General features: G+C 34.5%; 2 protein-coding genes and 2 pseudogenes across 7 annotated transcripts; 3 read left to right on the forward strand and 1 right to left on the reverse strand.

Annotated features, from left to right (window-relative positions):
* Positions 1-26,090: 26,090 nt before the first annotated feature.
* On the forward strand, positions 26,091-26,368 carry LOC120594802 (cystatin-A-like; annotated as a pseudogene).
* Positions 26,369-33,268: 6,900 nt separating this feature from the next.
* Positions 33,269-91,656, forward strand: RARS2 (arginyl-tRNA synthetase 2, mitochondrial). 4 transcript variants are annotated; one of them, XM_039852896.1, is made up of 21 exons: positions 33,269-33,559; positions 33,708-33,745; positions 48,176-48,249; positions 52,089-52,191; positions 53,509-53,592; positions 60,086-60,183; positions 65,474-65,529; positions 67,891-67,974; positions 70,686-70,762; positions 78,763-78,921; positions 79,931-80,037; positions 81,188-81,283; positions 84,091-84,151; positions 85,360-85,436; positions 85,925-86,049; positions 86,533-86,600; positions 86,683-86,792; positions 88,091-88,186; positions 89,175-89,249; positions 90,592-90,655; positions 91,324-91,656. In XM_039852896.1, the coding sequence occupies exons 1-21, from the start codon at positions 33,271-33,273 to the stop codon at positions 91,408-91,410; spliced, it is 2,028 nt and encodes a 675-aa protein (XP_039708830.1). In that variant the 5' UTR covers positions 33,269-33,270; the 3' UTR covers positions 91,411-91,656. The 4 variants fall into 4 exon arrangements, with proteins under 4 accessions (XP_039708830.1, XP_039708831.1, XP_039708833.1 ...); XM_039852897.1 differs by having other exon boundaries at positions 33,717-33,745; XM_039852899.1 differs by lacking the exon at positions 33,708-33,745 and having other exon boundaries at positions 33,456-33,559.
* LOC120595212 (uncharacterized) lies at positions 43,364-43,480 on the forward strand (annotated as a pseudogene).
* On the reverse strand, positions 61,543-120,987 carry SLC35A1 (solute carrier family 35 member A1). 3 transcript variants are annotated; one of them, XR_005650697.1, is made up of 9 exons: positions 120,749-120,987; positions 116,748-116,925; positions 103,487-103,646; positions 103,153-103,305; positions 98,409-98,475; positions 96,251-96,427; positions 95,668-95,802; positions 92,324-92,473; positions 61,543-63,697 (listed from the first exon to the last, which is right to left on the reverse strand). XR_005650697.1 is itself a non-coding variant. In XM_039852902.1 (8 exons), exons 1-8 carry the CDS (start codon positions 120,762-120,764, stop codon positions 92,394-92,396), a joined length of 966 nt encoding a protein of 321 aa, XP_039708836.1. In that variant the 5' UTR covers positions 120,765-120,987; the 3' UTR covers positions 90,415-92,393. The 3 variants fall into 3 exon arrangements, 2 of the variants coding, with proteins under 2 accessions (XP_039708836.1, XP_039708835.1); XM_039852902.1 differs by lacking the exon at positions 61,543-63,697 and having other exon boundaries at positions 90,415-92,473; XM_039852901.1 differs by lacking the exons at positions 61,543-63,697; positions 92,324-92,473 and adding an exon at positions 92,771-93,668 and having other exon boundaries at positions 120,749-120,981.
* Between the last annotated feature and the right edge of the window lie 4,582 nt (positions 120,988-125,569).

Raw genomic sequence — 125,569 nt, forward strand, 5'->3', positions numbered from 1 at the left:
TATTTCTGACCTCAGCTTAGCAAAATGACTGGAAGTTTGCTTTATATTTATTGCTTTTGCTTTACTAAGATCCCCAAATCCATATTTTAGATCTTAGCAGAGAACAGTGGAAAGTATAACAGCTTTGAAGTCAGGCATGTGTTAGAATCCTCATCCTGTCAATAGCTAAGAGATCTCAGGCAAATCAATTACAACCTGTGCTTCAGTTTCCTCAGCTGTGAAATGTGGCTAATACTATCTGCCCAAAGGTAAACTTCAGTATTAGACTGGAAAATGTACTGAAAGCACCTAACACAGTGCCTGGCACACTGCAAGCTTTCATACACAGTGATTACTACAGTCATCATTATTATTATTGCTCATGATTCTTTACCCTTGGCATTCCTAATCCTTGACCTGTACCCCAAGATAACACATACCATGATATATAGAAGGAAAAGAACAAGTCCCTCCCTGACAAAGGAATCTATGAATTTAGGAATACCCAAATGGAGAAGGAAGACAACCACTAATCACAGAGGTTAAAGAGGAAACCCAGCAAGAATAAACTGGATGTTTGAGAGAGGCATGTTAACTTGAATAGAAAGCAAAAGAAGTCTCAGAAATATTCCAGCTGAAGTATATAAATGCATAAAAATCTGTTAGTGACATTTTAAAAAAATGAAATAAAACATAGCTTTTCAGTGACAGTCTAGTTTCCATGGAGTTATTTTTCCAGATAGCATAAAATTAGTTTCCTAGTTTAAGCTGCACCTGCTATATCACTAACATTTGTATTATTAAGTCTCTGGACTTAAAGTGCTTTCGATGTGAATTTTCCTCCTACTATGCCCATCTGTTCTTTTCATGAGAGACCAGAGGAAACCACGACTTAATAAATATCTAGTTCTCTGACTTCTTTATATTTTCATATAAGCATTTATATCCACTGAGGAAAATTATAAGACTATATACAGAAACTTAACTCACATTTGACTTTCCTTTTCTCATTGTCCAAGTGGTCATTTTTATGGAAAACTAGAAAGTCACCGCACATATAAGAAGTAAAGCCAAGGAAAACAAATGATTCTAACTTTAAAAGGTACATGTGTCAGGGATGATAACTGATCTCAGATGTCTGATAATAACTCTAAGATATCTTATTTATTCATACACTATTAGATAAATAATGAGTTATCCAATGTTAATGTGGACAGAGCCAACTCAGGTGGAGGAAAGCATCAAGGCCACAGCCTACTTGAGGTTGCTACTTATCAAAGTCAGCAGTGACTTCCTTCACAGGATGTATTTCACCTAGTGATGCTGCTCCTCTACCCAACTAGGTCGGGACCATGGTGAGCTCACTTTCCACGACTACTCTTTCTGCTGTGACGTCAAGCTGGCTAGATTAAAATTAACCATACCTAAATTAACCTCGTATGGTGTTAATATGTGACTAACCAAACACTTGTTTTACTTTAAAAATCATAAGTTCAAAAACAAGGTAATATCAGCGAAGACATGGATGGCTGCTACACAGTCTATAAACTATGAACATAAATTCAAGATAGATATAAATATTGGCCACAACATGACTACTTATGAAATTCCTTGGCAGGCAGAGGTGTGGAGGAAGGTGTTACTTACTGGCAGGCTTAGAGCAGACTAAGAAGGAAAAAAAATACCTCAACAGCTGCAAGGCCGATGCATACTCCTCTGAATCCCATATGTTCTTTTCTAAACATGTGCAGTACAGCTCTCTGATCTGTAAGTGAACAGCATACTTGTAAGGAACCAAAAGTGATGTACTAAGTTTGCATGCTACTAGTTTGACAAAATCATAAATGGTCAAGACAAAAAAAATTAATATTATTAAAAATAGTCATTTTCTTTAAATGACAACAGATGGCATATATCACATGCTTCAGTCTTTATAAGAATACATTTACATAAAAGCAAAATGAGACTATATTGGGACTAGCTGTTATCACTGGTCACTTTGCAATAAGAAAATGATAAAAATGATAATGTGATTATTAAAAAGCAGGATTAATGGCAGAAATCATCTTACAAACCAGTCATTTTTATATAATTATTCTCTAAACCTTTGAGTAAGGATTGAAAGATTTTAAAACACAGAATTCTTCCATTAACATCCACTCTATAGATGGTTCATAGGCTTATCATATGACACAAAGGTCAGCAGAGCATAATTTTGCAAGGAGCAGAAGTACTGCTTCCCTTTTAGTTCTTGGTGCAATGCAAGGTTAACCATTATGCGTTCTCACACAGATTTCTTCCATTTCACTAAGGTATAAGATCAGCTCTCTGAGCAATAAAAAGGTGTTAAATAAAGTTAAAATGACTTAGCACAAATAAAATACATTGTCAGGTAAGCAACACCACTGGAATTCATGTTGTTGTTTCTAGTTGTGGCCATCAAAACAAAAAATATAGTTTCAATTACCAGTAACGCATTCAGCTGGAATGGATTTAGACTGTGTGTGTACTCACTGCAAGATGTGGATCCATTTCATATTCTGATGTCTGAATGCTACTGAAATCAAAGCAAGAAACAACCAAAATTCTGACTTCACACATTGTAAATGAGGAAGTTTTTGTTACCTGTCGACCCAACGGGTACTTGGGAAGAGAAGAGGTGAAATGATGAAGACACCTCAAAACCAGGAAGTAATTTTTATGGTAAATATGCAGGTTGTCTAGTAATGATTGTGTTTCCTCCTAAAAAATCACAGAATACATATACGTTAGCAATTTAAAAGTATAATAAAATCTACTTCATGGATATATATAATTTCTGGAAAATTGACAAGAAGATTCAGAATTACAATTAACTGCCTCAATTCTGAGAATTTATAATGCATACAAAATCCAGGATAAAGGCTTGGTATTTTTGATTTAGTATCAAGTCTGGTGATATTTTACACACACTGAAATTAATACTGTAATTTAATTTCCTATCTACAGCATTGCTACAATAACCTGGCTCCCCAAAATACATGTAAAAAAATACCCTGTTGGATGCCTGTGTGTGTCAGTCACCTGGTATGTGCCACAGTGAAGTAGGCCCATTACCCTCTACCTCAGTGGCATCAGAAAGGTGAGAAGACAACCAGAGTCCAGTACCAATGTAGTTAACAGTTGCTGAGGTTCCACTTATGATGTATGCTTTTCTTAAAGTACTGCTAGAGTTATGTTTGAAAGGGAAGAAAGAAATCCTACAGAAGCAACACCACAGCTGAGTCTGCCTTTTGTTAAGAATCTCCAATATGTACTAGTTTTATTCACTTTACCAATTAAGAAAAAAATAGTGAAAAAGAGAAATCTGAAGCCAACGAGCTTTATAATTTAGAATCCAAAAAGTATCATATGAGAGATAGTATCTCTAAGAAATCTCACAAATCAGTTCAAAAGTATTTTTTGAGAGGAGGAGGGTTGTAGGAAAGGAGAATTATGTTTTCTAGAACCTTTTTAAAAAGTTTAGAAATGATTTTAAAACACAGCATCCTACCAATTGTTTTTCAGGCCTCGATACTTTCATAACTGCTTACTTTTGTAATGTTTTCTTAGGATTATCATCTGTGGCATGGACTTCAAATTTATTTCTCCTCTAAGAGGGCAAATAAGACTTTAGCTACTGGGCTGTCTTTTTTCAGTACTATCTTCCAGATACCCATTATTTTTAGCAGTCATCTATGCAGAAAATAACACCTCGGGTATCAATAAATTCAAGTAAATCTAACCTATATAAAGCAAGAAATCTGATACATTTTCTTAAACTCTAATTTACTTAGAAATCAATTCCTTGGTCAGCAATCTATGGGTCATTATCTGAAAGCCTAGGGCAAATGAAAGAATAGCTTTTCATACCAAAATGGTTCTCCTCCCAGTATTTAAGTTAGGTGGTAATTTCAAAAATATAGGTGTCTTATCAACAGTACACCAGTATATCAGTACAAAGGATACTTTAGCCACCACTGAAAGAGCATACTTTAATTCTATGTTTACTGTAAAGTATAAGAGATTGCATAAAGCCAGTAATTGTCTTGATGTGTGCTTAAATAGCTTTAAAAAGGGGAAATATCCTAGAGAAAAAGGAATCTATTACTGAATAATTATCGTACTTCAAGCTAATTGCACTACCTATTACTTTTGCTCTGTGAAGTAACTTTATGTACTAATAACTGTGAGACAGAATCGAACTGCATCTTTAATTTACTTGGATGAAGAGAAAAAATCACTACTTTAAACAGTACGAGCAACATTGCAAACTCAAGGAACAATGCCCTGGAATAAGTGTGAAATGAAACGTATGTACATTTTTTTGTTTCAGATGTCCCTTTATACTTCTCACTGTGTGATTACATCCCTGGGCTGAGGGGAATTCTAGCATTTAAAAAATGTTTTATTCATATAATATGGCAGACTATATCATCTGATGCTTAAATAAGAAAAGAGAGTTCTGGTTCCAACACTGGAAGTAAAATTGGCTATGTTGGACATAATGAGAGATCTATTATACCTGTCAAAGGGATTTTCAAGAGTAATTCTGACCATCCCAGATCTTTGCCTTATGTGCTGACTTTATAATCTAATCTCCACATGCGAAAGATTCCACTGTTATTTATATGTTATCAGCTGCAGCAGAAAATATCACAAATGATTAATTTTATTTTTCATGTACTCTGTTCTCTAAATTCTTTGTCTTACTGAGATGCATATCTGCAAATACCTTTACCTATTCAGGCTTACAATTCCTAAAGCACTTTATGAATGAACACTTTTTTATAAACTCGAACCTATAAAAGGTTTTGATGAATGATAAAATTTCCCACTTAATACATTACCATAGCATCATACTATGAACAAGTAAAAACGAAGCCTGTTAAATAGCAATCCTGTTTTCTGGTCATTAAATTTTTCCTCCAGCATCTTTTCTGCATTAGTCATAGTTGCCACTGTTTTATTTCATAATTGTGTTAAGGATAGATTCTTTTCAGCAGAGATACACTTTGCCCAGGAATTCTCATTATTTCCCAACGAGATAAGCTTTCTTCTGTTCTTGGAACATGAAGATCTCCTGGCCCTTACTGATCTTTGATACGGAAATAGGAACAGAAATATTTCTTTGCTATAAGAAAAACAGAGCCTCCTCACTCTTCTTCACACATGCCAGACATACTCCAGCCTCAGGTCCTTTCCACTTGCTGTCTCTCTGCTTGCAATTCTTTTCCTCCAGATTCCTGCATGGCAAGATCTGTAACTTCCTTTAGGTCTTTATTCAAAATTCAACTTCTCAGTAAGGCCTTTATTTAAAATTTCAGTCCCACTCCCCATGCACAACAAACTTCATATTCTCTTTCTTGTCTTCATTGTTTTCCCCTTAGCAATTATCACTAACATAGATAATTTTACCTACTTAGCTTGATAGCATATAAACTCCATGAAGGCAGGAGTTTGTCTGTTTTGTCTACTCCTGTACTCTCAGCACCTAGGTTAATCCCTTGAGCACAAAGTAGGCACTCAAAAAATTAGTGGCCAACAGTCAGTCACTCTTCTAAATAAGAGCAACTGCTTGTTGTATTGCTGAAGATGGGCCAAATTTACTAATTTTTCAAAAAAAGATAAAAGTTTGAATTTGTAATATGAATTTTCTCAATTGGTAAATGTTGACTCAGATTTTTATAAAAACACTATGGACCTAAAGAAAAGACATTTATATTAGGCTGTGGATTGCCAGTCTATGTGTGATACACTCTTTAAAATCAACTGTCTCCAATCACAACAATCCTGTCATTCATTCAAAAATCATTCATGTATTATTGCTTACTTATATGACAAGGCCTTTATTATTACTGAGCTAGTTACTTTCTTTTGAGGAGAAGCCAATGGCTATGTAAAACTCATATATATCTAAAGAAAATATAATCAGATAGAATTACATTTGCCATAATACTTAGTTTTTGCATTTATTTCTCTAATTTCCATAGTAATTACCATTTTTGTCTCTAGAATTTTATGTATAGGGGTGAAGAGTGACCTAATGAAGATTTAAAGAAAGTATGTAAAAATGACTAAAATTTTTAATAATCTGCTTAATTCGATCAATTTACTGATTAAAAGCTGGTAAAACACTTATATTCAATTTTAGGATTAAGAGATATCAGCTGTCCAAGAACACAGCATATTCTCATTTATTACCTCAACAGAACTAAGCATTATTTTTCTGAGAGAAGGCTGACAGTTTCCCAGACTTGACTTATCATATTACAGCTACCTAACGAAAGCCAAACCAGCTTTCTCCTAGCTCTTGCGTGGCATGAGTGCTAGTCCTGCAATCTGTCTCAGCCTTTTGTTCTCTGTATTCCTACCCCAGTTTAGATCAGAAGCACTTGATGAAAGGTTTGGATTTAAAATGCCAATTCCTAACCCATTACTAGGCTAATACCTAGTTTGTTTGATCATATTTGGTAGTTTGTTTTGTAGTTGGTTTCTTTTTTCCCTTCCTTTTCCTCTTATTATTTTTCCTAATAGATTCCCCACCTGCCCTTAGGTCTATCAAAAGAAAAAGAAAAAAGAGGTGGGGGCAAAGGAGAAATGCAGGTCTCCACCAAGCTCATGAACTAATTTTGTAACTTTTGTTCATGAAGCGCCATGACAAGCACACTACATAGTGAAAAGAAGTCCTTGCTCTACCACCAACTTGCTCTGTAACTCTAGACATTTCACTTTTCTCCTGGCTTCAGTTCTTCATTTGTAAAATGAGCATGCTGAATCAGGTTATCTTTACAATGGTAATATATTATAATTCTAAGAAGTTCAAGACTTACTTCCCATTCTCAATGGATTTAAAATCTAGTTGAGCACATAGGCATTGAAACATAAAACATTAACAAGTTAGAATAATAAAACTTCGACTGTCACCTGTAAGACAGTGAATCTCATTTTCTACACAGCACAAAGTTTAAGCCTTTTAAGAGTTGAAACCATGCCAAATAGCTTTAAGGAAAATTTGAATAAAAATATATAAATTGATTGTCTTAAGTGAAGTATACAGAATTAGTAATTCATTAAATATACTGAGTATAATGTAACTTCTTATTGACAAGACCAGATCAACATAAATAGCAAATCATTACAGGTACTACAGACTAAGTGACTGGGGTAGAGAGCCCAGGATTAAAAAGGACCTAATTGTAGTTACTTTGGGATTTATTTTTATTTTTTAAAAAAGCCTTTTGAAAATAAAGTGTATATGTTTGTGTCTCTGTAAATGTCATTGTTATGTATGTATATATCTTATATATATATATACATATATATACACATCCCTACATATATATAGTTATATATACACACATAATTATACAATGACATAACTATATATATTTGGTGGGAAGAAGGGAGTTGTTTCCCTTTCTTTAACTGGAGCAGCAGTGCTACATGCTGCATACCTGGCCACCTGAATACAAGGCTAAAGCTGCCTGATATCAAGTGGTTTTCTAAGCATCCTACAAATTATCTTAACTTGCCACAGTATTTGAAAACCCCATTTATGATTTCACAAACACTAATAAAAAACTTTAGGCACTTTCTTGTCAACTTATATTAATTCTTCACAGAAAGTGTGTGGGCTTTGACATCAGGCCTGGGTATGAATTCCAGATCTTCCATTTGCTAATTATGAGACTTTAGATAGGCAAGTTACTTAATCACTCCCCTTATCTATACAATGGGATGTAAAAGCATCTGTCTTATGTGGTGGCTGTGACTCAATGAGACAATGCATAAAAACTACTAATTGGGAAAGGCTGTTAATATTCTTCCATTCTCCTAAAATACGTGCTTATGAAAAGGAAGAGAATTTTTCATTATTTAAAAATTTTTTCCAGTATTTCAAGGCCTGGTGTTTTTTACTGTCAGATAATGATAACAATTATGCAAATATAATATGAGGCCACAGTTCTCTCAAAGCAAAATTTCAGGCACAAACAATAATAAAAATTTTATCTCTGTAATTATGTTGAATTTGAACGTTCTATTTCAGGCTCTTCTGACAGCTCGATTTCTCATGAAATAGAGTTTCATAAATTAAGGGTTTAAGTTAAAAAAATAACTAAACCAAACTATGGGGCAAACATGGTAAAAATATATCATCACTTCTGCTATTTCATCTAAAACTTATAGTTGTCTAACGTAATAATTTACTTATCTTCAATTAAACCTATGCGCTCAAGTAAAATTTTAATGAGGAATCTAAATGATTTAACAAGTCAGAAAAAAAATTATTACTAATGTGTTTAATGAACAAGTAAATAAAATCATAGCATTCTAGAGGTAAAAGAAACTCTAAAGATTATTTGATTAAACTTCTTTTACAGGTTTTGAAAGCTACTGAGTTATCAGAATTTTGAATTAATGGGAGCTTATGCAAGCTTATTCTGCTTAAACTTAGAACTTGACTGTTAACTGTCTGAGTACACTTTTTGGCCACTGTACCCAGCTGCACTGTACAATTGTTCAAGGGACAGACTATTCAGAAATGAGAAAATGCACAGAATCTTTAGTCTTTTGTCAACTGTATATGGCCTTTTAACATCCCACCTTAGCTTGAACTTCCTAGTGAATCTTCTACAAATGTACATGGTTTAGACAGCTGAATTTTTAAATTTAAAAGTATTCTCTCAAAATGCCCAGTCTTTAATTATAAAATACAAAGCTGGCATATAGTTTTAAAGCAGTATCTAAGAAACTAAAGGTTCATAATTTTAAGGGATTTGAAGGTTTTTTTAATATCTTGAGTCCAGTCAAAGGATAATTGAGAAGAATCATTTGTGTAGGTTGAGATTTCATAGAATAGTTCTACACTTAAGAAAATCAAGTTAAGGGAAACAATTAACAACATTTACTTCTAGAGAGTCAATCTAATTCAGTGGTTCTCAAAGAATGGTTTCTAGACCAGCAGTATTTGCATTACCTAGAACTCTGCTAGAAATGCAGAGCTACAAAATCAAAATCTCTGGAAATGGAGCCCAGAAATCTGTTTTAACAAACCCTCCAGGTGATTATGATTTGAGAACTATTGGTTTAGTTCATCAGAGTAGAGAGCAAAGTAGACTTTTAGGGCAGAAACAGTCCAGACATAAAGAGTATACATTTCTCTGGAGTATACTTTCATGTCTATGTCTTAGAAATCTGAGTATAGAAAATGGGCACAAAATGATAAACTTTAACAACAGGCATGTCTACATAACTGTATAATCTGTATGACTATATAACAGAGTATTTTTTATATATATACTATACAGTATGTAAAACAGAAAATATATAAAACTATATATTATGTTGATATCTTAATTTTTTAATCAGTAAAAATTAAATAGTAACAATATGATTTATAAATATAAAAGTTTTGTTATATTTATTTCTAACTTACTCTAACTTGCTGAACAGATTTTATCACTTATGAGGAAATCATACTAGAAATTATTATTCAATTTTATAGATAAGGAAATTGAGGCTTAAATAGGGTAAGTGATTTTCTTAATAACACATGGCTACTGAGTAGCTGGAGTTCAAATGCAGGATTTCTGAGGTCAAGATCAAGATCTTCCCCTATATGATGCAATATCCTATTATAATGTACAGTTTTTTCCAATTTCCTCGTGGTAAAATACACATGAAATGGATTATTGTGTATTTTAAAATAAAACTATAAAAAGAAAAACTATAAAAAGAAAAAAGCATGATAATAAAATATTCTAAGATACTTTCACTCTACAAAAATCAACAGACACATTGATTAACTTTTTTCAGACATCTTCTATTCTTTAAATTCAGCAGGTAGCCAGCAGAAAACTTTTTCAGGGTAAAGGTGCAAATTTTTCACTCCTTCATATTTCTCACTATGTAAGTCTCAAGAAAATATGCCTTTAATGACAAAATATACAATCTTAAAATGAATACAGCAAAGATAATAATATACAGGGCTGATATGTGCAACAAGAACAAGTAAAGTATAAATAAATGCATAGGAAATACACAAAAAGTTACTGAAAAGCAGGGATAAATGTTAGGCTACTTCTCTAACAGACCAGCTTAGACATTCTCTCCCTTTGTCATCTCAATGGTTAAAGGTACTCTTTAAAATTTATTACTGGCTTCTGAAAATACATTCTTGACAGAAAGTTCTAGCAGGAAATGCACTTGGCAACAAACTCACTCAGTAGAGAGCTAATCTATCTAATCTTAAAAGATTCAGTAAACATGCACGCATCCTCTTCCAGTGGTTCGTAAATTTCCTCTCTACCAAAATAACCTGCATTAGGGTTTCAGGACTTCCTATACTACTCTGAAAAGGTGACAGAGATTATTAAAATGATTATTAAACCTAATTTAGAAGTGATTTTATATTACAGCCCAGTTTGGATTCTGCATTACAAGTAATGCTGAATAAAAGTCATTCTCCACCATATTGTTGTGTGTCAGTTATACCTCAATTAAAAGCCATTCTTAATGTTTTTTGAGAATTTACAAAAAGGAGGTAAATTAGTATTTAAGACTATAGAGAATACATGCCCTGTAGGAACAAACACTCTTCTACCCAAAATTTGGAAATAGTGTGTATCAGCAAAACTCACACACAGCACCAGGGCTTAACTTTAATCTCATCTTAATTTTATTATAATTTTCTAATGACCTTTTTCCTTAAAAAGGCATGAAAAGTATGAATAAAAGTGTGACATGCATTTATAATTATCCATCAGGAAAGGACTTGTTAAATAAAATGAAGGTACATTCATTCAATAAAATACTTTGCCACTTGTTAGTACTGGTATGTAATAATTTTCAAGACTAAGTGGGAAACAAAACAAGGTACAGAATATGTACATAATATACTTATCTTCTGTAAGACAGGTAAGGAAAGCCCCATAATATATATAATTACTCATGTATGTGGAGAATATCTCTAGAATGATGTATAAGAAACTAGTAACACTGGCTGTATCCAGGGAGGGAAAAGAAGGTAGTTAGAGAATAAAGGTGGAAGGGAGTTTTTTCACTGTATATTACCTTTGCCTTTTGAATTATGTACCACATCCAAGTATTATTAATTCAAGAAAAAAAAAATTTCCTTCTTTTGATATTTTTATGTTGACTCTTATATGCTAACTCATAATATTTTAAACTAATTATTTCTTTCCTGACATTATATTATCAATATATACTGACTTTTTTTTCAAGTCAAATCAATACCCACTTAGCACTGGGTCCTTAGCATGGCTTCTATGTGCTTTTATTTATGTCAGCCTTTAAAAAAACATTAAAATGAGATTGCCTGCAAATTCCAAAATTGCTATGTGGAAAGAAAGCTGAAATCTAAAAGTATTTTCAAAATAGACCATAAGAGAAAGCTAGTGTTCTAATTAATATATTTTTTTCTCAATAAAAAAAGTCTTATTTCTTGGATGAGGTTTTGTGTCACCTTCAATAGTCACATTCCTATATGGTTATCAAGACCTACTACTTCATTCTGCAAAGCATATTAGGAAGTACAGATAGGTTTTATAAAATTAACTCAATAAATGTTATGTGCATATTCCTTTTCATGAAGGAAAAAAGAGAATGAAACAAATACATTGCATCCCTACCTTTAAAAATCTCTCATTGGTCAATAGCGCAACTTGCTTTTCTGCAGCTTGCTTTTCCACATACCTAAAATGTTTACCATTCCATATACAAAAAGAGAAAATTAAATATTTGAATAGCATACAAGGGAAAAGAATTATCCAGATTCATGGTCACATTCTTTCCTTTCTTCTCAAAAGTAAATCAAAGATAACAGTCATAGTTTAATGATAATTTTTAAGTCCTTGAATCAGCTGCACTTCATAGTCTAGGAATCTTATCATAAAGGCTAGAAACTCCAGAAACAGAAAATGTTATTTATAAAAAGTAATGCTGGAGAACCTGAAAATTAAGGCCCCTTGTAAAAATATTTTTCTCTACGTCAAATTTTCAAATCCAACAATCTCACAGTTAAAAACAGAAGGGTTTTAATTTGCTCTAAAAAAATTAAAAGGTTATTTTTTCCTTTCTTCACTTCAAAAATAAATGGATCTGAGATCCCTTATTTTGCCCTAAACTCTATTATATGTTAATTACGTAATTCTTTTTTTACCTCCTAAATGATGGAAGACGTCGGATGTTTTCACATTGATTATCTGATAAAAATTTTATTCTTCTCTTGGCTTCTGGGAGATTACAGCACAGAACACTGAGGGGCTGGGAATAGAAATGCTCTAACAGAGAAAGCTGAAAGAAATATAAAGATTACATATATTTGTTACATTTTGGCAGTAAATCTTTTGCTCTACGTCTGCTCAATGTTTTTTTTTTTAAACAGCAGAAATACTTAAGGCACTAATGTATTAATAATATCACAATAACACTGCAAACAATGCATAAATGGCTATATACCTTTAATATTTTAAGGCTCCCATTTTGTGGACAAGGTCAGAAAATTATAATCTGTGAAGCAGAAACTAAAAGAAACTAATATAAATGGATAGATTAGCTATGTGCAGAGCAACTCACAATAACAGTAAATGTGGTAGGGATGGGACTGGGGTGTGATCTAATGGTCTAACTGATGCCCAAAAACTCATAAGAAAATATCAATCTAAAGTAAGTGTAAAAACTGGTCTGCTAAATAAATAAAAATGCTACAACAGTAGAAATTTTAGCTACTGATAAAAAAAGAATAATGCAAAATGAGGGATGGCTAAAGAAAATGTATCTTTAAATTTAGTTTTATTTTACAGAGGAAAACATAGTACAGTATCTGAGCATTCTAGTAATTGGTATGCTGTGATAGGCACAGTACAAGGGGGAATGGTTTTCCAGATTCTACCAAGTCTTATATCTCATAAGACTTTCCAAATGTTAAAAAACCTGATTCTAAGCAACCTTCTCATGACTAGTTTGGTTTTTCCAGATACCTTGATACTGGACAGACAGTTCCCTAGACAGCACACAAAACACATTCTAATTACCAGAAAGTAGCATTCCTCATCACAAATTAACAAATTAACATGCTAGTTTATACATCACTGTAAAGATACTTGAGATTGATCCTTCCTGGGTAAACTGATAATGAATTTCTGAGCGTACAGAGCTAAGAAGCAGATACCCAAAGCTAAAGAAAATCCTCCAAAATAATCCATTCTGGAGGAAGTATAAGGCTGTAAGGCAAAGGGCCAGCCTGACAGAAACAAATGAAAATAGAAAGCAACTGTTCATGCCAAGTGCTAAATTATTTTTGCACATATTAACATAATCATGTTTCTTAACAGTTTCCAATTACATTAATATGATAATATTTATTCCAATATTAACACTACCTATTAAACATGAGAAAAGTAAAAAATCAAACACAATAAGGGACTTGCTGGGGAGGAGGAATAAGAGCAAGCCACGTGAGTTATAGTAGAGTTATTAATGGGATAAGAACCTAGTTTCACTTAACTCTTTTGTCCAAGTGTATTCTCAATATCTGAGTTAATCGACAAGTTAGTTAACGTATCCACCTAATCAGGGAAGGACTTAAACATACACAGAATGATTATATGCCCTATTGTACCTCCTACAGAAATCAGGACTTACACATATTTCTTATGATTAGGAAAACTGGACAATTGTGGTCTAAAGGTTCTGCCACTTACTAGCTATGTGACCTTGCCCAAGCTATTTAACCTAAGCCTATTTTTTCATGTGCAAAACTGAGGATAATAATACACATTAATGAAACAAAATACTTAGTAAAGTGCTTAGCACAAAGGAGGTGCTTAGTAAATTATCAGGAACCTATAAAATCATCTAACCTGATTCCCCTTATTCTACAGATGAGGAAACTGAGACCCATCTACAGGTTAAGTAATGTGGTTAATGTCCTTTTCTTCACTCACTTTCGCAATGGTGTTTTAGACTACAGTTTACATTTCCTAAAACTCTTTCTTCTCTTGACTTCATTGATATTCTACTTTCCACTGGTTTTCATTTTTGTTTTCAGTCTCCTTTTCTTTTGCTCCCTCTTATATGTCAGTGTGCCCTACTACAGTTCTTCCATTCTTAGTCCTTTCCTCGCTCCTCTGCTTGATGCCTCATCCTCATTACATGGCTTCAACCACCACCGTTTAATGATAAAGTCTTAAATATTTCTAGTCCAGTTTTCCTGAGTGCCAAATCTTTATATCCAACATAGCCTAAATTAACCATATTCCAAAAGAAACTCATCCTTTTTTAACAAACTGGCTTTGATTTATATTAACATGCACACTTAATAAATGGTACCAATTTCCAACCATCTGCTAAGCTAGAGCCTATGTGTCTGTCACTTATGCTCCACTCTTACACATCCTATTATCCACTTAGTCACCAGGTTCTGTTGATTCTATCTCATCCTCAAATTTGTTTCCTCCTCTCTAGTCCCATTATTACTACCTAAGTTTAACCCTTATCATATCTTGTCTAGATGACTGCAACGACCCTCTGATAGACCTCTCTCCCTCTATTGTTGCCTTTGCCTGGAATGCTCTTCCAATTCTGCCTGGCTAGCTCCTCTTCCTTAGGATACACCTCTGTTCTCCTACAGAATCTCCAGATTCCACTGACTACTCAGAACTGTAAACATAGGTTTATTCTTCTACCTCCTTCATTAAAAACTGAGCAATTTAAAAAGAGATTTCTTTGTCTTCTGTATCTCCAGGGCTCAGCATAGTGCTTGGCTTACAGCAGGCTCTTGATAAATACTTATAAGTAAATAAATGAATAAAATGAATGAGAAGTTAAAAGTTGTTATATCTCAGTATCATTTAATCTCACATGTTGCTAAGGTAAATAATATTTTCTTGCTTTAAAATACTTTTTTAAAAAAAGCTAAATTGTGGGAAAGCACATATTAGCCATAGCAGACCACTACAGTTATTTTATGTGGAATAACAATACATATGAGAAATACTTATCTTCCAGGCACTACATAAACATGAGGTATTACACTGAACTTTTGTATTGAAGGTTACTAATCAACTTGATAGATGGCATGTGTTCACGATGACTATACTTTGATAGGGTGTTTTAAGTAGTCGCCAAGAGAAGGGAATTATATTAAGTTTAACAAAACTGAAAAATGGGGTCCTTTTTTAGTTTAGAATAGATATTATGAAGCTAAGTTCATGAATTTTTTTCTAACAATTCATGAAACCTTAGTGAAAGTGTATTCCCAATGCACTTGCATATGTATGTGTGCAGAGGACTGCAAACTATGCCCCACAGCCAATTTTTCTAAGGCCCAGAATGTTTTATACATCTTTAAAGGATTATTTTTTAAAAAGAAGAAAAAGAAGAATATGCAAGAGACCATATGTAGCATGCAAAGCCAAAAAATATTTAATATCTGGTCCTTTATAGAAAAAAATTTCCGACACCTCGTATACAACGTTTCCTATATAGAAAGTCCATAAGCTTTCATCACATTCTTTAAAAAAGCTCCCGTACTCCCCAGCCCACCCCCATACACAAAATGGTTAAGAAGCACTGGAATGGAGAAAGGTCTTTTTCCATTTTGATATCCAATTAATGTATTCTTTACAGTTTTGCTTCAAGGTAATAAAGCAATAGCAGAACCTAGAATAACATAACTTGAATTTACTTATTCTAGACTTTTCCATTTAAAATGCCTTAGATATCACACTAAATAGTTTGAAATAACATGCAAATTATTTAGAATTGACTTGTGAATTTTCAAATCCATTAGTGTCTTCTTACCTGAAGTCCTTTTATAAAGTTTTGAATTGAGAAATCATGATACAGAAAGATATTGGTCAGAATCTGTAACACTTTTTCACTTAGTTTAAAGGGAAACTGAGTTGTAAGAAGTAGCTAAAAGAGATAAAAGGGGGCAAGACACATTCCTTGTTAGTCTTTATTCTTCATAAGTATCAAGTATAAATAATGAGACAAAGAATGATACTATGATACAGTAACTATGAAAGCTATAACAGCAGAAGCTAGGTTTTTTTAGGTCAAATATCAACCAAAATTTCAAATTAATTTATACAACAGTAATAACAAAAAGAAGCTATTCATACTACATCTTCATTACCAAAGATGTCCACCATCCTCCATCCAATTTCTGATTTTAAAAAATATTGTCTATAAACTATATAATCCCTTTTCTCCCACCAGAAGCCACTGAAGAAACTGCAGGTTTTGGCAAGTCTTGTTATCTGATAAGATTTCTTTTTCATCCTCACTGATGCACATTAATGAAGAGTAACACATCATATATTGTTAAATGATAATCCCCAAATTAACAGATGTCGATTTAAAACATATAAAACAGATGAATTTTCATTATTCAACTAATTTTCAATGGCCTAAAGTGAAGATTTTACATCTGAAAATTATGTCACGTAAGGCTTTTTAAACAGAAGCATGGTTATAGAAGGCCAACTGACTTTGGCCACAACCAAGTAATTTTAAATAATGTAGCCGGAAAAATTATTCCTAAAGTATCAATAAACCAATGGATATCACCTTTATGGAGAAAAAATGTAGAAGTGGTTAGTAAATACATAGGGGGTTGTCATTAGTTTACTTTACACAAGCAATATAATGCACACCTTAAAAGAGCTGAATCTAGCAACAATTTGTGGAAGGTCAGTACTGAAGAACTGTATTTCTATTTAGGCAGAAACATAGAACTAAGGTCTGGGAAAATGTTAGTATTTATTTTCAGTCAAGAGCAGCATGACAGAAGAGTCCACTAAAAACTTCAAATCATTTAATATAAAATGTAAGAATCAAAACATTGTTATTGTTAGCAGGAAGTCATTCGCTTCTGTATAAATTTATTTTAAAAACCTACAATTTTCCGTTGAGTAATAACTGATTAAATTGATAGATATTTCATAAACCTTATATTTTTATCTGAAGAATCAATACTATACCACTATAAAAATCATTAAATAAAAATATTAAAATATGTAAAGGAATATATTCAGTATCATACTCTAAGAATGTAGAAATTTACCATTACCATTTACATTTATAATCTATTCTTGGCAGTTTTCTCTTCATCCTATTATCACTGGTAAATATTTTTTTCTTTTTACCTTATCAAGTACTGTAGTCAAATGCTCCTTGCAAGACAAAGACTGGAATAATTCTATACACAATAGAGATGATACTGCATGAGGAAGCAACCGATGGATGATAATAGGAGATGTGGCAATTCCAAAAATAAGTATTAGTGGAAATTCATGTAGATGTTCACTAGTTTTCAAGGAAAAATACAAAAGTGGGATTTCTTTAGCAAATATATTTCAATACATGTTTCAAAGACAACCTTTATGTTAATGCTTACTTTATAAGACACTGCTAAGGAATATTCTTCCAAATACTAAAATTTTCTAGGTCACTCATTTTGCTTTGTCAAAGTAACATAGAAATAGTTATTTTCCAGACATTCTCACTCCGAAATCAATCTATTGATGGTTCCTCTCATTTTATAAGTAAAAACACAGAGGTGCTAAGATTATACAATCTCTAGTGTTAGAAGAGGTGTTAAATACCATCCAACCGTCCCACCCAAAGTACGAGTGCTACCTAGTCTTCGTTACAGTTAGATATCCAGCCTATGCTTTAAAGGTTCAGCGACATGAAGCTCACTGATTTTCAGGATAACTTATTCTATTTATGGACATTTCTAACAGACACTATGTCACCCAGCCTTAACAGCTAAGAATTAGAAAACATGTCTTACATGTAATGTTAAAACTATTAAAAAATTTAAAAATGTTACATCTTTCTCTTGCATTCTTAACTCAAATTTATTGGACATGATTGATTCTTAGCATCACCAGTAGAAACACAAATGACTTCCACAGAGTAAAACAATACTGAGAGCTACTGCAGGTCAGAGTCCGGTGTGTATTATGGCTGATGATTTTGTTTATTCCTTCCTGTTAGCTACTGCTTTTCAGTATTCTAACTTTATTTAGTTCTACCTTCATAGGCATAAAGTACCCAGACTCTCTTACTAATTTAAGTTTTTCTCCCTTACTTTTGATAGTAATAGTAGTCATAAGTCTGAAATCCAAAAAAGTACAGTTCTTCTATCACTATTCTATACTGTGCATTTTTTCAGCATGTTAAACAGTTCAGTGTTACCATTAAGAAAAGTTCCTCTTAGGATCTAGAAAACTTAATTTCAATGGGAAAAAAGAATACTATCAAAATAGAAATGATATTAGTAAATTATTACACGACATAGCTTTTAGGCATTTGTAGTCATAAGTATTTAGCAAGTTTAGAGAAAACCATATAGAATGGCTTATAGAATAAATTATATCTTTGAAAATGTACCACGGAAAGTGCATGTTACTGGATTTTAAACAGTGTTAGTTAGTTCAATTCTGAGTCTCACAGGATTGCCTTGAAGATCGAACAAGATCATGGAAGTAGATTCTCACTAGAAATATTATAATGTTATTTAGAAAACATTCTTGTTCAGTATAACTATATGTAACTCGGAACTTCTAAGGGTAGATAGGTTTCAGAAAATAAGACCTAGAGCTCCAGTGGTGCAAATGGTTTAGAACACACTCATGTAGAAAAGAAGACCTGACAAAAATATCAACCTGGAGTAGTTTACCCATAATAGGCAAGTAAGAGACAATCCTGGTGAGAGAAACTACATTTTATATTGCCTTATCACGCTAGTTAAAAATGGGTAAGTTTCGTCGTTTGATTCTCCTTCTCTGGTCAAAAAAGCAGAAAATCTGATGGGTCTTTGAACACTCAATAATAAGGAATTTGAAATCATCTTGGTTTCCATCCAAATGGCATTAAATGAAAAGTAAATTGCCAACTGTTTTCTCTGAAAGGTTTTTTTTTTTGTTTTTTTTAAGTTAAACACTGTTTTCTTAACAAAAAGAATTTTGCGCAAAAGCCAGGTGATACACCATCTACCTGCTGATGATTATGAAGTCTTGGAGTACTTTCGTGGTGAAGCTTTCCATATCTTTTAAGATAAGCACAACAGGAGGAGATTGCCATTGGCTAGAAGAAGTCCTCTTTTTCCCTGGCATTTCTTGATCTGTCTTCTTTAAAGCCATGGTGGAAAGAGAGTTTAAAGTAAGCCTTACCATCCAATTGAGGTTATAATGCCACATATAGGTATATCTCCCTTTACATTTCACAGTAACATTTTTCCTTTTATTTTTCCCACATAAAAAATAGGAACTCATTCCAACAGTTATTAGTAGAATCTTTCTGTGTCTGACATGGGAATAATAACCAAGAAGAAAAAGGTTCAGTAAAATCTATAACTCATATGGAATATTTATATTTTCTGCTTAGAAAATGATAGGAAAAGCATGGGGAGAAGTGAACATTCTCTATAAAAGTGAATTTTCTGTTAGTAGAATGTCATATTTTGCTTTGCTTTAAGGTGAGAACTAGTATTTTTATTTAAAAAGCATTATGAGTCACACTACTTGCTACTGTGCTGATAAATTTCAAGTTGAAAAGCATCTTAAATATCATCTGGTTCAATTCCAATATTTTAAAGTTATCTGACAAAAATTGCATGCAGCGTTTGATAGCTATAAAATCTAAATTTCTGGATCAAATTAAGATATTATAGTAAGAATTAAACCCAGTTTAATACCTATGTAAAGCAAAATGAAATTTCACTTAAAATGATTTCAGAAAATATATTCATCAGAAAATGTCACCAAAGTAATTTTTCCCACATGGGATACAAAGCATCATAAACTAAGGCTGTGGTTTTGTGGTGCAATTACCCATGAGTCATCTAGGTTATTATTTATTTTCACCAGAGACTAACATGGTAGAATGGAACTTTTTATTTATCAGTTCATTAAATACACTTTACTTAGACAGTATTTATTCTCCCAAAAGTTCTAAACATGAACAAATTAGATTTTATATCTATATAGCTAGTTCTAATTGGACTAAGGTGGCAATGGTACTGGTAATATGGTTCCACTGCATGAAACAAAATAATGAGTAATCTGAGATAATATATTAACATTATAGTCATTGTCACAAAGAGAATCTGCAGCAGAACTGATTCCAGATACTGTTTTGTCACTAGATGACATATTCTCCCATGTGTAAACATTTTACCAGGAAGTAGACCACATACTGATAAAAAGATACTTTTAAATTCTCGTAGCCTTAGGAAAAACAAGTACTATTAAATAAACAGCTAGTGCTGCATATGCAGCATTAAATAAACAGTATGCTGCATATGCATCTCCTTATTAGAACAGAACAGTACTATGCTTAATATAATTCCAAGCCTCTTCGATCATATGCCAATTTCCTGGGAGAAAACTGTCAGTTTACATTTACCTGTGTGACATTCATATACCAACTGGAAAGAGAATCCATTGAACAATGCGTCTGTTTCTGAGTGATGTGAACACTGTCCTCCTCTTTGGATTCCACATCCGCACAGCAGTCCATTAACTGTGAGACCAGCTTTTGTAAAAAATGTTTCACATCTACAGAATATGAAAGGTAAGAAAGCTTATTTCTCCTTAAAACAAATCTAAAACAACTGAAACTTCTTGATGAGTATATTACATTACTTGGGTAGAATGTGTTTTTCTATATTTAACATTAACATAATTTAACATATATTAACTATTAATACCCATTAGTATCTTCTCCTTAAAATTTAAATTTAAATTTCATTAATTCAGATTAACATTAGGCCAAACTTTATGAGTACTGTCTATAATAAAAGTGTCGCCTAAGCAAGTGAATAAACATGAAAACTTAATTATATCAGGAATAATATATATTTAAGTTACTTCTGGACAGCAAAAGGTTTATAAAGACCTTTAAAAAAGATCAAAAGTGTTATTTACATAAGTTATTTTACTGATTACAAGTCTTCCATAAAGTCATTTTAAAAGATGTCCTAAGAGATTTTACTTAATACCAATCAGTTTATGAATATGAAAGTACTTTAGGCACGTAATGTCCTTATATCCGCCCAAATCTAAACACATTTTACTCTATTAGTGGCCACATCCTTTATGATTTAATGGCTTCAGATACCCAAGGTTAGCTCTGGCAATGCACTATTTTTATCATGGTAGCCTTTCAGATGGGACGATAAGATGATTTGAGGCTGTAAATGTGTAGTCTAGTCTCTGTTAGGATAAATAAGATCTCCCCATTCCTTAATTCTTAGCTCCCTGTCCCAAACCTTCCAACTTTAAATGCCTGGACTATTATTGTCAGGGAAGCTGATATGGCAGGGGTGAGGCTAGAATAAACAAAGAAAACTGGAAAGAGTCTTGCAATAGTCAAGATTACTCTGGGAGGCACTAAACTTCACCCTGCCAAAAATGTAGTACCATGCTCTTCCCAGAAATAAAAAGGGATAAAGAAAGCTTGAGAGAGAGAAAGAGAGAGGGGATAAAAGAGATTTATAACATCTCACCAAGGTTATTAAAGCATTTATACTTTACCTGGACAATCTCTAGCTTGCAATGAGACTACATATGGAGTGACATTATTCTGAAGGGCTTCTGTTAGACTTCTGAATGTTAAATCATGATCTGTTACATTCACACCTGTGGGATTATACATCAATATTACTCCATTTTTATTATTAATAATTCAACAACAAAAGCTATCTAACATGTCAACTGAATTACTAAGTAAAAACATTTTTACAATGATGAAAAGCAGAAATCAAGAAAATATACTGCAGAGATAATAAATGCAGAGATCTCCATTCACAATAGATATCTAGAGACACACATTATTCTTATTTGTTAGAAAAGGTATTTAGCACAACTTTTCCTTCTAAAAAAATTACCAGGGATGTGTAGTTGACCCTTGAAAACATCTTAGGAATAATTTCATTCCTCTGTCACATTCAAAAAGAGCTCTTTAAAATAATTATTCAAAAATAAGGACTATAAATTCCAGCCTTCCTCTGACCCTAACTTAACTGAGAATCTAGTCATTAATACTATTTATGACCACAGTAGTAAATATTATAGGTAAAGTGTACAGTAAACTGATTTCTGACGGAAGAGCCTAAAAACAAATTACAGCTTTAGGTCCTTTAGGTATTTACTAAACCCTGGTTCTCATTTCCACAAATCAGAGTTTTATTGCTCTGCATGAGGTTATCAGCATTGAGTGAAAATTTCCCCATTACTTTAAAAAAAAATTCTATTAACTGATAACTTCCCTAACATCACAATCTGTGATCTCTAGAAAGTATTTTGGCACTTAGGCAGGTGGCAGCCGCAGACATCTTAAAACTACTTGACACTTGCTACCATAAAATTTCACCTGCTTGGAAGCAAAAGAAAAGGTTCAGAAGCATCCAGGCCACTAAAAAACAACATTTCTTTTTTTCTCTAAGAGAGCCAACAAACAAAAATGTTGGCAGGCTATTTTTAAATGAACATATACTTAAATAAGCAAATAAACAGATATATACCTATTAGAAAATAGAAAACATGCAACTGTACTTAAGTATCTTTGAGTACAGATTTTTTTAAAGTATCAAAATTATATTCTTAACATGTAGTATGGTCTATGATTGTAATATATTTCTGAACAAATTTAGGAGTTCAGTGAAATATTGGCTTGTCTTGTCTGACTGACTTCATCAGCTATTTAACACTACATCCCTTACAACAGACTTGTCTATTGAAAACAAGATAATCAACAATGTCTTTAACTGGAAAAATGTTCTCTTCAGACCACTGACTTTGAAGTAGATGATCTCCATTAGCTTCCTTTCTCCTTTTGACAGTTGGCAGAAAAGGGATTTAAACAGTGCTCTCGTGACAATCAGGCCATCCCTCTTCATTGTTTCTCCCACTCTATCTCCAATTGCTGTAACATGGCAGCAGAGAAAGAAAGCACTCAACAGTACAAGACAGCCATCACTGGGCCTCAGCTTCTCATTCGTAAATAAAAGGGGTTTTGAACTTAAGTGGCAGGCTGCACTAAAAAACTGGTCCACACTATTACAAAAATCACAACGTGGAGTCTTATTACTCAGAATGGTTCTGGGATTAGCAGTATGGGTATCAGCTGGAGGCCTGTTAGAAATGCAGAGTTACAGGCCTGACTCAAGAATTATTAAAGAACATTTGCATTTACTAAGATCCCTGATGGTTACCTGTAGGTACATTAAAGTTTGAGAAGTACTTCCCTAAATATCAAGGTTAGGAACAGTATTAGACAGTATTAAACAAAAGAATTAATTTCTTATCTCAGAACTGACTAGCATAACAAACTCTGAATAAAGATCGAATTGGAAGTACAATGACGGTATATTAAGAATCTAAATAAATTCAACTTTCTTTTCAAAAGGTTGAAGAAAATTTGCTAATATTCAAAGAAATTTTTTCCATTATCCTGCAATGCAGATGTTTGGTTAAAATGGGAAATTAATGATGGATATTTAAATACTTAAGAAATTTACAACCTGTAGTGTGAAAGCAATTCGTATATAATTCAACCAAATTGCATTCTAATTAATATTCATACAATATTATGAAACAATCCAAGATTGAAAAACTAAGAATAGGGAAATAAAATTAAGATCACAGAGTAACTGAACTGAAGATATGATTTTAAAAAAGTATAAAAATCAAATCTATTAACACACTGGTAGATTCTTTATTACCAAATTCAAATCTTATATATTTTCATAAAATAACTAAGGAAGAAAGAATAACACAAACATGTTTCCTCTTCATTTTTCAGACAAAAGGTTGAAGAAGGTACTAGCTAATCCTAGATCAATTTCTTTTAATTTACAGATGTATGCTCAGTATAAGGAACTTTTATTGGTTTTGAAAGTATGCCTAACGAACTATAATTGGTTTAAATCTATATATGAAAAATAAAAAAGTTTATCAGAACAGGTTATTCTCTATTTTCAAAAACATCAATTAAACACACACACACACACACACACACACACACGCACATACCTAGAACAAGAGCAGCAGTTGGAATTTCTCTGAGTTTTATCTGATAGCCCCAGCCTTTTGAATTCTTCTGGAATCCAGAATGAGACTTTTGCAGAAATTCGATTAGACTGTCAAACAGGTTTTTATTTAATTCTTCTTGCAGTCGCTAAACAGAAAACACAAAACTTTATGGATTATTATCAGTAATAATCTGATGTGTCTTTCCAAGTTTGGGAAAGAAAATTATCATGAATTCAATTCCAAAGATTACATGTAAAATTAAAATCATAATGAAATATAATCATAATGAAATAAAAAATCTTTTTTCTTAAATCTCCAGTGATTGGTGCTTTGGATACCCTCATTATAGAATCTCACTTATTCATTCAACAAGTACTAACTACCTTACAAATGAAAGGTAGTCTCTATGCTAAAAAAATGACCAAGAACATTTACATTTAAAATACATTGTGTAAAATGCTATGATAATATAGAAACAAAGAGTAGGACCATCTAACTTAAGCTGAGGAGGTGATACAATTGAGCCAAAGCATTAGAGCAGGTGATGGAGGTGATGGTAGCTAAAAGAAAGTTAGAAGGAATAGGGAGTAAAGAAGACAAAGAAGAAAGCACCAAACATCTGGGGAAACCACAGATACACCTAAGCACAAAGAACAGGAGAAGTGGTAGGGAATGAGACTGGAAAAATAAGCAATGGGCTAAACCAAGAAAATAAATATCTGATGTTAAACAGTTTGGATTTTAACTTGTGGGGAGAACCACTGAAAGGATCTGAAGTAGAGACATGATTAAATCAGTGTTAAGGAGGGTTAATCTGGCAGCACTGTGAAGGCCAGAGTAGAGGGGACTGGAAAGGGTGTACTGGCAGTAGGGCTGGAAAACCCCTGTAGCCTGACCCGAAGGAAGAAGGATTTATCTAATTTGACCAATGGTGCCACAGGGACCAGTGACAGACCTGAAGGGTTTTACATCAGAGGCAGGGACATCAGTTAGGAGGATATTAGGACAATCCAGATTAAGAAATGAAGAGGACCTAAACTGGAAGCCACAAACTCAAATACCTTCAAGGGTCCATGGAATACATGAAGGAGCAAAGCTCCCAGGTGTAAAGCAATAAAGGATGGTAGGAAACAGTAATAAACTAGAAAAGTGCATAACCTTCTCAAAGGCATTAAAAAGCAAAAAAATATAGCACTGTGTTGGTCAAACAAAATAAATCCCCTCAAGATGCTAGCCCTAGAGCTATGAATCTGTTATATAGTGAATAAATTTTCAGAGCTGCGATATAAAGAATATGATAACCGGATATGAGGATGAGGGAGTGAAGTAGTTTAGAAATAAGCAGCTTATTTCTTACTTGCATAACTGAATGGACAACGTAAAGCGTATCATCATTTTAAGTGGTGTGAGAATATATAAATGATAGCCTTACCAGCTATCACTATAAACATATGTTCCAATACCTGAAGCTATATTTAATATTTTGAACATGAGGGCTTTTTAGTATATACAGATTATGTTTAATCAGTATTACCAATATTTCATCAATACTCTTGTAAATACTCTTGGTAGAAAGATGGGAAGGAACAAACATGAGATTTACAGTATTAGAGAAATGCTGTTATGAAAAAAAATATTCACCTCAGTTTCAGATTTCATCTGCTGCCATATCAACTGATATGTTTCAAATCGAAGCTTACTGTCCTCTGACTCTTTTTTCCCTTTATTAAAATAGTCCTCTAAAAACAGAAAGAAATAAGTCAGTTTCTTTTTTACATAATAAAAGTTAGAAAATCTCTGTACAAAGTCAATATCCTTTACATTTATTTATATATCTTACATTCTTAATATATTAGTTGTATCTATAAAATTAAAATATCTTTAATTTTTAATTCTATCATTTATTTTTGAATTTCTAACCGTTTTCATTTAATGGTTTTGATCTGAGGTATATACATTTAATATTAATATATTTTTGACTTCAGTTCTAGTATCCTGCCCAGCAAAGAATTAGTCAAAATGATGCCTGGAGGTTTAATTGAAGCCAAACCTGCCACTCTAGAAATCAAGGAGATTGCTAATGAAGTTAAATCATAGCTTGAAGGAAAAACAAATGAGACTTAGGAAGAATTTGAAGCTGTAGAATACAAAACTCAAGTGGTTGCTGGAAAAAATTACTACATTAAGGTACGAGTAGGTCATAATATTTATATCTACCCGAAAACATTCAAAGCTCTTTGACACTTATTGGTTACCAGAATGACAAAAGCAAGGACAATGAGCTGATGGGATTTTAGTGTTATGTTCCAAAAGTGGTCTGATTTCTTTCACTAGCTACTGATTAATGATCCCTGCTAATAAATGCAACTATCGATAAAGAAGCTTTACGTTTTAAATAAATGAATTTCTTCAAAAAAACGTATATTATTTGCTTTTATTCTAAGGCCTTGTATACTTTGTTTCATATATTTGCTTTGAGCTCTCCTTTATTAAATGATAATATTACTCTTGCTCATTTGTTTGATTGACATAGATTAGCCCAGCCTTTTAGTCTGATTATATTATTTTACATATTTTTAGAATGTTTTCCTCCAAATCATTAGCCATTTATCAAAATACCATTTGTTGCAGTAGCTTTCAAACTTTTTCAACCATGACCCACATTAAGGAATGCATTTTACACAGTAATCCAACATGCACACATATAAGAGAAACAAACAAAAGTCCCACAAAACAATACTTTTATCGTGTGATAACAAATATTATCTATTGTTTTTTAAAACTCTCATGACCCACTAAATTGGTATCACGACTCGCACTTGGGTTATATATAACTTTCAGTTTGAAAGACACTCGTTTATTGAATAATCCATCATTTCTCACGATTTGAGATGCCTTTATCATCTAAATATATATATACTTAAAAGTTTGTCTTTTGTTCTACTAAATCCAACTGTATTCTCATATCAGTCCCAAACTGTTTTAATTATTGTAGCTTTGTAGTACATTCTAATATTGAATAGATCCAGGTCTCTCTCCTACCACCACCAAATATTATCATACTTTTTAAAAAATTGTAAGCCATTCTTTCAAATTAATTTTGTCATTTCTCAAAAATAGTTATTCTGACTGCATAAAATAAAATCTGTAGGTTGATTTGGGGAGAAATGGCATTTTTAATATATTAAAAATTCACATCCAAAAATACTCAGGTCTCTTAGTCAAATATTTTTCATTCCTTATAGTTTTCTACTTTCCTTCATATTTCTTTTTGTTTACTTCTAGGTATTTTATTGTAACAGCTAGAACTTTGATGATATTAAATAATAATTGCGAAAGTACACGTTTTGTTCCTGACTTCACTGAGATGCTGCCAGTATTCTACTATTAAGTTTTAATGCTAACTGCTAGTTTGGAATAGAAATTGTCTTTCATGTTAGGAAACTCTAATCATAGTTGACTCAGAGTTTTTGACAAATATTGATTTTTAACTTTTATCAAAAGGCTTAGAATATATTGAAGTCATCATACGCTAAAATAGTAGACAAGGTTATAATATAAAAATGTAAACAAAAAAAAGCAAGGAGATGCACTAAGAGACAAAGCAGAACAAGAAGGTAGTCTCAAATAGAAGAAGTCATTTTATTTTGAAAATGAGTAAAATCATATAAAATGTTAAAGTGGCAAATCAAGACATGATTTTTTTAAAATGTGCTGAACAATGCAGCAAAATAGATAAAAAAAAAATGTTAAACACTGGGAAACAAGAGCAGCAGGACACTTTAACCTATTACCATAACTGTATCATTTATTGATCAAGTAGGTAAAAAAATAAATACTGAGAGAAGCTAAAGAATATAAGCTCTCACACTAACAGGTTCCCTCCTGCTCCCACTCACAATGCTTTACTTTAGCATGAACATCTACCAGGGTGCCAGTGCCAGTGCCAGTGCCAGTGCCAGTGCCAGTGCCAGTCTGTCTCTTTCTTTCTCCCCTCTCTCTCATTCATATTCCCCCTCTCCCATCTCCCTTTCCCAAATACTGAGAAGAGTTACCAGTCTGCTCTTAGAGACAAACCCAAGTATCTTCAAGTCAGGGGACAGATGGTGGTGGACATAATGCAGAGCTTCTTTCTACTTTTTCAAGCAATCTTGATTCAAGAATTGAAGCCAGTGAACTCAAGTGCTAAAATCTGGATATGTTTTCCTCATTCCTACTCCATCTGTCTTAAAATCAAGGTCAATTCACCTAAGATTTTCATATTATAACAGTATCTGTTGGTCTTAGATCAGCACAATGAAAAAAAAATCTAATGTACTTCAAAGCAAAATTCAAATTATACAATTTACACATTAGGTTCACTAACACTAAAGATTTTACACAAATCTTAATAAATTATAGTTGAAATCTAATACAAAAAGTTCTAAACAAAAACTCGCCTCATATTATGAGAGGTATCAAGTAATGGTTAGACCATGGACTCTAGACTCAGACAGCTTGGGTTCAAATCCCGGTTCTGCCACTTACTAGCATTCACTGAGAAAGTTCTTTATATGTCTAAGTATTCTCACATATTTTAATGGAGAAAATTATATATTCTTCATAGTTTGCTGTGAGAATTAAACATATAGCAAGTGCTAAAATAGTCCGGCACATAATAAACATTAATAAATATTAGCAATTTTATTAGTTATAGTAACATTGCTGATATCAGATATCATTTCATGCTATGTATCCTTTATGGATAATGGAGGAACAAGTCTTGACTTTTCTCTGAAAATGAACTATTTCTCCCTAAGTTTGGCAATCTCCAAAATCAAAAAAAGAAATCCGTAAGTTAAACACTTAAAAATAAAATTACTTATAATGTAGCTATTCTTTGTTTATTGTTTCCAATTCTATCAGTGTCACTTTTCATTTTCAGGAAGGCAAGGAACACAGAAAACTTCAGGTTTCTTTGAGACCAAGTCTATAAGGGTGTAAAGCTTGAGATCACTGTTTATTCTCCCACTGAGAAACTGGATTCACATCACAAGTCATATTTTCTACCCTCTGTTCCCCTCAGTATGGACCATTATTTTATTATTTGCTCTTAAACAGACATATCTTATCTAGCTGGTCTCAAACCAAAGGTCTGTATTGTGTGATGTTTTAGAAAAACCCTATTCTAGATATTCAAGATATTTCCTTAATCAATGGTATAGTTCACTTTTTTTCATTCAAAACTAGTGCATGAGTATGCTTAATTCCGCATCATAATTTTTCCATCATTAACCTTCACAGTGCTGAATGCTAAATATAAATATCCAATCAGCCTGTAAAGGGCCTTTAAAAATACCAATACCTGGGTACCACTCCCAGATATTCTACTCAGATGGTCCGGGCTGGGGTCCCAGCACTGGTATCTTTAAAAAGTTCCCCAAGTTGAAATCTGATTAAGGTCAATAGATTGTACCAATGTTAGTTTCCTGGTTGTGATACTGTACTATAGTTATGCAAAATGTTACACTAGGAATAACCAGGTGAAGGTACAGGTAAACTCTTTACACTCCTTCTCGCAACTGCATGTGAATACCATATATCTGAAAAAAAAAAATTGTTTTAAAGTTCCCCAAGTGATTATAATCTTCAGCGACAATGGAGAACCAATGCAATTAACACTTTCTGACTGACAGTAATATTGTGATTTGTTTGAAGAAGTCTTCTTAACTTGATCACCAAATAGATATCTGGATAATGAAGATCAGTGAAGAAAGTGAACACAGTATCTTTTTTTAATAATTTTATTGATATAATTTACAAATAATATGCTCATTTTAACAGATGATATGTCTTAACAAAAGTATATACTCACATAACCACTCCCTCAATATAGGGAACATTTCTCTCACTGCAAAAAGAGTCCCTCCTATCTTTTTGCATTCAAGTCCCCCTACCCCACCTCAGGAAGCCATAAAGATTTTTAAGACACTCTCTTTTAAAGAACAGTGACATAACCTCTGAAGGAAATTTACTTTCCAATTTGCCTTTTGAAGGTATATTTTTATTCCCTTTTAGATTAGTACCCTTGGGTGTACCCTTATCCCTTTGACCTATAGTTTGGAACATAACTGGTACATCAACATTGTAAGTAAGCCAAGCTTAAACAAGAGAATTACTAAATTCAATTAGGGCTAGGTTAGTTCAAGATTTGGAGGAGGAAAACTAGCAAATTTGACATTAAGACATCTTACCTACTGGCACAGAGGTCTTTCTTTTCTTGAAGTTTGACTTAAACACAAAGCAGCCCTATAAAAAAGAAAGAAAAAAATCATAAAGTCAAAGTAACCAAGGAATAGAAAAATCTATTAACCAAGTATGGTTAAGCAGATTGAAAAAAAAAGTGTTTCTTTAAAGTGCTAAGAAATCATCGCTTTACTCTGAACTATAGAAGGAAAACTCTTAAACAATGTGGGGACTATTTCCTTCTCCTCCTTCCCATGAGACGTTCAACTTTGATTTTGGTCTTTGAGACCTGATCTAAGAGGCAAACAAAAAAAAAAGGCTTATGAAATTTAAACTCAGAAAGGTTTCATTTTTATAAAACTTAAAAAACATTAGTACTATACATTAAAATGAAGATTAAGAAGATCAAAACTAGTGATGCTCTGAAGCTTCAAAAAAAGTATTTATTATATAATTAAACTCCAAGTAACTATAACCTTGATGAGAAATAGATCATTTTGGCTCTTGTTTCACCTTTCCTCATCTGATAAACTCTTATTCATTTATCCATTACACTTCAACTCTAACTCACCTGGTCTGGGAAACCTTCCCCAACTCTCTAGTCAGAATTATTCCTTTCCCTAAGATCTCACAGTACTCAAATATCTTTACTTTGCATTGTTTTAAATCACTCTATCGTAGCTATTTAGGGCCTGTCTCCCCAAGTAGTTTGTGAGCACCTTCAGAGCACAGACTGCATTTGGTTCATAATCGTTTCCTCAATGTTTGGAACAGTGTTAACATGTACACATATCAATCAGTATGTGGAATGAATGAATACTTGCCAAGTAATTTTCCTGGTACTTGCTTAGTTTCATGTTATTATCTGACTAGTGATACAAAGTCTTCAAGCTACTGGTTCTATGTTTATTCTACCAGTCTTAAAGCCACACACCATAGACAGCTTCTTAAGATTGCCATTTCTATGGAAAATGAAAGAAAAATGAAAGAACTACACCTAAAAAACATCATCTCAGGATAGTGCTAAAGACAGCAGTGCAAATATAAAGTGGCCATTTAGATTACAGATCCAAAGTGAGAACTATGCCTTATATTCTTGTATCTCCAACTAGTAGAACTATTTAAAATATATGTAAGTATTTAGAAAAATCAAGTGGTACCATGACAAGCTTGTCCTTGCCTCCTTTCTATATCCATCTGCAAGTCAGTCAAAGAAAAAGTTATGAAAGAGTGAGATATGAAGAGTGCCAAGAATGTACTGCAGTGGAAGTAATATGGTTAACCACTCCGAACTCTTGAACAAGGGTTGGTGTTTGAGATGGAGGAAGAAGTCGAGGAGGGCAGACAGCAAGAAAACACAAGAGAAATTTGCATAGGTTAAAAAAAAAAAAAAAGCTGACAGTTCTATGAACTCCTGAAATAGTCTTTAAATATTCTTACTTATGTAAGGTCTCCTTCGTAATCATCTCAATACAAGCATTACTGTTACGAAGCCATAAAAGCTTTCCTAAAAAAAAGTTCACAATTCTGCAAGAGATAAAAAAATAAGAGGCTCCAGCAACAAAAAGGATTAGGGGACAGACCACTCAAAACCTGTGGAATTTTATAACCAGAGCAAAACAAAAACATACCAATCCTAATAAAAAAAAAAAAAAAGTACTAGCACAGTTAAATCTCTTCTGCTGTTTGCACCTAGCATCAGAGTCAGTCAATCCTTTGTAAACTTAAACCCTACGACTTGTAGCTCCTCCTTGATATGTAGTGTTGAAAGGCATTGCTTCTCATAATTTTTAGTCAAAATCAAAAATTAGATCCATGGTATAGCCTTCTTCATTAATCTATTTTAACAAAGAAATGTCTTTGCAACTTCTTCATCTGCATTCTCAGTTTTAAGTTAAGACAGCTTAACTTCAGGGGCTTCCAGTTGTACTCATATTACTACAGGTCTTTAACTTTATAGCAGCGCTGTCCAATAGAACTTTCAATAAGGATGGAAATATCATAATCTGCACTAATACAGTAGTCACAGCCACATGTGGTCACTGGGCACTTGAAATATGACTAGGGAGACTAAGGAATTGAATTTTTAATTTTATTTAATTTTATTTTAATTTTAAAAGCCACGTGGCTTGTGGCCACTGCACTGGAAAAGAACTCTAAAGTGTATCTTCTTATGAACTACACTACTATGTCTCGCAATGCCTGACCATCTAAGCAGCTCAAATGAAAAGATCTATATGATCTCACTCACTCACTCGAATACATACATACACACACGCACTACACTGCTTTCATTCTCTTGTTTCATTGTTTCTTCTGTATCTCCACTCTCTGATTATATGGATTTTTCAATTCTGTTAATATGCCATTTTATTTCTATCTTCTGTGCCAAAGAATATGTCATTCTCTCTGCTAGAACCGTCCCTCAGCCCCTCAATCCTTTACCTAACCTTTTACTCATTTTTCAGGTCTCAGATGAAATGTCACTTTCTCCAAAGGCCTTCGCTGACCAGCCTCCCTCCCCCCCACCCCCGCACGGGACAATCTAGATTGGGTTCTAGTCACTCTTCTGTTCTTTCACTTAGAACTTTCTTTTTTGCTAAGATTTATCACAATTTGTGGTTAGTTCATCTGTGTTTAGTGCTTTTCTTGAGTGCAAAAACGGAGTCTACTTTATCATTGTATTCGGGTAGCTAACGGCGTGCTTGGAGCACAACAAACATTTATAAAAAGCAAAAAAAAAGGCGGTGGGAGACTGAGGCATACCCTCCGAGCATCCGGCCTCCACAAACCAGAACTTAAAAATCCTGCTAGTCGGAATACTAAGGCAGATAGGTGTCTTCGCTCCTCAAGGAAAGTTAACCTCAACTGAAGCCGGAGCAATGACGCCTCAGCCCGGCCCCGCCGCTCCTTCCCCTGGAGTCCGTACAAGGAGGCCTACGTAACCTCCGCTTCATCTCTTCTTCAAAGGGGAATGAGGCGGCGGCGGAGTCCCAGTGGGCACCTGCCCCCACGTACCTTGGACACCGAGGAGGTGGACATGGTCCCGGGGGCCTGCGGGATTCCAGATGCTCGGGATTTCCCGCGCTCCCTCGCGGCAGCGGGGCAGAGGTTAGAAGCGAACCATTGGGCTCCTTCATTGGCTGACATCATCCTCGGGGGTCGGCTTCCGGCGCTCGGAGGCGGGGCTGCAGAGGAGCCCGGGTCGCGCTTCGTCGAGCCCCGACATGGCGTGCGGCTTCCGGAGGTCCATCGCCTGTCAGGTACCAAATCAGGAACTGGCAGAAGGAGGGTCCTCGCTGAGCCCCGCACCCCAAAGCTGTTTCACAGCTGCGGGCCAGTCCTTAGTCAGCGGGAGGGCGGGTTCTAAGTAAACCCTGTTTATTTCTACCGCTTCCCTCTTCTTTCGAGATGCTTCAGCTGCTAAAGCAAACCCAGTGGAGGGCCAGGTATGCGGCCCTGATCAGTGTGAAAAGTAAACTTTGAAAGGCACATTTGCTTCCCTCACTATTTCTCACCCTACAGCTCTGTATTCTTTACCTGGGTGGAAAGTCATTGGACCATGCTTAGATCCTATAGAAATTAGTGTTGAACTCTTGAAATCAGGAGGCTTTGGCTAGAAATAAATGATAAAGATTTATTCAAGGGCCTCAGGGTTTGTGATCCAGAAATACAACTAGATAATAACCAGAGTATTCCGAAGAAGAAAGAAAAGCTGAAGGTTCTTACAGTAAAATATCTATTCTTGAGAAGAATTAGTTCTGTGTGCTTAGCCTCTAGATTGGTCCCAGACTATAATCCTGTAGAAGACAAGTGGTCTGGATAATGGTTGTCACATCGTCTGGATATGTGAACATTCTTTAACCTTCAGAGGGTAACCGGAGGGTTATCTAGATGTTTCCTCTATATCTAAGTATTGATACAGGACTGGAAGGATGACACTTCTAAGTTCCCAGGCTAGTTAAAACAAAAATAGAATTATTTCCTCGTACCACAACCTACTTGATTTTAGTAACTTAGCAGCTTGACTATTGTGACTCCATTTTATTTCTTTATTCTTCAGTGTTCTTTACACTTAGTGAAATTGACGATGGATCTGAATTTTCATTATAAAGGATTTCATTTAAAAACTGGTCATTTCTCTTGTGGTCACTTTGGCTGCCTGCCCTAGAATTATTTTTGGTAACCCCAAAGATAACAGGAGACCTTGTTTTTCTTGATTAGAGGCATGTTTGAACAAATCTGTAATGAGGAAGGGAATAAAACACTGCTGGCTTCCCAAATATCACCAACATACCTTTTGATAAGATAAAGTTGAATTTATGGCTTACTAGGGTAAGGAAGAAGACCACCTCAGCAGAGTTCTGATAGTGTCTTACTGAAAAGGAAAGATTTTATTGAGGATTTGAAGGCTGGTCTTTCAGTGACAGAGTGAGAGGGCAGGATAGTGGAGATAGCTTGATTAGAATTGAGTACTTGCCAGTTTTAGGGACTGATGGAAAGAACAAGCAGAGGAATGCAAGGAACCTTACGGCATAATGCTATCTCTTGAAAAATTGATAGATTTTTTCAGAAAGTTCCTATAATGAACAATTAAGCTATTTGGGCAGGAGTCTCCTAAAATAGTAAAGTCATGCTAATAACAAAATAATAAAGTCATATTAGTGTAAACTATGTCAGGGTAGGTAGTTTTGAACCTCAGTGTTCCAAGCTATGTGTGTTGGAGTAGGGAAAGTAAGGTGGTTTCCATTCTCAGCCCTTAGGTCAAGACAGTGCCATGACCAGAAACATTTTGTGTTTAGTTTTGCAAAGGCTGTATGCTTCCTTATAAAGAAGGTAAGTTGGAGAAATAGGGAGTAATGTGTATTGAGTGTATATTTGTGTTAGTTACTTTACATTTACATTTGGGCCCCGTGACAACCCTATGACATAGGCATATTAGCCTTACTAGATAGTTGAGTAAATTAAGATCCAGAGAGATTAAAAAACATGCCAAAGGCCACTTGGTCAGTAAATTGAAGAGTTGATTTATGAACAGAGATCTAACTTCAGAATAAGCTCCTTCCTATACATTATGCTGTTTGTGAAGGCAAGGAGCACCATTTGCTTGTTAATCAGAGTCTAATAGATTTGTATGGCAACATAAACTAAGCAAATACATATATCTCTGAATATGGAATCATTGAGAGATGATCTGAAATGAGCATAAATAAAAATATGTGCACTGCCTGCCTTTACATATGAGGACATTTTGCTAGTTTAGGAATGAAGGAATATATTACATGCATTGGCACATTTGATTAATGAGTCTACAATTTTCTAAGAACTGTCATCGATCCAAAGTTGAAAATGAGTAGAATATAGCTTCAGCCCTGGCATGACTCCAGATTAACTTGGGAAACAGATATATAAAACAGGTATTGCAGTGCGGTCTGTAACTACTAGGTTAGAAGCATATGTGATATGCTAAGAGAATATGGAGAAGAGAGCTTCTAAGTGTCAGGGAAGGCTTTGTGGAAAAGGCGGTGTTGGGGCTCAATCCTGAAGAGAGGATGGGTGGGAGTGTACCAGGTGAGTAGGGTGAGAGCTTGGGGAGCGGGTAGGATATTCAAGAAGAGCATGAGCATAGACACTGACACATGGGTATGTTCACGGAACCACAATATTTGGGTATAGCTGAAATTTAAAGTATGCCTCTGATACCTCACTTCAGCAAGTCCTGTTGATTTATCTTCAAAATAATATCTTGAATCAGTCCATTCTTTTTCATAACTATTGCCCCTCCCTTCATGCACCCCAAACCAAGCTACCATTATCACCTACATCGACTGCTTATAAAGGTGTTCTAGACGGTTATTCTCGTACTCCCTCCATTCTCCTTATAGTAAAAGAAGTGTCTTCTAACATAATCAAATCATATTACTTACCTATTTAAAACTACATTGCATAAACTCAACCAGAACGTTAACATTTTTCTTTCCAACCTCATTGTACCACTCTGTCCCTTTCTATAGTATTCTAACCACTTTATAATTTTCTATTTTTCCATTACCATTGCATAATTATTCCTTTGCCTAAAAGAAATACATTTTATATCATGAACCTCTATGCAAGATGGAAGTTTCACAAAACAATACTTATAATGTGTGTGCATTCTTTTCTATACTGCTTCATTTTTCAAAAACTGAGAATTTATTCTCAGCTGACAACCTATAGTTTGAAAACTCTGTCCTCCAGTTATTTCCTATCTCAGACCATTGTTTGCTTCCATCATAACACCTATAAGAGTTAATAATTTACTGTTTTGTTTTACTTATTTTGGTGTATGTTTCCCCTGTAAGCTTCATGAAGACTGAGAGCATGTTTTATTCACTATTATTTCCCCATCACTGGCAAAGTACCTGAGACATAGGAGGTGTTTAATACACACTTGAAGAGTGATTGGCTGTTGTGATATAATCTAAAGTTTTCAACTTTACCAAATGAGTTCATAATTTTAAAGCTGTGAGATGACATTGTAATAGTGGAAAGGATTAAAATTCTAGCCTCTCCATTTATGCAGCTAACTTACTCTTGGCAAGTTAATTAACCAGCTGTAAGATAACGGTATTGATTCCAAGTTTACGGGATTTTCCCAAGGATTAACGATGATGATGATGATGGTGATGATGATGATGAAGAAGATAATATTAACTACTATTTGTGGGATATGTCATTTGTACCATGCTGTCTTTTGCTGAACTTTACAGAGCTATTGATATGACCTAAAGAGATAATGTTAACAGAAAATGTTTAGTGTCAAGAACTGTGAGGGGTCTGTGATTTTACCCTACAAGTTAGTCTACCACAGTTCCATGGATGTTGGCAGAAAACATGAGACTCCTGGGTGAGAGAAAAGAATTTTCTTATTCACAGCAGTACTAGTAGCCAGAGTATCAACGTTTTATCAGTTTCCCAAGCCTCTCTTCTTCCCACAGTGTGTAGAGAGTCAGATGATACCTTCACAGGCAGAGTGCTGTGTTATGTAGGAGAGGAACCCTGAGTCTTTCATAGTAGGCAGCAAACATGTTCCTTTTTCCTCTGTACTGGGACACCATTTCTCTTACAAATCTGTTTGCTCTACAAACAGCCTTGAAAAGATAGCCCAGAACAAAGCATTTCGTGCCTTGCTTACAAGACACACAGAAACATAAGAATTTTATAGAGATTTTTCTCTCAACACATAACATGGTGGTACTCATATGAAGTTTGCAGTATTTGATATCATCTCATTTAATCTTTTCAGTCATCCTATGATATTTGTATCATTATCTCCATTTTATAGAGGAGGACACTTAACACTCAGGAAGATGAGAAGAATAACTTAAAGTCACAGAGCTACAAAATTGTAGAGTTGAACTACTAACCCAACTGTTTAAATTCTAAAAGCTGGAATTCTTCATATTCTGTAGAATGACCTTTGTAAAATGTTTATCTGGCTCAGATTCATAATGATGAATCACTTTCTTTTTATTTAGATTTTGACATTAAACTTTAAGATAAATTCTGCTAGTTTGTTTTAATTTTTTTACTTTTAATTTTGAATTTTCAATTTACAGAAAAGTTGTGATAATAGTACAGAGTACTCCATATACTCTTTATCAAAATTCATAAATTATTAATATTTTGCCACATTTGCTTTATCATTCTCTCTAGCTATGTAATTTATTTTTCCTGTATCATTTGAGAGTAGGCTTCATGCATCTGGCGCCTTAACCTTTTGATATCTATTGTTTACTTCCTAAGAACAAGGTTTATCTTATGTAACTCCAGCATAGTTCTTAAATTCACAGAACATTGATACAATACTTTTATCTAATTTATAGTCTGTTTCAGTTTTGTTGTTTTTCAATAGTCTTTTTTTTTTTCCTTTTGGTGTAAAATCGCAAACTGCATGTAGTTGTTATGTAATGGTTACATTTTAAGTGACCTGATGCTCTCCTTCCCATTAATTTATATCTACATAACTTCATAGAGATACACTGCTAACTGTGAATAAAAGAGAGCCTCTGACTGCTGATGAGTTTTTTTTTCCTTCAGTCTTTACTGAAATATAATAGGCAACTAGTTGCCTGCATTTGCATGGTACAGTTCAATGAGTTTTTTTTTCTGTTGTAGTTGGCATGCAACACAACAGCCTCAGCTGTACATCATATTGATCAGAGATTCACACCGCAGCTTTTATCACCCCACCAAATCTAGCACCCCTTCTCCCCCTTACATTTTCATTCCAACATTAACCATATTCCCCATGCTATATTCTACATCCCCATATCTACTCTGCAACCATCCACCTGCACCTCTCAATCCCTTTGCCCTCTTTCCCCCTGCCCAACCCCTCTCCCATCTAGTATCCCTCTGTATATTCTCTGTATCTATGAGTTTATTTCTGCTTTTGTTGTTATTGATTTTGTTCTTAAGATTCCACATGTATGTGAAATCATACAATATTTTTCTTTATTCAACCCATTTCATTCAACACAGTACCTTCTAGGTCCATTAAGGCAATATCTTTTTCCATCCCCTTCCTTTTAGTCTGTGTGTGTCTTTTAATCAAGAGTCTCTTGTAGGCATCATATGTAGGGATCTTGTTTTCTTATCCATTCAACCACTCTATCTTTTGGTTGTAGCACTTAATTCTTTGCCATTTGAGGTACTTCTTCATAGGAATATAGTTGTTCCCATTCTTTATCCCTGTTTTTGACACATGTTTTTTCTTCTCAAAGAAGTCCCTCCAACATTTCCTATAATATTGGCTTGGTGGTGATAAATTCCTTTAGTTTTGTTTTGTTTTTGTTTTTGTTTTTTTGGTCTGGAAAGCTCTTTATCTGTCCTTCAAGTCTAAATGATAGCTTTGCTGAATAAAGTATTCTTGGTTGTAGGTCCTGGGTTTTCTTCATGTTGAATATTTTGTTCCAAGCCCTTCTGTCCTGCAGAGTTGATTTTGAGAAATCAGCTGCCATGCCAGTCTTATGGGTGCTCCCTTATAGGTAACCAACTACTTTTCTCTTTCTGCTTTTAAGAGTCTCTCTTTGTATTTAACCTTTGGCATTTTAATTATGATGTGTCTTGATGTGGGCCCCTTTGGATTCCTGGTTTGGGGGACTCTCTGAGCGTCCTGGGGTTTTACGTTCATTTCCTTCACCAGGTTGGGGAAGTTTTCCATCATTATTTCTTCAAATAGCTGTTCAACATCTTGTTTTCCTTCAGGTACCCCAATGACCTGGATATTTTTACCTTTAATAGTGTCCCATAGGCTCCTTAAATTATTATTGTAGTCTTGGCTTCTTTTTACTTGCCATGCTGATTGAGTATCCTTGGCTTTCCCACCCTCTATATAAGTCATTTGATCCTGTTCTTTATGCACTTTGTTTATTCCATTTAATATGCTTCTCATCTCAGATAATGTGTTCTTCATTTCTGACTGGTTCTCTTTTATCATTTCCATTTCCATTATTGTTTTTGATCTCTTTATTGAAGTTCTCACTGAATGCATCCACACTTCCCATAAGTTCATTGAGCATCTTTATAACCAGTGTACTGAACTCTGCATCTATTAGATTACTTGACTTCATTATTTCTGCATCTCTGTTCTTTTCTCTCATATGGTTTCTGCTTCTTTGTCTTCCCATTTTGGCTGCCTTTCTGTGTCTGTTTCTGTGTACTAAGCAAAGCTCCTAAGTCTTCTGGTCTTATTAGTATGGCTTTGTGAAGTAGGTGTCCAGTGGCACGGTCCTGAGAGGGGTTCAGCTGCAGGCCAAATTTAGCCCAGGCTTATGCCCCTCCGGGGCCACGTGTTAAGATTCAGCAAGCAAGCCACAGATGCTGTGCTTATAGTTGCCTCAAAAGGCCACACCAGAAACTGAGGCCAGCTGCTGCCAGTATGAGTCTAGGTACTGCTCAGCAAGGGGCACCTGATTCACCAAGGCTACACCTGCATGTGGCTTGGATGCGGCCGCGAGTTGAGGGAGGCGGAGTTTCAGGGAATCCTTTAGGCTGAGTGACCTCTATTAGCCAGTTTGATGATGGCTCCGCTATGGTGGATTCTATTATGGCAGTGCTGAATCCACGCACTGGGAGCGGGGAGGGCTTGACAGAGGAATAATGGATACCGCAGGCACTTCTGTACCGAGCATGTCTGGCCTTGGCTTTCACTCCGACAACTCAATGTTCCCCTCTAAGTCCCGGCACAGCCAAACCGGCACTGGTGCTCCGATCAAGCAGATCCGTCACTGCAAAAGTCTGCTTATGGACACTGCCCCTTTAAGAGGTGTTTGCAACTGTTTGCTGCTGCCGCAACCTTTGTCCCACTCAGCCACTTGGGACCGGGCAGCCTCGCGTCCTTTCCCCGTCCTACCTTCTGCCGTTGCAGGGTGATTTCTTAAATTTCTCCCTAGTTGTATAGCTTGTTCCTCTAGATCCCAGGCGATTTTTCCTTGCTGTTTGCTCCTTTTTTCAGTCACAACTTTGGTTTGGTTGCCAGAAGAACGAACAGAGCCTCTTACCATCTATGCCATTTTTCCCCCCACTACCGACTGGTGATGATTTTTATTGTTTGTTTTAGCTGTGGCCTCGAGGAGCAATTGAACTTGTTGACCAATTGTTATCATCTAGTCCTAAAATGAAATATTTATCTCGGGAAGATATTTACCCACAATCAGGTGAATGACAGGAGTGACCAAATTATCTAGGTGTGTACTTCACTTCTAACCTACTGTTACAGGCCCACCAGCATGCATTCTGCTTGAAACCACAAGTTCTACAGGATCCATGCTAAATTTCTTTCATTATCTATATAATTGGTAATAACTTGCCCTCGAGAGTATTGGGGAAGTTCTCTTCTGAAACCCTGAAGTTTCAGCTGTTACTTTGTTTGCTGCCTGTTTGAGTCTGAGAAATCCAGACCTGTACTTGAAGAAAGTCTCTTTAAATGTGGAGTGCTTGTACGTAGGCTCTTGGTGGCAAACAGACACACCTGATCTTGTTATATTAGAGAGTCAGAAGTGAGGAATAACCAAGGATAATTGACAGTTTAAATAATTTAAGATCTGGAACAGTGATAACCTTTTAAGAATTTTAAGACTCATGACCTTGTTATAAAAATACAGAGCTTATTTCCATAAGACAATGTCAGTTCTGCCACCTAGATGTCTGGTTGCTAAAGCTTAAGGATCTCTTTTTCATTAGCATCTTGAACTTGGCTTCAAACTGACTTGTCTAGAGCCAGACAGACAGAATATTTTTTGGCTTTATGTTCAGTACCTAGCTACCAGGAGTAGGAATTGTGTGTGCCTATGAAAGAAATGGTTGAGAGCTGCCCACAAGCTGATTAATTAATGTACTTTCTCATACTGGGTACTCTGGGAACCAAAGATTCTATTATATTAGACTCTTTCACCTTAAGTTGCCAAATCTGAGGTTTAGGATTGTACCTGGTACATTGTAAACACGCAATACTTATTAGTGACTATTATATTCTGTATTAGAATCTCTAGTGTTAGGTTCTACAACCAGATCTGGCATGTATGGATTTTTCTCTTGATATTCCCTTAAGAAGTACTTTCTGCTTTCAACCTCAGATTTCTTCTTCATTCAATTGCATTATTTAGTTTATTTCTCAAGGACCATGTCTAATATTTTGTGGATTTTATTTCTCTATTAATATTTTGGGCTTTACCGTTAGTCCTTTATTATTTTATTTTCATTATCTTTAATGTTTTATTCTGTAAAACTTTTTTGTCATCAATATGAGGCCTCAAGTAGATATTTATCAGTAGGCCCTTGTTATACTTGTGGTAGTCCCAGATGAAGCCCAATTCCAGGACAAACAGCTTTATCTGAAGGAGAAAAAAGAAAAGAAAGCCTGTAGCTAAGGAAAAGCATAGCCCATGTTCTCACCAGAGGAAACACTAAATCCAGTCTCAAAGACAGTTGAAGAAAGTCTTATTATTTCCAGAATAATTCTGAACCCATGAGAATGTAGGTAAGTTAAAAACCATGCACTCTGACTTTTGACCACTGGACAGTGGTTCTTTTTTCTTTTTCTTCTCTGCGTGCGTGCGTGCGTGTATGTGTGCGTGCCTTGCCCCTTTGAAAGATACTGTACTATTGAAAAAACTCACTAGCCTGAGCACTGATTGTTAACGTAGAAGGCAGCTGGTATCTCCCTGAGCAGTGGTTCTCGAGTCTTGGCTACAGGCTGGAATCACCTGAGAAGCATTAAAAAATATCTAAGCCCAGGCCCATTGGTCTGGGGTCAGGTGAGGGTCTTGAAGTTCTAAAAATCATCAGGTGATTCTAATGTTCATCTAGGCTTAATAACCAACCAAGGATGACCAGGAGGCAGAAAAGTATAATGGAGTGGTCCCCACACTTTGCCTGCACATTAGAATCAACCTGAGAACTTTCTAACATTGTGTTGCCCAGGTCATACCCTGTGCTAATTAAATCAGAATATTTGTATGTGGGAGCTAGGCCTCAGTGTGTTCTAAAGACCTTGGGTCATTTTAGTGTTCTGCAAAGTGTAGGAACCACTGATATAGTGATTAAGAAAAATGGATTGTGAAAGACATATGGGTTTAAATCCAACTTCTCTGAGGGGTATGTAAGTTCTCTGTCCCTCTTCCTAAAAATTTGAGAAATTACTTAGCTACCTTGTAGGCTTGTTATTACGATTTGATGAGTTAATACACACATAGTACTTAGCACTGTGTTTGGTACATCATATACTCACAATAGGTATTCATTATGTTAAATTAGAATTCTGAGGATGGGATATTTTGAATCCCCTTTCTGCATCACTACCACCCCAGAGGCTTTTTGGTGTGGGGGATCTAGTTATCTATTACCCTCAGTGAATGCTTTAGCCCCACATGAATTAGATGCTCAGAAAGCTACATACCTGAACCATACTCAGTTTTCAATAGAAATTCCTTAACAGTACTTTCATAAAATTGTGTTTTGGTAAAGAAAAAAAATTCTCATTTTTGCAAAAATAATGCCTGTTCATTGTTAAGAATTGTGATACAGTCTACGGCCATGCTACCCTGAACAAGCCTGATCCTGTCTGATCTCGGAAGCTAAGCAGCGTCGGGCCTGGTTAGTACATGGATGGGAGACCACCTAGGAAGACCAGGTGCTGGTCTTATAAAAAATAAAAATAAAAAAATAAGTGATTTTAAGCTGACAAGGTCCTTGCAATCTGTGAGGTCAACCAAGGGTTGCCTCGCCTAAAAAAAAAGAATTGTGATACAAAAAGGTGCAAAGAATTTTTTAAAACTCCCCCATAAATAATCATCATTAACAGGTTGACTTTCATTTTAGATATATTTCTTTGCAGTTATACAGGCAGAAAAAAAAAAAAGGAAGAAAGATAGGAAGGAAGCCTGGATAGATATGATTTTTATAAAAATTGGACTGTATTGTAAAGAGTTTTTATTTTTAGGTTCGTTTGCTTTTGTTAGTTTTATGATGGAAAATGTCGAATACTAAAAGTATAATAGTGTTATGATTCCCTGTGTACCAATAACTGAAATGTTATTTTAAATAAAAAGTATTAAACATAGTTTTGCTTGAATTTAATGAAAGAAAAAGAAACCAAAGTAAAATTCAAAGAATTATTGATGTATTTCCTAAACGAGCCCTCTACAGTTAAGAGATTATGAGGAACATTACAATTTGGAGTGTTTTTTTAAATCTTGATGTTTCAAATTTACACAGTATCCACCCCTACTGTGAGAGAGGAGGATATTAGCACCTTATATTTGGTATAATTTACCTTTTCTAATTTGGGTAACTTTTTCACTCAAAGTTTGTAACATAGTCTATTAACTATATCTGCACAGCTTATCTCATATTTATTTCATGTTGAGTTTGATAAGATAGATGCTTACCACCAATCCTTTTCCTGATGCATGGCTTAATTGGCTGGATTTCTATAAGTAGATTTTTCAAGAAGGGCTCATAGTGCTTTATTTTTTTAAACTTTATTTTTTTAAAGAAATTATGACTCCAGATAAAATAATCCTAAACATATCAAAAGGGTTGATTATTAGAAAATTAGCATGTTTAGAAATATCAAAATAGATTTAGAAATATTAAAAATCTTTGTTTTAGAAATAAAGCAATAACATCAGATTATTTCGTTCTGGTTTCGAATTTTCCAAAGATTGATACTACAGATGGAAATGCGTGCAACAGTCAACATTTTCAAATTTTCCAATTTCGGTATGTTGGCAACTAAAACTAATTCAAACTGAAAAGCAGCAACTGAGCAGTTGAACCAAACACATCAATCTGCAACTTCTCTAGTGGATGGATCTAGTCCTATGTAATATCATTGCTAAATTATTTGCTTTAACTAGGTGATGGTTGTTGTGATTACATAACATGGTACAAAGTAAAGTGCATTTATTTCATCTCTGGAGTTTTGATTGGGTGCATTACTTTTGAAATTTAGAAACTTAACTAGGATGTATCTCAGTGTTGAATTTTCTATAATGTATTTTCCTGACATAATTTACTTGGATCTGCAAATTCAGTTTAATGAAATATTTGTGGAGAATAATATAGTAAACATCTATGTACTCATCACTGCTTGGGATACATTCATAGTAAGTGATATGCGTAGATGTGATAAACACAAAACCTCATATGTGAGGAAGGAGAAATTGCAACCAGGGATGGATACCTAGGAGATTTTAATAATACTTTAATAATTTATTTTTCGATTATTACATTTTATATAAGTGGTAATCGAACTGTATCCTTCTGCAGCTGGGGTTTTTTTGTTTGCCTCAATTTTTTAAAAAAGATTTATCTATAATGATGCATGGAGGTCTAGTTTTTTCATTTTACTGCTGAGTGGTGTGCCATCGCTGTAATATACCACAGTTTAGATTTTGTTCTTTATCTCACAGATGTCTTCCCTTTTATTGAATATTATGCCCTATCTTCCATCACCTGATCATACTTCTGATTGCAGCTGCCACTTGTGTGATTTCACATGTGCTTCCATTCACCCATTACTAACAGCACTTCATCCTGTCTAAACGCCTGCTGGTCCCAGCCTATACTCAGCTCAAATGTGGCAAAATTATTTTAAGGACAGCCCTCACCGAGAGTGGAAGCTCCTTCTTCCTATTTTTGGATAGGCAATTTTGGTAGACATTGAGTATGCTTCTTAGGAGGTACTAATGGAAATTAAGCCCCCATTGCCTATAGCAGTGACCTTGATAGTACAATCTTCTTCCCTCTCACTCTCCCCAGTTAATCACTTCTGCCCTCAGGAATCACCTCCCAAATAAATTACCTGCTCACAGTCTTTTCTCAAGACCTGCTTTTGGGGGAGCCAAGATACGTATCTATGAATATTTTAATTTTTCTTGGGTTTTGTTGATTCATCTCTAGGCTTCTGATACGTGAGACCAAGTTAGGAGCCCTGCTAAATAAGGCTGCTCCATTCTGCTTCAGAATCTTTTATTTCTTGGCTATCACTTTTTGAAGAGTGTGGCTTTGGGCTTTGTCTCTCTATTCTTATGTATTTGCTACTGGAGAACCAATGCAGCTATATTCCTGTCCTCTTCTTTGCTGCTCTTTTTATATTTTATGGACAACAGTTATCCTAAGGTTAGATAATCATAACCCGATTTTATTTATCTTTCTTCGATTGCTTTATGTTTTTTAGTATCTGTACTCATTATCTTAGCTCTTCTATGTCATACTTTTAATTGTGACTTCCATTGTTTCTTAATTATTGTATAATGTTTGAACAATTTATTTTTTAGACTCCCTTTTTATCTCATTCTATTGTTTATCCTGTCTTTTAGTTCTTGTTTATTGTATTTACAAATCTTGAAGCACTTAAGAAGAATGTCTTTTATTCATTAGGTTATATTTTTCTTCTAGACAGAGTTCTTTGATCTGTATGCCACATTCCTTCTATTCTTTTTCTCTTTCAGTCTGTTCCTCCTCCTCATCTTTCTCTTCCTGTCTCTGTCTGTCTCTCTCTGTGTCTCTGTTGGTCTCTGTCTCTCTCTCTCTCTCTCTCTTTCTGTCTCTCTCTGCCTGTTTGTCATGCTTATTCTTTTTTACCTTGCTAAGGCTTGACAGCTCTGTCCAGACTTTGGATTTGTTCCTGCATTGAGTGGACAGCTTCTTTACATCTCACACTTGTTCTTGGCTCACCTCACTTTTGTGGTTACAAAAATATAAACTGCAGGTCTCTACTCCTTTTGTCTCTATAGTAGGTTTTGGTGACCTGTACACATTACTCCTGAACTCTAACGTGGCATATTAGATTTTTGCTGGCTAGCCCTGATATTTTTTCACCTTCCTAGAAAAGTTCGTTCTCTGATTTTTACTTTCCATACAACATCAAATCAAGATTTATTCCTTGTAGTTAGGAAGCCCTCAGTATGGTGCCCTAGAATCTTCACTTCTGCTGGAAAGTGTTGGAATCTACTTCTGTGTTTTACTCATTCTCTCCCACAGCTCTGTAGCATCTCCTATTCACGAATAATAAAATAATGAAATTCATTTTTTTCTCTCCAGATTTGGGGTGTTAATGAGAATTGTTCAAGTTAGGAGCCTTGTGAAACAGGCTTCATCCATTCCTCTTCATAATCTGTTGTATCTTTCCTTGGCTGTCACTTTTGAAGTTTATAACTTTGGGCTGTGTCTACCCTGTGTATTTGATGGAGAACCAGCCAATCTACCTATTATCTACCTTCTTTCTCCTTTCTTCCTTCTCTTTTATTTTAAATTTAGTAATAGGTGGGAGTTGAGAGGTGGGGGATTATATAAAGAAGGCTGAGTCTTTCTTTTTGGGTTTTGTTTTGTTTTTAGTTGTGGGAAAAGACATAACATAAAATTTACCGTCTTAACCATTTTTAAACACACAGTTTGGCAGGAGACAGTGGTTTTAGTTTTACTACTCTCCTGAAAAGGGAGACATTTACTATGTCTCCCTTTTCCTTCTCCCTCAACAGCCATGGTTACTCCGTTGCAGAGGCTTCATAAAGATTGAAGAGGTGGGAAAGAAAGATGAAGACAGTTTTAAATTCCTTATGGCTGTACTGCTATTGCACTATTTTCTTTTTATGCAGTTCTCATTCAAAGGTTATAGATATGGCATAGGGGTTGAGTGTAGAGTCTGGTTTTAGATAGCTTGTGTTCGTGTCCCACCTTTTCCACTTAAGCGAGTTACATAAATGCTCTGTATTTCAGTTCCATCATTCATGAAATGAAGTCTATAATAGTGTGAAAGTCATGGGATTATTTCAAAGAAAAATTAAGGCATGTTAGATGTACCTGTCTCATATAAGAATCATTCAATAAATGAGATTGATTTATTGAATCAATGGTAGGCAATAAATTTTTGTCTCTTGTTCATTACTATATTCCCAACTCCTATAACAGTGCCTGGCACAAAATAGGCATTCAGTAAATACTTTATGAATGAATAAAAGTCAATTATATTTGGTTCCTCAGAGGTTCATCCCCTCTCTTTATAAAAAAAATTTTTTTTAATTTACAAATATAAAATTCATTCTTTTTGATGAACAGTTCTGTTTGTTATGGTCAAACCCTCTTCTCACCCTCAGTCCCTGGCAACCGCTGATCTGTTCATCCTTACAGTTTTGAGTTTTCCAGAATGTCAAATAAATTGAATCATGCACTATACACCCTGTTGAGTCTGGCATTTGTCACTTAGCATACTGCAGTTGAGGCTCATTTATGTTGTTAAGTGTCTCAATATTTCTTTTATTGCTGAGTAGTATTCCATTGAATCTGTAACAAATATATTAACAGTCTTGCTCTTTTTTTTCCTTTATTTTTAGCTTTCCAGAGTGTTGGATCTTCCACCAGAAAATTTGATCAAGTCAATATCTGCAGTTCCAATTTCGAAAAAAGAGTTAAGTAAAATATATTTGTAACAATCTAAAATGTTGCTGTCAATATAAAAAAAAATTGTTATTCTTCAATTTATAGAGTAGTCCTTGAAATTTACCATAAGATAGAATTTAACTTATTACTCCCGTTGACAAAAATAATAAAATTAAAATTCGTATTTTACATACTCTGACATGGCAAATTATATTAGTATGCTCATGTTGTTGTAATATTTGCTTATGCTACTAACTACAATTATGGCAGTCTCTAAGAAGAATTAGGACTGAGGTTCAAATTTAATTCTATAACAGCAAATAAAAGAACTAAGATGGTGGTTAGGATCTCAGGGTTTTTGAATGGCTCTTAGAAATTATACACCTATCTGATGCTTGAAAATGATTGTACAGTATTTACCTGCTAGGTTTTTTGTGGTTTATTTTTTGTTTTCAGTGTTTCTCTTTGAGGACTTCCAGCGATAAAGAACTGTTGGTTAAAACTACATACAACCAAGAGTTGCTTTCTTGGATGCAGGGAAATATCTATCTCTTTGTGAGTTTGGTCATTCTAAATGATACTTGTTTACCATTTGGCTAGAAAACTTCAATATTTGGATAAAATACCCTCACAGTCAATTAATAATGGCAAGAAATTAGCTACATAGCAGGCATTTAAGCCCTAAGCTTTAGAAAGATGTATAGATATGATCATCAGTACCATTATGTTCTTATGTTTTGTCCCCTTAACTTTGTCAAGATTTTAAGATAGAGAAGGATAAATATTCTTTGTCTCTGAATAGGACAAAGAGATAAGTAGAAAAGGAAGAGAAAGGGTACATGTGGCCTTGTAAAAGTGAGCATCTTTAAAAGTGGCCTGCTGCAACTTTATTGTGTTAAAAGAACAGAGGTAACCGCTGACCAAGGGGACCTCATAATTATATGTACATTGATGTAATGTTCCAAACCAGTTACCTATTTCATAAAATCTGTAAATAACATTCTGCATAATAATGGGAATGTCTCCATTTTTATTTTTTGTTTCATAGGCCTTTAATAAGCAGAATTATCTTGACCCATCTTTTGAATAAGATTTCCTTTACCTGCCTCAGGCTCCTTTGGGCAGCTCCACTTTAACAGTCTTAAATACTGAGACTTTGGTTCGTAGAAAACAAATATTGGAGAGGACCTCAAAAATTTTCTAGGCTACAAGTGTAAAATTCTATATATTAAATTTACTTAAAGGGAATCTCTAATGTTTTGCCATAATAAACCCAGTTGTCCTTTATAATACTAAAACCAAGCCTATTTTATATCTACTTTATTCTGAAATGCTATTCTAAAATGCTACTTTATTCTAAAGTGCCAGAGATTAAGAAATATTATTTTTGTTAATGTTGTTTATTTAATGTGATGTGAATCAATTTGCTCAGGTCTCCTAATTCAATTATAGTTTCAGCTACGGTAGAATTCCTATTTAATACTGATCAAAGTAGAGAGGATTAATAGTTTTATTACTTGCCAGTACTATTCAGGTCTAGAGATTTCACTCTAACACCACAACAACAGCTCCTCAGACATAGTGGGAAAGGAGCTATTGCTTTTTAAACTTTTTTTTAAATTAAATAATATTAAAGTAGAGGAAATAGTTTCATGACCCCTCCGAGCCATCATTCATTATTATTGACACATAGTCAGTTTTGTTTCATCTATATTTCTACCTACTCTCCTTCACAATGGATTATTTTGACAGCTACTGCTTTTCATAGTCAAGATGTTATGTCTTTTAAGGTTTTTCTTAATTTTTCTATCACAAAAGCAAAACAGATAATCTTAAGGAAACTCAGGAAAATACAGAAGAATAAGACAAATTCTCTTTAATCTTACTGCAGTGAGACAACTTATGTTAGCAAGTTGGTGTATTTTTACATTTTCTCTTGGAATATGTCTTGCAGCCTTTAAAAAACAGCTGTAAAAATACTGTATGTATAATTTTTTAACTCTTTTCCCTTGACGTCATTCTTTTTATGTAAATATCACTTTTTAACATTGGCTAAGTAATATTCTCATTCTCCCTTGTTGATAGATATTTAGAATGTTTTCAGTTCTGATTTTTTACATAATTGACATTCAAGAATTACCTGTTTAAATAAAGCAAAAGTTCCTTGTGGGTATATAAAGTTCCCAAAAAAGGAAAACTGGGAAATAAGTCAAATCTGGTTGTTTCCCCCCACCCACTACCCTAAAGCATTTACTTCTCTTTTGGGTCTTTATTACTGGCAATAACCCTTCACATAATTTTAGAATTCATGTTTTAAATATTCCTAGTTTAATATATTATTGTAAGTCATTATTAATAGACTAAATGGGTAATTTTTTAATTTGTCTTTCTACCACTGAACTAATTGGAAGTTTTGTGATTCTGTTGACACAGTAACATTTTTAAATTCAATTGAACTAGTTTATCATGTCTAGAATAAAATTATAGATACTTCCTACTATTCATAATTTTTAAAAACTATCTATAGAAAATAATGTAACCTCTTTGTGTTTCTTAGATGTTTTAAGAGCCATCCTATGGGTTTATGGTCATATTAAACCTTTTATAATGTATCCTAGCTATATGTCAAATATCTTTGGTTTATATTCAGATCTGTATAATTTCAATTAATATTGTCATGGATCTTATTTTAAATTCTTTTCATTTTTAAGTATCTTTGTGTTTGTGTGTTAGTCCTGTTATTCTCATTTTGCTAAACTAATCCCAGTTTCCCACATTATTGGCACAAAAACTTGATTAAGCTATCAGAGTCCTTTGGTAAGAAAAAATAAATGCATTCAAAGCTTACATGAGTTTTCACAATTAAAGTTAATCTTTAGAAAATTGGAATGTCATATAGTCATTAGAGAACAGTCTTAGGAAAAAATAGTTTGCCAAACAAGCCAGTATATGAAGAAGTACAGACAGAATAATTCCCAGGGCCCAGAACTGGTGGTATTTAACATTTTTATTTAACATCAGAGCTAGAATTAGTATTATTTAACCAGAACTTAATTTCTCAGCTACACTTTGAAGTAGGTATAATTATTATCACACTTTTACTGAGTTACAAGGGAGGTACAAATGTCAGTAGATGAGTTTGGGTTGGTAAATGTAATCCACTCTAGGCTGCTGGATAATAGATTAAAGCTCAGGAAAATTTTTAATGGTCATTGTGGTCTTTAATGTATAGAATGAAAGTCACACAGGACTATTTTGGTATATGTCTAAATTTCAAGTGTGATAAGAACAAAGTCACTTGTGCTCCTCTAAAATATGTCCTTTTATGTCAGTCACATTGAGCTAGACAGACAGTGGTTCAGCCTATTTACTTTGCCCACAGAGTCTCATTCTCTGGTTCCTTATTAAAGATCAGAAGATGTTCAGTGAGAGTAATTATGTAGATGTATATCAATTTGTATACATCAATTAAAATTTTTTGTATATCAATTACAATTTTTTTATACTTTGAACTATTTCAAACCCATAGAAAAATTTATAGAGAATAACGTAATGAACACTCACATGCTCACTTTCTAACATGCCAAGTCTTAACTTTTTCCAAAGTGGTTGCTGTATCCCACAGAGATAAAAACCTACAATTAAATAGTAGAAGAGGAATAATTTTATAAGATGATAAAAGATAAAGTTCTAAGTAAATATAAGATGATATTTCTAATTTTTTTTTTTTGGCTTTATGTATTGAAAGCATAACACCTGATAAAATTGTGTCAATGTGGAGAACTCCATATTAGTCTTTTTTTTTGTTACACTAGTAAGGTTTTTAGGGTAACAACTGCTTTTTCTTATTTCAACATCTCTCTTTAGAGAAGTAGCGGATTTTCAGCTTTCTATGGATTCTCTATTGGATAATAGCAATGACCATTCCAGACCAGATATTCAAGCCCAAGCCACGAGACTGGCAGAGAAGGTACTTTAGCCTGTTATCTTTTTTTGACATTATAATAAACTTATTATTTTAAAGAAAAGAATTACTTGCAGACTATCTCAACCCTAATAATGAATTTAATAGTGTATCTTTGTTCAAGGTACCTTGGAATATATAATTTAAAATTATTTTAGCCATGTACTATAAGATTAGGTTGATTTTCCAAATCAGTTATAAAGAATTCCTCTTGATCTGACATTGTTCAATTTTTTGATTAACTACTTACAGGAAGTCTGAAGTATTAATTAATTTACAGATTGAAGCCGAATGGACTTCTGAATTTAGGAGAACAAGCTTGAGAAATTAGAGCAGTGGTTGCACTTTTTAAAATGAGTTTCTGAGAAGATGAACATTAAAATATGAGAAGAAATGATTAGATGTAAATAGAATCATGATTGCAGAGAAGAAGTGGTTAGGTGTTTTAATAAACCTCTTTCACTTCTGATTTCTCTGGTTTGGTATCTAAAATAGGAATTGAAAGGATTGTAGAGAATGACCAGATTTAAACTGTAAGGGTAATACCATCAGAAAAGGCAGGTCTTTTTTTAATAAGGTTATACATTTGACTCAGAAGGGATGTCTGAGCTCACTAAAGAATTAGAACAATGAAAGTCACTATCATAGAAAAAGATGTTTGAAGAATGAGTATGATAAAGGAATTTTAGTAGCTGAGTAAATATTTGATTTAAAAAAACCTACATTTTTATTTGCAACTACATCAAGAGTGGAATCATCCTAATTGTAATATTTAGTCTCGAAATGAAAACTAAAGGCTCTTCAGTGACAACAAGTCCATGGGTATATATCAGGTGCTTTGAGCATCTAGTTAGTTAAAATTTTAAGACATATTCACTGAAGACAATGTATTTAAATTATTTCCATTTTATGTGTTGGTGCAAGTGATTTAACGTAGGCCCTGACAGAATGTCACGTTATGTGGCTCTTTTGAAAAAAAAAAAGGTAGGTGAGCTGAAAAGTGTTCATTGCATGTCAGGGTTTGTAGGGTGGGGATGAAGTGATGCTCTTTTTCTTCTATGTTAGATGGAAATTTTGAGATGAGGGAATGAAAAAGAGAAAGGGACTAGGAATATAGAATAGTATTCTAGTCAGAAAAAGAAGAAAACATGTTTACCCAAATAGAATTGAAGAGACTAAAGACCCAAGTCCAGATACAATGACTGAGACAGATAATGCACCTGCTGCCTTTGGATAGTTAAAAATTTGATAGTATTAGAACTACAACTCTCATTAGGCCTATTTTTTAACATACCTATTTTACTTGATTTGTTATCTTTTCAGCTAAAATGTGATACAGTGGTGAGTGAAATCAGCACTGGTCGAGGGACTGTAAATTTCAAAATAAACAGAGAACTATTAACAAAGGTAAGAATGGGTTATATTTCAGCTCTTGCATCTATACTCATTTTCTCTGCTGTAGCTACAGTGGTTTCCCTCTAGTTTTTAAATTTAACTGTGACTCCTCTTGCCTCCAAACCTTTGCACATTCTGATCCCTCTGCCTGGAGTGCCACCCCAAGTTAACTTCAGATCTTGATATTTCCTGGCCATTGCTTTTCTGACCCCTTCATATATATGCTCTCATAACACTATATATTTCTCCTTTGCAGAATTTACCATAGTTGCTATTTTATATCCTTTTTATTTGATTAATGCCTATTGTCCTTTAAACTGTAATTTCCATTAGGACTGATAGTTTGTTTTTCTCACTATTGGATCCCCTGTTCCTAGGTGTGAGGTAACTGTTGCCAAATGAGTTAATAGATTCTGTATTGAATACCAGAAAGGTGCTGCTGGGTTCTGCTCTCTCTTAGTCTATAATCTGTTGGAAGCATAAGATTTATACAGAAGAAACCATAAGATAGCTTCTTCTTTTAATAAAATAAATATTAAAACAAACAAAAAAAAAGATGATTGGTTCAATAAGCTTAAGAAAGATCAAAGATGGAGAAATCAGGATGGCCTGGAGGGGTTGGGTAAAATGCATAAAGGAACTGGGTCTCACATGAATGAGACCATGGAGGATACGTAATCCTGGATAGGCAGTACTTTGATACCTTTTATTGAGAGTCTCATATCAATTTTATCATAATGCATGCTTTGGTCTTTAAAAAAAAAAAAAAAAGATATATACCAGCATTGAGTTGGTCAGGCTTAGTAATGCTGTAGTCTTGAAAATAACTATAAAACTAATATATCTAACTATAGTTTCTCACTGAAGGAGAGTTAATGTTTTATGTTTGTCTTTAGATCTTTGAACTTTTATCTTTTTTTCACTCTTATTTGAAAGTAAATTAGTTACCAAAATCAGTCACAAGGATAAGAAGGAAATTTGTTTTGAGCTTGTTAAAAAGTGTCTACATCCTGCTAGGCTGTTGATAATATTTCATGTCAATTTAGCAAACCAGTGAATCTAATTTACCATTTTTAAATAAGTTTAATTCTTCCACATATTGTCTTTTTTTTTTTTTTTTTTTTTTTAATGGAAGTAGAAATGCAACTTACCAAAGTGCCCACCAAACTTTAGGCCACTTGATAGGCATCAATATTGTACTTTTTTTGTTTTCCCTGAGATGGGAAAATGTGCTATAGTAGATGGAGTTTGCCTTTTCAACCAGATTACCTGAAAGAGATGTGGTTTTTATTTCAAGGCAAGACATATATTTACTTAATAATTTAAAATTTCAATGGCCATGAATTTTCATGCTTTATTACAATTAACAAACCAAGATTTTTCTCTGGTTTAAGGATGCCCACTTGCTCACTTATTAAAAATATTCCCAAATCCTTCTCAGTTGACAACGGAGGGACAAGAGTTAGGGCTTTGAGGTCCAGATACTCTTTCGCACATGAAAATCCTGCCTCCATTGAGGATCTGAATCTCAGGGTGATTTTTGTTAAAGGAACAAACAGATTGCTCACAGTGGCACAATGAAGATACACACCCTACATCATTGAACACTGATAGTCCGAAAAAGGTATTGAATATGCTTTTGTTAAAAGTTATAATTTTTTAATGATAATTATTTTTTGCTCAAAATCTAATTTCTTCTACATCTGGCCTCATTATTTTCAGGCCTTGACAGTGGCATTTGTTTGCGTGTCTAATGAATTTTTCAGATCACATCAAATAAAATTCAACTCTTCTTAGGACCATTATAAAACTTTTTTATTTTTATATCTTAAAGTTATCAAGATTGATATGTAGCCAGTGATCTTTGTTTAAAACTTATTCCTCAAGCAGAGAATTATGAATTTGTTATTGCTTACACATGTATAAACTTAGCCTTGCATAAAACGTTATCTGTTCACACATTGCAATTGAATTATTAGCACTGGTAGCACTGGGAATGATTAGTTAGCTTAAGTTTGGATCAGTAATAGTGTCTTAAAATGCCTTCATCTAAATCCTCCTCAAAGATAGGAGGCTAAAATGTGAAATTTATTATCTCTGTGACTAGATAATAAATATTTCAAAGCTGGAAAATATGACCAATGCATATATTGTAAAGAATTATCCCTTTGGTACCAAACCTGTACCTGTCAGTAGCTTGCAGATGACTTTCACAAGAAACTGTAACTTAAAGTAATAGTTAATTCAGTTTACAGAAAGAAAGAAAAAAGAAAATATGAGTTTAACTAAATAGGAAAAAGGCAAACAAAATCCTGTTTTTTAGGTGCGCCTTGGAAATACACAAGGTTAACATTTTTATTTCATGAGTACACACATGCATTTTTTGTTTGCCAAATTCAACTTTGCATGTTCTACCAAAACTTAAGAAAAAGAAAGATACTAACTTAAATGGCTCTAAATCTGTTTGTTATTTCACTAATTAAGTTTATGCCAGAAGGCATTAGATGCACTCAAGTCACAATTAGTGCCAGTTGGATGAACACATGGAAAGAATGAATAATTAAGTTCTTTTCCACTATTGATCAAAGAATTGACTAAACAGATAGGCAGTGGTAGCTTGCCTTAGAAGTTTTGTTGAGAGCTGTAGAGAAATTTATGACAAAAATCGTCCACAAGAAAAGTGATAGTGACAGACAAACAAAAAGTAACAGCCAATTGGAATATTTGTTAATTTGCTAAAGCATTACAAAAAAATGAAACCTTTGAAAGATTTAATTGCTAATTATAAACTTTATGCACTAAATTTACATCTTACATTTAGACATATTAATGAATAGTTAGGCTCTAGCTTATTCATCTATTGGAATATCAGGGAACTTTACTAGCTCACTGACATTCTATAGTTAACAACTTTCTTCAGGAACTGTATTGCTGAAATCTAAAGATAAAATGGCATAGATTCTGCCCTCAAGGATCTTATAATTGAAAAGAAAAGCATAAAAAATATCAGTATAATGTGTGATGGATATGATAATGTGATGGCTGGTATAATGAAGGCATGTATAAAGTTGCAATCCAGTGTGAAAAAAGGTTCCCAAATCTATCTTGAGGTGAGAGAAGAAAATTTCAAATTGAGATAACGATAAAGAAGAATGTACTTGGAAGTTAAAAAAGCAGACATTCCAGGCAGAGGGGTTGCCTTGGGCCAGAGGACAGCCAGTCAAGAACATGGCATTGTCTTGAAATCACCAAGTGATTGTTATGGTTCATACATAGGATGGTATGGAAGAGGATATGAAATTATACAATATGAAGGGCCTCGTGTGCCCTGCATAAAGAGTGTCAGTTTTTTCCTCTGTCATCATTTTCCATGATGTATTTATTATGTATACCACAGCTAGCATATGTGATGACTTTTGGTATTATGCTAATGAAATTTATTTCATTTTAATGATTTTACAATTGACCATTGAACAACGCAGGTTTGAAATATGTGTGTCCACTTACACGTGGATTTTTTCAATACCGTAAATGTATTTTCCTTATGATTTAATAATATTTTCTTTAGTTTTATTTTAAGAATACAATATATAATACAAATATATGAAATATGTGTTAATTGGTTGTTTCTGTTATTGGTAAGTCTTCTAGTCAACAATAGGCTATTAGTAGTTAAGTTTTGGGGGAGTCAAAAGCTATTCATGGATTTTTGACTGTATGGGGTATTGGCACCTCTAACCCATGCATTACTCAAGAGCAAACTGTATATTTATTGCAGAAAAATAACTAATGCTGGGGATGAAGTACAGCATAGAGAATATAGTCAATATTTTAATAACTATGTATAGTGCCAAGTGGGTACTAGACTAATTGGGGGCATCACTTTGTAAATTATATTAATGTCTAACCACTGTGCTGTACACCTGAAAGTAATATAAAATAATGTTGAATGTCAACTCTAATTGAAAATTGGAAATTAAAAAAATAATACTTCTAACTCATGATTTTTATGAATATTACAATGTGCCTTTTAAGAAATCAGTTCTCTCAAAATTAAAAATAAAGTAAAGGTGATATGCTTGTAAAGTAAAAATCAAATCAGAAGTTGGTGAATCTTTTAAGCAGTAAAGAATCTTTGAAGGAACATAGACTTGGTTAAAGATGTATATTATATAAGAAGATATGTGTTACTGTTTTGTCGCGGTGGTAGTTTTGTAGCAGCATAGCTGACAAATGATGAGGGTCTAAGCCCGGTGAGAGGGTATAACCATAATGATATTTAGGAGTTAGCATGTGCAGGGGTTGGTGATTAATAGATGCTAGGTTATGGAGATTGTGGAGGAGAAAGGATAAATGTTAGGAACTCCTAAGTTTCTGACTTGGTTAGCTGGAGATAAAGATTATGGATATGGAGAATGTAGAAGGAAGAGAAGTATATTTCATTAGAAGTGTCTGAGAGAGGTGCCCAGTCCTGAGTTGGACATATCAGTCTGTGGCACAGGAGAGATTTTGTTAGGTAAGTAGTAGTTGAAGTCTTAGAACTTTAGACCTAGGAGAAGTGTAAAAGTAAGGAGCAAGAAGCAAGCAAGGAAGGTGTGTAGTGAGGAGTGGCGGGCAGACAGTGGAAGAAGAGCTTGCAAAGGAAACTGAGAAGCAAAAATCAGTAGAAAGTGGTGTAATTACAACCAATGAGGGAGGGTAGTTGCAAGGAGCAGAGAGTAATCATCAGCTAAGATGGTACATGAAAAGTGGTCAGCGCTGGGGAAGGCAGGAAGGGACCAGAATTAGGGCAGATGATCAAAAGGAGCTCTAAACTTTAGCCTTATCTTAATTGTTTAATTTTTAAATTTTACATAAAGAATGTATTCATAAAAGTAATATATTAAGTACAATATAAGCATTCAGTTAGATTTGGCATTTAGAATTTTTATTTGAAGAGCACTTTCAGTGAAATTAAAAAAACTTCAGTAGCCTGTGGGTTAAATTGTTAATGGAAGGTTTGGAAGTGTATATAAGATAGTTCTTTATTAAAGTTGTTTTTTTTGTTTCTCTATGCCAGAGAAATCAACAAACTGAGAGTCATTCGTTAAAGAGAATTCTAACTTATTGCTATTACCATTTGTGAAGTCTACCATCCATGACATAAAAAGGGATGGCAAGTGAAAAAGATGGGCATACCTTAACTTAAATATTATCTGAATATGAATTTCTTCTCTCTAATGTTTACCTCCCCATTTGCAATCTTCTTGTTACCGTATTCTTGGAGTTATTACCATTTAATAGGCCTTTAGTGTATGGCAGGCACTACTCTCCTTAATGTCTATATATTTATTAATCCTTTCTCTGTTCTATTGTACAGTGTGAGTGAACAGAATATTATTTTCTCTGTGTTCTTGGGCAAATACTGTTTCTGAACCTTAGTTTTTTGTAGCTCTTCAGCAGGAAGTGTTGCCCACCTCTAAGATTGTGAGGCTTAAAGATAACAAAAGTATGTAGACTCGAACCTAGGCCTGTGAAGATGCTTCTTAAAAGTATTGCTTTGCCGCTTCCTGTTACCTTCTCTGCCTTTTCCATTAATTGGCCATCTTAGCCAGCTCTTAATGATAGTAAAATTCTTCATATCATAAACTACATACTTCGGACTCAAAATCCAGTTTGAAAAGAAAATCAATGTAAGAATGAATAAAAGTCTATTACAGTAAATTCAAACTCGTAAATAAATGAATGAATCAGTCATTACTGTTAGCAAAAAACAAAGTATGAATTTTATGAACTATATAGTAGTTCTGTGTTAATAACGAAAAATTAATCTAGAATGTCTTGGCAAGTTCTGTGAGATTTCCTTGTTTTTTACTTATGTAGCCAGTAGGCATTTGAATTGCAATTTTTTGTTTTCTACCATTTCTTACAATCATTATATTGCAAAAGCAGTAGCAGCATGTACTAGTTAACATAAGCTATGGAGTAAAAAAGGTTTTTGCTATATGATTTAATAACCATATAACCTTGGGAAAGTTACTTAACCACTCTGCTTCTATTTCCTCATTTGTGAAAATGATACTTATCTCTGAGGGTTATTGTAAGGATTAAATGAGTTAATACATAGAAAATGCTCAGAACAGTGCCTGACACATAGTATGAAGTTAAATATTAGATGCTGCTTCTGGTTTTGTTATTACTGGCTGTGGACTTTTGGCAGTTATTTAATTTCTCTAAACTTCAGTTTTTTTCACCTATAAAATATCTACATCGTTGGTTACTGGAAGGAGGAATGGGCATGATGTATAAAAAGGCCCAGAGCCCCCATAAATATTAACTCATGTTATCACTGCTCTGACTAGCATTAGCAATAGGCGAAGGTGGTGGTGCTGCTGACAGTGCTATAAAATTCTCAGTTCCATAAATTAGAATGAACAAATTAGTAACATTTAGTTCCCAGTAACAAAGTAATTAAGAAAATTGCAGCTTTTTTTTCTATAATTAAATCCCAGCCTTTACTTTTCAGACCGTGCTACAACAAGTAATCAAAGATGGTTCAGAATATGGATTAAAAAGTGAGCTTTTCTCTGGTCTTTCCCAGAAGAAGATAGTGGTTGAATTCAGGTGAGTATGTCCTCATCTTATGTGTTAGTTAATCAAGCTGACTGGGCAGGTGAGTGTTTTACCATTATCATCTGAGGTCTCACAAAATTACACATAGAATAATTGAAAACCAATGAGATTATATTGTTTTCTTAAATTTACAGTGAATTAATCATTAAACTATGAATAAAAGTTTTGGACTCCAATGAAAAAAAGTTTAATGATTATTATGAGCTCGTTTTCTTTTTGAATTGAGTATTTAACACTTTTTTGGAAGAATGAGTTCATTTTACTAAACTTTTTTTTTTGCTTTGGTAGACAGTTTATCAAATATACTACATTTGTACCTTATTCTGTAGTTTTTTAAATCATTCACACATGAACTTAGTTAAAACATACTTTATAGAAAACCATCTGAAAAACTAAAGTAAAAATAAGAATGCACATTTTACACACATATTAGATGAACTGCTGAAAATGTTAGGAGTTATTTTAATATTACTAGACTCATAGCAGTATAAATGGTTACTACCATATTACAAATTTTAAAGTAATTTGATTACCAGAAAACAAAGCCTTGTAGTATTTGTAATGTATAATTTTAAAAATTACCAGAAAATATCCTGAAGTTTTAATATGCCTCTAAATAGTCTTCATAATAACTTTCTGATATGGTATCAGTACAACCATCTAGTATTTGAACTGTTTTAAAGTAACCCAAAAAGAAAAGGAAGCTTTCAGAGAACAGTTGACAGGTTGACAGCTCATGAAAATTATGAGAGATACTGAATTTGCCTTCATAAAAGCTGAAGAAGAGTCTTAATGAACTGTTTTTCCCACTTAGAAAGATAGAACTTACTACAGCCTTTTATTTTCTTAAGTATCTATTACTGTGGAGGTTTAAAAAAAAAATTGATATAGTAAATATGATTTCAGGTTCCTTGACTCATTATTATAACTTATGTTGATAACTTAATTCAACTTAGTTATGATTAGTACCTGGGTAATCAGAGGTGAGTGGGTTTTATGGATTCTACATTTGTACTCTCTGTCATTCATTTGTGTTCTTAGAAAAGGCAGATCTTCTAAGACTCATCTGTTTATAATAAGGACTGATTGCTAAGTAAACTAATGTTCTTATGGAGCAATCAGATATTATGAATAAATCTTATACTCCCAGTACATTCAAATGTTTGTTGCATCACAGAGAAGAGAGGGTCTTCATGTGGTCATCCTTATATCGGAGAGGAGCTACACTAAGGCCATCCCACAAAGAAAGTTGCCTGTCATTTTAGTTATCTTCTCTTGCATAAGAGGCTACTTCAAAACTCAATACAGGGATTGCCAACCTTCAGCCCATGGGAAAAATCCAGTCTGCTGTATGTTTTAGTAAAGTTTTATTGAAACACAGGCTTGCACATTCATTTACATGTTGTCTACAGTGGTCGCATTCATACTACAATAGTAGTTGGGTAGAATTGAGTTAAATAGTTGAGATAGAGACCAGGTAGCCTGCAAGCCTGAAACATTTACCATCTGGCTCTTTATGAAAAAGTTTGCCAACTCCCAATTATTGTCTTAAAGCAACCATTTTAATGTTCATGACTCCATAGATCAAGAAATCAGGGATGGTTTAGTTCAATGGTTCTTTTACTTACCCGTGGTCAGTTATGTAGCTCTTTATCTAGAGATTGTACTGGGGCTAGAAATCCAGGTGGCTCATTTGTGTGGCAGCTCACCTGAGGGCTGGCCGGGCATCTCTCTCTCCACATTCTCTGCAGCAGAGTAGCCAGACTGCTTTTAAAAGGTGCTCAGGACTCCAAGATGGTAAAAACATATGATCTTGAGATAGGCACAGCATCACATCTGTCACATTCTCCTGGTCAAAGCAAGTCACAAGATAAGCCCAGATTCCAGGGGAAAGAAAATAGACTTCATCTCTTACTGGCAAGAGTGACAAGAGATTGTGGCCATCATTAATTCTTTTCATTCATGTCTTTAAATTAATGCAGGACACATTGCCTTCTTCTCTGGGGAGACACGTCAGTACCATACTATCACAATCCTTGCTATTACCTAACCAGCAGTAAAGGAAAATCATCAGGGAAGTGGTGTAGAATCTGTTTTCATGCATACATGCGTGCTTGAAATAATGCCATTGTAAGTTTCGTGAAGTTTGAAAAGTTGTCACCAGTGCTCAATTCTAATATCTTCTTCCTCATTTCACTTCACCATCTTTCCTCCCCAAACAAACTCAAAATACCAAGACTTCAGTCTTCCTTATTCATTGATTCTCTGGCTTTTCTCCTACATTTTTGTTTCCCATATAATGCTCCTATTTGTTTATGCTTGTTACAAATGTCTAAAAATAACCTGTTCTATTTGAATTGTATTCTGTAGGCTTTTTGAATGTCGGTTTATTTGCTTCTGTATTTGCCCCTCAGCTTTTTTCTAAAGCAGTTAAGGAAGGCTGGAACTTAAGCATCTGAATGCTGATGAAGGCGAAGTCTATTTCCCAGCAGCCATCTTCGCTCTCTGTTATTTTCCATTTGGCATTGCTGTGAGAGCATCGCTGCTCCCTCCCTCAGAAGTTTTCTAGCTGCTGTGGTACTTACCATTGTATTTTCAAAGTAGAGACAAACAGATAGGGGTGGGGGGGTGGAGGCTAGGGTCAAAATGAATAGAAAATATTATTCTTGAATTTCTTCTGAAAATGAGAGAGGTGGAAGAAGATAATTTTTTAAATATGTAGTATCTTAAATAGACCAGGCAACTTTACCCCAAAAAGCAAGAGATGTAATCACTGTGTTCAAGAAACTGGAGATGATGATGGTTGATGACAGGTCAAGTAAGTTGCTCAGGGTCATAGAGCTGACTCTGAAGCCTGAATACTTAACCTTGACTGCCTCCCTGTACATAGTGTCAGTTGTCATATATTTTATCAGATTTAGGAGCAGTGTGATAAAGTTCCAGGGTAGATGACTGTCCATCATAGATGGGCTGTAAAACTCAAAGGTAATTACTGTCACCTCTCTCCTCTCTGCAAAGTCAGCCTCTTCTATTTTGTTCAGATTCAGCCTGCAGGAGGAGCACAGTCAGCAGTAGTAGCTTTTCCTTTTTCCCCAACAGTCTTCTCCCACTTGCTACTGTTCCCAATGCGAAGTGTTCTCACAAAACAGATTGAGGACTTCCGATTGGAAAATGAGACTCCAAAAGATCAGGGTACCAGTTCTGACTGTTAGTAACTGATTCGGTGATCTTGGATGAGACAGCTTTTTCCCTGGTCTCTTATCCGAAAAATAAGAGCAATAATATGTGTCTTTTCTTACAAGATTGAGCAAATTACATGAAATCATTTTTTACAAGTCCCAATAAGGTGTCCAAATTCATTCACTGTGGCTTTGGTTGCCAAAGGAGTTGAATTTGTCTTTTCCATTTCATTTCATTGTGTTCCTTTCTCAGTAGAAATATGGTGCCAGAGAATGGCAAATTGATGATTTCAAGCAACATTTTGTCAAGACTGAAGACTTGGATAGATTCAATTCTTCTAATCGTAGAGAAAATAAATATAAAAACCCTGTGAAAGCTTTTAAAATATATATACATATATATATATATACATGTATATATATGTATATATATATATACATATAATACATATTATATATATATATAAATATATATACATATATATGTGTGTATATATATATATATATATATATATATATATATATATATATATATATATATATATATATATACCTAGTTTGAAAAAAAATCAAAGATTACAAAAGGATATTCAGTGAAAAGTCTTCTCCCCATCCCAGTTTCCTGGTTCTCTCCTTATCAGCATTTACCAATACCAGTTTCTCGTTTACCCACCTAGAGATATTCTGTGCATTTATAGACAAATCTTACACATTAGATATCGTTCTACTCCTTGCTATTTTCACTAACCAATGTATCTTATGTTCCTTTAATATTGGAACATCCAAGGCTGTTTTGTAATTTTTATTGTTTCATAGTATTCTCTGTTGATTTTTTAAATATGCTTTATTGAGGTTTAATTACATACAGTACAATACAGGTCACTGTCGTTCAACATATAATTTGATGAGTTTTAGCAAAGGTGTATAGGTCACATAACCACCACCACCACTACAATTATGGTATTAGAGAGAAACATTTCCTCTTTTTTCCCTTTTTTATTGATTTTTACTTTATATTATTCTCTTTTATTCTGCTCTTTTTGGTCCTCTCCTAGTTTCTTAAAAGACAACATTAGATTATTGATTTGAAACCTTTTCTAATATAAACATTTTGTGCAACAGATTTTTCTGCTTTAGCTCACAAATTTGCTATTAAGGCAGTCTTAGGGGTCACTTTGTTCTCATCCTCTCAGGAATCACAGTCCTTCACTGTCTGGTTTCATAAAACCAGTCAGTGTCTTATATATTTTTCTGGTTTTCTTGTTAATTTATCTTTCTGATATGAAAAAACTTATGAAATTTCAAACACAGAACACGATAAGTAAATCTCATGTGCTTCTCACCCAGATTCACGAGTCATCAGGATAGTGCCACATTTGCTTTATTATTTTTTTTTAACTCCTCGTTGTCTTAGTTCCTTCATTTGTGAAATTAGAGATTAGAATACCTTACCTCATACCTCTTATGAGTATTAAATGAGTTAATGCATATAACATGCATGAAACCACGCCTGTCAGGTAGTGAGTGCTCTTTGCTATTGTTAAATTATTGATTACAACTTCTTAAGCATACAGAGGAGTGATAAAGGTGTTGACTGAGAATTTGGAGTGGTGATCAGATTTCTAATTATTCTGGGAAGTTTTATGCATAAATATTTCTATATTTCTTTATTTTAATTTCTGATATAATAAATATTGCTAGATATTACCTATAAAACAAAATTTCTTTGGGGTCCTCAATAATTTTTAAAAAGAGTAAAGGGTTTGTGGACTGGTGCACTAAACTTAATTCTCTATAATCAACATTGCTTGTGTCAAAACAATGTCTCTGAATTTCTTTATCAATCTTTAAATGTTTCTGCTTCCTAAATGTGCCACTTCTGTGTGTAGTACTTCCTCGTGAATCACAGTATCAGTTTCACTAAGGATGATTCTTTGAGTTCTAATTTTTCTTTGCTCTAAATTTCTAATTTTTTACTCATCTTTGCCCTAAATTGCCAAAGGCCTTAGTCCCCAGTTGTATTAAACTGTGGAGGCATGACCTAGTTCATTTTAGAACTCTTGTTCTTAGAACAGAAATATAACTTTTGCAATTATTTGCAGTTCACCTAACGTTGCCAAAAAATTTCACGTTGGACATTTGCGTTCTACCATCATAGGTAAGTGTTGATTCACAGAAAATACTAAATATGCTTTTGGGAGAGTATTTGATAATGCCGTTTAATGGTTTAATGCTTAAATAACAATAGGACAAAGAAGTTTAAATTTATATGAGCTTAATACTAATTAAATATTACATGAAATGGGAAAAATTGGTTTTAGAAGTAAAAAGAAATTTTAAACCAAAAGATTAACTCAGAAATCAGTTTTAACTGGTATGTTTGTTATGATTTTAACTTTTTAAAAATATGTATGCGTATGGAGAAGATCTGAAGGGTACAGAAATGAAAACAGTTATGTGGGGATGATATTAATCCCCCCAAATTTTTTGTCTATATATTTTCTTTTTAAAAAGAAACAATGTTATATGTCAATCATATCTTAATTTTTTAAATCCAGACTAGAAATTAAAACAAGACTATTCTAATAGAGATTACTACCATATGTCATAGCTATATACTTACAATTTTCATGTATTTAAAACATATAATGCAGCAGCCCAATTTAAAAACTGTAATTAGAATTGTATAATATCAGAATTGGAAGGGACTTTGAAGTTTATTTCATCTACTCTGTCTTCTGGTATAGAAATCTGTCTGTTGCATGCTTAAGACAAAGCCATTTAACAGTATTTGAATACTTCTAAGAATTGGAGAAATCAGTACTTCGTGCATCAATTATTATTAAACTGGAGTCAGCTGTCATTGTTACAAAGTTCTCAAGCAGCATTTTGAGAGGAAATGACAGGACTTGATGAAAAAAGTATAAGAAATATACTATATAAGAAAAGCTACATGAGTCAGTCAAAAGTATAGGAATGAGTAAATGATGGGTAGAGCATGATAAAGTTGTTTAATAGTTATTAAGGGAAATAGTTGGACCTGGAAGAGAGAATATTTATTGAGAATTTACTTTCCATGTTAAGTGTTTCCATGTATTAGCTCAATTAGTTTCCCAAGAGCCTTGTTGGTAAGTACTATTAACTCTGGTCTATGGATGAGGAAACTCAGATACCAAAAGTAACTTTTCTAAAATCACATAACTAGTAAGTGTCACAACTAGCTAAGACTGGAAATTAGACAATCAATTCCAAAGCCTAGATTCAGTCTTTTAGTTGGATTTGTAAGATAATAAGGTGCTAAGAAAAATAGGAATACAGTCTGAGTACTTTTGTAAGGTGGTTCCTGTTGCTGGGACTATACAGAGTGAGAAAGTCTAGAAGTAGGGGAGCTGGAAGAGAAGTAGCTGTAGTAATTTAAGTCATATGTGCATATTTGCAGAAAAATAGAAAGAGATTTATTACAGGATATTGAGTAATTTACAAAGTTGTTGGTAGTACTGAAGAAGCTTGGATTAAGCCGACAACAATGACTCCTAAAACTATACCATACCATTTGGTCATCAAGGGAGCACCTGCCTTTTTTGCAATCACTTCCACTGCTCTACAACCATGCTGCCACCGCTGTAGTCGGGAAACTGCCACGAGTCCTGCCATACCTTCTAGAATTCATACTAGCCAAAGAGCCCCATACCCAGTCTTTCAGTTACCTTGTTGGTCAGATGACAGGACAGTAGGCCCTCTATTAGTGATGTCACACACATACATACAAAGCATTCACAACTATGCTTGTTAGAAAAATAAAAATGGCTCCTTTTCCACCTCATTTCCACCTTCTAAACCTCTTGCAAGGTGTATCTGATGGCCCAAATCTAAATGATATCTGGAACCCTAACTGCAAGAGATTCTGGGAAATGTAATTTTTAGGATTCTAGCCTCTGCAGTATGTTGAGAGCACACTAGAAAGAGAGTGGAATAGATGTTGAATATCAAACCAATATCAGCAGTTCAAAGGGGTGAAGGCCTTGGACTGCTGTGTGTTGTTAGGGAGCAGGCATGAGAAGATGGACTTCAGTGATTGAAAGAAGGTAAAGTGAGCTGTTTAGAGAAAAAACAGTATGGTTCATGGTCTCAGGTTCTTTAGAGCACAGCCAAATTATCTCTTGTTAATTACTGAGATTCTGTTATTTTCTGTTCTTGGGATTAACTTGGAGTAGCAATTACTCTACTGTGTGTTCCCAACTCCCATTAATTTTAATGAAAATTCTGTTCTTGTGAAAATTATGAGATTCTTTGGAATAACTTCCCCCAAAATAATTCCTTGCTTCCTTTCCATACATAAATGAAAACACAATAGTGAATGTTTTAGTTAAAAAAAAAAAAAAAAATTGAGATGGTAAATTTTGGCAAAAGAATTTTCTGTTATACTTTGATAATAGAGAAGCACATGGTTCTTACAACAGAATGGATAACAAGAAATGGATAACAAGAATGAGAAACTGTTTATTTTATTGATTACTAGGCAATTTCATAGCAAATCTCAAAGAAGCTTTAGGACATCAAGTAACCAGAATAAATTACCTTGGAGATTGGGGCATGCAGTTTGGTAAGTTTGAGATTTTATTTTTCACTGTGAAATTTAGTACTTTTAAATATCATGTCACTTGATTAGCTGGACAAAATATAGGCAGAATCTCATTAGATATAGTGCCTCTTTTTTTTTTTCCCTAATGTCTCTTTTGCATAAACATTGTATTCTATTTTTTAGAGTAATTCTCAACACACAATTAAGTTTTGGGGGAGAAAGTTTCACACATTTAGAGCGATACCTGATAAATACAGGCTTTTGTGGTTTTATTAAAGAAAAGTAGCTTACATATGTGAGTTAAGTGTAGAGTGAGTATACAGGGGAAAAGTAAGTCTACATACATACACTCTTCTCAACCACAACCCTGCCATTTTAAAACAAAGTCTAGCCACCCTCAGCCATCCTACATGAAGGGTCATCTGTTGTTATACTCAGTCAGTAGCCTAGAGGGAAAACAAAGTGGACACTTTGACTTCCCTTTAAATTATACAGTGGGGGAGTGAGACCCAGACAGATGAGTGCCACAAATTACCTCCAATGTCATAAGTTTAGTTAGAACCATTCCTAGCTCATATACTCCAGTAATGAAGGTACAGAAGGGCAAGGTAAATGAAGTTACTGAGGTAGTGAAGGACTGGTAGAATGTGAATTGCAAACTTTTAAAACTTTCTGGCAACTACTATGTGTGTTTTAAGATCCAGCCCTAGTGTTACCTCTGTAAAGCATTTTGATACACAGACATGCCCCTGCCCACCTTCTCACATTACCAAGTTTCTAGTATCCGGCTCTACTCAAATACATTTCTGTCTTATTGTATGCATATTTGTGTGCTTCTCTCCCTGCTAGATGATATGTTCCTTGAAGGCATGGACCATGTCTTAATTATTTTTGTATCCATAGTGCTTCGCACATAAGAGGCACTCAGAATGATGAATGATTCTGTCCTGGGTAGTATTTTATAATACTAATCGAAAAGAAAGGCTAGTAATGTTTTAAAGCTTCTATAAAATGCAGTGTGCACTGCAAGTTCTAAAGCACACTGATAATATTCTGTTCCATATCTAGCGAAATGAAATCAAAGCTATCAAAAGACAGATTTATCATGACCTTCTCTTATGAATATTACCTTTTCAGTTAATCTTTTTTAGACCCTAAAAAGGGTAGAACTTGAACTGTTAACAGTACCCTTACTATTCACAGTGGAGGAATCAGAAAACATGCCCTACATTTTAAAAATCTACCTGCAGTTCACAGCAGTAGGTAGTCAGAGGTTTAGACTCTAGTTTCAGCAATCAGATTTAATAGATGGTGTTCGCTTTATATTAGTCTGACCGATTTAGGCATTTCACAGGCATTAGCAAATACGTGATTATGGTATTCATGAAATTTTAGCTGCAGGATTTTATTATAGCTGTTTTTCTCTAAAGTACTACAGTGGTTAATGATCTGTCAACATTTCCATTATAACCGTCATTGTTGAAGAGTTTTAATTTTGGCTGTTTCATCTATCCCTTAGTGAAAGTTGGCAGACAGTTCCTAAACACAGAATTAGTTTTTGAAAATACATTAGGTGGAATGTTAAATGGAACTGGCCTTTACTTTTCCTATTTTTATTTTTTAGAACACTCTGGGCATCTTTCCACACCCTGTTCCCAAGACCCTGAATCACAATCCCATTCGCTTTTTCTTGAAAGTGAATAGAGCTGGTACATATTTCAGTCATCCTTCTAGATCCTGTCTAAGCTCCAAAGTATTGTATATCCATGTATTCAGTACCATCCCACTTTCTGCTGAGTCTGTATAGAAAAATGTACACCAGCAAGGCCCAGTGGCAATAGCTTCTTTAGAGCTGAAGCTTAGTAATTGATACAGTTGTAGAAAACAGATTGGTTTTTAAATAATTAAACTACCTTTTATAGCTCTTGGCCCCAGACTGCAGATATCCTTTCAAACTGAAATTGTGATCATCTTTTAGCATAATATCTTTAGAGTATAAATATTCATAGTTGATACAGGAATTTTCATTGCTGGAATCTATTACTATTTTTTAAAGAAAGTTCAAATTAATGCTATCTCTGAATTTATCATCAAAGACTAAAAAAATACCATGGACAAAAGACACATATAGCCAGATAAAAGAACTTTGTTGCTCGGTCACCTTGGATGAGAGAAGTAGTCCATGGGTGTTTCAAGTTTTTTGTTTTAATTCAGTTACTTGTTTAAGAACTAACGTTATAACACCCAGCTAATTCCACTTTTGTTTTATTTTAACATCTGCAAGTTTAAAAAGAAAGTTTTGAAATCACGTCCCATCAGTTTCTTCTCACAAATCTTGAGTGCCCAGTGCCTGGTATCATGATGTTTTCCCCGGAGAAGCTGCTCAATAAATTCTCATTTTATTATGTCTGCTAGGGAGGTGTTGGGCACTGTTAGTACAGAGATAAATTAGTCTGAGGCTCTGCCTTTGATGAGCTCATAGTCTGTTGGTTTCTGTGACACTAATATCAGTGATTGATCTTTTCCAATATATTGAATTTATGATTCAATATATTGAATTTGATTCGTGTCAGATTATGGGGTAGCAAAAGGTGATAGCATGTGTTTTGCAATGTTCTCAGGATATATAATTATGAGAGATTGATCTTTTTATAAAACTAGTTCCCTGCCATGACTGTTCTCTGCTGTTCTATTTATTTTATAATTTTTTCATTTACAAATTATTGTGGTAGGTCTTCTGGGAACTGGCTTCCAACTGTTTGGCTATGAAGAAAAACTCCAGTCTAATCCTTTACAGCATTTGTTTGAAGTAAGTTGGCAAGAAACAATATTAGAAAATGCTTCAACTTCTTTTTCAGAATACTGTGCAGCTTGATAACACATTTTTAATCTCAGAGGTTTTTTAAAATGTTCCTTAAAACAAGCAACCAAAACAATTGAAAATGTTGCTTTTCTTTTACATTTCTTTTAAATGTTGCTTTTAATTTTCATATCCAGTGTTTTTTTTATTATTTTAGTTGATTTGGGACAATATTTCTCTAGGTATATGATCTTTTTTTTATGGTGACATTGGTTAACAAAATCCAGGAAGTTTCAAGTGTACAATTCAATTGTAAGTCATATATATTTTGCATTGTGTGTTTACCACCCATAATTAGATTTTTTCCTGTCACCACATATTTGACCCCTTTTACCCCATCTACTTTCCCCCTCCCCACTACCCTCTGGTAACCACTAATCTATTGTCCATGTCCGTGAGTCTCTATTTGTCATGTTTGTTTGTTTCTTTTAGGTTTCTATTCCACATATAAGTGATAGCATGTGTTTTCAACTTTTTCTGTCTGGCTTATTTCGCTTAGCATGATTATCTCAAGGTCCATCCATGTTGTCACGAATGGCAGTATTTCATTTCTTATAGCTGAGTAATATTCCATTGTATATATGTACAACATCTTCTTTATCCAGTCATCTATTTTAGGACACTTTAGTTGCTTCCATGTCCTGGCCACCGTGAATAATGCTGCTATGAACATCAGTGTGGAAATATCTTCTTGGATATATGTTTTCAAGTCTTTGGGGTAAAAACCCAGTAGAGTATGGTAGATCAACTGGTAGATCAATTCTTAGTTTTTTGAGGAACCTCCATACTGTTTTCCATAGTGGCTATACCAATTTGCAGTCCCACCAACAATGTATGAGGGTTCCTTTTTCTCTAGGTATAGGATCTTCTTAGAATAAACACATAGGATTACAAGTCAACACAGAGAGAAATTATTTTTGTCAGTTGCTGTGTACTGCAGCTTTCTTCATGGTAATAACTTTAATTTAGACTTGAAAAACATGAGTATATACTTGTTTACTCTTGTTCTGGTGCAGAGGGAGGAAGGTGTGTTTCTCTTAGAATTTGTATATGTCCTTTTTCATTCTTTTAGCTCCTTTTCCTTGCTTTTGCCCAATGTGAATTCCTTTCTGTCTTACTGCATTTCATCCATTTGTTTCTCTGTCCTCGGTCCTTCCTGGAGTTCCTTAATAAAACTCTTCCTGTCCAGTTAATCTCCAGGGATGTGTTTCCTTTTCATTGTCTCAGTTGTTATCTCTGCCATTTCTGGGCCTCACAAGAAGAAATATGGGTACAATGTCAGCCAAGTTGGTGACTGACCAGGAGATCAGACTAACGATGTTATGCCTGTGTATGAGGAAGAACATGGTCCAAAGGAATGTTTTACTTCTCTAGCCAAAGCCACAGAGAGTGTGTCATCATTTTTCTTTTTGTAAATGGTTTTTCTCCTAGAGCTCTCTGTAGCTAAATTTAACAAAAATACATTCTAATTTTTAAAGACCTTTAAAGGTTTGTAATTTCCTGAGTCCATGCCTACAGTGCACTTTAAATGCCTACATTTTGATTTATAATATTACCTAAAAGATTTTCTCTTTCCCATTAAGAGTTTTATTGATAGTCAAGAGTTTAAAAATTATTCTTTATGGTCGTCTATTAATAAAGTATGCCACCTTAGTGCTTGGAATTTTTATTGTATTATTTTTTAAGACTTTGAATAACAGTAAGTATATTTTGCCACAAGCTTAGTGAACCTTTCAGATCCAGGCCCACAGAGACAACCCAAGGTGCAGAAAATATAAATACCTGTTTGTGTCATTGAGAGAACATTTTTAAGAATTTAGAGTATAGCTTCACATATGAGAGTTACTATTCTCATCTTTCTCCCACCCTGCCGCAAGTTTCTAATCCTGAAAACAGTAAACCTTTTCACCCATAATGTTTTAAATATTTTAGAAATAGAAACCTAAACATATGTTTCTTTCTATGTAGTTTAACACAACTTCCTGCCTTTTGAGTCTCATAAAGAGGAGATTATGCATCTATATTAGATGTGATTAATTGATGGATACACATAAGAAACAAGGGAAAGGGGTACTTCTATGAATAACTAAAAACTCAAGGAATGATGACTTGGCTTTCATTAAGTGTCCTTTTGCCTAATTGCTTCATAGAGGAGCAGCATTTCTGTACAAGAGGTCAAGTCAAATATACCCACCTTGCTGTTTGTAGTGGAAGATAGAAATCCATTAGAACACTCACCTGCTCTCTTCCTCCTCCTTTTGCAAGACAGAAAATGGAGGGCCTAAAGTGACAGCCTCCAGGTTATTTTATATTTGTGCTAATTCTTGCAGACCTAGTTGTTATTTTAAAATTACAGGTTGATTACTCTCGACAACACTGTCGATTACTTTCAACAACAACTTTTAGCATAAATGAAGACGAGGAATTTTTTTTGAGCTTTAAGCAAATAGTAAATGATTTTCTCCTGTTCCTTAAAAAAAAAAAAAAAAAAGTGAACCTTGGTTAAACCCCTGGTTTTTCCCTTGTCAAATTGTAGTTGTGAGCTCTTTGGGTTAAAGGACCATGTCTTCCTGGTCTTTTATCCCCAGCCCCAAACATCATGCCTTGCAGTAAATGTCTGGATGAATTTGGTCTTGTAGTTCTCTTTGCCCTTTCTCTATCTTTCATTTAAGTTATGTACTATAAAACCTATTGTATAGCTCTGGGGAAGGGCTAAATATTGTTGGACACTCTAGTTACTATTTTTCAGAATCTAACTTACTTTATTATTGAAGTTTATTGATGAAAAACCCAAGGGCCAGACTCAGGATTCCAACACAGGCAATCTGGCTACTAAGCTCTGTGCACTGCATTGCTGTGTCCTCTCTCCCCTCACTAGCACTACAAAAGGCCTTTCTGAGTCATTCATGTCCATTGATTGTAATTACCTCCATAGCGTTTTCTTTCTTTCATCCTCAAATTGCTGTATCAAGGATACAATTAGTAGTTTAGTTTGGGCAGTTTCAACCTTCTGGCATATTTATTTTGAATTTGGCTTAAGCCATCCAACAGCAGACTTTGTGGCCTACCTCCCTCAGAATTACACCATGATCAGTCTCCCCATTTCAGTGTCTCAGCCAAGTTAGAAATATGACAGTTTTAGCATTTCTTTTCTGTGATGAAAATATTTAACACCTAGAGTCATTTCTCTACCAAATTTCTGTTGTGCTTTGCTTCATTACTAGTTTTTCTCTGTACCTGTAGTCATTCTTTGCCCATGACATCTGGCTGTATTGTGCATGAACTTAGGACTTTTGTAGGCCAACATCCGAAACCTTTTCTTTAGTTTTTCTAACTTGTCATGAAATAGGAAAGTGGTTTCATAATAGTTCCTTCCCTCTGAAATGCCTGGTTAGTTAAATAACATATATTTGCTGTTTGGAATTTACACTGTTGATTCAAGGAAAACATTAGTAATAATCTTTGGAACACTTATCAAAAAGCCTTTCCATTTATATTGAAAAGTAATTTCTTATGGCAAAAAGTTAATCTATGTTAAATCTAAATCATGAGTGATTTTTTTTACTTCTGTTTTACTTTTTTAATTTACTTTTATTTTAATAATTTTTAAAAGGAATTTCTCAGGGTTCCTTCTAGATTTAAACTACTTGAGTGGACCTGAATAACATCTAATGCTGTACCTTTAGGAATATATAACCCAGCCTTTTTGTTTTTTGTTTTTGCGACAGAAGATTTTAGAATTTGACTCATTGTATGTTGCTTATTAATACAAATTTTGAGAACTATAGGAATTCCTCTGAAATATGAGCAGCCTCTCATAAGAGATAAATGTCATACCAATAAAGTATTCATTAGCCCTGTACCCTAGCACAGGCATTTGTAAAGGTAATGTGATATATTATCACAGATAGTATAAATTTTTTCTTAAGTTCAAAAAGACTCCCACTGTATTTCATTATTTTTACCTAGCCACTTTCTAAATGGATTTGAGGTAATTACAATGATGGACACTTAGACTTAGAAAGTCAGAGGATAATGTATAACTAGGTAATAGTGTAGAGAGATTGGGCCCTGAGTTTCTCTATGTCAGTAGCAAAAAAAAAAGAAAAAAAAAGTAAATAGAAAATAGGGCAAGATCAAAGCATCAATTTGATGACTGGTAATTTTTACTTGCTCTCATTTTTTAAAACATGGAGGAAGTATCTACTTCTTAAGAGACCATATTTTTCCTGGATTTAGAGTCCCAGAACAACTTCTCAAACTTAAGTAAAATAATTGAAGCCAATCAATTCTAGAAATGTAGGATTATTTATGCAGTTAGAAATTTTGATTATATAAAGAAATGAATTTAAGAGTTGTTTTATTGGTTAGGTCACATTACTTTTTTCCCAGCAAAAGTGATCATTATGGTTAATGTGAATTTTACTTGTTATTTCATTTATATGCAAGAAATAGCTCTTATGTTATAAGCCTAATTAAATCTGAACCCTGCCATCACTTTTGAGAAGGTAAGAGTCAACTTAAGTCATGGCTAAAGATTCCCCACTCTTAGATCACAGAGTTCCCCAGGCTCTTACATGCATCCCAGAATGGGCAAGAAGGCCTCTTCTTGGCCTCAGTGCACACTGGTCTTGACTGATATGCCCATATTCAAGCCTACATAAGGCCTTGCAATTACACAGGTCCATCTGGTTGTATGACAGGCTTCACCTGGGAGGTCCTTGCTGTTGCCCCATTCCATAGGTCTAGCAATGTGTCTTCCTATTAGGGACACTGTGAACCATTTTCCTCCAAGAGCCTAATGCCACCCCAGGGGCTGTCCAGCTTCTCTTTCTGGGGGTGTTCCCATTCACCCTCCTCAACCTATGCAATTTTCCCTTATTTTTCACACTATTTCTTTACATTTGGGCCAGTCATCCCAAGCACTAATTATCTTTAGTTAAATTACAAATAAATGTCATGCTTTTTGGAAATCTCAATGTATAGAAATAATGAAAGGAAAAGGTTAATATTTTTTTAAGAAAGTCTCAGACATTTAGTTTATTTCCTAATGGAAATACAGCTGAGCTGGCTTTTACATTCTAGTAACTAAAAGAAAAATTATGTTTCCATCTTCAAAACACTTTGCTTAAGCCACATTTGGATTTATTATCAAATCCAAATTTTAATTTTCCTTTTTATTCCATTTATATCTAGCTCTAGCCTCAAAAAGAAGCTATCTTCAAAATGCATACATTCTTAGGGTAAAAGATTTGTAGTAACTGTAAATTAAAAACTATAATTTCAGAAATACATAGTATAAAATTTATTTTGTAAAGGAAAAAGCATTTCTTTTCTAAAACATTGATGAACATTAATAATTATAGTTTTACATTGTGCATTTTACAGGCAGATTGTTAAGTGCTAATTAAGGCTTCTCTAATGTTCTCTATTGTTTGATAGTGTCAGTTCATTTTCAATAATGTTTGGTTTATAACTACAAGTTGCTGAAATGCCAAAATTCTTCAAGTATTAGAAAGGGTTTATATGTTTTGTTCTGTTTTATTTCTATTTTAAATTTCAAGAAAGGGAAAAGAATCTGGTTAAGTTTTTTCTAAAACTGTTCTTATCAGTAGTTTGAATGCATGTTAGATTTTTAAATGTTTGGCTATTTGAGTCTTAGATTTAAAAAAACAAATCTTTCTTCTTCTGAAAATAAGGATCTGTTGTGCATGTTTGCTTATAAATTGTGTGCATGTATATCTGTGTGTGTGTGTGTGTGTGCGTGTGTAAGAGAGAGATTTTGAATCACAAACCATATGTGTCTCTACTCCTGTAGGTTGAACTGTAGGCATACCTCTATTTATTGTACTTCACTTTATTGTACTTCACTTTACTATGCTTCACAGTTGTTGCATTTTTTTTACAAATTGAAGGCAAGACTCTCCACCAGCAAAAAGATTATGACTCATTTTATTGTAATTCTCACTTTATCGCAGTGGTCTGGAACTGAACCTGCAGTATCTCCCAGGTGTGCCTGAATTAAGTGGTTGTCAATGGATAGCTCATTCGAAAATCAGGAAGTTTGCAGTTTAGTATCTTACAATGACTCAGTTTTCCTGCACCTTACCAAAATCATCTTTCTCTGTTTTCTAACTGACTTATTCTAGACTTATTCATAGGACCACATGGAAATTAATTTTTTATGATATGTGCTTCAGGTTTCCCAAGACCACCCCCAGGTTTGGTGATTCACAGGCTCAGCATATAGCTGTACTGATAGCTGTTAATTATTACAGCAAGAGGATGCAAAGCAAAATCAGCAAAGGAAGAAGGCACATGGGGTAAAGTGCAGAAGAAACCAGGCCCAAACTTCTAAGAGTTCTTTCCTAGTAGGGTTACATAGGATGCACTTAATTCCTCCTGCAACAAATTGAGACAGCACATTTTCTAACCAGGAAAGCTTATTACATGCTCTGTGCCCAAGGATTCTATAGGAGAATTATGTAGGCACCTTCTCCTTAGTATGTACTAAATTTTAAACTCAGAAGGAAAGCAGGTAAATTTAACATAAACCATATTATTTTCACGAACAGTTTAGGCATAGTGAGCTATTCTTATCAGTTAGGCTGGTGGGAACATTCCTAAAATCCAAGTTCCCAGATGCCAGCCAAGGGCTAACCTTGCAAACAGAACATTTTAAGGATACCAGTCTCATGCCTGCTATAATATGCTTAAAAGAGGAAAAAATATATTAGGTAGTTTTCACCTTTATTTAGGAGCATATATTTGTTCAATTCTGCCATTCTAGTAATTAACACTAGCCATCTATGAAAAGTGAGACATTTTTACCTTGAGACAGATGTTTAATGCCCTGTCCCTTTTGGTAGTATCTGGTGGGTACAAGCCATAATCTGGTTGTCCCAATGTATTCTCCAGCAGTAAAATCACTTTTTCTAACTAAACATTGCTGCCATGATATTTTGATATTACTGTAGGAGTTTAGAGGCCTCATATTTTTATGGTAGTCTATTTGTCAATTTTTATTACTTTCATGCTACTTTAATAGCTTTCTGGAAAAAATATGAGGATAGTAAAATTATTCATGTTTCACTCTGGAAGTGAGCTGTTAACTTGTAAGTAAAATCTTTATAGTCCATATGCCTAACTTCAGTACTACTTGAGCTATAATGTTGACAACTGTGTTTTGAACACAGAATTCTAAAATTAGAAAAGCTTTAATAAGCTATTCAACTCCACTCCTGTCATTGGGTGGTTACAGAATTAAACCATCTAAGACAAATGGTGCAAAAACACCAGAAGTGAATGCTCAAGATTTCAGGAGCCCAGGTTAGGGTGTAATTAAGCTAACTATCATAAAGGTCTTTTAGATCACCATCTTACTGGGGGTCTTTTGCAGATTTAGAGCACAGTTTTAAAAATCTTTCATTAAAACAAAGGCTAAATCATCCTTTGGCCTTTTCTTTGCCAGACTGTACCATCCTACTTTCTTCAACCTTTTTTCAGAGATGTTGCCCCAATAATAGTTTGACATTTAAAAAAAAAAAAAAAAAGACCTGCTAGTCTAGTCTAAGCCAGGCTTTCTTAATTGTAAGGGGCTGTGAACTCGGATAGAAAGAAAACAATTACACATTATTTTCACTAACCTCTATTAGAAATTTAGATTTTCCTTCATTGCTATGTCACAAATTTTAAAATATTTGGAATACTATTTCAATGTAATTATTTCATTTGTAATCCTATGTATTTTATGCATTTAGAAGCATTCAGAGAATAAGGTCTGTAGGGCTGACTAAAAGCCCATGGCAAAAAAAAAGGTTACACTCTATGGTGAAGGCTGTTGGATAACCTTTAAATGAGAATTCTCAGGATTTTTGTTTTCTTCTTTTCCTTATTGAAGATAACTGTGGCTAGTAATTGCTTCGTTTAATGTACTGTTGTGCTTTTAGGTTTATGTACAAGTTAATAAAGAAGCAGCAGATGATAAGAGTGTAGCAAAATCAGCGCATGAGTTCTTCCAGCGATTGGAACTGGGCGACATGCAAGCACTTGCTCTATGGCAAAAATTTCGGGATTTGAGCATAAAAGAGTATGTTCGGATTTACAAGGTACCTGTCCTCTTTCCTGCTCTCCTGGGATGTGGTGCACCTCTTGAGTACTACTAGGTAGTAAAGTTTCTTCTTAAGTTCATGTTTTAAGAATAGATTTGTAATTGAGTTGAAAATTAGGACTCAAATATTGTTCTTTAGGCTGAAATTTGGAGCTATGAAAACATCTTGAAGCCTGTGAATTTCACAGAGTAAATATTAGGTGACATTCTGATACTTCATTTCTGTCTGGCTTTTCTTTATTTGCTTCTGTTGGACCTTCACTTTTTCTTGTTTTTTCTTCTTTTGATTCCTTAGGCCTATATGTAATGAGTATAAATTTGTTCATTTAATAAACATTTTAGGGCATGGGAAAAATACAACGACTAAAAGAAGTAAATTTTCTCATGGACTTTACACCTAGCATGGAGACAGTGAATTAAACAAAGGCAGTGTAAATTAAACAAGAACATATTGTCTGTTAGATGGTGATAATGCTATGAAGAAAAATGAAGCAGGGAAGAAGAGATCAGGTATGCTGTCTGGTTAGAATGAGAAGTTTCAGTAAAGAAGCCTACGTGGCTGGAGTAAGTAAGCAAGATGAACAGTGGGAGAGGAGGCTGAAGAGACTGTAGGGTGGACATGACGTAGGACATTTTCCAGGGTGCTACAATCTAGCTTCCTGCTGTAATGGAAACGTTCTGTATTTATACTGCCCAATGTGATAGCCACTAGCCATGTGTGGCTATTGAGCACTTGAAGTGTGAGTAGAATGACTGAGAAACAAAATTTTCAGTTTAATTTGAATAGCCACATGTGCCTAGCAACTGCCAAATTGGACAGCTTCATACTATTGCGAGGACTTGACTGGTGGTGGGGGGAGCCGTTAGAAAGTTAGAGCAGAGGAGTGACTTGATCTAATTCTTATTTTCCCCATCTGTGCGACATACTATAGAGCATTCTATTTTATCTTAGGGTAAGAAAATAGGAAATTTAAGTAATTTTTTCTTTTGTTTCTGAATCCTTTTAGCGTCTAGGAGTACACTTTGATGAATACTCAGGAGAATCATTTTATCGTGAAAAGTCTCAAGAAGTCTTAAAGTTGCTGGACAGTAAAGGTCTCCTACAGAAAACAATGTATGATCAGGTTGCTATTCTTCACTAAAGTTATTTGTTCTTTGAAATTGGTATTGATATATTCTCTCAGTAAGGACAAGAGGATGTGCTGTGCAGCATTCTGGCTTTTTTTTTATAGTGCTTTTTGCTGTTCAGAATACTTTCCCACACGCTCTCTTTTGCTGCCATAAAATTCTGGTAAGGTTGGGAGAAAAGATGTTATCTGCTCTACACATGAGCAAATTGAAGCACAGAAAGTACAAGTGACCTGCCTGAAGTCACACAAGCTAATAATGGTTAGCTGGGAAGAGGAAATGGAACTCACATTTTCTTAATCAGCCCTTTTTAAAAAAATCCCCATCCTGTTCAAAAAAGGATTTAAGGCAGCTTATGAAAATAAGTATACTACAAGAAGCTTTTAAAAGGGTAAAATGAGAAAATCAGGAAACGGGCAGAAAAAACTATATCCGGTCAGGGATATATAACACACACTGGGATTCTGTTTTCTTGCTTAAAGGAGATTTCTAATTTAGCTTTTAGCTTCCTGTCAACCAAACAAAGAAATAATACTAGTCATAGGAGCCCAGGCATCTATAATGTAGAAAGAAGCAAATGAGTTGCTTAGAAGCACCACTTCTCATAAGTACCGAAAAGCGACTTCTCTTGTCATCCTTATAAAAGAGGACATGGAGAATGTGTTTCATAACATCCTCAGTAATGTCCTTAAGGAAAAATTTTAGATCGCCATATACAGATTCTAATTTTTGATCAAGCAAGAAAGACAATAACAAATTTCCATAGTTTTATTACTAAGGGTACTTTATGGCATGTTAAAAATTAGCCTAGTATTGAGTGTCATAACTTGAATTAGAATATGATGTTTCCTGGTTAAATCCCACTTTTTTCAACTGGGTATATTAAAGATATCATCTAAGTACCTTGTCCAGAGTTACAGATTTTTAAAAGATAGGATAACCAAATATTAATCACATCATAGATTCAGGGTCAGATTCATGTTTCTTCATTGTTGGTTACACCACTTAAATAATAAAATTAGCTGCTTAATTGCGACTTAATAAAAATAGCTTCTGGTTTGCCAAAGATGTTATAGATATACTTTTAAAGGTCTTAATTTATTATGTTGCTTCAGAGTTACCTTTTGCATTTCTAGAAAAGGAACAGCTGTGGTGGATCTTTCTGGGAATGGTGACCCTTCCTCAATTTGTACTGTAATGCGAAGCGATGGGACTTCTCTCTATGCAACCAGGTTTGTATCTTATGTGAAGGTCAACCTTAGAATGTGAGTGTGACTTCATGGTCTTTGTTCTAGGATTAATGCTAAGATAATCTTTTTATCTTCAAAATTGCTACCAAGTCCTGGTTCTAAATCTTTCATTCTTATCACTCAAAATATATTTATTGGATTTCTATTTATTGCCAGTTATAATTCTTGGAAAGGCTTAATATTATCAGAAGTAATTGAAAACTGTTCACAATTAGTTAAACATCACAAGATTTTCACAGTTGAATACATTGTTCTGCATACTCTAAAATTGAAGTATCTCATAATTAGCTCTAAATATTTTACAATTACACATTGGCAGGAAATGTGTACCAGAAAGTGACCATATTGGCTCAGTGGTGTCCTCACTCTGTAAAGACCATTTTATATGCACTGAAGTACCAGTCCTCATTCTGATTGTGGTGAAACAAGCCAAGAGAAAAGGAGGCTATGTCACTTATATTTATTTCACCTGTCTCCATGAGTGACCCTTGTGGAAAAGAGCAGTCTCTGTTATTAGAAATGAGAACTGAGTTTATCAAGCTCACTATTCCTGAGACAAAGCTAATAGAAAGGAGAAGACAGGACAAGAAAAAAAGCCACACAAGCAAACACAGCCATACTCAAGCACTGTTGGCAAAAGGCTCTAGTATCTCCCAGGTTAGAGTTTTATATTGCATCACAAACCATTTTTGTAGCATAATGATATTTTATTGTTAACGGCCATCATTTGTTCCAAACAACTTTAAACCATCATCTAGCTCTCTTACTATCCCTTAGAAAGTTCATCTCTTACTTTCTATTACTTTTCGACATTTCCTTTTCTCAATTCCATACAATCAAGGTTAGGAAGTGAGAAGATCCTAGATATCTAAGAGGCACATTTCTTTTTCTGCATATAAAAATATATATAGTAGAAAATATTTTATGCTAACTAATTATTGCTGGACAGATTAAAAAAGAAACCTGAGCAGTGGTTATAAGAAATTTGTCTTCTCAGAATAGAAGCTCCATATCATAAAGACTATAACTATCCTGGTGTGTTATCTTTTTGTGGCTATTGTTAGGTCTACATTTTTCTGTGTACAGTCATCCCTTGGTATCCATGGTGGATTGGTGTATTTTCATATAATCTATACACATCTTCCCATATACTTTAAATCATCTTTAGATTACTTATAATACCTAATACTATGCAATAGAATAATGACCAAAATAAAGTCTGTACATGTTCAGTACATGCACAGCCTTCATAGTCCTAACTGCACAGTACATGTCAACAACAACATAACATTTTTTTCCTGAATATTTTATATTCACAGTTGGTTGAATCTGCAGCTGTGATACTCATAGATACAGAGGGCTGACTGTATTTACCATAGTACCTGTACTTTCTCTTTCATCTTTGAGAAAGTAATTGTCTTTTTGCCACTTGTCGAAATGTTTGATTTTTCACCTTGCTCTATCTTTAGTTGTTTCAGCCCTTTCAGTGGGTTCCTTATAGAATACATTTGTGTGTGTGGCTGTGAATTAATTGACTTGTTGTAACAAAGAAAAGTGTAGGAGAATACCGACAAGAGTACAGAGTGAGGCTGGACACCTAGACTTTAGTCCTGAGATCATGACCATCACAACATTGGTTCCTTACTTTGTGAAATGAGACACCTGAACTAAATGACCTGACATATTATACAGCTTTCAAATTCAAGTTCTACAAACTCAGCTGACAACTTTTTCTTATATTCTCTTTCATTCTTTCATTGGAATAAAATGTTTCTCTGTTTTGTCCTTACCTCAAACCAAAATATATATTAGAGGTATATATTTGTGACTTTGTTTTTGGAATGATCTGTACCAGTGTTTCACAACCTTTTTTTTTTTTTATAACCCCTCTCAGGAGACTTTTTCCAAATTATTCACCCATCCTCATAAAGTTTTAATACCACAGATATACTGGATATCTATATGTATTATATGCATATATATGCTTTATACATAAAAACAGATTTTTTTTTCCCTCAAGAACCAGTTTTTGCTTCCATTAAGAACGCATGTTTTGTGTTATATCAGTATCATGATATAGTATTTTGATGATCCCCAACATTTCAGAATATCTAGGAGCTTTTAAAATCCTCTCAATGTCATATATTGTCAACCAAAAGTAGCATTAATTTTAAATTTCAGTATTTTCAGAATCTTGACTTGAAATTATTTTTCATTATTTTATATTATGTGCAAACTGGGTCTTTTGTACTTAATCAGAGAGAAGAGAGAAGTGGAATTTTTGTCAAAGGACTTTATGATCTTTTAAATCCTTAGAAGGTATTGCTTATGCATGATCCAGTACATTAAAACTCCTTGATCATACTAACAGAAGAGTAGCTAGAAGATACCTATTTAGCTACTATATCACCTATGTTTTAAATATGTTCTCTAAGAGAGTGTATTGTACATAAATGGCAATTAGGTAAATCTTTCCAGTACTTTTTTTCATTTATAATTAACAAATCCTAAAACATTTACCTATAGACACTTTGCCTGCAGCTATTTTATTCATTATTACTTGTCCCACAGCTCTTGTTTTTCTAAATCTTTTCGCAGCACTTTTATTATTATTGCTTTCCCCCAAGCGTTTTTTGTTATTTTTAAACACTTTGTTTCAAAGTATGATATTGGGATTATATAAGTATGGGCTGTATACCCCAGGCTGTGGCTTCATTACTATTAAATCGGTAAAACAAATTATTATCCAGATTTGCTTAGTAACTCTTCATTTATGGTCATTTTTTCAGAGATCTCGCAGCTGCTATAGATAGAATGGACAAGTATAATTTTGATACAATGATTTATGTGGTAAGTAATCACAATAAAGAACAAAAGATTGTGATCCCTACCTCATGAAAACTGTAGAGATAGAACTTGGATGCCATGTTGAAAAACTATGGAAAAATAATTTTGTCAAACTATAGAAAGAATTCAATACTAAGTGTATTTAATGTGGCAGCCACTATGTTTAAAAAAACAAAAACAAAAAACTTATAAATGAAAAGGTTCACATAGTAAAAACAAAATTACCCAAATCATGGAAATGGTTTTGTGAAATGAATATGTACAGGTCACTATAATGCACTTTTTAAAAAATTTCTCAAGACTCATAAGAAGTTTGAAATTAGTACAGAGTTTCCATATACCCTCCACCCAGCCTTTCCCAAGGATACTATCTTACATAACCATAGTACTTTGTCAGTACCAGGAAGGTGATACTGGAAAAGATCTTAGTTAAATTTTGCCAGTTTTTACATGCATTAGTGTATGGACCTAGATGTGTGTGTGTGTGTGTGTGTACGCATGTGTGTGTTTTCATGAAAATTTTATCATATGTATAGATTCACATAACCACCACCACATTCAGAATACAGAACTGCTCCATCACAAAACAAACTCCCTCATGGCAACCACTTAATAATCATACCTTCCCCCCAACCCTAACCCCTAGCAACCACCGCTTTATTTTCTGTCACTACAATTTTGTTACTTTGCAAGGGTTATATAAATGGACTCACAGTAGGTAAACTTTTGAGACTGGCTTTTTTTCACTCAGGATAATAAATATCCTTGAGATCCACCCAAGCTGTTGCATGTATCAACAGTTTGTTCCTTTTGTTGCCCAGTAATATTCTGGTCTCCTCTTCCCTTTCCTTCCTTTCCCTGTGCAACCTCACTTCCCCTTAAGAAAAAAAGTTACTATTAAATATCTTTTTAGAGTTTAGCTTTGAGATTCCTGGAGATAAAGTTCATAACAGCCGAGAAAGAAGGAATTTAAATAGAAGATTCAAGTTTGAATTTCTTCTTGCCTCAGTGGAGTAGCTCTTCTTTCTTTCTGTTCTAGTGTCTAGTTTCAGCTTAGACAATATTCTAGTGACATCCTCGTGTGTTTATTTAAAACATATCAATTGACAGTGACTTTAGTATGTCAGAACTCAGATATTTTGATTCCTATCTAACCTTTTTCTGTATATTAACATCTTTTTTTTTTTTATTTTAAATACACTTTTCCCAAGACAGATAAAGGGCAAAAAAAGCATTTTCAGCAAGTGTTCCAAATGCTGCAGATCATGGGATATGACTGGGCAGAGAGGTAATGTCTACATGGTTCCTAATGGCATGCCTCAGGATCAATGATTACTAGGTCAGCCAAGTTCAAAAAATGTACCAAGCTGCTAAAGATTTTCATTGAAACTTGACTTCTTTGATTCAAGATATTAGTGTGGAAAAGATTTGTTTTTGTGTTCATTTATGCCCTGGTTATGTTCATTTCTACCTTATAAACATTTAATACTTGTGTTTTTATTAGATGTCTGCTGACAGTGCCTTGATTTTCAAAATTCTTAACCCCTATCTTCTTTGTATAAAGGCAACTAGAAATTTAATTACATGCTAGTGATTATCTCTATAAAATGAAGCTGTGTGTTTAACATCTTCGTAGCATACAATAAATCACACTGTATTTCAATTTATTTTTTAAAATCCCTGAGAGTTGAAGTGCAGACTCCTTTCTAAAAGGGTGTTGATCACCCGCTCTTTTTTAGTTTTCAGCGAACTAAATAAATGCCCACTCTATTTCAGATGCCAGCACGTGCCCTTTGGAGTAGTGCAAGGAATGAAGACTCGAAGAGGAGATGTTACTTTTCTGGAAGATGTCTTAAATGAGATTCGATTAAGGATGCTACAGAACATGGCTTCTGTTAAGAGTGAATCCACTTTTTTGTTGTTATAGTCATGACTTAACGTGCTTTTATATTTTGCTGGACTTTTATGCGTGTGACTTATTATGACCATCCTTCCACTGAACTCTGACTAACCTCGTCAAAAATAGCTTGCACTAATTAGAGGTGCCAGAATTTTTAGACTCGCTGCTCTGATGTTCAGTTCAATAACCTGAATTGATAGTACCCTGGGACTCTTTTCATGAACAGCTTCAGATTGTCATTCCATTGTTGGAGTGGTTATGTGAAGTTGTAAGAAAAATAAATTCATGTACTTTCCCTTCTAATGAAGGCAGGGGAATTGTCATTATCAAATCTAAATCAGCCCAAATTAGGAAAGTAATTGCCCACTGTGAACCTGTTCTTGATACTGCCAGCATCCATTTTCAGCAGATTTTTACTTCCCACTTCAGTCTCTGATTCTCTGCAGTTTCATGCAGGTGAGACAGCTGCCTTTGTCTGTTTCAGCTACTAAAGAACTGGAGAACCCAGAGGAGACTGCAGAGAGGGTTGGGCTCGCAGCACTCATCATTCAGGTCTGTCAAGACTGCTTCCTGTGAAACCTTTTTGCTTGATACTAGAACAAATCCCAGCACTGAAGATTTACTGTCATTTTAGGACTTCAGAGGTTTACTCTTATCCGATTATCAGTTCAGCTGGGATCGTGTTTTCCAGAGTCGTGGGGACACAGGAGTCTTCCTACAGTACACGCACGCCCGCCTCCACAGGTGAGAAGCAGCTGCAGGGAAACACTGGCCACTCTGTCCTTCCCAGGTGGGGCTTGGCTGGCGCAATCCTACAACCAAAGGCCGTTTTCTGGGCTTCTCCGACATCTCATATTCAAAACTAAAGTACAGTTTATGTGGGGTTTTTAAAATATTTATTAAGCACCTGTGTAACAAATGCTTTTATGTATGTTACTGTATTTAGGACTCAGAATAGCCCTGCCAAAGTATATACTGTTCCCAGATGAAACAGATTTGGGAAAAATTGAGGCATCAGGTTGAACAATGTTAGCTTCAAAGTTTGGGACTATAGTCATGTGCCACTTAATGACAGGGATACATTCCGAGAAATGCATTATTAGGTGATTTCATGGTTGTGTGAACATCACAGGGTACACTTACACAAACCTAGATGGCATAGTCTACTACACACCTAGGTAACATGGTATGTAGCCTACTGCGCTGTAGGGGAGCAAAAAATAATTTTCCCTCTACTCTTCTGCGTCCTTGGCTGAGATATCCCTATAATAAAAGACAATTAGCAGCAGAAAAGCTAAAGTTTAATAACATGTGTATCTCCTGTATACATGGGAGAGTCCCAGAAAAGTAAGTTACTTGCCAAAACGGCTGAAGCCACCACCTTCAATACTATCTTCAACTGAAGACAAAAGATGTTGGGAGTAGAGGGAGTCAGTTATGGGAGGTTACCAGGAAAAGCACAATAAACAAGGGTAAGGTGGTTATACAAATTTGAGTCCTGGTCTTCTGCATTGATAAGAGTTTCTAGGAATAAGGTCATCCCCATCTTCCTGGTACAGCGGGGGGAGACCCTTACAAATGGAGATGTTCCTTACAAAGTCTTTTACAAAGAATAACTTCTACTTGGTTTTCAGAGCTCTCCCACACCTGCTCTCAAAACTCAGCAGCCTAACCTTTATGCCAAATAGACAAATTTTGGACTGACAAATTGTTTTCCTACAGTTTCTAGGCTACAAACCTGAACAGCATGTTACTATACCGAATGCTGTAGGCAGTTGTAACACAGTGGTATTTGTGTGATGCATTGCACTACATCGTTAGGACAGCTACGAAGTCACTAGGTGATAGGAAGTTTTCAGTTCCATTATAATCTTATGGGATCACCATCCTCAGTGCAGTCCATGGTTGACCAGCATTATGAGGCATGACTATATATTAAGGAGAGCAAGACTGTGGATTACGGGATGGTGTTCATCACTTGCAATTATGTGTCCTTGGATGATTTGTTTAACTCTTTGTTGTTTTTAAACTTTTGATAACAGTTTGGAAGAGACTTTTGGATGTGGCTATCTAAATGACTTCAACACTGCTTGTTTACAAGAGCCACAGTCTGTTTCCATTCTCCAGCATCTTCTCAGGTACAGTATCAATATTTTCTAGTATTATTGAGTCTGCTTTTGCTTCTGCTTAGTGAAATCACTGTTGGCTTTCTGACCATTGGAGTGAACAGGCCAGTAGTTAGCTCTTGCCTCCTGCCTCTAGACAGCACTTTTCTAAAGGTATGACCAAAAAATGGTTGTCTGCCCTTTGAGGGCACACAGAGGGCATGCTCGTGGTCAGTTGTTAGGACTTAAAAATATTACCACCACTGAATTAGCTCAGGGGCCTAATAACCTCTAAGTCATGATATGAGAATGTGAAAACAGTGATTAACTGTTTAGTTTTTTTAAAGATCATCTTCTTATCCTCTGTAATAAGTGAAGGAAAATCGCTGTGTTTGTGCAACTTCCCTGAAACCACAAGTCCTTCATTTGCCTTTTGGTTTCAGTTCACAGTCTCAAATATGCATCTGTCTGATGCTCCCACACTGGGCAAGAGACCACATGCTTGAGCTCTCACAGGCATTGTTGAAACTGGACGTGTCAGTCTCAGGAAGGGATGTGAGTCGTTACTAAAAAGGCAGTTTTCTCTGACTGACAAACAATGGTCAATGGTTCTTCCCTGGGATCAGGAGTTAGTTCACTCACATTTGGCTAATTCATGAGGAAATATAAGCCAACCTGCTTTTCTTGGCATTGAGGGTAGACTCTATTTGCTAGTTTCTAGATTATGTTCTAAAACACGATAAAGAGACTTCTTACACTCAGTTAAATAGCCATGATTTCAGTCCTTGCTCAGGGACAGGCCTAAAGGATATCAAGATGATTTAGAAAGTACCTGCCATCAAGGAATTTGTAAGAAAGAAGAATGTGCCCTTACCTTCAAATATACACAAGATCTTTTTTCATATATTTTCTACCCTTAATGATGTCAAGTCAACCTTACATCCTAGATCTTTGTCTTAACATCTTAGTGTAACCAGTGCAGTCTTTTCCCTGCCAACTACTCCTGTCATCTTTCTTTTAGGTTTGACGAGGTGCTTTATAGATCATCTCAGGACCTTCAACCCAGGCACATTGTCAGTTACCTTCTAATTCTAAGGTACTTTATAATTGTGCTGTTTTTCAATGCTAAGACATTTGAGACCTGATCTGACAAAGGACCTTTCTTTCGTCTAAAGTTTTCCTATAAACAAACCCCTTGGCCTAAAAAAGTTATGTCCCTTAAGTTATAGGAATTCTTGCTTCATCTTTGCAAATTAGTGATGTTTGTTCATTCATTCATTTCGGTGACATAAGGTACAGTCACTACAGTCAAGTATTAGGGTACTCAGTATTAGGGTACCCAGTCCAGTATTAGGATACTCAGTCCAGCCTTGAGGAATCAGAGAGGGTTTCTCTGAGGAAAGTAGTAATTAGTCAGAAGCACGAAGGCACAGGAGGAAAAAGCCCAGAGTTGAGCAAAAATGTGATACATTTGAGGAACTACAAGCATAGTACTGGGAGGGGTGAGAAATGAAACATGTGCATGTCTTTTGCCATGTATTAAGGCATTTCATCTTATTTTCAGGGCAAGGGGTTCTATAAAAAGGTTTTAAGCAGAGGAACAGAAAAATAAGTCAGCTAGGGGATAGAGACTGAATTGAGAGGCAAGTCAGTGACACTTTAATACATAGTAGCTGTTTTAGAAACTTTGAGACTTGATTCTTCTGTAGCAACAACTATCTTCCCATAAAGCTATTTAAGAAAATATTTGCTTTTACTCAAGATTTACCGAAATCAGATTAATTGGGACTGTTTTCTTGATGAAGCTTTTTACCTGTTGTCCCCAGATTTAACTAAGATTTTTTTTTCTTTAAATTCCACTTGAGCATATAGAGATGAAGAAGCCAAAAAGTCTTATTAAATGTCACTTAATAATTGAAACAATGGTCATAAGCATCACTTCTCTGACATTGTTCTACTTGTTGTCATGCCTAAATAGAAAAGATGCTTTAAAGAAGAGTGGCCAGTGTGTGTGCAAGTGGATTAATAACTAATCTCTACCTCACCTCTTCACCATACAGAAGGAGAAAGTCTAGGCCATGTTATACCTTTCATCTTAAAGGAAACTTAAATGAGGAGAAACTCATTATTAGAAAGGAATCTCCTATACTTGTAAAATCAACAGTGAAATCAAATCCAGAGAACTTGTCACCTGGTATTAGAACCAGGACCAAAATCTAAAGCTTGCGTTTAGTGTTTTACTTTGCCTGTTACAGAAAAGCAATGAATCCCAGTCTCAACTTTCCAACTTTGGATACATTCTTTGATGGCTCTAGGTTTTGGGTGTTTTTTGTTTTTTTTTTAAATCTCTAAATTGAGGGAGTAAGATTAGATATCAACCTTACATGTTATAGGAGAAAATTACTACTGGTACTAATCACGATTTCTTCCCATTTCAGTCATCTTGCAGCTGTGGCACACAAAACACTGCACATAAAAGACAGCACTCCTGAAGTGGCTGCGGTATGTTGTGTTGAGTGTTTTCTGTGTAATCTCAAGCATCCTCAGACTAATATCACTGAGTCAGTCTTGTAAATGCTTCTAAAATAGCATCCTCTTGTTCAACTGCAGCATTGTACTTATAGTCTGAGGTAATAATTAAAATATTATCAATGTTTATATACGACACACTGAAGTTCCAGGGGTCCCCAGACCCCGGGCCATGGACTAGTACTGGTCTATGGCCTGTTAGGAACCGGGCTGCACAGCAGGAGGTGAGTGGCAGGCAAGGGAGCAAAGCTTCACCTACATTTGCAGCTGCTCCCCAGCACTAGCATCATCACCTCAGCTCTACCTCAGATCAGATTCTCATAGGAGCACCAGTCCCTGGTGCTGAAAAATTGGGAACCACTGCATGAAGCACATTTTCCTACATCAAGTGTTAGAGTGATGAGTTCCCTGTATCTGAAGTATACCATATGATGTACTGTCACTGCTACTGCTCAACTCTTGGGTACCAGTCTTAGCTCTAAGGGATGCTAGGAATTTGTCTTCCCTTGCCTAAAGCAAACCCTAGGGCACTTTGAGATATCGTTCCTACTTTCATTTAGAAGTCAAAATTATAAACATTTTTATTTATTCACTTTATCGTTAGCCTGTTATTGAACATTTAATCATGCTTTATTTTATAGGCCAGACTTCATCTTTTCAGAGCTGTCCGTTCTGTCCTAGCCAATGGAATGAAACTTCTTGGAATAACACCTGTATGTAGGATGTAATTTCTAATTAAAATGGCTTTTAAAATACAAAATGAATTCGTTATCTATTGTACACCTTGCTGTTTAGAATTTAAACTATTATTGTGTCAATCTATTAAGTCTAAGTGATTTATCAACTTATTAAATTTTTATCCTTAAATCATCTGAGTTTCTCCATAGCCAATAAATACCAAATAGACTTGTAAAACTAAGTAAATCTTTTAAAATTCATTGTACTCTAATGGGAATAAATGATTAAAGTTTTAACTCTAGTTTGAGGTTTCTTACCGTGTCATTCCAGAAGCTATTTTTATAACTGAGATTATCTAATGTTTTCATCAAATAAAACTGATGAGGAAAAAAACCTTTTTAATCATGGTTAGTTGTGCATAAATTTAGAGAGACCAATATTAAGCCTTTTTGCCAAGACAGCTGACAGCTACTCCCAGAAAACAGATCTCATCCTTATCTTTTCATTGATATATACAGGTAATTCTTACTACATGAACTTGGGAACTGAATACAATTGAATAACAAGGAATTACGTGTACAGGTATTATATTAGGATCTTTTCATAAAAATTAAACTACGATTTGAAATGGAGTTTCTTAAACCATTTCCTTCATGGATCTATATACTAGTAAAGTATATTTTGTGTGACTTGTTTGGGTAACATGAGTAGGATCTGTTTGAACATTACAGCTATCTTCATCTGCCAGCATTTCCATTTGGGTCTGCTATAATTTTAAATGTTGCTACTAGAAGTCTTCTAAATACCAGCTGCAATCTATTTTTACAAATAGAGAAGCAGATTAGCATGAACCAAAGCTGCTCTAGTTGAATGAACATAGTTTTATATTAGCAAGTATGCTATATCTTTAGTCCTAAGTCTCAATTTCAAGTGAGTTAGCTTCTAGAATGCTAATTTTTTACTTACAGTATCATTAAGATTTCCTTAGCACAAATCAGCCATGGAATAAAAGTGTACAGTTGGGATGTATTTTTCATGTGCAGTATCCTTCTCCACTTTTTTGGAGAAGCGTTTCCCTTTCCAGATCTGTGGTAGCCTCCTCAGTATTTGAATCTTGAATGAAATGACAGAGGGACATCGATGGTTAGAACCAAGTTTTTCCAAAAGCAGATCCCTGAAAAGACTGTTCATTAATTCCTACAACCCAGAGCCATGACTGCAGCTGCAGTCCTTCTTATAAATTTTTTTTTTTTTTGCTTATGGCCAGCCAGAGGTGGATTGTGGCTATTATTTGCAACCAGGAACCCTAACTGTTACAGTACCAACATAGAGAAAATTTAAAATATAATGTTTGGGGTTTTTCTTCTATTATCTTAATGGTCGTGTCTACAATACAAAAAGTGATCAGACTGCATATAAATAAAATTTATTGCTGAGTTTCCCAATTAACATTATAGAAATTTTTTTAAAAACACAGAAATTCACAAATTATTGAGAGCCCCACAGTTAAACATACTTTATAAAAAAAAGTACAAAAGTGACATTAAAAATTTTTTTTGAAGAAAAGTATGTCATCTAACAGCAAAGAAATATGAATCCAGACAATGAATGGCACAAATACAGCACTTAAAGTTGTACTCAGTCACCACCCAGAGATCATTGTTGAAGTTATGAGATAGATTCAGTTTGAGAAGTTACACATTCAATTTGTTTCTGACTAACCTGTCTTGTTTTTGCCTCTCTTTTGTAAGAAAAGAGCTAGGTCTTTAATGCTGCTGGGACAAAATACTGTACATGAATTGGAGAACAAGGAGGGGTTGTCCTCCCCTGGTACCTGAACAAGAGAACAGTTAGTACAGAAATGGCTTTGGCACTTTAACCTTAAACGTCCCAAACCTTGTTACTTGAATATTATAGCCTCACATGATTTTTTAACATCATTATCATCTCCAAACTTTTTATATACATTATATATACAATAATAAAATTCCTTCAAAATGGGTTGACCCCAAAGAGGTCACATTAAATCTTTATAGCAATTCAATCAGGTAGCTTTCTTCGTAATTCTTATACCAAATTCTTATTTGTTGTTTTTGTTTAAGCTACCTTCTGGGATTGACTTAAGGCTCTAGTTTAACGCAAATGGTTTAGTCCTCGTAGGAATTCTTTTGAGGCTGAAATTACACACCACTAGCTCGCTCTTTTGAAGCTGTTTCTCCTTGTTGGATGGATGTAGTGTCTTGTCTGGGTAATCCATAGAAATATATAGAAACACATACGAGAAGAGTACCCAAAGCAAAGGTGAGTGCTGAAAAAAAATAATAATCATCTTAATCTGTATTTGTGTTCTTAAAACTATATAACAATGATTAATTTAAAATTTTAAAAACTTTCAATTGTGGATTTACACCATTCCTCTATTTGCATTTATGATGAGAGTCAATTTTAAAATGACATGTAAATATGGAACATAAGTAAATCTAAGTGTTCTGTTTTTATGATGGTAAGGTTTAGAAAGATCAAGTCTAGCCAAAAAAAAGTGGTAAAATCAAGGGAGTGACAATCATTGACTGTATACTTTTTAAAAACACGAGTATGCCTGTCTAGGACCACTGACAAAGAACACATTAACTTCCCTATATGCTGATGAAAAGAAAAAGCAGCAGAATGGCTTTTCCATAATACTAGAAACCTGTGAAATTTTAGAACAAAAGGTAGTTGAACAAAATTTAAAGATTTAGGGAACCAGATGATTCAAACCATTGAAGATTTCTAAACAAGAGAAGTGATGATTTACTAAGTAAAATTCCATTTTCTGCTAGCCTTGTCTTTTTTATCTTAATCTTGAAAATTGAGACAAGAACTGAATTACAACTTGTCCAAACTTCACCACAGTCACTTTATAAATAAATGCTTATGTCAAAACTGTATATTCTGTTCAAAACTGAACCATATTCTATATGGAATACAATGGCACAGTCTTAATAACTTTAACAGTGGCATGCAGAGAAATGACTTCAAGCTATGATTTCAGTTCACTCTTACCCAGAAAAGACTAGCTTTGCCTTCCAAAAAGAAGAAAAGGGTATATTAAATAAGAAATTGGAAGATTGTGAAAACCATCTAATTTCCTTGACCATCAGTAAGACAGAACACTGACCAAAAGCATTTTATACTGTTCTCAAATATTCCTTAGGAGCAAAGTCATAAGGATTTGTTGAGCCTAAGGATGAATCAAAGCTATAATTAAAAGTTAACCCAAACCCAGTAAGAAAAATATCTGAAGGAGGGTTATAAATACCTGATACTGAAATGGCAAGTGTTGGTCTTACACAGAATACTTACTGTGTGCCTGACACTACTCTAAGCACCTGAAACAACCCTAGGCGGTAGGTGATAGAACCATTCCTGTTTTACAGATGAAGAAACTGAGACAGAGGTCACACAGCTAAATGGTACAGGCAAGATTTGAACCGTACTATAAAATGGTTTTCTAAGATTTCTACATGGTTGGTATTCCTCTATTTGCATTTATAACAAATCAATTTTAATATGAAATATAAATATATGCCAGGTCTGTTTCTTTTACTCAGTGTCGATATCTGACAGATTTTCCTCATGCATTAGTTTATGGCATAATTGATCAGTAAATGATTACTATAGCATAAAAGCACTCTGAAATGTTAAGTCAATATCACTGCTTAAATAATTGAGAAGCCAACTTAATGCTAGATGTGGGCTAGGAAAAATTTTATTAGGACTAGGATAGTGGTGGTGCCAGAATGCCAGCTATAGTAATGAGTTTTGTATTAATTACATATTAAATGAAACAAAGATACCTTTTATAGAAGAGAAAATTTAGATATGAATTGTAATTTCAAAACCAGTTTGCACCCAAATCCAAAGGTTAAGAAGGTATAAACTAAGGGGGAAATGAAAGAACTTTTCTGTTCTTTCCTCAAAATAAAAAGCCTAGTTTATTCTAATTCCACTCTGAAAGTAATGATTTCCTAAAGCCCTTACATTTATTTCCTTGTCCTCATCATACTGTATTCACTCTGAAGCACTTGAGTTATCTTTTATCTAATACCTGGGGAACTACAAAAAAGATCTAGGACCATATAAACAATCTAAGTTCTGCTGACCCAGATTCCACACAGCTATGCACTGTTGCACTTACAGAATAAATTATAACAAAACTAGGAATTTCTGTAAATACTATGACCAATGCAATATTTAACAAGACATGGAAAGGAGGTGAGAAGCTTTTCCATGTTAAAAACTTAAAAATACAAACTAAGACATACTTATCTGTAATCCAAATAGCATCACTGAAGCAATGGTAGAAAGGACAATGGCTGCTGCTGCAGAAAAGCCCTTCATGATGTTGTCTGTATACTTGACCACAACAGAAGTGTAGAGGCCTCCAACACTTGCAAGAACTTGTAGTACACAGAAAGAAAGAAAATCTTAACACTCAAATAGACGAAACATTCTATGATGATGGGGATGGTTTTCATCCCCACAGACAGCATACATACTATTTTACCTTGGAAAATACAATTTTCCCTAGAAGCGGCCATCAGAGAGAGTTTATACCAAAACTGAGTAATAGTTCCTACAAAACATTGTTTTTCAGATGCCCACAGGCCTATGTGGTTGACTACTAAATTGTACATTTACTGCTTACACCTTAAATACTTTTGATTGTGAAGGCAAAATTGCTTTGCGACAGCGATGCCACAAAAGTAAGTCAATAAAACCAAAATTACATTTCCAAACTGGTGTTCACAGTATTAAAGGAATAATTTCAAAATGCTATAAAGACTTAAAATGGACATCTAACTTTTTTAAGGATCTACGCAGAACCTTTAATTCCTGGATACTTACAGATGACAAACCAGACATAATATGTGTAACCATAGAAAAATCCTTTTTCTTTAATTTCAGCTCCATCTGACAAGTAGACGCCAACTAATGTCACAACAATCCCTGATAGATACATTTGAATGTTTCTCACCCAAAGGGAAGTGTCTGAACTCTTTAAAACTTTTTCAAAGTACACTCCTGAAAGATAATTAGAAATGCAAACATGAAATAAAGATATTAGAAATTAATTTAAAATGTCTCACTTAGAACAATAACCTAGAGATGCAATAAAACATGATTTAGGGAACATACATTTTATGTTAAATGCCCATTTATTATGTAGTTCTGATACATAGCACGCTGAACATTACCAATTTGTATTTTTACAGACCACAGAGAATAACTAAGGGAACTTTCTAACACATTTAAAAAGAGACTCAAATTATTAAGAACAGTTTCTGCCTTTATTGTAACAGTGAGATAGATCACAAAAGCTCTCTGTTAATGCCAGTAAAAGACTTGGCTTTGGTCAGCTGGAAAACTGTGAATCAGTGACCTTAATCATACCCCTATAATATCTTCCTAGTAATGAATACTCCCAACTTATATAATCACCACTTGGGATTTTTTAGAAGTAATACAGCCAAAATAAAATTTAAATAGAACTTGCTGACTGGAGTCACTTCCTTTAAAGCAAGATTCCACAAGCCAAGTTCATACACAATGCCAGGAAGACCAAGAAACCATTAAGCAGATAATACATTTTGTGTGTATGTGCATTTTTCTCGGATTGAGGGTCTATAGCTTTTTTCAGATATTCCAAAAAAGCACATGACCCACTCTTCCACTACAAAAAAAATCACCTACCACTGCTGTATGTTTTATACTTAAAATGAACAGATGTTTAACAGGGACATTAAAGATTTTAATTATAAACACTAAGTTAATTAGAGACTTAGACATTGCCACTAAAGTACTAATCCACTAAAAATTCTAGTGAAAAAACAAGACTGTTTTTGACAAACATGTTGGAAGAGCCAGAGAATGGGAGCAAACATAACAGCTATTCCTATTTCTACTTTTGAACTTCCTATCTGAAAAACGCACTTAACTACTGGCTGCTCAGTTACTCCACACACAGAGAAACATTAAACCACCCACCATTTCCTCAAATGTGTATTGAGAAGTTGAACTAAATAGAATGTTGAATGCAAACATTTAATTGTTCTAAATACTGCTAAACATCAAGTGGTATATTTTGGGGGTAACTCAACTTTGTTTAATTTGCTAGTTCCTAAGAGTAAAAATTTAGTATGGTGTTATCATTAAATATATTCCAAAATTTAGACTTTCTCCTCTTGTCAAACATCTTTACAAGCAATATTTCACTTCCACATTCAGCATACTTTCCTAGTTAAAAATAAAGTTCTAACTCTTGCAATAACACAAATAAAGATAAATACAGACATACAGCTATAACATATTCTTCACTAAAAAGAACTTTCAGTTTCTTCTTTGTTAGAATTATTTCGAAAACATTTCTTATACTAATATTCATACATTGTCTCTTGATTGAGTGAAGGATTGCTTATGCCTACACATATGATTCCAGACTTCCTTGTTTGTTTGATGTTATAGATTTTAGTTCTTGTCCATCCCTTTTTGGCTGTTACTTTTATATATTAAGTTTTCTGAGGTACTCTCCATTCAAACCCTTTTGCTCTGTACTCCACACTTTCTAATCTGTTAAAGCAGAGGAAGAACTTGAAGTCACCAGAGAAAAACAGATACTGAGCTGGTGACTAACACCCTAAAACAGCAGATCTAGCCTGAGGATAGTGACAGTTCCAGGAAAATGGAATGAGGTACTAGAGCTTTCCATTTTTGGAGGTCTTTTTTCATTTACTTTTTGGTTCTTGACTAAGGATGGTCAAAGATGACAAGTATATCCTTAGATAACTGCACATATGAATAAGGACTGGGGTCTGAACTGAGTTAAACATTAGTATGCATTTACTGGAAAAACAGCTGAAACAAAACTAAATGTAAGTAAGAAGGAAAGCTTCTTACTTACATGGGAATAAAACTGTTAGTCGTAATAAAACAAGAAACTAGATCCCCATTTAAAGTTTGATTTTTAAATCTGACAACAGAATAAAAGGATGCTTTTATGATTTACCTGCAAATCCTGAGCACAATACAGCAATGGCTATAGCACCAAACCCTAGCAATGGGTTCTGTTCCACCTGCAATAGTAATGTTTTAAGTTTTTAGTGACTAAGAGAATTCATCTAAGACCAAATAAATGAATATAAAAATTTGTGTTACCGTTCTACTGAAAGTTATGTGCCATAACAGACACAACTATTCCACAGAATAAGACCAAACAAAAAGCCATCCAGAGATTAACCAAAGCACTCAAGTTAAAAATGAATCACTCAAATCGCAGCCATAGTAAATGTTTAATATAATGTGTGTGCCTATTTCCTAATAATAGGCACCCTAGCACATAATTTTGTATAGTCAGCCTGCCTCTTAATTTTAACTTAAGTCACCACCCAAACTCAGCCCCATATAGTATCAATCACAGAAACGAACAGTAACATTTTAATTTATTCCCTATGACCTACAGGATGAAGTAATGACTTTTAACATTTCCTACTTTACTGAAGTTCTATCAATTATTAATATGATACTTGCTATTTACCAGATACACTGTTACATACTAATGAATAAAGATGAAGATGGCGCACAGTTCTAGTTCTTAAATATTTCCTGGATGGGATAAATTGACAGGTATATGTCATCATGATACTGTGCTAACAGATGCATGTATATGGGCTCTAACCTATTATTTCAACTTTATTTCTTCCTCCTTCCCTAAAGTAACCTTCAGGAGCTTTCATCATTCTTTCCTCAGAGATTAATACACTCTCAGTAGTAACACTGAAACTAAAGAGTTGAGGTGCATGACTATAATATGATAAGCATGTACCTTGTTCAAAATAAATAAGCCTGATATAAGGAGAGTATTACTTCATGTTAAGTACCTGAAAAAAGAAAGCTTGGTCTAAAACATTTGCATGAAGATAAAATGAGAAACTGAAGATATTATTGTAGAAGATAGTGGTTCTCAAAGTATGATCTCTGGACCAACAGCAGCATCATTCCCTGGAAACCTGTTAGAAATGAACACTGACAGGGCCCACCTCAGACCTACTGAATCATAAACTATGGGGACGGAGCCCAACAATTTGTTTAACCTTTCAATTGATTCTGATGTGCACTAGAGTTTGAGAACTACTGTTATAGACTATAATTGATAAACATGGATGCTTTCTTAACACAAACTGTAAGATTGGCATAAATATGAGAAAAAATAATGTGAAATTTCCCCTATCCCAACAACTGTAGGAAGCTCAGGTGACTGAAAATAGTATCTGATAAATTTTTGACTTGCTTTTCTGCCAGTTTAATCTCTACAGTCAGGAAAAACAGTGATAGACACTGCTGCTCTGGATTTAATTCTGACGAGAAACTTTTGGGTAGTGAAGTGGAAGTGATGGAAACTTTAGAAAACAACCACCATGTCATTTTAGCGTAACTAATAGCCAAACACAGCACAGTTAAGAGACATGGGCTCCAGTCTTAAATCAAAATTCAAAAAAATAAAATTTGAAGTTAGAATTCTACAGCTAATAGGAAGATGGTTCAACAGGGATAAGAGGTTCTGAAGAAAGATTCTGGTGAAGAGTAAAAAAAAAATACATAAATCAGTGTTACTATTCAAGAGCATCCTCAATGAGTTCTGATTTTATAAGAATATACAAAAGAACTGCAGTGCACATAACCATAAGGAACATAAGCAGGAACTTTAGTATTGAGAAATCAAAAACCCAATAAGCAGAGGCTTACAAAAGTACTTTAAAACATTAAAGAAAGCCTTAAAAACTGTTTAGTTCAAGAAGAAAAGAGTATGTTCTTGGGCTAGATAATGTACTGTTAGATGGAAAAAAACAGCTACCAAATCTGTTTTCCATTTTTTCTGTGAATAATTTTTAAATAATAAACAATACACATTTAAAAGGAAACTGAAGTCCAAGACATCTGGTTTGCTATTATGATAATACCTAGCTAAATAAATTCAAAAGTATTTTGACGAAGAACAGCAGCAAGTCAAGATACTGAAAACTATATCTTTGAGGAATAATGGAGAATGGAAGCTATGCCAGAAAATTTAAATTGGGTAAATACTGTCCTCATTTTCAAAAAGGCAGAGGGAATTGGATAAATACTGTCCTTATTTTCAAAAAGGCAGAGGGAAAGAAAAGTTGCATAAATTATACAAGGCTGCTTGAGACTCATAAGGCAGCCCAGTACACTTACCAAGAGTACAGGCTCTGGAGCCCTGCTGCCTAGATTCAAGCAACATGACTGGACACATTTCTAACCATGTTTACCTATCAGTTTCCTTACCTGAAAATGGAAACAAAAACAATACCAGCCTCATGGTTGTAGGCATAAGTGAGTTAATATGTATACAGCACTTAGAACATTACTGGTATTTAGTCCTATGTGAGTGACTGCAGCTGTTACTGTTGTTATTGATTACTAGCAAAATGTCAGAACAGATGACTTAAAGAATTTGAGTGAGACATACCAAATTTCCTTAATGAAAGGATTCCTAGTGTAAGTAATGAGGGAACATCCATAGCAATTTTTAGCAAGAAATTTGGCAGATGTGCATAATATTTTTGTGAATGAGAGAAATTCAGTGAGGACAATAGTGCAATTCTATTCACAGCTAAGTGAAGGCTCATACAGCAAAATCAAGCTAGAACAACAACCAGTACCAGCTTGCCAGGCACCTTAGACACATCCTCTAGGCCCAGTCAAATCTTCAGTTGTGCAGCCCTAGCCAGTATACTGACTGCAACTTTTAAGAGACATCAAGCCAGAACTACTAGCTAAGGCATCCACAAACTCCTGACGACCCTTACTTCCCAACAAATTATTTCTCTGCAGGTCTCATAAAAACTATGAGATAATAAGTGTTTATTAAACAAGAAAAAAGTTAAGCTAAAGAGAGGTCAAATGGTACAGCCACAGAACTCTAGTCCTGTCCTGTCTAAAATTTCAGGGATGACCCAGAAGATTTGTCAAATCTGTAGAAAGCATAATACTCAAAGAAAAAGCTAATATTGGATAAGGACTGGAAAGACCTCAAAGGCCTGATCAATGACCCAAAGCTGACTTGATAAGCTTAATAAATACAAACGCATCCTTCGTTTTGGTTTCAAAGAAGCCCACTACACAAGACACATTTGAGGCAAACTATATGTGATGCAACTATATGTGTTTGTATGTAATCAGTTAGAATGGATATTCCCCCCCAAAAATAAAAAATAAAAAAACTAATATAATCTTAAACTGATTTAACAGTCTCTAGTATTCAGAATAAAGGAATTAGCAAGTTATACCACACAATGCTCAGTCAACATCTAGAAATAGTGTGGAGTTTTAGAGCATACTGGGGAAGAGTAACAGATGAATGCCTCTAGAAGAGAAATACAAGGAAATATTGGGCAAGAGGGATCAGAGAATCTCCAGAAATCGTGTTACAGAAAGAAGTTAACGGGATTGTCTCAATGGAGAAGAAAAGACTTGGATGGTAGGGGTATGACACTGAAAACCCTGAGGACATATGGGAGTTAGTAAAGATCTGAGTTATTCTGACAAGAACAAAAACAATGAGAGGCCCTTACAGGAAGCTGCACTCTGTTTAAAATGTGAAAGAACTTTCTAGAGGGATCTAAAAGTTTAGTTTACTAAACCTTTCACAACATTACCTATGTGAGGTAGACCTAACACCTTTTGTAATTGTGTGAGGTCTTACTTGAAGTTCACATTTAACTTTCAATTATATTTTTGCCTTACTTTCCAACAAATTATTTCTCTACAGGTCTACAACTGAATTAAATGTGCAGTGCATATCTGATCAGTTTTGAAATGTCACCAAGAATATGAGCATGCTTAACATCATGTGAAAACAATATTAATCTAAAACTCATTTTTTTTCTGGGAGAAAAAAATCTCCATCAGGCTAAAAAGTAACTACCTAGAAGAACTGACTTCCTATTTTCACAGGCTCTCCTTATATACCAGCTGCCTTATATTTCTGAGAAGTTTCACTTACTAAAAGTTAAAGAGTCTTCAATTGTAGAAGGAAACTAATAACTTTCAGAAAGTCATTCACTAGAGTTCACTTCCTACTGCTCTTTGGGAAAATAACTGATTAAAGCAAATAACATTTTAAAAAATCAGGTACATACCTGAACATTTAACTCCTAAACTAAAAGTTATAAGTAAAAGATACTTTTGCCCTATTTTAGTTATCGATTATCAGTAAAAACACTACTCCCCCGTAATCCCTATTACTGACAGTGGCAATATGTGCCAAAAGATAAAAAACTTTGTGAGCTGGGGGAGAAGGTGAAAATTAGATGGAGAATATCTCGCCCAGTGTTTCTGAGAAAATGTCTGAAAGAGGCCTAGAAGTTCTGAACATACACACTGTGTAGAAGCTGGCACGATTTTAGTCACAGGTTAGCTATTAACCATGTTGTTTTGTACAAGTTACTTCACTTCTTTGGACATCGATTTTGTCATCCATAAAACGAAGGGGATAGATGACATCAAGTTTAAGGTACCTTCCATCTCTAACAACTTATGCATCTTCCCCTCTAAAAAAGAAAGGAAGCTAATAAGTTATCCTTAATAATATAAGAAGGGGGAAGCCTACTTATAGGGCAAAGATTATTTTCAATCAAAGAAATATAATCGTACTACATTCATCAAAGTGACTGAAATGTATATAACATAGGAAGTTTCCTATTTTAGTACGTAAAAATTTTGTTTCTTACCATGACTTTTGTAGCTTGTGCTGGTTTCCACTGTACAAGTGTGACTCCACCACATAGCATAAAAACTGAAATCCACTGTAATTTGCTGAGTGTCCGGTTTAACATTAAAACAGTACATAAAGCAGTACAGGGAATCTTCAATTGGTAGGTCACCTAGAAACAAAACAATGAATTAATGAACTCAGTTAACATTAGTCTCTGACACAAATATTTCTGATATTAATGGAATTATCAAAAATATCTAATAATGTGACAAAAGGTTAATAAAAATAATTTCACCATAAAAACACTTTTTAAGATTCTGTGCTTTTTCATTGTCATTTATTCCACTTACCTGGTACACTGCTGCATCCAGGTTGCTAAGAGCTAGGAAAGCCATGTTGTTCTGAACAGCATACACTAATGATGGCACACTTAACTTCATCAATTCTCTGGGACTCCCCAAGACATTTTCTCTTAAAGATGTCTTGAATCTACCCAGACTACCAGTTTCTCTTTGAAAACAAGGGAAGTAAGAAGAAATTGAGGAAGAAAATTAAAGACCATCCTTTTGATAAGATTCTTTCATACATAGGATAACTATATTAAGTCCATTGACATAATTTAGCTAACTTATTTTGTTTTTATAAATTTCAACTAATTTTAGATTAAAAGGAAAATAACAACAATATAAAAGGAAAACAATTACAAGTTCTATTGGAAAAATATCACAATAACTAATTTTATCATCTTCAACCTCTGGTCAAAGCTCCAGGAATTTCTGAATATATTAAATAATGAGACAACAGGTAACCAGAATTGCTGATGTTACCTATAAAAAAAAATTAAGCTGACATTTTAACTGCTATTACATCATTATATTTTTTTTTCATTAATCAGGTTGTATATCTATTTAAAAAAAATTTTTTTTAATTACAATAGATTTAAATTGCAAACAAAAGAAAAAGGTTCTGGTAGCTATGAAAGTTACTTGGGATAGGAATTGAGGGATCCAGGTCATTATCACTTAGAAATCCGTTCAGTGCTTATGTAGTAGACAATAAATCTTTAAGCATATTCTCATAAAACTCAAGTACTGTATAATTTTGCAGGAAATGTAAATATTAATACCAACAAAAGTAAACTATATCTGTAATGTATGTAAAGTTTACTACTTGCTGCATACTGATCATGCATGCTCTTAACTATTCTTATTTCTCCTCAGGAGGAACTAGCTAATCTGGCTCATATTTCCTCCATTGTAAATGAGCTCATTTATTTCCTGAAAATAAAAATTAAACAATGTTTTATAATAAGTACCAACACCAAAAAAAGTGATTTATCAAGAGTCCTAATTGCAATTCACAATATCCCTTAGAGGACCATAATACTTTGTTGGGGAGGGAGATCTATTCCAACTCAGAGTTTATGATAGTCACAATGAGCCTCTGTATTTTTGGTTAATGTAGAATCAATAATCATTAATTGAATTTTTTCATACAAAAATGCTTACCCATGTTGAGGAGCAAAAGAGCCCATAATGCTGAATTGCCTACCTATGCCTATCCACTGTAGAACACTCTGGCCCCCAAGAAAATACTTAAGACAGACAGGAAATTTGGCCTAGGCCACAGAAACAAAAGATGTCCTTCTTAGTTACAGGTCTTCCTCTGTTGCCAAATTCAACCCACTCCACACAACAGTGGTAAATCTATATGCTGAAAAGTAATGCACACAGCCCAGTGAGAGACTGCAAACTCTACCCAGAAAAGGGAAAGGATACCAAAAAGATCACTTTACTTAGAAATTCTACATAGTAGAGTTTTCCAAGTACCTGAAGATAAGCCCTTTAAACATTTGACATTTTTTAAATTACTTTTAATGCAAATCTAAGAAGTCTATGTATTTTCTCAGCATCTTAAAGTATAAAAAAAATTTTGAAGAATGTTCTTCCTCAATTATAAAACTAAAAAAAAACTTAAAGAGAAAAAGATTAAAATAATCAGAGGTCCAATTCAAAGAATCAGGTAATATATTAAAAAACATAACTGAACATTTTCCTTAATGTCATCATTCTGACTAGTAAGCATCATAAGATAGCAGAGATATAAATCTTAGATTTTGTGAAGTACAGGACTGCTTTTACTGTACTATTATTTTTAATGCCCTTCTAAAATGCTAACATATATTGATATATCTTCAGAGTGCTTCCCTAAGGAGCTACTGAGATATACCTGTTTATATCCATCTCCCACATAATATATTCTAATAAGAGAACAGAGTTTGTCTTTATCGCTAGCACTCTTTGCCCTATCGGAATATTGGGTACTTAAGGATCTAATTGCTACTCCTAATAACCACCATACCTGCACCAATAATCAAGGTTGCTGTAGTCCTTTTTCCCCCCGTCTTTTCTCCTTTCTTATCTCTTCCATACTTTTTTCCTGCTTTCACATAAAAAGAAGGGGCTATGAGACATCACCAGGCAGTGAGTACTCCTTTCCTTCAGTGTAACAAACCAGTAGAATACAGTGTATTGGGATTAACCTTCAGGTCTTTGGCTGTTATAACTAGTTATCTTTTTTTTTTTTTTGGATACTAAGGAAGGTTCCTTCACTAATGTGGATATTAGAGAAGCCAGGCTATAGCAGAATGCTACTAGAAAGCTCGAGTTTCACTGTAGTACCTTAGAATTATAGCAATATTATAAAATTACAAATAAGTAGTTTGAAATACGAACGAAAAATAGCAGAGGATGCTAAAAGAATTTGCAAAAGAAAAAAGTCAAGAATAATAGAAAAATAAAAGAGATTTAGGAGGTATAAGAAAGAATATGTGGGAATCTTAGTGCACACATAGTTTTAAAGGAGATAAATGATTTCAGTATTAATCAGTTTAAATCCTGCTTAATTTAACATATGTATTAAGAATACAGCTCTGAAAGCTTGTATTTAACTTTATTCACTAAAGTTAACAAAAGTAACAGCAATGTCTTCCAGAAAACATTAGTAATCAGCTATCCTTTTCTTTTACTATTAAGTAGACAAATATAAATGATCAAGTCTAAATATACTACAGCCTTAAATATACTATAAAAAGTAACACATAAAAACCAAAGGCCATTTTTTAGTTCCATTTTCCTGCCCTGATATTTTCTTGCAAATCAAATCCCAAGTACTTTTGAATGAATGCCTTTTGTTAAAAACAAATTAGATTTAATTCGATAAATGATACTGCTAAATAAGCAAGCATATATAATCAAAAAGCATATACTAATTTTATAGATATTTTATATAAGTAATTTATAGAAATTATTGTAGTATTTCCCATTAAATTTCCTATTTGAACCATTTGTTTGATTTTTATCACTGAAACAATCTATGTGCACCTTTTGTTACCTGAAGAAATTTTGAAGCTCCATGTTGATTGCAGAGATTCCGAGGCCACCTCCCTCCCTAAATTTCCTATCAAATGCCTGAAATCAATTCTTTCTGACTTGGTCAAAACTAGGCGTCATTCTTCCATCTCTTGATCTGACAAAAACTACTATGAGGCATACAATCCTTGGCACTATGCAAAATGGAACATGGCAAAAATTACTCATGAGCTTAAGAAATTTAAATCTTGTTTATAAATTTCTTACTGTCTACAAAGTTAAGTATAACTAACTCACATAAAAGACTTTGGGGGCTAGGTATAAAAACCAATAATGAGGTCATCTGAAGACAAAAATAACCGTCATATGAGTTACATGAATTTTACTTCCTCTCCATGGCTCTACACCCATTATAGCATGGATACAAAGAGAAAGTCAAATTGTAAACCCAGCAGGAAAAATAGAATAGGGCTGGATAATATTAATATAAGTATTTGATAGCTATATTAATTATTCTAGAGATTACTATGAAATAGTAAAATAATTCTCTCCAGCCTTATATAAATAAGATTTAAAATACACTTGGTTTATTACTAAACACACCCAAAGTGTATGTATATTTACACATCCTGCTAGGTTTATTTAGTTTTTACAGACTGTGGTGGATGGCAAACAATAAAAAGTTGACTTTGTACTAAGATGATGTGAAAGTGTTCTTAATTCATTTTCTTCACATCACAAATGACAGATTTAAATTGTAACTATCAGACTTAATAGCTGTGACAGGTTTTAGTAAAGCATTCATGTAACCAGCAATTTTCCTGTGAATTGTACTAGTAATTAGTTTTATGGAAAACCAAAGTATTTTAAATGTTGTACTGTTCTACGTTTCAATCAGATTATAACTTGGAAATTGGTAATTTTTACTTCAAAGATTTAAAAAATCAACTTATTCACATTTAGAGCTTTTACAACACCAAACTACTAATCTGCCTTCTCCTCCAAAACAGGATTTAGTAATTTTCTTTTCAACTTAAAAGTGATCTGATGTAATCATACATATACACAACAGTGTATATACACAGTGCATGTAACTGAAATTCACCAATTAGACCATGTAAACCTTAAATCTTATTCATCAAAGTAAAGTAGCCATCCATTCTTTCCCACACTCCCTTTTTGTCCTGCAGTTCTAACTTCTAATTAAAAATCACTAGAGATTATAAGTAAAATCTGCAAGCATGAAAAAATTACAAACGAAAAAACCTTTTTTAGAAATTACTAAATTACACTGAAACAGAAAAAGAACCCAAGTATTCTAAAAGTCTTTTTAGTATATGCTCCAAATCTAAAGGCAAAAGGAACTACATACAAATACTGAACTTCAGTTAGGTTTGTTTTTTCGCAACTGTATACTAGAAATTCTAAATCTACTTATGTGTCCTAGGGTTAAGAAAGTAAGTAAATATCTTGAAGACAATGGGAGCCAGACTCATCGCCACTAAAGAAGGGAACAAATATGGAAAAGGAGGTTATAATCAACTCTTTGGCACTGGGTCAGAATTACAAGTATCAAAATATATGTATAACTCATAGTTATAAACATACAGAGATAGGTGTCTATATAAACACACACGCACGCACACACACACACACACACACAAATTTCCTAGCTCTGTTTGCTGAAAGGGCCTAGAAGCAATGATACTCCAGTAGCAATGAGCACTCTAACATCTAGATTCTGGTTTCTAAAGACCATTCTGAAAAAAGAAAAGGAACAAAGCTTCTTGGAAAAATGTATGATTTCAGGGTTGGGGCAGGGAAAGTACAAGATAAGCCTTAAACATCTTCCTATGCTAAAAGGAAACTGCTCAGAGATTGACGAAAATTCAAAAAAGAAACAGGAGGAAGCTTGAAGAAGATCCCACTGCCTAAATCTAGGACAATTTGAGCATCGAAATAAATAATGGTAATAATGGATTCTAGCCCATACAATAAAATAATCTAGGAATCTATGCTGGGGAGGGCAGGGAAGGAGTGGGCAGCGGCTTCTTAGAGAAGAATGCCAACTAATAATTGTACAGGAAATGATGGAATTACAAATTACCATTTGGTAACATCAGTGGACAATAAAACTATTAAGTGAAAATGTGAAAAGAAACAGGACATTTATCTAGTTTCAAGGTTATCTCTCCACAAGATACTTATGAATTACAAAGAGAAAACTGGTAATTTTATATGGAGAAACCTAGCAGGCCCTACCTTCAAGAAATCAATGTTAAATCACCAGTAATGAGGTAAATATGTCTCATGATATGCTACAATGAGGACACATCATTTCTGTGATATTCCTGACCAAAACAACCCTAAAATTAATCATAAGAAAGTATTCAATGAACATAAATTGAGGGACATTCTACAAAATAAAGCTACAAATATGACAACTAGATGTAAACTGTGATTATTTTACTATTAAAGGACATTAGTGGGTAATTGGCAAAATTATCTAAGGTCTGTGAATTAGATAATGGTATTGTATCAACACTGATGTTTCAATGTTGATATTTTGTGATTATGTAAGAGAATATCTGTTTTTAGGAAATGGGCACTAAAGAATTTAGGGACAAAGAGGCATCTTGTATAAAACTCTCAAAACAGTTCAGAAAAAAGATACATTGTTATGGTCAGTTAAGATATGGAAATAAAAATTTAAGAGAAAAAATAAAATTATTGAGATGTCTAACAGTGCTAAGCACTTATCTTTGTCCTATTCATTTCACTGTTCTGAAATACTCATAATTTGGAAATTAGAGAACAAGGAATTTATCTTCTAATCCTACCACTGCCAATTACTTTCTAGGTGTCTTTGACAAATTAAAACTTCCCTCAACCTAAGCTATCTCATTAGAGAAGACAAAATAATAACTACAGCTAATATAGAGGTACAGGAATGAAATGACAATTAACTGTATTTACCTGTGTGTTTCCCTCCCCTATTTTTAAGGGGAGATAGGAAAGAATGTTTTCTTAACGCCATCACTGGCAGCCTGTCATTCTCAATAACAATCCTCAATGTCTAAAAGCAGTAAATTTAATTGCTGCAATCTTAAAAGAGGATGTTTGGCACTTTACAAAGCACGTTTCAACAATGGTTAACAGCTGGTATTCTAGAGTGTAAGTTACTTGCTTTCTAAAGAAAAAATGTTAGGTATCTGCTCATTAGGTTTGCAAAAATTCATTTTTCACAAAAGCCCCAAAAGGAAGCATTATTCTTTGGTTCTTATAAGACAACTTTTAATTTATTATAGATCGTAGCAATAATATATTTTATTTTCCTCATATCTATTGCCCAGTTTTCTTGGAGACCTCACCAGCATATTTCTTTACCTTCTGTTCTTTAAATACAACCTGAAAGATATGCTTTACTTTTTTCTGAAGAAATGTAAATGAAATCCATGATCTTTGTTGCTCCGATATATCAGGCACTCCTCATTGAAATAAGTCTGTGTTTCTTCTAATAAGTTAAATATCCTTAACACATCGAGAAAAATTTCAAGTGAATTCTGTTTATAATTTTTAAATTAGTTCTTTTTAAAATATTATAAATAAGTAGGGCGAAGAAAAGGTTTGGGATTAAAATTAAGCTATGATCTTCCAGTGTTCTCGCAAGCCAGCAATATACCCTTCAGCCTTACAAAGGTCTCACCATACTAATAATGTGAATGTTAGGATACTCATACCTCAGGTATGCAACCCTACTACTCTTACCCCAGAGAGGGAGGAAAAGGGAGAAAAACAACCAAAGAAAATGGGGGGTCTCAGCCATGTGACTTGCATTGCCATCGTGAGTTCTGTCTAAATAGAATTCCCTAAGTACAGAAATTCCCTACCACCTCAAACTGACATAGACAGGCCTTTCAAGTAAAACACAGGTCTGGAACCTTGCTGTTACATTCAGTAAGGTCAAATTCATTAGTCGGAGATTACATTTAGTCCATTTCCAGGCTCAAAGTTCTCACAAAAGAGATGTGTAACTAGACTTCAGATCTCCAAAGGCTCCAGGAACTATCCCTGGAGTTACAATTGCCTCTGCTTAAATTCTTGGGACTTGAAGATTCTAATTTGCCTAATTTGAGCACTTAAGTTATGCTTACCCTCTGGTCTGCCTCAGACCAGACAGACACCTTATTTAAGCAAGCTGACTTCCATTTATCTAAACACACTGCATCTATTATGTTGTTCTTTAGTTCTGTGGTTTCCTGTTAAATTGTCCAGAAAACAGTAATACTTAAGGTACATGGAGCCAAAAGACATTGCAAATGAGAACACGTTTACAAGAACACTCTCTTAACAATCTCTTCTAATTCCCTGAGATTAAATACTTTCATGTGATAAGGACTCCTGTATTTATTTCTCTAGCCCAAACTTCCCTTCTGTGTTCCAGAGCCATTAATTCATTTGCCTATTCTCCATGCCTACTAAAGTATTAAAAACTTTACATTATACTTACCCCAGATTAAATTGCTGATATCACCTTCCCTCAATCTGCTTTTATTCCTATCAAAAAAAAAAAAAACTTCTCTACTTTTCCATACTAAGAAACGTGGATACAATTCTTGACACCTCCTTTCCCCTCACCTACTATAGCTATTATCCCTACTATAACTAATATCCCTATTATTCATGGATTCTGTATGAGTGAATCTGCCTATCTACTAAAATGTACTTGTAACCCCAAAATCAGTACTTGCAGAACTTTCACAATCATAAGCAGACATACACAGGGCTGCAAAAATTTGAGTTGCCTGATGTTCACATTCCCAGCTGGAGTCAAAAAAGGCAACAACACTCTCTTCTCGTTTCAGCTCTCATAATGTACACAAGCTCAGTCTTTAGTGCCACATTTTTCACATTTTTGTAGGGTTTTTTTGAGGCCGGTGATTTTGCTATTTAAAAATTCCCCCCAAGAGTAATGCTAAAGTGCTGGCTAGTGTTCTTTCATGCAAGAAGATGGTGATGTGCCTTATGGAGAAAATACATGTTAGATAAGCTTTGTTTAGGCATGAGTTACAGTGCTGTTAGTGATGAGTTTAATGCTAAGGAACAATAATGTATATTAAATCAGGTGTCTTTTAACAGAAACACACATAAAACAAGGTTATATTGATCAGCTGATGAAATGTGACCAGAGGCTCACTGGAACCTAACCATGTATTTCCCTCAGGAATAGTTTAGTATTCACTAATTCAGTGTCCATGGTGATGTTAGAGAACATAACTACTGCAAATAATAAGAATCGACTATGTATCCAAATCCACGTCCTACAGATTCTACTTCCAGAACATAAATCCATTAACTTCTCTTCATCGCCTGTGCTGTCATTGTAGGCCATTATCTCTGGCCTCTACTAAGCTTCCTTACTCCCAACTCTTGCAACCCTTCTGATCCTATTCTCTTCAAGGGTCAAAGTGACTCTTAAAGCAAAATAGGCCGCCATGTTAGTCTTCGATTTAAACCATTCACTGATTTCTTAATGCACTTACAATAAAATCCAAAATCCTTCCCAGGCCCATAGGATCACTCTTGCAATCCTGCTGCCCTCTCCTTCACCTTAGCACCATGGCACTCTCATAACACACCAGACACACTAATTAGTGGTTATTTAAAAGTGAAGGACTTTTCTGCCTCGGGAACTTCAAACACACTGTTTTCTTTGCCTTCTCTCTGATCTTTTCTTGCCTAACCGCTACTCAATCTTCAGGTCTAGGTTTAAATGTAATTCCTTCAGAGAGAAAGCTTTGCAAATCCAAATGGAGATCCTCTATTATATTTACAGCATCCTCTACTTACCTTTAACACTGCCAATTTATTATTTATTTGCTTAATATCTGGTTCTCCACTAGAGTATAAGTTCCATGAGGACAAAACTGTGCCTTTTTAGTTTAAAACTATATTTCTTACATCTGGAACATTCTTGATAACTGAGTCTTGATAAATGAATGAATAAATGAATGAACCTGACTATCCCATTAATCTTTTTAATAATATACTGAAACAGATATAACCTGACTATATGCTTAAAATGTTTGGAGGAAGGAAAACAGATTATTTGGATGTGGCAGTGAGATGTTTCCCTGTAAGTGAACATTAATTATAAGCAAGACACTAAGAATTTCAAGTCATTTCCTGAGTCTCAGCCTCCCGCATCTCTACATAGTATAAAATGTCATGTATTTACTTTAATCATTAGCCAAGACTAAATATGTTACTGGGCAAAGAGTGTTACTCTAGAGACCATACTAAATAAACAGCCAAACTGGCTGGTCTACAATGAAGTTGAGCTTTGCATAGTTCAGATAAAACTAAGTTCTGCAATAATAATTGTATCAATTCTATAAAGTTATTTATCATAGGGTAGAGTGAGGGGAAGGGAAGAAGCTTTTACTTCCTCTAATAGTTTTTTCCATTTAAATAGTAATTCCATTTTTTTCCTTTTTTTGTCATTCTCCAAAAATTTCAAATTAGAATTTAGTAATATATTATCTAAGTTTTACATTAACTTTATTTTCCTGGGAATATGGGGGAAATGCATTATTTTAATTATAATTCTTTCACATTCTTCTTATTATAATTCTTTTACATTCTCCCACAATATCCTGAAATTGTCATCCCTTCTCTCAGATGATAAAACTATTGCTTCTGCTATGAAAACAAAGGGAAAATGTCTAATCTCATGTTTACAGCTTTAAAGAAAGAATCAGTTTAACATTATATGGTAAAGAATTTTCAAATATAAATTTAAAATTATGAAATCAATTTTTGTTTCCTTTGTATATAACAAATCAACTCATAAAATTTTCAAGTAACAAATATTTTCTGATATTTAGAAGTTTCTTCATCAAAGCAAAAAAAGCACTGACATCTAACCTGTTTTTAGATGAACTATGTAATATCCTATTTGCCTTTATCCACATACTTTTTTTAAACTACCAATTTTAATATGTGTACAAAGAAATGTCAGCATGGTCTACAGCCATGCTACCCTGAACAAGCCTGATCCTGTCTGATCTTGGAAGCTATGCCAGGGTAGGGCCTGGTTAGTACTTAGAGAGAGACTACCTAGGAAGACCAGGTTCTGTAGGCATAAAAAATAAAAAATAAGGGATTGTAAGCTGACAAGGTCCTTGCAATCTGTGAGGTCAACCAAGAGTTGCCTCACCAAAAAAAAAAAAAAAAAAAAGGAAAAAGAAAAAGAAATAACAGCATGGAGGATATCTGGAAAATCTTTCACTCCGCTGCAAGCTTCACACCATAAAATAGAAAAGATACAAGTAAAGTTCTAGCCTCTATCATTTGCTGCAACTCCTAACTGTTCAATTCACTCTTATTGGCCCAATCATAGTCTGGTCATGTATTTATTCATCTTTTTCCTATTTCAAACTGCTTCAGGTAAATTATCATAAGCCGACTGTCCTCGCAACATCTAGAACCAACTTTCAACATTTTCACTGGGTATCTTTCCCAAACTGATAGCTGTGCTTTAGTTTCATTAAATCAATTGTCACCACATATTGCTGAATAAGCTGAAGCAATCACAATGTTCTTCCATTTCATTTTGTAGCTATCAATCTGTAACCTCATAAGTTAAAATAATTCTCCTTTATCTTTCACACTTTTATCATTCCAAGAAATTAACTTGTTCATGTATGCCCTCTTAAAAGTAAACTCTTTGTTCCAAGAAATAAAATATTTTGTTAAGAATTGCAGGTATTCAGTTTCTACCAATGTACTTTAAATAAGCACATGATAATCTGCCAACATATTTCTCCATAAAAATTAGGTTCACTTTAAAATCCAGTAGTTTCAAATGCATTTCACTTCTTCCATGTTTTAATTTTTGCCAGTGTTTTTTCCACTTAGAAACTCCTTGTATTTTAAATGCTTCAAATGATTCTCCTTCCTGGCAAATTCTTGTTAGCCATATAATATGAAATGCCAAACACCAAAACTCTGTATGTTATTAATTCTTTACTTTTTCTTCACTGTTCCTGGTCTTTGTGTACTTTGGAGGTAAATGTTTGCAAAAGAGGCTCAGTTATGAGCCTCTACATCATGCTGGTGACAGACACAGCAACCAATTATTGATGATGATGTTGATGATGTTGGTGCAATGATTGCTTTCCCACACTGCTATTATAACACTATTATTTGATTTGTCTGGTGAATTTTTAGAAATTTTTGTGCTTTTGATATAATTTACAAAAAATGTTTCCACAAAACAAACTACAACTGACCATATCTATAACATTGAATAGCTGAAAAATAAGAAATAATATACACCAAGCAATGCAAAGCTGGAAAAGCATCAAAATAGAACAAAAAATCTAGGCAGGCAGATTGGCAGAAGACTAGCCCAACTGCTAAGTTACACCAAAGGCCTCATTGCTTTTTTTGCACATTGGTTTTTTAAAAATTCTTAACAGTTACAAAAAAATACACGAACCATGATTTGATCTCACAGTTTAAAATAGCTAACTTCATCTTATTTCAATCTTGAGTCACACTTTTTTCTACCTGTGGAAATTAGGGAAGAAATAAAGAGAAGAAATGTGTTCCCTTATCCCTTGTCTTCCAACAACCCTATATTTGTCTTAAAAGAAGTTATACCTTAAGAATTTCTTAATTTATTAACTCTTAGGTTGTTATACAGAAGCTGTTTTGGAGTTTTAAACACAGAAACTTGTGCCTTTGGAACACTGCCTTTTAAAGGTACATTAAGGCCTCTCATTTATCTGACATTATCCCTAATGAAGAATCCTCTAATGAAAGCCGAATAATCATTAAAATGAATCTTAAGAAAGATAGATCTGAGATTTTACCCTACTTGCAACCTAATAAGTTAGGCTGCCACAGTACTTCTGCCTATAAGATAAATTTTAAACTCAAATATATTTAAGCTTTCTACCTTCTGGCCTCAAGTTATTTTTCTGTTCTTTCCTCCCTCGCCAACCCATTTTTACAATATTTTTTCAAACTTGATTATTTGTAATCATGTGTGTTTACTGGTTTATTTTCTGTCTTCTCCACTAAACCTAAGTAGTAAGTTCTAAGCAAGCAGAAACCACATCTATTTCATTCATACCTGTATATTCAGTACCAATTATAAAATTGTCACAGAGAAATCACTTAATATTTGTTAAATGAAATTTACAAATGTTTAAATGTAATGTTTCTATAAATGTAATCTGTTTCTACCTAAAAGCTTACACACATGCTACTCCTCACTGGTTTCCCATTCTGAACAATTCGCATCTTGAAACCTGTAAGAAGTCTCACTGGGTCCCCATCTCATAAATCTTTCCCTAAGTGATTTTCTACAGGATTTTATTTAATTCTAATAATCTTATGTTATTTCTTCCTATTAAAAAAAAAATGAAGAAACTAAAGCTTAGAGAAATTAAGATGTGTGCAAAGTCATAATTTCAGAGTCTAGGATTAAAATTAGGTCTCCTTCCAAAGCCCCTATTCTTAACTCTCTCTTATACTGCATTCTTAGCTAAAATGATTCTCATATGATGTTACTGATTCAAAGCCCAGTGCTGTCACATACTAACAGTGTAATATGAGGAATCTCAGATGCTGTAAAGGTAAAATAGGGATAATTATAATACTTACCTTAAAACCGTATAAAGAGTAAGTGAGCTAATTAACGAAAAGCACGTAGCAGCACCGTGCCTAAAACTTAACACAGAAAACACTCAAGAGATGTTAACTATTATCATTATATTCCTCTAAAACAGAGTCAGCAATTTTTTTTTTTTTCTGTAAGGGCCAAATGTTAAATAGTTAGGCTCTGTGAGCCATTCAGTCTCTGTTGCAACAAAAATATGCACCAAGTTGAATTTAGCCCACAGGCCACAGCTTGCAAACCCCAGCTTTAAAGCAGCATTCTTCAACCTCTGTACTGCTGATACTTGGGACCAGACAACTGTGGTAAAGGGCTGTTTTCTGCATGGCAGGATGTTTAGCAGCATTCTTGGTCTCTACCCACCAGATGCCACTACCACCCCGCAAGTTAGAACAACCAAAAATATCTTCTGGGGAGCAAAATCACCCTGAGTTAAGAAACACTGCTCTAGAGCAATTAAACATATAAAGATGTAGCTTGAATTATCCAATAAAGAAAATACCTTAAGTGGAAAAATAACAATTTAACACACTACAAAGTATTTATACTCACTTAGCTAAAATTCCCACACTTAGCAATAACTTTATAACTTCTGTGATACACACAGCTGTGGTTGAAAAGTAGAGTTCTTTGTCTGATGTCCTTGTGTATCTTAAAGCTATGGTATAAGCTGCAGCCACCAGGGTCATCACTGTCAAGCAGTATAACTTGAATAATAAACTGACATTTTCTGGAAAATACATGCAACAAAGGTATTACTTAGTAGGCAATATTAATGTATATAAAAGTTAATCAATGTTATACCTCTAATGCTTTCCAATTTCAAGCACAATATACTTTTTAAAACCCATGATATTTAAAAATTTATTTCAACACAATACTTTCTAATGACATGAACATAAACAAACATATGTTCACAAAACACACCTGACTTTGACTATCAACTGGTTAGGCACTGATTTTGCCTCAAATGTGAGATTATATGGCATACTAACTCTAGTTTGGGATGTTATAAGTTACATATTTTATATATCTTTATAATTTATAATAAAAGTGATGCTTAACATAAAACTTCATCATAATAAAGTCTGATTTAATAGCATTATACAGGAAAAATATTTCATAACGAAAAGAGTATTAAGAGCTCCATAAAACTTGAAATGCAAGACACATACAAAATTCATAAACACTCAATTTAAGAACTTCTTGCAAGTATATCGGAGCAGCAGCCATTACCCAGGCACCAGAGCGGGTCCAATATCTTCAATAAAGGAGCAGGCACTGGGGTACCAGGTGTCCCTCATCCTGCCTTACTCCCAGCCCTGTTCTGATACTGCCATCATTTAACACTCAAACTAAACTTTCTTCACCCACCTCCCACTTCTCATCCTTAACCTTCTTTCAAATCTTCAGGCTCAGGTTATATAAGAATAAGCAAAATTTTTCTGTAAAAGACAAACAGTAAATATTTTAGGCTTTTCAGGCCACAAGGTAAAATCAAGAATATCATGAAGGTACTTAGATAACAAGAGAAAAAACACATTTTTGACAAATTCAAAATATGATAATTGAGTATAATGCTTTGTAATACAAGCTCTACTAGTGAGAACAATGGAAGTACTTTGGGGGGTAACATTTTGCTTCACTGGTCTTCAGAGTTAGTGCTCCATCAAATCAGCTGCAAATGATCATCTGTAAAAACCATTCTTAGCTCATGGGCCATACAGAAACAACTTGACAGGCTGGATTTGGCCACTGAGCCATACTTTGACAACCCAGGTTAAGAATCAAAGGGACACAGGGTGACTCTGGGCTGCGACTGTAACTACAATATGCACTAAATAGGCTTTTGTTCACTGCTTTTGGGAGCCTAACCACAATTTGAAGATGACTTAAATAAGGAAATAAAACAGGAGTTTCAAACAAATTATCCTTAGATATGTAACGCAGGAACTTACAAGGTTACAGGTTCAACATAAGTATTAACCAGGGGCAATAAAGATTTGTAAATTGTAGGCAAATTTTTTAAATTACATCAGGTCTTGACTAAAAATATAGTAGAACAGAAGAAATAGGGCTTGTGTCTGCCTAAACTTTCTTTCCAAAAGATTTGAAGAGCCAAAAAGCAACGTTCACGTAAAAGGAAGTGAAGGAGATCACTACAATGCTTCCTTTGTTCTAAAACCTTCCCACACAAAGGAAAAATGTATGACATCAAAAATAAATAGCAATAACCTTTAACTACTCAGTAAAGGAGAAAGCACTTTCCATTTAGATAAAGGTGAGCAAACTACATGTCATCTCTCATTTTTATACAGCCTGCAAGGTCAGAATAGTTTTACATTTAAAAAAAACTTTTAAAATAACCTTTTGTGACACATGCAAATTATATGAAATTCAAATTTCAGTGTTCATAAATAAAGCATTATTGGAACACAGCCATGCTCATTTGTTTTCAAATTGTTTATGCCTACTTCTTTGTCCAGCAACAGCAAAATGAAATCCAGTCCTTTACAGAAAAAATTGCCAACCCATGTCCTAGATTATCAACACTTTCATAAATAAAAGAGGTTAGTATTGCTCAACTAAAAACTATTTTAGCTATTATGTAGGTTCCTGATCCTAAATACATAGTGAATGTTTAAACACTAAAACAAATATTTACAGCCTACAAATACATTCTGACCTGTAATTATTACTGTTATCAACTTTGAAAGTACACCTATTTGCAATGTGATTATATAAGAATATACATTATGTTGTTGAAAATAACTACTGATCTAAATGGAAGAGCAATCAAATAAGTTTAGATATTTGTAAAACATATAGGGCTTTGATATGGAAAATCATTTAAAAAACATGAACTTTAAAAAAGCTCTTAATTTTTTTATGCATTATTTTCTCTAATTTCGGTTTAACATTAGATCAAAAGTTCTTCACTCCATTCACAAATTCTCCAGTATGAAATATCAATTATTAGCACTTTCAATTATTTCAGTGCAATATCAAAAGTCGGTACCATGTAATCACTGTAAATTTTGCTAAGTATTCACATCGTGCCCACAGCCAGTAACTATAAACCTAGCCCATAACTTAACTGCATCGTTGAGTTGGCACACTGGCAAACTAGCTTATCTGTATTGTTTTCTGCTTCACAAAGTTCCCATTAGCTCCTACACATTGTTTCTGTGTGGAAAATGCTCCTCCAACCCCAAAGAAATTCACAGTCTGAAGTTATTTTTTAAGTTACATTTTACTGTATTTTAGAGGGGATATTATTTAACCCGAAAACTTGGAAATTCAGTAAGTTTCATATAAATCTGTTATGAATACCAGGATGCTATGGCAACTGCATTTTTGTTAAGATTATACATTTCTAGTGGGCATGGAGGACTTATAAAATGACCAAGGCGCAACAAGTATGTACCAGCAATAGCCTAAACCCATAAATTGTTACTAGTCTTTCAGATAATGACTTGACTCCTTTAATTCTTAAGTGTCGCTCATCATTAATCTGTTCCCGTTGTTATCAAAACAATTTTTTACTTTACTTTCTGTGTTGCTCCAAAAAAAAAAAAAAAAAGGCGGGAGACATAAAGCTGGATTTATTCGAAATGAGAGACTGCATAAAAGAAGCACATGAAACTACAAGCAATGCCCCTGGGCAGGGTTTAAATGATAAATGCAGACTCTCCAACCCGGGAAATAATTTAGCACCCATACCAAAGATATTCTTTAAATATCTACTCAACATTTATTCAGAACCAAGTGCTCTATAGGGGAAAGATGAAGAAAGAATTGGATGTCACCCAACCTCTCCTTGCTACTGATCTATCGTCCTGAAATTCAGCTCTGGTCCTAACTTAACTTATCCTACTCAGCAAAACAAGAGGGCTTGCGGAGTAAGTCCCTGCGGAGAGGGAGCTGGATCCTACCTTCCACCCAAAACATCAAAGTGTTCCTTCTAACCACATACAATATTCTCCTTGGGAGGCCTGCTTTCTCTATCTTGTTATGGTTTCAGTGCCCTTTTAAAGCCCCAATGATGTTTTTACAGGATATTACACAGACCAGACGCTGCTTAGGCTCTGCACCCAGAGCATGCCCTTAAGCCTCTAAGAACCTTGGGGCAGGAGGCGCAGAAGAGACCGCAGCCGCGGTGACCCGGACCAGGAAGGATAACAGTCCTGCCTCCCGCTGGTGAAGCGGACCCAGCCCGGACCCGCGACCCGACACTTCTCCGGGTCTGCCGCAGCCCGGGCCTGTCTGAACTCAGTTCCCGCCCACCACCAGCAGCTCGTCGAGGCAGGCGCGGTCCGGAGCCGCCGAACTGCCCCCGCGCAGAGTCCGCCGCAGAGAAGACAGCCGCCGTGGCAAGGTGGCTGCCCCCGCTGCTCTGACAAGCGGCGCGCGCGCGCTCAGCCAGGTGCGGCTCAACTAACTCCTGATGCGCGACGCCTCAGCCAACCCCGCAGCCCGCGGGCGCCGAAGACGCTCGGCCGCCGACAGGTGCGGGAAAATGCTCCCGTGATCCCAGTGGCCCGCAGCCTCACCTCTGGGGGCAGCCATCGCTCCCCGACAGCCCTGCGCGGAACTGACGCACACCCACTCCGCGCTCCCTGCGCGGGACACGCGGGACCGCCTCCTGTGGTCATAGAGACGAAAACCGCTCGGCCTAGAGCGCCTTGCCGGCCGGCCGACAGCTGGTCTTCCGCCTGGTCCGTCGAGCACTAAGAATAGACTCAGGAATCCGAGCTACGCCCGAAAATAAAATGACCCGGACGGAGGAGAGACCTTTACAGCCGAGTCCTTGCTGACAAGTGCGTAAAACTCGAGGTTCTGTAAACTACAACTCCCGGCCGGCTAAAGAAGCGGAGTCAAGGGAGCGGAGCGTTGCCTTCTGGGAACCGTAGTCCTAACCCGGGGATTTGATGGCAAATAAAGATTTGGCGTTAGACTTAGAGATTCATGCCTGTCAAAGTTGTAGGAGTTCCCAGAATTCGTAAAGTAACGGATACTACTTTCGGCAACGTTGTAACTTCCAGCTCGTTTATTCTCTTCCATTGTTACTCTTATTTAAATTTAATATAATTTATATTACGTAATGTTCAGAAGTCTGTGCCTGTGTCCTTATTGTCATGATTACCATTGATTATATTTATCTCTGGACATTCTAACTACATGATCTTCGCACAACAAAAGGGCTTCAGAAATATTAGATGTGTCAACAGGTATTTACGTCAACCGCTATAATCTCCACTTTCACTACAAGATGTTAATTAGCATTTAGCAATGTTAGAAATAATTTATTGGCAAATGAATGGCTTTCAAGATATGTGGATTGTTTTAAAATATTATAAAGGTACCTCAGCCCTCACAAGAACAGGGGTACAAGATTTTGAGATGCCCATCAGCCTCCACCTTCTGTAGAATAAGCTTTTCCCAAAATGACTTTTTATACGTTTCAGTAGTTAATGTTATATACCACTGTCATCATTATATATACATACAGATTTATCAAGTCTATTAACATTCTTGGAAAATTTTGCATGCCTTATTAGCATCACATTAATATTAGGAGAGATTCCCAGGAGATCACAGTTGACTTTGTAGAGTCAGACATTTGATTAATCTCATTTTGGAATGGTGTTGGACCCTCCCTCTACCTGGTTGTATGTGTGCTCACTAGTGCTAATCACCTCTTCCTGTAATTGGTACAGTTCCCACTTGTGGAATTATTCAGTTCCCTACTGCGTATGTTCTTACACGTATACTTAAACAAAAAACTCATATGTATACTTAAAATTAATTTTTTAAATGAAAATATTCTATCATACATTCCTTCTTTTGTTTTAGTAATAGTGCCTTGTATAGTTTTGGAGTATCATTATAGTCTCAACTTAGTTTAATTAACTATAATTACTCTCTTTTGGATGCTCAAAGTACCCCAGTTCGGCCCTTGTAAGCCTGCTCATTTCTTTAGATCTGCACAAGATTTTTGACACATTTTTTATTTCTAGCAACGAGAGATTCCAGGCCAATATGGATTTTTCTGTGTCTTAGTTCCTGAAATCCACTCCACTTCAAGAACTATGGTTCCTTCTGGTGGATAATTAATTACGCCGTACACACACACACACACACACACACACGCATACCACTGATCACAACTAGAGTGGTGGGTAAAATGCTGTCAGGCTGTTTTTATAGCATTTCTGGTTCAATTAGCATATCATGCTGCTGAATTCTACTTTTGTTTTAAAATTTCATTACCCACAAAGACTTCCTACTCCACTGGCATGAACCTCGACTAGGTTTTGATGCCTTTTGTCCTAACCTGATCAGCTCAAGACCACCAGGGACAAAATCTATATAGTCAGATAGAGTCAGGATTATTGACCCATTCCAGCGAGAGAAACTGCACACCAGATGAACCAATGGGCTTTCTCAGGAAACAAAGGAAAAGAGAGAGTTATAGAACCTAGAGGAAGAAGGGACTTAGGTAAAGTTGAAAGGAAGCAGTGCTTTGATAGATTCAAAGCAGGGTTATGTGTAATTAGATCAACATCAGATCTGCACATATGTGTCAAGCAGAACAGTCTCAGGATCCTGTTTTTTGGAAACTACAAACTTCCTATAGATGTGGACTGTTGTATTCAGGAGCCTCTTAAATGAAGTCTTTGCACCTAGGTTGGAAATTGAGGCTTCTTTATGTCAAGGTGATTTAAATCCTTCAAGCAAGAGTAGGATGTTTTATTCTTACTGATATAATTTCAACAGCAAGTTTCCTAATGGTGTATGATTGTAGAGAACAAAATTTTTCAGTGAGTTAGAAAGCAGACACTCAAAAGAGGGGGTTGTTATTAATACTTTTAGACCATATCCTTGGGAGATATATTTCCTGATAACTTTGCAGGTGGCTTTCTGTTCGATAATTATCCCAGCCCAATGAATAGCCAAGCAGATATTTACATTCTTAATTTGAACTAATTTTTCCTTTCCCATTCTGAATTGTCCTAAGTCTTAGAAAATATTGGCTTAATGTGCTTCTTTTATGTATCCTAGCTTTCTATAGACCCCTCGTTAGTGCAAGAAGCATCAATCTTCAACAATGTGAACCACAAGGTAATTTACCTGATAATTACCTAAGTTTATGATGTCTCAAGCGGCTATTTCTATTGCCATTTGAGACCCTAATGATATTCCTGATAATCAATATCAAGCTGCCATATTTGCTTTGATACCCTGCTTACCTCATCTCCACTTATGCATGAGAGCTACCATAGTCTCAATGAATTGTTTAAAAGGAAACCCAGTACTACATCCATTGGTTACAAAGTAAAAGTGTGAACTTAAAAAGGCTGTGCGGTAAGCAAATACCAAAGAGCTTAAGGAAGTTATAGTTACATTCGAATATGGTAGCTATGTAATAGATTATTGAAAGTGCTAAGGTTTAAAGTATAGTAAACCATGTAGACAAATGTAGACAAATGCAGATACGTCGACGTAATTGTTTCCATGACAGTTTAAACATACTACTCTCATTCAGCTATTAAGAAAAATCTCCATTTTAAAATAAAACATTTTTATTTTAGAATTCTTTCCTATGGTGTAATATTACCAAAGACAATTACCAGAACCGTTGCATTTTATAATTGAGAAAATAAAAAATACAAGGAGACAATGTAAAATGTAGTGTCTAGACTAGGAAAGTTAAACAAGAGTAATAATCATCAATACCTAAACATTTCTTATTTGAGCTTACTCTTCTCCTTGCCTCTGCTTCCTTTTTAGTTACATCTCATTTTTCTTTACCTGCCATATAGTAACTGATATGCAGTCTGTACTTATTGCTACCATTGTCTGCTCAACTTGTTGCAATCTTATTTCCACTCAAGCCAACTCTATTAAAAAGAACTCAGCAGTTTCCTATGCCATCGACCTTTTCTCATTCCTCATCCTTTTTTGTTTAGTCATGAGGCATTTACTGAAATTCATAATGTGCCAAGCATTATTCTAGGCACTGAGAGCTAGAAAATAGAAAGTGAGAAAAATAAGGATGGGAGTGCAGTAGAATGAGGAAATGGAGACTTCTCTTCCCTCGGTAAACACTGACAAAGCCCTTACCATGTAAGTGCTCTACACGTGTTAACTCATTTAATCTCCTTGACAACCCAGTTAGTTGGAAACTATTATTATCCCAATTTTTATGATGAAGAAACTACAGCAAAGAAATATTCAGTAACCTAGACTTTATTTCCGTGACCATAGAGATTCCTTTATGTCTTTTTCCACTCTTCTGACTGCTCCTCTGTATTATTTGCATTTTCTTCCTCATTCCATTCTTGTTCCCTTGGGGTTGACCTCCCAAATTATCTTTTTCCAGGTCAAATTTCAGTCACCTCTGCCTTACTATTTTTGTCATCCCTTAAACTCAGATTTTCTAGTCTGAACACATTATCTTTTTTGATCAACCAGTTCCTCTTCCCAATTATCCTTGGTCTCATAAGGCAGAAACACTGAGATCATACTTTGATTTTTTTCCTACCCTTTCCTGGGATGTTATATCATATTTATTAAATCTCACATTTGGTCCTTCATGTCATCCATTACCATATGCCCTAGTTCTTGCAACAGCTTCCTAGCCATCTCCCCAACTCCAGTATGGCTCTCTCACAATTGATCTTCTGTTCAAGAATCTGTAGTGTTGTCTTAATTTCCTACTAAAAGAAGGCAACATATTTCTCTGCCTGGCTTTCGAAGTCCTCCAAAAGCATTACCAATCCTACTTACCTAATTTTATTTCCACCACTTCCTCCCACACACACCCAATAAAATCTCCCTTTTCCTCGGTTTACTCTCTCTTCCTTTCCAATAACTATTTTGCTGCTAAATTACTTATCGACTCCTACCTTGACCATTAAAATAATTACTCAATTTGTTTGTTCTTTGACTCATTCCTTTCTTTTTTATTCATTTATCCAAGATACTATATCAAATCCCAAATATTAAAAAAAATGACTAAAATATAGTTCAAATCTCAAGAAAATCATTTAGAAGGAAAATACAGATGAACACATATATGCCTATTTACTTTATGTTCTATAATAAGAGTATAAATATTGGATATATCTCCTCGAGCAAGAGAAACAAAATAAAATAAATGAATAAATAAATGGGACTACATCAAACTAAAAAGTTGTTGCACAGTGAAGAAAACCATCAACAAAACGAAAAGACAACTTACTAAATGGGAGAAGATATTTGCAAATTATACATTCGATAAAGGTTAATATTCAAAATATATAAAGAACTCAACAACACCAAAAAAAAAAAAATTAATCCACTTAAAAAATGGGCAGAGGACCTGAACG

Source organism: Pteropus medius, unplaced genomic scaffold (assembly GCF_902729225.1).
Source record: "Pteropus medius unplaced genomic scaffold, Ma_sr-lr_union100, whole genome shotgun sequence".
NCBI lineage: Eukaryota > Metazoa > Chordata > Mammalia > Chiroptera > Pteropodidae > Pteropus > Pteropus medius.

Coding starts and splice junctions, on each gene's coding strand:
- RARS2 (XM_039852896.1), top strand. CDS start 33,271: ATGAGGCGGCGGCGGAGTCCCAGTGGGCACCTGCCCCCACGTACCTTG. Junction 52,192..53,508: donor CCACGAGACTGGCAGAGAAG/GTACTTTAGCCT, acceptor TTATCTTTTCAG/CTAAAATGTGATACAGTGGT. Junction 90,656..91,323: donor GCACTCCTGAAGTGGCTGCG/GTATGTTGTGTT, acceptor TTTATTTTATAG/GCCAGACTTCATCTTTTCAG.
- SLC35A1 (XM_039852901.1), bottom strand. Junction 103,647..116,747: donor AGTGTGGGAATTTTAGCTAA/GTGAGTATAAAT, acceptor TTGTTTTCAAAG/AGAAACTGGTAGTCTGGGTA. Junction 96,428..98,408: donor ATTGTGCTCAGGATTTGCAG/GTAAATCATAAA, acceptor ATTATCTTTCAG/GAGTGTACTTTGAAAAAGTT.